Source organism: Mytilus edulis, chromosome 10 (assembly GCF_963676685.1).
Source record: "Mytilus edulis chromosome 10, xbMytEdul2.2, whole genome shotgun sequence".
NCBI lineage: Eukaryota > Metazoa > Mollusca > Bivalvia > Mytilida > Mytilidae > Mytilus > Mytilus edulis.
The window spans coordinates 17,872,747-18,016,925 of record NC_092353.1 but is presented as its reverse complement, the minus strand read 5'-3'; the positions used below and the strand labels follow the sequence as shown (position 1 = coordinate 18,016,925).

The 144,179-nt window shown below is 31.1% G+C and overlaps 5 protein-coding genes across 16 annotated transcripts in view; 1 reads left to right on the top strand and 4 right to left on the bottom strand.

The window, feature by feature from the left end:
* Positions 1 to 23,110, bottom strand: part of LOC139490530 (protein mono-ADP-ribosyltransferase PARP14-like) — a 23,193-nt gene extending 83 nt beyond the window's left edge. The window contains exons 1-22 of the mRNA XM_071277329.1: positions 22,671 to 23,110; positions 21,077 to 21,177; positions 19,011 to 20,019; positions 18,406 to 18,579; positions 15,714 to 16,016; positions 14,506 to 14,742; positions 13,737 to 13,973; positions 11,670 to 13,394; positions 10,303 to 10,773; positions 9,860 to 9,945; positions 8,997 to 9,227; positions 8,447 to 8,668; positions 7,917 to 7,992; positions 7,423 to 7,563; positions 6,980 to 7,045; positions 6,113 to 6,292; positions 5,164 to 5,403; positions 4,618 to 4,820; positions 3,712 to 4,129; positions 2,796 to 2,944; positions 2,082 to 2,256; positions 1 to 425 (exon numbers count right to left, since the gene is read on the bottom strand). The exon at positions 1 to 425 is cut by the window's left edge and continues 83 nt beyond it. Of these exons, the coding sequence (XP_071133430.1) occupies positions 133 to 425; positions 2,082 to 2,256; positions 2,796 to 2,944; positions 3,712 to 4,129; positions 4,618 to 4,820; positions 5,164 to 5,403; positions 6,113 to 6,292; positions 6,980 to 7,045; positions 7,423 to 7,563; positions 7,917 to 7,992; positions 8,447 to 8,668; positions 8,997 to 9,227; positions 9,860 to 9,945; positions 10,303 to 10,773; positions 11,670 to 13,394; positions 13,737 to 13,973; positions 14,506 to 14,742; positions 15,714 to 16,016; positions 18,406 to 18,579; positions 19,011 to 20,019; positions 21,077 to 21,177; positions 22,671 to 22,860 (6,927 nt within the window). The 5' untranslated portion in view covers positions 22,861 to 23,110 and the 3' untranslated portion in view covers positions 1 to 132. The remainder of the gene's footprint in view (positions 426 to 2,081; positions 2,257 to 2,795; positions 2,945 to 3,711; positions 4,130 to 4,617; positions 4,821 to 5,163; positions 5,404 to 6,112; positions 6,293 to 6,979; positions 7,046 to 7,422; positions 7,564 to 7,916; positions 7,993 to 8,446; positions 8,669 to 8,996; positions 9,228 to 9,859; positions 9,946 to 10,302; positions 10,774 to 11,669; positions 13,395 to 13,736; positions 13,974 to 14,505; positions 14,743 to 15,713; positions 16,017 to 18,405; positions 18,580 to 19,010; positions 20,020 to 21,076; positions 21,178 to 22,670) is intronic.
* A 6,711-nt stretch (positions 23,111 to 29,821) lies between these two features.
* On the bottom strand, positions 29,822 to 51,752 carry LOC139490528 (xaa-Pro aminopeptidase 1-like). Of its 2 annotated transcripts, none has more exons than XM_071277328.1 (21): positions 51,396 to 51,752; positions 51,011 to 51,099; positions 50,065 to 50,181; positions 48,193 to 48,256; positions 47,186 to 47,290; positions 46,464 to 46,571; positions 45,380 to 45,526; positions 44,924 to 45,022; positions 44,472 to 44,565; positions 43,771 to 43,903; positions 42,946 to 43,062; positions 42,266 to 42,349; positions 41,609 to 41,659; positions 40,726 to 40,793; positions 40,248 to 40,397; positions 39,954 to 40,014; positions 39,436 to 39,619; positions 35,712 to 35,789; positions 34,605 to 34,681; positions 34,174 to 34,272; positions 29,822 to 30,353 (listed from the first exon to the last, which is right to left on the bottom strand). In XM_071277328.1, exons 1-21 carry the CDS (start codon positions 51,469 to 51,471, stop codon positions 30,165 to 30,167), a joined length of 2,190 nt encoding a protein of 729 aa, XP_071133429.1. In that variant the 5' UTR covers positions 51,472 to 51,752; the 3' UTR covers positions 29,822 to 30,164. The 2 variants fall into 2 exon arrangements, with proteins under 2 accessions (XP_071133429.1, XP_071133428.1); XM_071277327.1 differs by lacking the exon at positions 48,193 to 48,256 and adding an exon at positions 48,101 to 48,164 and having other exon boundaries at positions 51,396 to 51,751.
* Positions 51,753 to 54,601: 2,849 nt separating this feature from the next.
* Positions 54,602 to 94,937, bottom strand: LOC139490527 (xaa-Pro aminopeptidase 1-like). Of its 6 annotated transcripts, none has more exons than XM_071277323.1 (22): positions 94,784 to 94,937; positions 85,954 to 86,054; positions 83,394 to 83,504; positions 82,411 to 82,474; positions 79,318 to 79,422; positions 78,460 to 78,555; positions 77,803 to 77,949; positions 77,413 to 77,508; positions 76,506 to 76,593; positions 74,137 to 74,269; positions 73,450 to 73,569; positions 72,877 to 72,960; positions 72,002 to 72,052; positions 71,464 to 71,528; positions 70,745 to 70,894; positions 68,318 to 68,378; positions 67,428 to 67,497; positions 63,536 to 63,640; positions 62,993 to 63,070; positions 61,159 to 61,235; positions 59,971 to 60,069; positions 54,602 to 55,467 (listed from the first exon to the last, which is right to left on the bottom strand). In XM_071277323.1, exons 1-22 carry the CDS (start codon positions 94,833 to 94,835, stop codon positions 55,276 to 55,278), a joined length of 2,145 nt encoding a protein of 714 aa, XP_071133424.1. In that variant the 5' UTR covers positions 94,836 to 94,937; the 3' UTR covers positions 54,602 to 55,275. The 6 variants fall into 6 exon arrangements, with proteins under 6 accessions (XP_071133424.1, XP_071133422.1, XP_071133425.1 ...); XM_071277321.1 differs by lacking the exon at positions 67,428 to 67,497 and adding an exon at positions 67,180 to 67,258; XM_071277324.1 differs by lacking the exon at positions 70,745 to 70,894 and adding an exon at positions 70,572 to 70,721.
* A 3,755-nt stretch (positions 94,938 to 98,692) lies between these two features.
* LOC139490526 (lambda-crystallin-like) lies at positions 98,693 to 106,702 on the bottom strand. 2 transcript variants are annotated; one of them, XM_071277318.1, is made up of 6 exons: positions 106,592 to 106,702; positions 104,553 to 104,787; positions 103,842 to 104,003; positions 100,150 to 100,344; positions 99,553 to 99,658; positions 98,693 to 99,106 (listed from the first exon to the last, which is right to left on the bottom strand). In XM_071277318.1, exons 1-6 carry the CDS (start codon positions 106,627 to 106,629, stop codon positions 98,883 to 98,885), a joined length of 960 nt encoding a protein of 319 aa, XP_071133419.1. In that variant the 5' UTR covers positions 106,630 to 106,702; the 3' UTR covers positions 98,693 to 98,882. The 2 variants fall into 2 exon arrangements, with proteins under 2 accessions (XP_071133419.1, XP_071133421.1); XM_071277320.1 differs by having other exon boundaries at positions 106,584 to 106,655.
* Positions 106,703 to 106,887: 185 nt separating this feature from the next.
* Positions 106,888 to 128,698, top strand: LOC139490525 (uncharacterized). Of its 5 annotated transcripts, none has more exons than XM_071277317.1 (10): positions 106,888 to 106,994; positions 110,478 to 111,712; positions 112,880 to 113,380; positions 113,953 to 114,150; positions 116,212 to 116,285; positions 117,388 to 117,645; positions 122,871 to 125,269; positions 125,489 to 126,299; positions 127,190 to 127,901; positions 128,485 to 128,698. In XM_071277317.1, exons 2-7 carry the CDS (start codon positions 110,524 to 110,526, stop codon positions 122,913 to 122,915), a joined length of 2,265 nt encoding a protein of 754 aa, XP_071133418.1. In that variant the 5' UTR covers positions 106,888 to 106,994; positions 110,478 to 110,523; the 3' UTR covers positions 122,916 to 125,269; positions 125,489 to 126,299; positions 127,190 to 127,901; positions 128,485 to 128,698. The 5 variants fall into 5 exon arrangements, with proteins under 5 accessions (XP_071133418.1, XP_071133416.1, XP_071133417.1 ...); XM_071277315.1 differs by having other exon boundaries at positions 122,871 to 125,297; positions 127,190 to 127,710; positions 128,563 to 128,698; XM_071277316.1 differs by having other exon boundaries at positions 122,871 to 125,297; positions 127,190 to 127,713; positions 128,270 to 128,698.
* The last annotated feature ends 15,481 nt before the right edge of the window (positions 128,699 to 144,179 follow it).

Sequence of the window (144,179 nt, the reverse complement as noted above, 5' to 3'; positions counted from 1 at the left end):
GTATTTGAATATATTTCTGGTAATAAAAAGTTTGAACGTAAACACATAAATTTCATTTCTTCTATTGAAAAGATAAAAGATATTAGACAACAGCTTATAAGTCAATAATGATATACAGTAACTGCATGTCTACTATTTAAAAGTAACAAGATATTCTGCTACGGCTTGTGAGTCATGGTATATAACATACATTCCTGGACTTGATACATTATCTGTAGTAGAATCATACAAGATGTGACTTCCAGCTGCCGATTGTGTCTTTGGTGGTGGAGTTCTCATTGAATTGTTACCAACTGTAAATTCCCCTGCTAAGACTTTACACATGAGCATACGCTTGAAGCCATCGCTGGGATCAACAGTTGAGTAACCCCCTGCAGAGTAACTAACATTTACAGCAAAGTATACTCCTTTCCCATAAAGAGTAACTGAAATATTCAAAAAGAATTAATATGAGTTAACACTAAAGAACAAAAATATTTAATATACTTAGAAATTACTACCAACTAAGGATATCAAATCAAAACTTTTGTTTTACAATAAGAACTAGATGTGTCAAAGCGACACGAATGGCCCCGTCTCAAAAAGTTGAAAAATCTGCAATTTCAATAACACATGTGGACACAAACATGATGGTAGTCTCACATATCAAAAATCAGCTCAAAATCTGAAGGCGTTTAGAAAAAAAGTCTGTATAACTGTGATTTTCAACAATTTTCAAAGTTGTAAACCCTTAATTTTGGCAAAAATTAGTGGAGCTCCACTAATTTTACGAAAATTGAACTTGATCTGAAACTCATCATGGGAAACTCACATACCAAAACTCAGCCCAATATCAGAAAGTGTTTAGAAAAAAAGTCTGTATGACTGTGATTTTCAACAATTTATCAAAGTCCATATCCCATAATATCGTCAAAAAATTAGCCGAGCAAAACAAAACTTACACTTGATCTCAAAACTCATCTTGGTTAACTCACATGCCAAAATTCATCACAATATCTGAAAGTGTTTAGAACAAAAGTCCGTATAACTGTGATTTTCCACAATTTATCTAAGTCCAATGCCCGTAATTTCAGTAAAAACTAGTGGAGCGGAATGAAACTTAAACTTGATCTGTAACTCATCATGGTTAACTCACATACCAGAAATCAGCCCAATATATGTAGGCGCTTAGAATTAAACTCCGTATAATGGTTTGTTGCGGAATGACGGAATTTCGGACAAGGGTAAAACTATATGGCACCGACAACTTCGTTGCGGGGCCATAAAAATCAGCCCAATATCTGAAAGCGTTTGGAATAAAGTCTGTATAACTGTGAGATTCAACAATTTATCAAAGTCCATAGCCCGTATTTCGGCCGAGCAGAACAAAACTTAAACTTGGTCTGTAACTTATCTTGGTAAACTCACACACCAAAAATCATCCAATATCTGAAAGAGTTTAGAAAAAAATGCCAAATAACTGTGATTTTCAACAATTTAGCAATGTCCAAAGCCCGTCGTTTCGGCAAAAATTAGCGGAGAGGAATAAAACTTAAACTTGATCTGTAACTCATCAAGGATAACTCACATACCTAAAGGCGTTTAGAAAAAAAACTCCGTATAATGGTTTGTTGCGGAATGACGGAATGACGGAATAACGGATTTTCAGAATTACGGAATGACGGAATTACGGAATTTTGGAATTTCGGACAAGGGTAAAACTATATGGCACCGACAACTTCGTTGCGGGGCCATAAAAATAATAATAATGTAACTATGATTGTGGTTTTTTTTCAGTAAGCTTTTCTTACTTTTCAAAATTTAACTTAGTAAACAAGTTTCCTTTTTTAACTATAGTAGCTGCTGAACCATAGTTTGTATAGTCTGTACGCTATTTTCTTGTAAATTCTTGAACCACAATGGATTATTCATTCCAAGATTGCGACACAAGATTAAGACACACTTATTTTTAAATCATATATACATAGTTAACTATAGATCTTTTGGATAAGATCCTGTAATTAATAATCTCATATTGTTGCTTTTACCATTTTTGCCTTGCAAATTAGGGTTATTTGACTTAATTTAGAGTTTCATTTTACCACTACAATAGCTCCTATTAAACCCAGTGTTTATGATGTTTTCTATAGCTTGTTTATTAGTCCCATGCCAAACTGGTCTTCTTTCATTCTGATAACCAGGTGGATTTGTAGCATCCATTAAACTTTTCTTGGCTATATACTGCTGATTTAGGACTTTGTTCTGTATTCTATCAATCTGAAAAGACATTCATTATTGATATTTTCAACTTACTATGACACAAGGAGTAAGTTAAAATTTCTTGTTTATGACTTTATGTAGAATGACAAAAATTTAAAGATATCAGAAGACCATTTTAGAGAATTTATAACAAGATAAGCCACAGACAATGTTAATACTTTATATTCATTGGTACAGGGTCGGCATACTAGTCAGTTCTTTTAGAATTTTTAATTGATTTATCATGTTTCCTTTCTTAGTATGATTCAGGCCCTCTACTGTGTTCCATAATTTCTGAGAAGTTTCGTTTATTAACAGAAACATGATATATCAGGCTTATGCTATTTCCAACTGTACTCTGCACGGATTTAGAATTCAAAATCTGAAGGAATACAAATTCCAACTTGAACAATATATGGTTTCCAAAAGTTACTTTTTAAATTTAGGACAACAGACCTTGCAAGGTGAACTGGTTAATTTCATAAATTGTTTAAAAAACTGAAGCATCTTTTTTAAATTTACAGCTGTCTAAAACTAAGTCCTATAATGTAGAATACCTTTACAACAGTGTAACTAGTTCCTCCTGTTTTGTTAAAATCTGTCAGGACATCCGTATATTCCTTGGAGGATTGTACAAGGGGAACAATCTTAATATACTCATCATCTGCCATGTCGTCCCAGTGTTCTGGTGGTTTGAAATCAGAATCTAAAAGCAGATATAAATTAAAACTTCATAGAACAGGTTGAATTGCCATTCTAAACAGATTTTTTTTTCATATAAAACTGCTGTTCGAAAAATTAAAAAAATACTGACCCAAAATGTATTAAGTGGTTACATCTATATTTCGCAAAGAGAATAACAGTCAATACAATATGATGAATCAAATTAATTAGAAAATTCAATTCATCTTTTGGTTTCAACCGTCATTTTTATGATGATGAACCAAAGTATTTGTCTGTGTAGGTCTTCATGTGCTGTACATACTAGTTTTTGTGTAAAATTTAGAAGTCTAAACATCAGCTCAATTAACGCCCCTTTTAGACATATTAAGACTAGACGTATTACCTTCATGCAAACCTTGATATTGACCACTTAGGTAAAGGTTTGCTCACAAGATTCAGAAAGACAAATAGTAATGACTCTTATTATATGTACCCAAGACTTTATTTGTTGAGGGAACAAAATAGAAAGTACGGTAATTAAACTAAAATACAAATTATTTATCAAATGTCATTTCATTAATTTACATTAGAAATAATATGTAATCATCTTTTCTTGTATTAATTTTTAAATTGTTCTCATCCTGAAATAAATGAAAAACTTAAAACTGTACAGTAAACAAGCAATAATCACAGTGAAATAGTGTTCCATAAGAAAATCAAAGATGTTTGTAACTTTTTTGCCTGAACGTGTGCAAAATGGGGCTAAATCAGGTTTCTGTTAGCAACGTACATCCCTGATTTTGAACTTACCACTGACAAGTTTTGTCTTCCTGATTACACCATTATTATCTGTAGGATCATCTTCTGGGAACATTTTATAAGACGTAAGGTCAATAACCATCTTACTACCATCAGAGGCCAGAAATGTCACCTTTGTGCTGTCGTCTTTAAATGCTTCTTCCAACAGAAGATTCACATCATGAGGAAATTCTACAAACGTTTTCCTTCCATTTTGCTCCTCAACAAATGACCATTGAACCATGTCTGTTACCAACTTAGCTTTCTGATTAAGCTGTTTTTGTTCTTGTGCAGTTTGGATGATTTTATTCGCTGCTGACATTGCTGAGGAAATGTTGTCAATAATACCAGTGAGTACAATTTCTTTATTTCCTTTGTCTACATGTATTTCTACATTTTCAGACTTTCCTATAAATTTCAAGGCAGTAATCTAAAGAAAAAAATAATGCATAGATGTTATAAGTAAATAAGGTAAAGGACTTCATATAACCTAAATTGTGACTGGCCTGCATTTGCTGCTGTCAGTGTAAATGTTGACTGTCAAAATCTTCAAAAAGTCAATTTATGAAGAGAATACAGATTGTTTATATTTGAAAACTTTTCTTCTAATTCTACTTTTTAATGATCTTTCAGAAGCATTTTTAAATGTTTCATAACATTCCACAAAGGTTGACTCTTAAAGATTTACTCTCTGACTGTGTGTACATTTTACCTACAAAAAACTAAGTCAATCTGTCAGTAAAAACCAGAAAAAATATCGAGAAAAGATAAATTCAAAATATTGCTTCAAACATAACGCAATATCTTGATCATAAAAAGCTTCGGTCAAAGATTTATTTAAAATAAGAATTTCACTAACACATATATATATATATATAGATATATTACAGAACAGTTAAATAAGTATACAGGTTATACCTGCTCAGGATTCAGTTCTGCTACCATCCTATCCTTAATTTTCCTTGATACATATTCTTGATCTAGTTCTGTTTCTAGTACAGTGACTGCCCTTTCAGCCTCTTTCTTGTTTTTGGCATATATAACAAAGGTAACAGCAGTGGACTGTTTACCAGAAGACATCTTTGTTCTGTCCTCTGTCAAAATCTTAGTTTGGTTGTCACCTGTCATCAAATAATTCAAAAACAAAATTATAACAGTAAAAAGATAATGATTTTTCAGTTTTCATCAGTTCGTCTTTCCAAAATATATGCTGTTTTTATTTCCTTGTTCAATAAGGGGTATTCTTTGTGGCAATTGTACTGTGCAGGTATATATTGTGTGTTTTACCGGTAGTTTTAAGACAAATGAACTAGATAGAAAATTCTTAAAAGCTTACGTTTGGTGTAACTTTTTGAGAGCTTTCCTTTGTTTTTCAGTTTAGCCTTTGTTTACAATATTGACTAAGGCCCAAGAATTGCAGCAATATAAAAAATCTCTTAAACAATAAATCAACTCTTTACTTACTGAGTTGACCATATCCAAAGTAGTCTATTGCACAATCATATACATAATCCAGCCAGCCTTTCTTATTGCCAGTAATAACACAAGCTTTAATAGTTTCCATAAATATCTTCATCTGGTCATTCTTGAAAATAACTACATGCACCTCCTTGACATGTTGTGGAGATGTACTCTGGAACTGACGAACTGCACTGTACATTTCTTCTGCTGCATCTTTTATTGTTATGTTGGCATTTGATGTTCCTACAAGTATTATATAAAGCTTCATATTTGTTCTTACCTAGCAAGCAATTGACCTGTTCTAATTTTGTAATACCATGGAAAACACATACAACCAGGTTTATACAATAAGGAATATTCCCTATAATCCTGGTATCTTTGATAACTAATTATACAAAATATAGGTGTACATGTATTTACTTCTAAATTATATATTCATAGAGACCTTAGGTAATGTTACTTTCCTAGTGACTTTGGTTAAACTATTAACCAAACTATGGATATTTCTACAAGATTAAATTATATTTTTAGTGAAATACAATTTACAAGATTAAGTTTTTAAGTGAAATACAATTTCATGTAAATAAAATTTTTGATATTTCAAAATAATTGAAGTCATCTTCATACCTTCCAACTTTTCAAATTTTTTATTTTGGAATTTAATAACAAAAGGACCTATTGCTGCCTATAAATGTCATTAGTGTATATCTATGGGTTTGAATGAGTATACATGTGTATAAATATATGTTTTACTCCCACGAATGCCTTATTTAAAGTATTTTAGTCTAAAATAATTGAGTTTTATAAGGCTCTGGTCAACACTTTTTATAAGGAATATTCCCTATACAACAAGACAGTCGGCTGGTCTGCATCCTCAACTGTTCTAACACTAATAGAACAAAGATACAACATGCAAAATTTATTAACACAAATTGCAAAATTTCGTTAATACCCAAAGCAGGAAAAGCCACTGATATCTTGCCAAGTTCTTCTGTCTTCTCTAAAACATGTGTAATTTTCTCTTTAAGTTTATGTGTTGTATCCTGCATGTCAACATGTATCACTATATCACATAGTAACCCACTTCCTTTACACGTTGTTACAGCTATACCATCATTCTTCATATCTGTTTCTATATGATTGATTTAAATATTTTAATAATGATCTATAAAATCCTATAATGGTTTAATATAAAAGCACACTACAAGTTCAACTTTAAGTTCAACTTTCAGACATATTCTTTATTTCGTTTATTCTTCATGAAAGTGCAAACAAAATAAATCAAAGATACCAGGCTGATGTTGTTATATGGAAGATACATGTTTTTGTATGGCAGAAGCACGTTTCCTCTGCAAAATACTCATAATTGACGCCCTAAGAAACATTGAATTTAATTTTAAATTTCTGCATTTTCTCCGAGAACATAAATAACCATATCCATATAAACAATATCGACTAAAAACATCGTAAACCCACTTTTGTCAAAACAATTGATCGAATGTTTAGTCACAATATCAGCAAACCTAAAATTTTAATGGAAAATAATGTGAAAATGTCAAGCAGCATAACTCAATATCTTTTCTTTTGTCTCTTATCAAAGCTACTAAAGAATACATAATTGCAGTATTTTCTTTTTAATTTACATACTTAAAAATAAACTTCAATCCACTGCTACACCATCCAGACATCAACATGCAATCAGCAGTTTTTATAGTTAGTTAACACTGAGTATAGTACGTACATGAAAATATTTTTCACAATATTTCGATCTTTATTTAACTTTTTTAAACCAAATTATAGTTTGCTTTGAACTGCTTACTTTGACTTAATAGTTGTTTCTTTATTTTATCTCCTCCTTTCTGCAAAATAGCTTTTGAAACTTCACCTAAAACGATGCAATAGTAGCACACAATATCAAATCAGTTTCCACTTAAAAGAAACCTATAAAGGATACCTCCACACAAAATATCAATTTATACAAGTTTTAAGACATCTTTTTTATTTCTATAAACATATCAAATTTATCTTATTTTATTTTCTAGGGTTTACAACTTATTTTTTATATTTCTTGATATTATTTCATCGTATTAAACATAAAAATCTGGGATCCGGAGTACATTTGTGCCAACATTAAACTTCTGAACTGTTGATGAGGAAAGTTAGATATTATAACAAACTGGTAACTGATTCTTTTGTCAAAAAGTGAACAGCAAATAAAAGATTGAGAAATTATGGCAAAGTAATCATGAATTCATAATATACCTAAGGACATATCTAGGTTTGTGTTGCTGCTGTTTACAATGACCTCTACTTGCACTGCAGTTATGTCACCTTGGTAAACTTTCAGCACAAGTTTTCCTAGATTGATACTGTATACTTTGTCGTCCGCAGGCTTCTTATTGCCTACAAAATTCGACCAAGAGGTACTGTTTTAATTAACAGTAGAAACACGATTAAAGTTTTATAAAATTTTAAGATATCTTCACACAACTTGTTACAGCTGAAAATAATTTATTTTTTTTGTCTTAATTTTAAAACAAGAATACAGGTCAACTTTCTTGGACCAAAAACTGTTCTAAAATATCCAATCAAATAACTATTTTTATCAACATAAATTTCTTACGACTAACAAATCACAATGATAAAAAGACAACAGCATTAATTGTTGAGTTCCCAGTAATGCACATTCAAAATGCTTAGTTATTTATTATTTATATTAGAAAAAAAATCATAAACTAGTAAAATACTATAATAACCTTTTCCCTGAAATGTTGTTGGTGTTTCATGCTCTACTCTCGATTTTAGTTGAATTTTCTCCTGGTCTTCAAAAGCCTGTACAAAATCAATGCACATATGTTTACAAATTTGACTGGCATGACTGTTAGATCTATAAGAAAATCAAACAATTGAGAAATCCTGTCATCAGCAGACCTAATATTTTTTTTTAACTTGCTTGCTTATCAAATTTAAAAATTCAATTTGGCAAAACAATTTGTGAATCCACATCATAATAATGACCAAAACTTAATGCTTAGCTTTCTTGACCAAAATCTATGATGAGCACCAAACTGAATAAAGGATGGACAGAATATCTTTTACATCGACCAGAAAACGTAATGTCTATCTAATATCGTAGGCCTGGCACAGAAAGCGATACCCCTAAACTGCATAAAGGAGTAAACATACTTTCTTAAAACAAATAGACATTGTATTTTGCATGCACAAAGTCATGCATGAGTTACCATCTCTATGGTCCACATTCTATACAATAATCATAATATTTTACCTGAACTGTAAGATGATCTTTGTGATAAAGAACAAAGAAAACCTCTGTAATTGTTGACTTTGGATTTTTACTTGAAAAGTCTTCGACACATTTGTACATGTGCTTTGCCACCAGATCCCTCGGATAATTCAACTTTCCAGTTCCCATAGCTGGGAATGCTATAGATCTAAAACCTTTCTTATCTGCTGTGTGCAGACAGTTCATTATGAATGATTCAAACACCTAAAAAAACATTACATGTATGTCAATGTATATAATAAATTATTTCAGATTTGTTTTTTAAAAACATAGTTTGTGAAAAATTATTTCTATAAAATGACTGTAAGAAGGCACATGGTGGAAAATCATGAACTAGTCAAACCTTTAAATTTCTGTCAGAATTATTAACTTGTAATAGCTAAAATCATAAAAATGATGAATGGTGAGGTACTAGCAGTCTTTTTTAGATGAGCTGGTAGGTTGTCCAGGTTTTCTAAACTTAGTGTAAAAAACGTACCCTTTTGCAGGTGCATGCAGTCGTCTTATCAAAAACAATATTTATCAAACCTACCTTTATTGACGATCCATCTGATTTCCATTGCTCCAATGACCCATGACAGACAATTTTACAGTGTAATCTGCCACCAGAAGTTACAGCTACTTCTCCATACTCGACACCATTGGGATGTTTCTTGTAACATTCTCTCTGAAGGACTGAACCTCCATGTTTTAACAGTGAAGCAGATACAATACCCTTACTTAACTCTAGGTCTCTGGATGTTGTGTTTACAATAACATCAACCTATTGTTAAAAGTATTTATATACACAATATTATTTCCTTTTTTTATAATTCTTATACTCTTAACGTTCATATTTTCATAATCAAATCATAATCATGATAACTATAAATAAATGTCTAGGTATATTTTTGATTCCTTCCAGTTTCGTTATAAATACTGAATGATCAGAAAGGACATACACAATTAATAAGAGTAAATATGCCAAAATATATAAAATGCCTGATTTTACAAAGTATCTACAAATAATGTACATATATCATTACAATGCATAGCATATAAAATATAAACTATATTGGCGGTAGAACTGTAACCAACCACCCCAAACTGAGAGTCACATGAACAGACATAAAATTATTAAATTACATATGGATCACTTCTGTCAATTCACAGCAAAATATTTTGAGTTCTTTTATAATTCTAACAAATTATAAAACAGTTTTTATCAACCATAAACATAATGATAATGAATGAACATGACTACTTCTAAATTTAGAAAGTCAAAAATGCAAAAACCAATACTCTATTATTGTTTATTTTAGATATTAAGAAAATGTTTAGTTTACTCTTTAGATATTTTCTTTTAAAAGTTTAATACAACCTGTTTGTTTATAATTTATATACTATTAACTTTACCTTCATCTTATTTAGGTCTTCTTTCCGTATTTTAATCTTTATATTTCCTGATGTAATATTTTGCCTTCCTTTATTGTGGGATGCATCTGGAAAAAATATCTGCATACTAAAAATTATGTTATATCAGCAGAAAGGACAATTTTTGTGAGTGTAAAGAATTTCATGTGAAAGCTTGCAAAATCTGAAAACTTCTTGTCATTTGATGGACAGATTACAACATGTTTTTTGTCATCTGTCTTATAACGAACAAAACAGTAATATTTAAACTTGGAACAAATGTTTTGTAAATTAATATATATCTATATCTTGTCAGAAAGGAGAGGTTACTTTTTAGACTAAATGAATGTATTCTTTTATTTTGGCTTGATAATATGAACTGTATGTCTGTTCAAAAATACACAGCAATAAACTGTTAACTAGAAATCATGCATAATAAAAATCACCTTCAAATCTATTTGCAGAACGTCCTCTCCCAGGTGTACTATGATATTTACTATCAGGCTGATTAAAGAACTTATTTGAAGCTTTTACAAACAGGTCTACTGTACTGGTAACTATGTCACACAGGAACACGGTCTTTATACTACTGGAGTGGGGTCGCTTGAAATAATCTCTAACCGATTCTGTTATCACCTTGGTTGCTTCTGATGCAGGATAACCAAAGATACCAGTACAAAGAGCAGGTATGGCTATACTTGATAGGTTTCTTTTGTCTGTTTCTTCTAGAGATGTGGTAACACAATCATATAACTGTCCCTCTTCTTTATTTCTACCACCTTGCCAGATCGGTCCTACTGCGTGGACGATATGCTTACAATGTAAAGATCCAGGTCCAGAACAGAAGACTTCTCCTTCAGACAACTGACCATGATGTTTGGTATACTGATCACACTCATGTTGGATACTAATACCACCTAAAATAATAGAAAATGACTTATACATATGGACTCGTGATACAATCATACTCAACTTTAATAGTTACATTCAAACAGAACGTTGACTTTACTAGTGCTTATTTGTTTTCAGGGGGGTTCATAAAACCCTTCGAACCCCCTTGGTACAGTTGTGAACAATGATAATTTTATCTATATGCAAACAATTTATCTACCAGACAAAATCATGCAAATATATTTTTTGACAAGCAAGATAAATATTTTGGTGAAATGTTAACATCTTGGCAAAATTGAAGAAGTTCATCACAATTGTTCCTATTTGTTATAACGTTTTATGGATTTTTATATTTTGCCTTGTGTCTAAAATTTGAAATCTGGAAGAAAACCAAGACTTCATTAATAATATCTTTGACAAACAATTATCATAACATATTTTCATTTTTTTACTAATTTACTTTAATCTACTGAAAACTACCTGGTTATTCACATATTAAATTATATGTGGTTTGGATAGGGAAATAACTACTAGAAACTGCAAAATACTACTTCTTATACAAATACTATATCATCGTAAAATTTCAAGATAAAATTCATTGGTTTTTCCAATTGAGATTAATATGAAAATCTCCTCCTAAAATAATATTAATTTCTACTGATGATTTATTGTCTTATTAGACTTATATTGTATTTCCATGAACAATTAATTGAACCAACTACAAATGTATATCTCAATAAAAACGGAACAGTACCTACTTTCACATTTAATCTTTGAATGTATAAATTTCTATTTTTTCAAGATGTAAAAAAAATAATACCAAACATTTTTTAGTGACCTTCTTATTCATTTAATTCTCAATTTCTTTTGTAACTTTCTGTCATTTATTTACTGGTTAGGTTAGCCATAAAAATGTAAATACCTTTATTGATTAAAACTTTTGCAAGCCCACCAGTATGGACAAGATCCTTATTTGCTGCATTTACAATAACATCGACAGAAAGTGCAGTGATGTCGGCTTTGATGACTATGACTTCTTGACCTCCGGCTGCAATATAAATCACTCTACCATCTAAGTTTGTAGAGGACTTGGATCCCTGAATGCTTCTGTCCCCTCCTTCAATGCTGATAATAACTCCAGCTTGCTTACCAATCATTTTCAGCTTACTTTTACCTTTGTCAGTATCCATGAGTTTGTGTAAACCAGGCTTATCTACAGAATTTTCTGTCCTATAAATATTCTTCACCAATTCATTTACACATTTTTGTGCTTCTTGAATTCCTTCTTGATTAGCTTTGACCAGGACATTATCACTTTTCACAGCAACAATAATCTGCTGTTGTTTCATTCGTCTTTCCAGATTTTCAACTTCATCTTTCATATATTCTTGAAGAAATTTTAATTTGGATTTCTCTACCTCTAATTTCAATTCTATTTCTGTATTTGAATAGAAAAAGTTTTGAATTTCCTCTTTTATTGCAGCAGTTTCAGCTTTTGAAGTGCACAATAAAATAATATCCTCTTGTTTATCTGCAATGATTTTAACGGATATTAATTTCCGATGACATTCATCTTCTATGGCTTTTAAGTGCTGAATCCACTTTTTTGAATGCAGCAAAGATTTTTGAAAGTTGTCAACATCAACCTTTGTTTCAATAATTGAATCTTTGAAAACATCAGCAACTTTACTGACTTCTTCATCTGATGTAGAATACAAAGTGATCTTCCTATTGTGTACTTCCCATACCCCAATGCACTGTTGATCCTTCATTCTTTTCAACACAGATTTTGTAACTTTTGGCTTGTCTAAAAACTGTATAAACTCTGGGGATTTGGAACCGAGTGAAGTTGAAGAAATACTTCCCGTCACCTCATACATTTGCAGCTTTGCGCTTACGACAGAACTTGAAATCCCTTTAAATTTTATCTTCAGAGCTTCAATGTTTATGTTTATCTCAATATTGCCTAATGTGGTTTGAGTATTGCTTGGGAAATCTGTTAAATCTAAGATTACCAATTGGTGATGTTTTAACTGTACATCCTCAGTTACTTGTTGTTTCTTTATATTCAGGTCTTCAGTAATTTCATCAATGACGTTCTTTATTTTTCGGGAAACTGCTGCTACATCAGACGTAATGCCAACAATTTGTATTTCACATGTTGGTGGCTTTTCTACACTTAGAATAACATTATCTGGATTAGGAATGTCAATTTCCCTGACCTTGTTCATAACTTGATCCCAGGATTCTTGTAAAGTGCTGAGTTTTTCCACTAACAATTTCTGTGAAAAAACATCTACTTCTTTTCGAACATCTACTTCCCAAGTTTTGGAAATTTTCTGCCAATCTTTGGTATTTCTGGTCAGTGTTGGGTGGATTGTCAGAATGCTTTCTTCACCATGAGATGGCCAGTGAACTTCAGCATGCATTTTGTTTAACTCTTTTTGAAATTCTTCTTTACTGGAATTTAAATGCAGCATGAACTTGACCTTTTGTTTATCAAAGTTGTGAACTGTCACTGGTGGTAACGGTTTAAACTTGGACCCCTCTTCATTATCTGTTGGTATCCCAAGACAATCATAGAATATATTTACGCTCAGTGTACATTTGCTTACTACATGTTCCCTCTGTGTTGCCACTATTGCATCTGAAACAGAGAAATGAGAGAACAATTGTGAGACCAACATCCCTTTCTCCTCTCCAAAGCAAAATCATAAACTTGTAGCGAGGTGAGAGTTGTTTTTGCTCTGTGTTGAAGGCCTTACTGTGACTTTAAGATGAAGAACAGCAATAAAAGCACTGTGCCTGTCCTTTATGTGTTGGTTTTTTGTTGTTGTTGCTGTGCTGATTTTTTGTCATGTATGGATAGCCCATATGTTTTTTTTCTAATATCCGTTTTGACAACTGTAAGCCTTCTTTCATATTGCCTTTATAAATTGTCCATTCCTACTGTATGCACAAACATAAAAACATATTTTTTCACGAATACCTTTTGGGTCTTCAAAGTATATCACACAATGGTTTTCCTCTTCATTCATTTTGCATTCAGTAACATTCTCAACTCCAGATCTTCTTTTGTTATCAAAGTAATTCTCTATGGCTTCATATGTTGTTTCTTCACTGTATCCACGAACAATAATACAGTTGCTCACTTCTACTGGATGCACTTTTAAGTGGTTACCTATATATGATTTGTTTTTAATTGAAGCCTGTATTTTCTTAGTGTCTGAAAATAAAGGTATCAAAATATCATACCACTGCGAACAAATGGACATTTAAATTTGTTTCCTTAAATGCTTTTTCTTTTAGATAGTATAGTTTCATTGGTAATGGTCAGGACTGTCTCATAGTAGTGTGCTTGCTGTAAAGGGGGGGGGGGAGATTGTGAGTTGTTTCAAATAGCTGGCCTTGTCAAACCACTGGCTTGAAAATTAGTATATATTGATTCTCTGCTGTAGCCAACGGCACTTAGCAGTATCAGAACAAAACCTAAAATTTAAGGGAATTATAAATCTGACTTATATTTTCTGAAATTGGTTATTTGTAGAATCTTGTATTTAAAGAAAAGTTTGATGAAACTTGGTTAAGCTTCCTGTTGCATTATTCACTGCATTTTCTATGTTTTGCGAACATTATTTAATTTTTTTTTTACAGAATTTCTTCTGTTTAATGTGTCAGTAGGATATCATGTCCCAGTCGTAATATATTTAAGCGCCCCGTAAACAGATCAAATGTAAAGTAATTTTTTCAAAACTAACCTATAGATTTCTCAAATGTTACGATGGCTTTTCTCAAACCTTCTTCACCCATTTCCACAGTCTCGACATCAATCTTAGTTTTAGCTTCCAAAAAGTTGATTAAACCATCTGCTGAGATATTCTCTCCAAGTTCAGATATTAATACTTTATTAGGGTATTTTTTTGGAGGGACATGCTTCTTTACATGAAGTTCAGTGCCATAAATTCTGTGCTTCTTTGCCATGGCAGTATTTACAGCTAAAATGATAATAATAACATTTCAAATCAGCTTATCTGAGGTTTCTCAGAGTCTAAATCCTCATCTGTTTTGGTTTTCTACTTTATGAAGTCCTGCTACCTGGACCATACATGGGTTATTTATTGTTTATTTTGTGGAGGAGTCAAAAGTTTGCAGTTTGTGGACTATTGTACTGGTCAATATGTGTTGTCATTACTGTAAGCCTATATATGTTTTATTCTATGTTTATTCAATAAGGTTATAAAATACTGAGAGTGAACCATTACCCAATGAACTATCCTCATTCTTATGAAACTTATTCTCAATGACTAAGTAGACGTTATTCTTTGCAGGACAGTCAACATGGATCATTGTACAAATTAAAAGACGCCTGAACTACCTTTTGATAGGTTTGATTGTAGAATCATTTTAAGAACAATCCTGTGAAAGAAACTAACAACTGAATTTTCTTCTTTTAAGTAATATTGGATTTACAGTAAACACCAGTAACTTTTGATTTTTAATCCATGTTCATAAACATTTTGAATTTTCATCTTTTTTTACAGATACATAAAAAAAAGAAAAACAAAACTGACTGGACATTATTTTTTTTTAAATTTTGGTTTATGATCACTTATCAATGCAATGATATGTCTTTGGTTATTTTTAGATACATTTTGATATTGGTCGAAAATGCTGGCATTTATTTCCAATATGCCCGAGCTAAGATTTTAGGAGACATTTCTTGTAAATTTGTTTTCTTTTATCAAGTAATTTAATTTGGAATTTTACAGAAGCCTGTACATATAAACTGGTTATCTTCAAAGTTAAATACTCCTTTCTCAACAGTGAAAATAACACAAGTACCAAGATTTGTTGATATACTATATGGTCATGTTCAGTTGAAAAAGTTTTTGTTTTTACTAAAAGAAATATATATTTTAATCATACTGCACCTCTTGAATTCGATAACCTTTAAGACTTATCTTACCTTCTTCATTTTCAAAAGTCACCAGATACATATTCTTGTTCTCAACAAATTCAATACTTTTAACATCAGCATGGGCTCCTTTTCTACTTTCAAAATAATACATGACAGTATCTTCAGTGGTGGTCTTTTTCATTCCAGAAACTTCTATAGTACATACAGTCTCAGCTTCAAAATCACTCTCAGGAGAACTGTAGTCATCTTCTGTCGACTCATTTTGAAGTGACTTGTCTGGTATATAAGCTTCTACTTCTAAGATGGTTTTACCAAAACATATTGGTACTTTTTTCAGAACTTTTTCAACACCTATAATAAAATAATTGCTTATCAATATGAAAATGATATCCTAAGCTATTCTAACCTCTCTATTTTTTTCTTGTTGTAAATGTATATGTCTTGAACTTGCTAAAATGGATAAAACTCTATGTAATTTTACAGCCAAGATAAACAGTATCAAGTCATTACTCAATACTTGGGCTTATAGAGAACTGACATATATTGGGAGGGTTGTAGTTATTAAGACTTTAGCACTTCCCATTTTGGTCCAAGTTCTGACTGTCCTTCCTAACCCCCCAGAAGGGGTTTTGAGGGAGATTCAGAATATATTTTTTAACTTTTTATGGAAAGGAAAACCTGATAAAGTGAAAAGGGCAGTGATAATGTCCGAACACTGTGATGGTGGTCTTAAGATGCCCAATATTTATTATTTTTGCTATAGTGTAAAAATTTCTTGGCTGTATAAATTATTAGATCCCCAAAACTACTCTCCTTGGAAAGTCTTGCTACTTAGTTATATACAAAAATTTGGGGGGGACAAGATTTTACACTTAAGTCAGGAAGGTCTACTTTATTTAGCAGAAAAAGTTAATCCATTTTGGCATGATATCCTGGTAAATTTTTCCAAGTTAAAAAATAAGCTTAAAGCTGAAAACAATACTGAAATTTTGACCCAGTCCATATGGCTGAATCCAAACATCAAAATAGATGGCAAGATGATTTTGAGGTTCAAATATGTTGAAAATAGTATATTCTTCATTAATGATCTTATGTCAGATAATAATACATTATTCTCATATGATGAATTTAAAAAAAAGTATGATATCAATACTAATTTTGTAGAATTTTATAGTATTTTAAGTGCGATTCCAAAGAGATGGAAAAGTATAATAGAAGGTAGTTCAAAACTGGAAAATATTGAAAATAAATTAATAGATAAAGTTAAAAAGGAACCAAAATCTTGTAAATTTTTCTATACATTATTTTTGGAGGATAATAAAGTGTTATCTTTATCTTCCCGTGAAAAATGGGATAGAGATTTAAATATGCAGATTGAGGATTGGAATGCTATTTATTCCATGCCCTTCATCATAACCAGAAACTCTTTTTTGCAAAACTTCCAATTTAAGATTGTTCATAGGATTCTACCATGTAATTCATTTTTATTGAAATGTAAATTAAAAGAAACTGAACTTTGTACTTTTTGTTCAGAAATTAAAGAAAATATTTTTCACATTTTTTGGGAATGTAATGTATCACAAAACTTCTGGCTATCCGTTATAGATTGGATTAAAAATTATGGCATTCTCCTGCCTTTCAGTGCAAAAGAAGTCATTTTAGGTGTGTCTGAGGATTTTGTCAACAGTAAAATAGTTAACAATATTTTGTTGTATTTTAAATATTATATATACAAATGTAGATGTAAGAACATATCCCCCACAAAATGTGGTGGGGTAGAATATTTAAAATATTGGATTAATATAGAAAAATACTCTGTATGTTTCTTAACCCCTGTACAAAAAGTAAAAATGGATCAGAAATGGAATTTGTTAGAAGCAGCTTTTATTTAATTTATTTGATTAATTAACAAAATCTTTTTGTAATATTTATATCTATATCTTATTATATCCATATGACTTAATTGATTTATCAAGTATTACTTTATTTTTAAAATGTGTATCGAATACTGTAGTATGTAATTTCACATGTTTCATCATCAAAAATAAAATAATTACAAAAAAAATGTATATGTCTTTTTTTCTAAAAGTATCATAATTTTGAACTAACAGGGTATAAATATTAGAATTAGTTGTCAACAAAGAATATATATTAGGGAGGTAAACATTTGAAATTGAGAAAAGGGATTTGCTTTTATTATATCTGTGTACAGCAAATATTTTGCCATTATAAAGCTAGGTATTTAACCAATTATAATATATAAGGAGTTGTGTCACTGGAAAAGTGAGGGAACCCAAAATATAATTGAGACCCTCTCCCCCATCGCAAATCTACACTTTGGTATCGGAAACGCTTAACAAATCTGGATGTGCACAATGGTATTACATGTATATGGTATTATCAGTTCTGACAATGTTTTATTAAGTTATGATCATCTGGGATTTTGTAATAAATGGATTTATTAAAGTGTGCTTTAGTGTACAGATATAAAAAAAAGCCTAAATTTTCCTTTTCCAGTGTAAACCCAAACTCAATTTGATGCAGAAATGAGAAAAGAAGTGTAAAGCTAGTACACCATGTTGGTAAGATTCTGTGAGAGTTTCACAAATTCTTAAAAGTAGCATGAATGGACCAATGAATAGAAAAACTAATTCGCCCATCATTATAACCACCAGCTTTAGAGACCATGGGGCATACATAATAAGGCATTTCACAGAAGAATTAAATGTATTTAAATTACCACCATCTTCTGCAAAAGTTATAATGGCTGTTGATGATCTTTTATCATAAGATATACTCTCTATATCTCCTCCGCCGTACTTTCTTGTGTTCTCAAAGAAAAAGATCAAAGTGTCCTCTGTAGAAGTTTGGGGAATTTTTGAAACTTTTAGCATCTTTGTTTGGTGTTGACAATCTGATGTATAAAAATAGCATAAAATAATAGGTTCTACTCATTTAGCATTTTTCTACATGTTAATATATGTCTTAAGAAATTATATATACGCAAAATATACTATTAAAAACATTTTCTTGGACAAGTGATTTTGGGACATTTTTTTTGACATCATACAGCAATCACGTTTGCATTGCTGCTTAAAACATTTTTTCTTATGATGTCAAAAATGTACGGATATCGTCTGTGATGACAGACAAATAATATAGTAATTAGATGTATACTTGCATTACCTAAACAAATGAAGGAACAATTTGTGCAAATCTGTATTTTTGTAAATTTTATGCAATGTATTAGCTGACCTGAACCATTCATAATATAAGGTGCAAGTACAAAATGTATAGGGCTACCATATTTTATTTTAGTTAATAATTCGCAATGAAATATCCTACCTCTGTCTTCATCATTATTTGAATCATTTCCAATAACTTCCAAGTCATCATTTGGTACTTCTGTTTCCTCCATGGTTTGATCAGATTCCTGTTGATTGTGATCCTCATTCCTTACCCCCTGACCTTCAATCCTTTGATTTTCATGACCATCGTCCGAAGCAAATTGTTGTTGATATGCATTCCTAGGATTTCCAGGAGGAGGGTAGTATCCACCATATGGACTGTATCCTGCCTGGTGCATTCCATATTGTCCATGTTGTGGCATGCCCATATAAAATCCTTGTCTGTATGGAGAAAACTGTTGCTGTGGACCCCAGTAGCGAGGAACTGGGTAATGAACCTGCATATTTGGATGTTGAGGAACTTGTCCTGGAGACACAGCTGTTTGTGCTTGGTTTGCATTTCTTGGTTGTTGTGTTGGTGAACCATCATCATCCACAGATTGCTCCTGGTTTTGGTTTTCTACGTTTGGGTTTGCAGCAGTTTCCTGGGACTGTGCATCACCATCATTTGTATTTGGTTGGTTTGGTGATCTAGGATCTCTTACAGGCTGCAGAACCAGAGGACTATACTCATCAGTACTTTGTTGATACAGAAACATAGGATTTCCTCCAGCACCTGGTAGACTATCATTTTCTTGTTGCCTCTGTAATGGAAATATTGGTTGTTGATTAATTCCAATGCCAAGACTTGTTTTTTGTAGTGGAAACCTGGGGCCTATTAAAGGCTGAATAGTAAATGGTGCTCTGTCATTTCGTCCCTGTTGGCCTGTAAATCTGTTTTCTGCTCCTAGGTGTAAGTGCTGGGGTACACTATCATTTTGTACAGGAGCTCCTGTAGGTTGATATGTAGAATAGTTATCACTATTATGACACAATCTAGGATCACCATCATACTTCTGTGTAGGGGGGACCCACAGATCGGTCGAACTGTTGTTCTCCAGGCTTGACTGTGCTGTAGATCCAGTTTCATTATTAGCAGATAGTTGTAAAGAAGGATACAAAAGTGGCTGAAAAAAATGCATTCAAATAATATTAGAAATACCAATTGTACTGCACCAGATGTACAATTTGTGATGCTGGAGGTCAAAATATTTGAAAAATCGCAAAACCTAATGGAAATTGTTGAATAACTTAAGACTATTGACACAATTATGATGCTTGATGGAAATTGTTGAATATCGTTCATTCACATTTAGATTGTTTTTCCTCTGGTAATGGGTTCCTGTCTTATTCAATAACCCAACCTCCTTTGTTAATGTGAAATTAGAAAATTATGGCCAATATCTTTCATGGGATCCATATTAGTATGCTTAATCAGTAGCATACAACTAAATAGTAATCAAAGGTACCAGGATTATAATTTTAATACGCTAGACGCGCGTTTCTTCTTCATAACACTCATCAGTGACGTTCAGATCAAAATAGTTATAAAGCTAAACATGTACAAAGTTGAACAGCATTGAGGACCCAAAATTCTAATATTATGCCATATACGGCTAAGGTAATCTATGCCTGGGATAAGAAAATCCTTATTTTTTCGAAATATTAAAGTTTTGTTAACAGAAAATTTATAAAAATTACCATATAATTGATATTCATGTCAACACCGAAGTGCTGACTACTGGGCTGGTCACGTGATACCCTATAGAGGGGATGAAGCGTCCACCTTCTTTCCAAAATAATTTTAAATCATTCATGAAAAGTGCAGTTTTGTAAAGTTAGAAATGAAAAAAATCAACTAATAATCTTTTAAATTGAAGGAGGGTATACAGATTTGAACAAAACATTTAGCTTAAAAAGCACAGTTGTTGTAGTATTAATATATGGACATGGAAGCTTAAAACTTATGTAACTGTTTAATTTTTAAGGGGGTGGTACAAATAGTGGAATTATTACTACTCTTCTCTAAACTTTACTTCAAAAGTCTCAATTTTAATCCAGCATTGTTGGAAATGAGCAGAACATTATGAAATTCCCGTTTTGGGGAGAAGAAAGAATGATTTTCATGCTTTTGTTGGAAAATGTCTCTAAAATGTTTGTGATCTGTTATGCAACTACATTTACCTGTAACCATTCCTCAGGAATATCACATGGCAATTCACAAGCATTCACTTCAAGACATCCTGGAGGATAGTCTATCTTTTTCCCTATGTACTTCTTTGTTTCTAAACAAAATTATAAACATAAAATTTCATATGTGTTGAACAGGAATACAAAAAATGTTTCTTAGTGTCAAGCGACAATTACATGAATAACTGTTTTTTACAGTGAAAAGGTGTCTTTTTATTGAAAAACAACCTTTAAATGATAAATTTAATAGTATTTCATCATGAAATTATTCTTATTTATTGGACACTTTTTCACAGCATCGGACACATCTAAATATATAGCTTTTCTGCTTTTTCATAGGACAATTTTATGGCTCACATAGTTGCAATAAAGTTTTTTCTTATATTGTCTAACAGATATTGTTTATCAGACACGATAGTTTGCCTAGTCTTTAGTTTTCTATGTTGTGTCTTCTGTACTATTATTTGTCTGTTTGTCTTTTTATTTTAAGCCAAGGCGTTGTCAGTTTGTTTTCTATATATGAGTTTAACTTTCCCTATGGTATCTTTCGTCACTCTTGCTAATTATTTCAAGCATTTTGAAAAATAACACAATATTTTTCTTTGAATTATTGGTTATGATTCCGTAAGAAATCTAAAATTTAGAGTGGAAATGGGGAATGTGTCAACGAGACAACAACCCGACCATAGAGCAGACAACTTGTTTTATACTATTGGGGTACTAGAAGTATTTAAAAAAAACAAATAATACTTTAAATCAATTTCTTAACCTCAATTCAATACATTTTTGATATTTGGTAACAAAACGAATTTCAAGAATACTTTGGTTTTTATATTTTCACAAGTTTATAAATACTGAATAATTGTGACACATTTTTTATTTTTATCCTTTGACTTGTTGTAACTTTTTTCATGAGCTTTTTCTGTTAACAAAATTTTTATTTTATATTTTTCATCAAATGGAGTAAGCCTAACTTGTAGCAGTTTGATTACAAGTATAATTATCAAATCGTGTATACACAAAATAGATTCAAATACCCACCATTTTGAATATTGAAGTGCATCAGCTCTTTTAGTTCAAAATAGTGATATGTAAATTTAAGTGTCTTCGTAATTTCTTAGAGTCAAGAAAAAAAATAGACAATAGATTTATGCATATAAATATTATCAAAATTGTGTAAGACAGGAGACATAATTTTGTAGCTTTATATACACAACTAAGCACCAAAATTCAAATGTATCAGGTATAATGTTGCTTATTCAGAATTTTGAAAAATAGTTGGTGGAGCGGGCGGAAAATAATAAAAAATAAAAGAATGTTTAGATTGCAACATACAGTCACTCTTAAGTAATATACAAATCTCCATACAATATATATTGAGCAAGTGTTTTTGAAACCAGTTGACTCGGGGGTATTTAACAAGGATGTAAAATATGAGCTTTTATACTTTCTTTTTTAAATATTTTATTTACTCCTTGAACATGTTGAATAGGTCCTACAATTTAAAGTAGCAATTATAAATTTAAAGAATGAAAAAAAATATATATATCCCGACCCCCACAGGGCTCTGTAATAAACCAATATATACCATTTATTGCACGAAACTGGACGATCCATTCTTTCTTAGGTAGTTCAAAGTTTAACGATCTGATAACTGGTGCCGACCGAACAGACTCCGGGAAAATAGTTCTAATGATGTCAGCATTAGTTTCTTTGATAAATCCTTTCACTATAATACAAAGTCCACACAAATCTTGTCTTACTTCCCAGTTACTCATCGTTGCTGTCCAATCTGGGTTATTTCCATTTTTGATTACAATAGAATAACCTCAATAATGTTTCGATCATTAATATAGACGCCAATAAAACACGCTGTAATACTTCATTTGTATAATATCAGTTAACTTCAGTTACGAGATTTACCAGACGGGTACTTTCGTTTTCTAATATTAAATGCACCTTTAAAGTCACGTAATTTTATCATGCATATATATGTGTGTGTGTCAAAAGAATACATCTATAAGATAATGGCCTTCAATCTTTTTGTTTAATATCATATCATTATCAGCATTAATGTATTACAGTTTGAGACGATACTGTTTTACACTTAAATTATGAAAACCCAAATCACAATCAAAATATTTTATCATAAATGTTAAAATTAATATTTGAGTGGAACGCATCAGTGATCATCAAGACAGCAAAGATATATCCATTCCAGTACGTAACCTTTTTAACGGGAAATCAAGGGTGGATCCAGCCATTTAAAAAGGGGGTTCCCAACCCAGGACAAAGGGGGGTTCCAACTATATGTCCCCATTCAAATGCTTTGATCGGCCAAAAAAAGGGGGTTCCAACCCCCGGATCCGCCAATGGAAATCATATTATAAACTTTATCATAAAAGACACTCGTCTTATAGATTCCTTGATGATAGAAACTCCTGCCTTTTGAAGAAGAAAATACTTGGTGTGTTTTTAGAGAGGAAAATATAAGAATAAAAATTTGTCAACCAATAGTTTTGCGATAATTTCTAAAACATGCCGTTCTGTGTAGTTTTTGAAGGCAATAGAACGTTTGGGCTTTAAAATTCCATATAATCATTGATTTTATATTCAAATTTGCCCTTGTAGAATATCTTATGTTTAATCAATAATACATAGGTACAAAGCAAACACATTTCTTAAAACGCTGCAAAAGATTTCATTCTAATTTGTAGTTGTATTCTCATTAAGTATATATATGGTGAAATGAACCGAATTATGTATATATATGTATATGTTAGCGGCAATAAGTGAAATTAGGCATTAAGCTTAAATCCTAGGCAACAAGCTAACGCCTAGGCATTAAGTTATTGCCTGAAATTTTCAGGCATAAAGCTTATTACCTGAAATCTGATGATGATTATTCATCCTATTGCCGAACATGATTTTAGGCAATAAGTGAAATCTGTAATTTATGTATATTTAGTGATTTTGTTCCTGAAATAAAATAGTTTCTTAATTATATTCCAAATATTAATATATATTTATCTGACAAGTCTTCAAATTTTAGTAATTTTCTTATTCAAAACAGAATTAACTTTTTTGCGGAAGTACAAAAATTAAAAATAGATTTAAAAAAGTGATTGTATCCAATAAAAAAAGGGGGAGACTCAATATAATATTTCTAATATTTTTTTGAAAATGTTTACACTTCACTGGTCAAGCTGGTAAAAGGTAGACAAACATTAAGATATTTGTCTTTTTCACTTCTTCTTTAAACTGGATTATTTGCATTAAGTGACAACATATCTATAGAGGAAAAATTTCTTGAATCTTTGAGGTCTAAATTCGAATCAGGGAAACAAGGAGCATAAAACTTTTGGAATCATCAGAAAAGTAAGCGACAAAAGATTACTACAATTCAAGAAAGTATGACATCTTTAACATTGGTGGTTTTGAGAAGTTGATAACTAAAGTCAGCGAGAATGACGAGGGAAATTTCAAAATTTATGTCTTCCTAGAGGAACTCTATGGTATTTTGGAAAAGGCACATAAAGAAACAGGTCATTGTGGCAGAGATCGCATGATAAAACAACTTCATAATGGACATGCTAATATTTCCCGTGATGCTATTAAATTATTTCTGTCACTTTGTGAAAACTGCAATATGAAAAAAAATATATAGAAGGAGTAGCAGGGAAGCCCATTTTATCTGAAGACTTAAACAGTAGAGGACAAGTTGATTTGATGGATTTTCAGTCAGACCCAGATGGAAATTATAAATTTATTACGGTGTTTCAAGACACCCTTACAAAATTTTGTAACATTAAAGTTCTTACCTCAAAATGTGCCTCAGAGGTGGCTTTTAATCTAATTGATATTTTTACAATTTTTGGTGCGCCCCATATACTGCAAAGAGACAATGGTCGGGAATTCACAGCTTTGGTCATATCCCAGTTAAAATTAATGTGACTAGAACTTGCAATTTGTTATCGTTCATGGAAAACCGAGACATCCCCAATCACATGGTAGCATTGAGCGATGGAATGGAGAGTTTGCCATCGTTCTGGAGCCATGGACAGTCAACTAAAGCAGGCAAACACTATGATAGCCAGGATTATCTGTGATTTTATTTCCAGTAGATGACATTTTAAACTTCAGTTCTCGTAAAGCTACATTATTATGTATAATTTTTATTTAATTGAAAAAATGTCTTTTATTTACTCGCATTTATATTTTAGGCATTAAGCTTAATGCCTGGACACATTTTTCAGGATTTAAGACTAATGCCTAACATCATTTAGGCATTAGACTTAATGCCTAGGCGTTAGCTTATTGCCTAGGATTTAAGCTTAATGCCTAATTTCACTTATTGCCTCTAACATATATATATGGTGAAATGAATCGAATTCCCTCACAAAATGTTATCACACATTATAGAGTAAAACGTCTACTGTAAGAAACTGTTACAGAGAACTGTTGCTGAGAATGTTCTATAATGTTGTATAAAGTTTTTGGTTTTCAATTATTGAAGTCGCGATCGAGTATCCCAATTTATAACTTAAGAGGATTTTGGACACGTTTACTTAATTTAAGAACCTACTTTTGTGATTACTTTTGCTATTTACAATTTCTCTCTATCTATCTACTTATATATCTCAATTAATAACTGAAAAGATATTTGTAGGCAACTGATGATTTTGGACACCTAATTGATGATTTTCATTTCTACATACTAGTAGATCTCTTCTCCGCTAATAATAGCCTTTATGGCAAAATCATAATAAAACATGATTATTCATTTTTTTTTTAAGTTGTATAACTATCCTATCCAATCTTATATCCAGGTTACTTTGTTCATACCCTTAAAAGTACATTTTTTAATATATTTCCGGTTTCAACTATAGAAATATTTATCGTAAAACTGATCTAGAGCTGAACAGCTTCTGTATGTGTCAGGTGAACTGTTGTAGAGAATTTTCAATAATCTTTTATTTCGTTTTTATTCAAATGTTTATTCAAATGTTAAGGCCTGGAGTATCCCAATGTCTATCCATAGATATTTAAATTGTCGAAATGCATACCTGGTTCAATTCAGTTGCTGCTTTCAATCCAATACTACCACTATGATACCTCTGCTGTTAGACTGACAGCCCTCGAAATTATTACCAACCCTGAATACCTCAGTACTATCGACGTAGGTATCTTCCTCATGCATAGTGACTTTTTTTGGTTTTGGCGATATATTTAGGTTTTTTTTGGTGATGAAGTTTTGTAGTAGACTTATAAGCTGGGTTTGATTTTCAACAAATCTTTACCTCATAATGTAACAGTCTACAGGAAGACCTATAAAATACTTTTTTGCACCTTATTCTGATATTTTGCCAACTGGTCTTTCATGTTTATCAAAAATTCAATGTGATAAGTAGTAAAAAGGAAATTCCCCATACAAAAGATTTTGGTTTGACTGAATAATCAGTTATAGCGTTAAAACATTGAGAATATAATCATTGCACAATTAATTGGTTTCTACAAAAAATAAAGAACAAAAAATGTAGTTCTGGTTTATTAATCATATTTGAAAACAAAATACATATATAGACAATAGACAATATAGACAATATTTTATTCGCACATAAATATACATATTTACAGTATAAATAAACATATGAAAACAATATGTTTTCATTGAACTAACTATAACATACAATGATTCTCCATGATTATTAATATGTACATAACATACAACTTACAAGATACTGTTTTAGGCATCTAGATTTTTCTTGTAATATTGAATAAATATAAAGTAAATGTAATACATAATCATAAGGCGTCATTAACACATTTAATTAACTGCAAGACCACAAATTAATGAGATGTTTTTTTTTTAAAATACAAACAATGTAACAGGATGGAAGCTGGAATAGTTTAGAACTACGATTTAGTATTTGGTATTAAATCTGTCTTACTCTTGTGGCATTAAAAGGTATGTGGAGATTAAAGTATCAATTTACAGTATTCAATTGGCTTTAGCTGTCAAATTTATGTTCATCAATTGGACTCAAGTTCTCAAATTTGATTTGTAACATACTAAAACGTATATCAAAATCACAAAAAGTCCATGGCAAAAGATACAATAAAAATGCATGGGCTGGCTATAATGTACCAGCATGTTGTGTATATTTCAGTAGACTCCAAATAGTTAACCATTGAGATTACCTCTGAATAATGCAGATAGCCATATTATCTAATGTAAACATAAATATTTATATAAATACAGACAAGCACTTGTAATTGTATAATGAAAACATTTTCCTGATGTTTTATTTCATTTCTAAGATTCAAAAATATGTAAATCATCTTTTTACCTGTATAAGTTCTTCACGGTGTCTCCGTTTGTTTACATTTTAGACATTAACTAAACATACTTAGCGGAAGGTTTAATTGAATAAAAATGCAATAAGAATTAAAATTGACTTGAATTATTTACTTGCAAGCCAATAAAACAACAGTGATGTTTTTTTAGCTTATTTTACAACCAAACTGACTAGTAACATATTATTTCACAATTCTGCTTTAATAAATGTTTGAAATAAAACAAATCATATTTTATTTTTTGGTCAAAATTGAAGCAAAATTGAAGAAAAAGAAAAAAAGAAAAACAGTTTTAATGGGTGATTAAAACTGTTTTTCTTTTTAAATTTTTTTCTTTTTCTTTTTTCCTCTTTGGAAGCAAGAAGTTATGATTTCTTTGCCAACTTCAAATTCCTTTTATATAAAATAATCTATCAGTATCAGTTTGTACATGCATCATTTTAAAGTATTGTTGTATGTAGAACTATAAATTTATTATAAAAACAAAACTTCTGTTTCAAAATTTATGATGTAAGGGGAATTATTATGGGAGTATTTTATGTTGTTATAAACTATCAGTAGATCAAGGGAACATTATTGTAATTTGAATCTAATTGCTTTATCTAAACATATTTTAAACTAGAGGCTCTAAAGAGCCTGTGTCGCTCACCTTGGTCTATGTGCATATTAAACAAAGGACACAAATGGATTCATGACAAAATTGTATTTTGGTGATGGTGATGTGTTTGAAGTTCTTACTTTACTGAACGATTTTGCTTCTTACAATTATATCTATAATGAACTTTGCCCATTAGTAACAGAAGACTATATTTGGTAAAAATTTACATAAATTTACCAAATTAATGAAAATTGTTAAAAATTGACTATAAAGGGCAATAACTCCTTAAGGGGTCAATTGACCATTTAGGTCATGTTGACTTATTTGTAGATCTTACTTTGCTGAACATTATTGCTGTTTACAGTTTATCGCTATCTATAATAGTAATCAAGATAACCAAAAACGGCAAAACTTCTTTAAAAATTACCAATTGGAGGGCAGCAACCCAACAACCAGTTGTCCAATTCATCTGAAAAATTCAGGGCAGATAGATATTGACTTGATTAACAATTTAAGTTCTTGTCAGATTTGCTCTAGATGCTTTGGTTTCATAGTTATAAGCCAAAAACTGCATTTTACCCCTATGTTCTATTTTTAGCCGTGGCGGCCATCTTGGTTGAATGGCCAGGTCATCGGACACATTTTTCAAACTAGATACCCCAAAGATGATTGTGGCCTAGTAGTTTCAGTGGAGATTTTGTAAAAGATTACTTAGATTTATGAAAAATGGTTAAAGATTGACTATAAAGGGCAATAACTCCTAAAGGGGTCAACTGACCATTTTGGTCATGTTGACTTATTTGTAGATCTTACTTTGCTGAACATTATTGCTGTTTACAATTTATCTCTATCTATAATAATATTCAAGATAATAACCAAAAACAGCAAAATTTCCACAAAATTACCAATTCAGGGGCAGCAACCCAACAACCGATTGACCGATTCATCTGAAAATTTCAGGGCAGATAGATCTTGACCTGATAAACATTTTTATCCCATGTCAGATTTCCTCAAAATGCTTTGGTTTTTGAGTTATAAGCCAAAAACTGCATTTTACCCCTATGTTCTATTTTTAGCGGTTGCGGCCATCTTGGTTGGTTGACCAGGTCACGCCACACATTTTTTAAACTAGATACCCCAAAGATGATTGTGGCCAAGTTTGAATTAATTTGGCCCAGTAGTTTCAGAGGAGAAGATTTTTGTAAAAGATTACTTTAATTTACGAAAAATGGTTAAAAATTGACTATAAAGGGCAATAACTCCTAAACGGGTCAACTGACCATTTTGGTCATGTTGACTTATTTGTAAATCTTACTTTGCTGAACATTATTGCTGTTTACAGTTTATCTCTATCTATAATAATATTCAAGATAATAACCAAAAACAGCAAAATTTCCTCAAAATTACCAATTCAGGGGCAGCAACCCAACAACCGATTGACCGATTCATCTGAAAATTTCAGGGCAGATAGATCTTGACCTGATAAACATTTTTACCCCATGTCAGATTTGCTCTAAATGCTTTGGTTTCTGAGTTATAAGCCAAAAACTGCATTTTACCCCTATGTTCTATTTTTAGCCGTGGCGGCCATCTTGGTTGGTTGACCGGGTCACGCCACACATTTTTTAAACTAGATACCCCAATGATGATTGTGGCCAAGTTTGGTTTGATTTGGCCCAGTAGTTTCAGAGGAGAAGATTTTTGTAAAAGTTAACGACGACGGACGCCGGACGCAAAGTGATGGGAATAGCTCACTTGGCCCTTCGGGCCAGGTGAGCTAAAAATATATCATTTACAGATATCTAGATTAAAGTACAAGATGAGTAAAATATACTATATCTTATGCCTGGTTAAATTCTCCCCAAATACACATAATGACATATAGCAAATTTGAAATGTGAAATCTGATGAAAGCAGGTTATGAATATGACATTGACAATAAGTGCAACGACTTGACATCTAATCTAATGATGAATTTGCGATTCACAATTACTAATATGGAAGAAATGATTTTTCTCTCTCACTTTTATGAACAATACATTATAAATTTGGTAAATATGGTGTAATTATGATATAATGATACCTTATAACATTGCTTTCATTCTGAATTATAATGAAATAGATTGCTTATGAAATGCCTAAAATAAGACAAACAGAGCTAATTAACAAAATAAAATTAATTTTCAAATTATCTCCCTTGTTGATATTAACTGATACTGTTCTTGCCCTTAGCCATGCTGTGGCTAAAGTATCATTAACAATCAGTGGTCCTATTTCTCTCTGTACTTTGTTATGGTAATTGTTCATCCAATCAATCTACAAGAAAATTCAAATTACTTTAAACTGTTTTTCTATTACTAAAGGCAGACTTGCCAACTTTTGAAATCCTCCATGGGCGATTTTACCTTTGGAAAAAAAATTGAAATGTGTTGCTTCATGTAACTTTTTTTTTAATAATTTCCAGTAGAAAAACATAACATCATATGTAACATGTATATTTCGGATCAACTTTAGTTTATTACTTAAACTCTTTACACTGTTTTGATGCTGTATGTCTCATTCTGTGTAAGGATGTTTGTTTGTTTCATTTGTTTAATTTCAGTGTTTTATTTGTGGTGTTACTGTATTTATTTATTAAGTAAAGACCTTGATGGAGTTTATAGAATAGAGAATAATTTAAACAAGAGGCTCTCAAGAGCCTGAATCGCTCACCTTAAATTTTTTGCTTAAATCTTCCATGAATGATTATTTTGGGTTTTCAATTTATATAAATGGTTCTTCTATTCTGTCATATCTTCTTCAAAAGCAAAAACAAGAGTGGACACACTGAAATGTCTCGTTTGTCTCGTGTTCGTAATATAATTTATGATGAAAGTATTAAAAAAACATTGTATGCCCCAAGCATTACATTATTGCTGTTTACAGTTTATCTACATCTATAATAATATTCAAGATAATGACCAAAAACAGCAAAATTTCCTTAAAATTACCAATTCAGGGGCAGCAACCCAACAACGGGTGGTCCGATTTATCTGAAAATTACAGGGCAGATAGATCTTGACCTGATAAACAATTTTACACCCATGTCAGATTTGCTCTAAATGCTTTGGTTTTTGAGTTATAAGCTAAAAACTGCATTTTACCTCTATGTTCTATTTTTAGCCATGGTGGCCATCTTGGTTGGTTAGCCGGGTCATCGGACACAATTTTTAAACTAGATACCCTAATAATGATTTTGGTCATGTTTGGTTAAATTTGGCCCAGTAGTTTCAGAGGAGAAGATTTTTGTAAAAGATAACTAAGATTTACAGAAAATGGTTAAAAATTGACTATAAACGGCCATAACTCCTAAAGGGGTCAACTGACCATTTCTGTCATGTTAACTTATTTGTAAATCTTACTTTGCTGAACATTTTTGCTGTTTACAGTTTATCTCTATCTATAATAATATTTTTATGATAATAACCAAAAACAGCAAAATTTCCTTAAAATTACCAATTCAGGGGCAGCAACTCAACAACAGGTTGTCCGATTCATCTGAAAATTTCAGGGCAGATAGATCTTGACCTGATAAACCATTTAACTTCATGTTAGATTTGCTCTAAATGCTTTGGTTTTTGAGTTATAAGCCAAAAACTGATTTTACCCCTATGTTCTATTTTTAGCCATGGTGGCCATCTTGGTTGGTTGGCCGGGTCACCGGACACAATTTTTAAACTAAATACCCTAATGATGATTGTTGCCAAGTTTGGTTCAATTTGGCCCAGTAGTTTCAGAGGAGAAGATTTTTGTAAAAGATAACTAAGATTTACGGAAAATGGTTAAAAATTGACTATAAAGGGCCATAACTCCTAAAGGGGTCAACTGACCATTTCAGTCATGTTGATTTATTTGTAAATCTTACTTTGCTGAACATTTTTGCTGTTTACAGTTTATCTCTATCTATAATAATATTTTTATGATAATAACCAAAAACAGCAAAATTTCCTTAAAATTACCAATTCAGGGGCGGAAACTCAACAACAGGTTGTCTGATTCATCTGAAAATTTCAGGGCAGATAGATCTTGACCTGATAAACCATTTAACCTCTGTTAGATTTGCTCTAAATGCTTTGGTTTTTGAGTTATAAGCCAAAAACTGATTTTACCCCTATGTTCTATTTTTAGCCATGGTGGCCATCTTGGTTGGTTGGCCGGGTCACCGGACACAATTTTTAAACTAAATACCCTAATGATGATTGTTGCCAAGTTTGGTTCAATTTGGCCCAGTAGTTTCAGAGGAGAAGATATTTGTAAAAGATAACTAAGATTTACGGAAAATGGTTAAAAATTGACTATAAAGGGCCATAACTCCTAAAGGGGTCAACTGACCATTTCAGTCATGTTAATTTATTTGTAAATCTTCCTTTGCTGAACATTTTTGATGTTTACAGTTTATCTCTATCTATAATAATATTTTTATGATAATAACCAAAAACAGCAAAATTTCCTTAAAATTACCAATTCAGGGGCAGCAACTTAACAACAGGTTGTCCGATTCATCTGAAAATTTCAGGGCAGATAGATCTTGACCTGATAAACAATTTTACAACATGTCAGATTTGCTCTAAATGCTTTGGTTTTTGAGTTATAAGCTAAAAACTGCATTTTACCCCTATGTTCTATTTTTAGCCATGGCGGCCATGTTTTTTGATGAAATGGGAATTAAAACACAAACTTTATTCTAGATACCCTAGGAATCAATCAGATGAAGTTTGGTTTGAATTAGTTCAGTAGTTTCAGAGGAGAAGATCTTTGAAATAGTTTACGACGGACAACAACGACGGACGGACGGACGACGACGGACGCCAAGTGATGGCAAAAGCTCAAATTTCCTTTTGGAAAGGTGAGCTAATAAAAATATAGAGAGATGATAAGATGGACAAAAAGAATATAATATAGAGAATAATGGGATGCTAAATAATATACACAAGAGTGCACACACTGAAATGTCTTGCCTTCTATACTAATCATTGATATTATGTTGATAGTCCTAAGTATAAAGCTAAGCTTTAATACAACTATCACATAAACTTAACATTAACCAAGATAACTAAACAAAGACCAATGAACCTTGAAAATGAGGTCAAGGTCAGATGAACCATGCCAGGCAGACATGTACAGCTAACAATGCTTCTATACAACATATATAGTTGACCTATTACTTATAGTTTAAGAAAAATAGACCAAAACACAAAAACTTAACACTGTGAAATGAACCGTGAAAATGAGGTCACGGTCAAATAAAACCTGCGCGACTGACATAAAGATCATAAAATATTTCCATACACCAAATATAGATGACCTATGGCATATAGTATTAGATAAAAAGACCAAAACTCAAAAACTTAACTTTGACCACTGAACCATGAAAATGAGGTCAAGGTCACATGACATCTGCCCACTAGATAGGTACACCTTACAATCATTCCATACAACAAATAGAGTAGACCTATTGCATATAGTATGAGAAAAACAGACCAAAATACAAAAATTTAACTATAACCACTGAACCATGAAAATGAGGTCAAGGTCAGATGACACCTGCCAGTTGGACATGTACACCTTACAGTCCTTCCATACACCGAATATACTAGCCCTATTGCTTGCAGTATCTGAGATATGGACTTGACCACCAAAACTTAACCTTGTTCACTGATCCATGAAATGAGGTCGATGTCAAGTGAAAACTGTCTGACAGACATGAGGACCTTTCAAGGTACGCACATATCAAATATAGTTATCCTATTACTTATAATAAGAGAGAATTCAACATTACAAAAAATCTGAACTTTTTTTTCAAGTGGTCACTGAACCATGAAAATGAGGTCAAGGGCATTGGACATGTGACTGACGGAAACTTCATAACATGAGGCATCTATATATAAAGTATGCAGCATCCAGGTCTTCCACCTTCTAATATATAAAGCTGTTGAGAAGTAAGCTAAATCCGCCGTAGCCGCCGCCAGATCACTATCCCTATGTCGAGCTTTCTGCAACAAAAGTTGCAGGCTCAACAAAAAGATGAGCAAAAACATCAAGTAAGAGAAAACTGATCTAATTATTTTAATAAATTTCATAAATGAGATATACCAACCTGTGCAGGACTCATAAGGCTAAAGTCTATCAGAGTCGGTTCATATGGTACTAATGTCAAGGTTTCAAATCCTAGAAATACACTGTCCATAAACTGATACTGAAAATATAATATATCTCAATTATTATTGGAATTCCATGTAATGCTTATAATTCATTTAGAAGTCATTTTTCTGATTGAATAAGCAGTAGTCGCAAAATTGATAAGATATGATTCATTTTCACCACCATTGTAAATTATTTCATATTGAAGGGCTGCGTATTCGACTTATAGAATATTTTTTTTAACAAAGGACTCATGCATATAACATTAACATGATTATGCCAGACTTCTTGGATTTCATAATTTGCCTAGATTTTCTTTTGAATTGAAATATTAACAGAAATCATGTACAAACTGCAAAAGAAAACAATGCCTAATATTTTTCTCACCTTTGTATTTTTTTTCACTATCATCACCATGTTTTCTATTCTCACTCCAAAACCATTTGTTTCATAATACCCAGGTTCTGAAATAAAATACTAATGAATTAACAAACTATGTGTTTTATCTATATATAATTTAGTCTTCAAGGAACGATTATATTATTCTTTCTGTCTATACACTTTATCTCTATTTGTCCAACATTATTGGACTTCACAAAAGTTCTCATAAAATTTTGATGTCATAATAGAAAATATCTGATGCCACAATAGAGAAATGATTGTTGTACGACGTCAAAAGCTCATGCAGGACAGATTCTCAGGTCAAGCAAGACAGATTTCCAAATAGCAATAAGGTGTATTGCAAATAACAAAGTTGATAGAATTATGGGTTTCTACACTCCTTTTTAATTAACATAAACAATGTATTTATGTTTACAGTGGAGTCACCTGTGTCTGTGCAGCAGATGATATAGCGCATTAGCTGATTTCGTCATATCAACACAGTAAATATAAATAAAATTGTTTGTGTTATTGTTTTAGCCTTCCGAAGGGATAAAAAAAGAATAAAATTGATAAGTTCAAGAGTTCATTAATAACTCCAATCCCATGATTTACCATATTTGGTCAATTTCCATTAAAAAAAATATATCATCAGATAAAATTTGTTTTTATCTAAGTCAAATTTATATCAGATTGAACGAATTTTTGCTCTGCATCCTTGGCAGTGTGTTTGGTTCAAATTCAGCTATATTTCGTAGTATAAATTCTCTCCTTTTTTCAAAATAAGCTATTTTTGTAAAGCATGTGCGAAAACACCTGACATTGGAGGAACTCTCAGAGCAGAGGTTTCCCTAATTTTGGACACTCTTTACTCAAAATCCTCAGGATGAAACCATACAAACAGAAGATTTAAGAAATAAAAGTATGTTATGAATGATCCAATTATTAGTTTTATTAGTTGAATGAAGTGGTCATGAGTCTTAGGTGGGCGGATACACCAGACTGCACCGTACTTTTCTTCCTTATTGATCTGTATAAATTTAGAAGAGAAAGTATAACTTAATAATTTTCTTATACAGGTACTCTTATTAATACATGTGTGTGCTAACATACCATCAGAGAAGACTTGGAATTCATCTAAAGGTATATCTTTATCTACTCTGGGATGAGCTAGAGATATTCTTCCTGGTCCTACAAACAAAATACATTAAAATAAGTTTATATGGTGTTTCCTAGATTTCCTAGCAAATGTATTTTTTTTAAATTTATTTCCTTGAATAGTGTGTGAATGTCTATGCTTGTACATGTTTAAAATGAAGAATTGTTCATCAATTTTACAGCAATTGAAACTTTTAAATGAACTAGATGTGTCAAAGTGACACGAATGGCCCCGTCTCAACAAGTTGAAAAATCTGCAATTTCAATAACACATCTGGACACAAACATGATGGTAGTCTCACATATCAAAAATCAGCTCAAAATCTGGATGTGTATAGAAAAAAAATCTGTATAACTGTGATTTTCATCAACTTTCAAAGTTGTAAACCCTTAATTTTGGCAAAAATTAGCATAGCAGAACGAGAGTTAAAGGAGTATGTTCGATAAAGTCCCAAAATGGCCCCCTTTTATAGCGTAAATTTAAAATACGTATTTATCGCCCAATATCACGATAAATTATAGCTAATACATTGACTAGCTAGGATATAACCCATTTTGTTGAAAATTTTACGTTTCTGTGTTTCATTATGACGTCACAAGTTGTACTCATATTGATTTTTCACGAAAAAATCAACGAAAATGGTAGAATTTCCATAGATTAGTGGACAGGAAACATAGAGCGCATACCTCGACAACAAAGATCTTTTAAATTAATGTTTGTGAAGACATTTCACATGTCTTATTTGAATCTTGAGCTTGTCGACGCCTGCGCTCTATGTTTCCTGGTCCTTTATTTGGTTGAAATCTAGCTGATTTTGTCTCATTTCACCAAAATCCCTTATCTTGACCTTTTTTGGATGTAAAAATCAACGTGTTAGAATTAAACTTTGACAAAAACAGTTCTGTTTAACTTTCTAACATGTCTTTGGGGCAACTTTAAACATGTATTACCTTATTAACTATGAACTTTATAATTGGGGCCATATATGGCCCTTACCGAACTTACTCCTTTGATCTGTAACTCATCATGGTTAGCTCACATACCAAAAATCAGCCCTGTAATTTTCAACAATTTATCAAAGTCCAAAGCCCGTAATTTCAGCAAAAATTAGCGGAGCGAAACGAAACTTAAGCTGATCTGTAACTCATCATGGTAAACTGACATAACAAAAATCAGCCCAATATCTGAAGGCGTTAAGAAAAAAACAATCTATAATGGTTTGTTGTGGAATGACGGAATTACGGAATTACGGACAAGGGTAAAACTATATGGCACAGACAACTTAATTGCGGTGCCATAAAACTAGAGGCTCTAAAGAGCCTATGTCACTCACCTTGGTCTATGTGAATATTAAACAAAGGAAGCAGATAGATTCATGACAAAATTGTGTTTTGGTGGGTGATGGTGATGTGTTTGTGCATCTTACTTTACTGAACATTCTTGCTACTTACAATTATCTCTATCTATAATGAACTTGGCCCAGTAGTTTCAGTGGAAAATGTTAGTTAAAATTTACAAATTTTATGAAAATTGTTAAAAATTGACTATAAAGGACAATAACTCCTTAGGGGTCAATTGACCATTTCCGTCATGTTGACTTATTTGTAAATCTTACTTTGCTTAACATTATTGATGTTTACAGTTTAATCTATCTATAATAATATTCAAGATAATAACCAAAAACAGCAAAATTTCCTTAAAATTACCAATTCAGGGGCAGCAACCCAACAACAGGTTGTCAGATTCATCTGAAAATTTCAGGGCAGATAGATCATGACCTGATAAACAATTTTACCCCATGTCAAATTTGCTCTAAAGGCTGCGGTTTCAGAGTTATAAGCCAAAATCTACATTTCACCCCTATGTTCTATTTTTAGCCATGGCCTCCATCTTGGTTGGTTGGCCAGGTCACGGGACACAATTTTTAAACTAATTACCCCAATGATGATTGTGGCCAAGTTTGGTTTAATTTGACCCAGTAGTTTCAGAGGAGAAGGTTTTTGTAAAAGATAACTAAGATTTACAAAATGGTTAAAAATTGACTATAAAGGGCAATAACTCCTTAAGGGGTCAATTGACCATTTCCGTCATGTTGACTTATTTGTAAATCTTACTTTGCTTAACATTATTGATGTTTACAGTTTAATCTATCTATAATAATATTCAAGATAATAACCAAAAACAGCAAAATTTCCTTAAAATTACCAATTCAGGGGCAGCAACCCAACAACAGGTTGTCAGATTCATCTGAAAATTTCAGGGCAGATAGATCTTGACCTGATAAACAATTTTACCTGGTGACAGATTTGCTCTAAATGCTTTGGTTTTTGAGTGATAAGCCAAAAACTGCATTTTACCCCTATGTTCTATTTTTAGCCATGGCGGCCATCTTGGTTGGCTGGCCAGTTCACCGGACACATTTTTTTAACTAGATACCCCAATGATGATTGTGGTCAAGTTTGGTTTAATTTGGCCCAGTAGTTTCAGAGGAGAAGATTTTTGTAAAAGATGACCAAGATTTACGAAAAATTGTTAAAAATTGACTATAAAGGGCAATAACTCCTAAAGGGGGTCAACAGACCATTTTGGTCCTGTTGACTACTTATTTGTAGATCTTACTTTACTGAACATTTTGGCTGTTTACAGTTTACCTCTATCTATGATAATATTCAAGATAATAACCAAAAACAGCAAAATTTCCTTAAAATTACCATTTCAGGGGCAGTAACCCAACAACGGAATGTCCGATTCATCTGAAAATTTCAGGGCAGATAGATCTTGACCTGATGAACAATATTACCCCATGTCAGATTTGCTCTAAATGCTTTGGTTTTTGAGTTATAAGCCAAAAACTGCATTTTACACCCTATGTTCTATTTTTAGCCATGGCGGCCATCTTGGTTGGTTGGCCGGGTCACCGGACACAATTTTTAAACTAGATACCCTAATAATGATTGTGGCCAAGTTTAGTAAAAATTGGCCCAGTAGTTTCAGAGGAGAAGATTTTTGTAAAAGCTAACGGCGGACGACGACGACGACGGACGAAGGACGACGGACGACGGACGCCAAGTGATGAGAAAAGCTCACTTGGCCCTTTGGGCCAGGTGAGCTAAAAATGTATTGGTCTATTTTCAATGAATTTCCTTATACTCATTGATTTGAGACTTTTTTTACTTTTTTTACAGCTTTTCATGTGATGCAATGCAATACAAAAATTGTCTTGATATAGAAAATGTTTTGTCTTCTTAGATTTTCAAGAGTAAATATTTACTATTTATTTGGTCTACCCAAAGATTGATTGATTGATTGTTGGATGCTTAACGTCTGTTTACCCAAAGAATTTAAGTATCAAACATAAAAACATCCCATTAACAAGAATGTGTCCCAAATACATGGATGCCCCTTTTGCACTATCATTTTCTATGTTCAGTCAACCGTGAAATTGGGGTAAAAACTCTTATTTGGCATTAAAATTAGAAAGATCATATCATAGGGAACATGTGTACTAAGTTTCCAGTGGATTGGACTTCAACTTCATCAAAAACTACCTTGACCAAAAACTTTAACCTGAAGCAGGACGAATGGACGGACGAAGGAATGGAACCCACAGACCAGAAAACATAATGCCACTCTACTATTGTAGGTGGGGCATAAAAATATATTTCAACCAATAAATACCTTCATGCACACTTAGATATGCCCCTACCCCATGACCAGTCCCATGCCTATAGTCTAGTCCAACTTCCCACAGTGGTCTCCTGGCTATAGCATCTATTTCTCTACCATAGGGTCCATATGCTCCTTTATAGAAAATAAATCTAGCCAGGTCGATATGTCCCATCAGAACTCTAGTGTAACATTCCTGTCCAAAATAAATTTTCAATTTTTAGTATGTACAGTAGTTCAAATGATGTCATATGATATGTACTTTTATGACACAAATAAAACCTTTAATTTAAAGAAATCATTTGATGAAGTATAAATAACACAGAAACAGCATAAAATATAGGAACCATTCTTTTTTTTTTATTTTCAAAGAAACAACAATTCTAGTGTCGTTCTTCATATTGAGAACTTTATTTATTGTATATGCTTCTCACAGCATTTCTAATCTTAAACTTATACAAATTCTCCAAAAAATGACCAACAATACACTCAATATGATTGTTTGAAAAATGATTATCAAAATTATGTACCTTCTGACGATTCGTTGGTACTCCATAATGAAATGTACGTGTCACATCAGTGGTTCCATCCCTGAGGAAAAAATAACAATAAAAACTCCATTATCTCTGCTAAAGTAAGGTAGTATTCATTCTGAATCCAGGAATTTATCTTTATACTATTTTTCTGTTGTAAAGAGCTTCCGGGACAAAACAATGACTTGCATTAATACAAGAATTTAAATTCAAAACAACTACTAAACAAGTTTAAATAAAATGGATGTTTAAATTTCATCACAGTAGATTTTTTAATTATTTTGTACTTACAGATACTGTCCTCCAGAATCCAGAAGATACATGTTATCTGTTTTGATCTCTACATTTGTAGACAAACTTGGCATGTAATGGATGATAGCAGCATTAGTTCCGTAAGCTGACAGGGTTGGGAAACTGGTACCTCTGTTGTAGATCTCTCTTCTGAAATATGGATTTTAGACTTTAAAATTGAGAATGGAAATTTTAGACTTCTTCATATATAAAGGACAAAACAGAGGATATACTTTTCACAAACAATGCTACATGGACAACAACACCAGGGCTTTCCATTGAAGCTGCTAGCTGGCAGAAATCCGCCATTTACGGTGGCTTCAAGTGCCGGCTACTTCACTGACAAAAATATAAATTCAAAAAGAAAACAATATCTCTTTCAAATGTTTACAAGCAGCGAGAGATGTATTGTCGCAAAGTCGCAGTCACGATAAACAAGGATGAAAAGTAGATTAAATGACAAAGACTATTAACTCACCCTCTGAATGAGTCCAGTTGGTTGGCTGCAGATAGCTCAGTTGCAACAGGAAACTGACCACTTTTCACCTAAAACAATCATAAACATTCAACCAATTATGTATGAGCCCTCAAAAAAATGACCCATAAGAGGTTTATCCATTATGGAAGAAGGGTTTTATTTACATTTACTGATTCTTACCTAAAGAGGTGGAGGATTTTGGGAATCTATAACATCTGCATACAAAATGAGAATAAAAATAAAAAATTCAAAAGACCAAACAAGAGGTAGTCACTTTTGCCAAATATTTAGGTAAAGATTTTATTTTCTGCAGGATCTTTAAATGCATGCACAGAAATAATGCATGTCTATCTTTTGGGTTATGACGATAGTATAAATGCAAATGTTGAAATTAAAACAACAATACTGAATGACTATGAGCAATGCAAACAACAATCAATAAATCATGTATGACTTTCTTCCTCATCATATGTCTGCTACATGTGTATATAGATTAAAATAATTTTACTGTGCAAGAATTTCAAAGTCAATGGACTGCATTTACAGGGCAAAATTATACCCATGGACATGAGATGTCAATGCTATATTAGTGACCTAAAGTAACTTTAACACAAACTTTAACAATGCCACACGAAACAGCAAGCTCAAGTCTAACTTTCCTACATCTGTTGAAGCAGATTTTTAAGGATGAATGTAATTTTCATACAATTGATTTCAAGTTTTTTCCAATGACTGTATACAAGCTGATAGGAAATCTGTACTATTTTTACATCTAAATTCATGGTTTCCTTAGAAACACAAAACACAAGAAATGGTATCCCATAAATAATGAATCCACTGTATGCAGGCAAACTGGAGGTTAAAGTATAAATTAATATAGTACCTGATTCTCAAGTCTTGCAGCGAATGTGATAAGTGCAACTGCATCTCTTTTCTGAAATAAAAACAAAAGTCAACTATACTTCCATATGTAAAAAGAATTTCAACATGTGTTTCTAATCTATTTAATGCCAAATTCAATAGATCTTTTAAATACGAAAATTAACATGTGCGATTCCATTAAAAGTACTAGTTATGTGATCAGTACTAAATCATTCTCTTAATTTTGGAAAACAAATTATGAATAAAAAATTGAATACTCCAATAACTCTCTCTACCTCAGAATGTGATTTTTATTCTGAAATTCCCCACTAATGCATATACAAAATTAGTAATGTGATCATAAGTGCTTAAAGATAAACATCTTTATTATATATATTTTACATTAATCAAAAACCTTGATAACTAAAATTTAAAATCTTTGGCCCATGTTTTTATTATTGCTTAAAGTTGGACTGGATAGATTTCACAAAAGTAAAACTAACTTTTTAAATTTTGATAGTACAAATCTCATTTTAAACTTTGATGAAATTTATACTTACATAAAGAATTTTCTAAAATCTTATTGATATTCTCAAATCTTTGTTCAATGTTCAACAACTTTAATTTTAAATGTAAGCAAACATTTTCAAATCTAATTTATTTAATCAATAAATCTTACATGTGCATTTCTTAGACCCTGTTGCTCTGTTGGATTTTTCTGAAACTTTTTCAGAGCTGCTGGTGTATTTCCTTGATATATTTCCTGTAAAATAACAATATTTCCTAATAATGTCTGCTTTGGTCATAAAATAGATTGAACACAACAGATTTCAGTGTTATACAGTGACATATAACTGATTTGAGGAATCATGAAATTTTTCAGGAGGTACCATATATAAACATATTCTGATTAACCTCTTACTTTTATTTTAAAATACGTTTAACTTATATTATATTGCAATACTTTCAGCAAGCAATGTAAATTGCCAGGCCCACAATACCATTTATTGAGACAAGGAACAGGAGAAGCACTAACTGGTGAATACTGTGGATTCATTATAATTGGTGGGATACATATTATTGTGGGTTTTGTTGATAAAGATGAACCACAAATTTGATATTGGGTGTGGTTGTAAACAGACTTTGACAACACATAGAAATCAAATATTCACAAAAATGCAATATATCCTCAATCAATCATAATTGATACCATGAAAATAATTGATTCCACAGTAGCGTCAAGTTTCAAATATGACAAGACTTGAAACAACTATTTTCAAGACAGTGTCGTTTGTCATGATATTATGATATTATATATCTACACAGTGTCATTGTCACTTTAATAGTAAGACAACTTACCTTTGTGATGACTTTATAAATGGCATAATTACACTGGAAAGGTATCCAAACTTTCTTTACATCTCTTTTGTTAACAGTAGCAATAACAGCATTTATAAAGGTGTTGTAATCTTCTACCTGTCATATTAAAAGCAGTAAAAAGCACCTTTTTAGTATTACAAAATAAATAGGCAAACAAGAAGTTGGCTAGTTTATGGTATCATGTCTCCAGCTATAAGATTACTAGACTTTCTGCTTTCTTTGAAACCCTTATTCAAGCAATTATCAGGGCTTTTACCTGTTGTTCCTTTTCAAATGTTTTGCTCAAATCAAACTGTAAGATTTCAAAATAAATGAATCCAAGAATCAAGTTGTCAAATAAAAGTTCTTTTTTAACACTATTTAAGAGAAAAGGAAACAACAAAGTCAAAAGTATTTAATGATAAAATGTTGACACAGATATATGTCTTGCTTTTTTGTAATTTAATAGTCTAGTGCAAATGTTGAAATTTAAACGGCAACATCTTAACATGCAAACTATGCAAAACATTTAAACTTTGTTGAAGTGACACATAACATCATCAAATATTTCCCAACATTGAATAAATAACAACCTTACAGTGATAATCTACTGTATTTTGTGCATTTATTATTGTGATTTTAATTTTCGCGATATTGAGAAAAATCCTGTTTAACTCATTTAAATGAATTTCAACATGCGAGTTTTTAATTACGATTATCACCCTGTTGTTATTTCGCAATTATCAAACCATCGCAATAATTTCTGAATTTACACTCTGTAATTGTATTAATTGTTTTAAATATTCTTAATGACAGTCACTATACCTCCACACACATTCCTATCCTGTCAGTACATGATCCACTAACGCCTGTGTTAAGGTATACGTTCAGTTTTGATGTAGACTCTGGATCTGATGGCTGTTCTGTTAACTTCCTCAACTTATCCCATAAAAATAATCTGATGAGAGAAATTACATAGCAAAGTATTATTTCTACTTTTAAAAGATTACTATAACTTTGACAATTATCCACTCTGTGGTAGGACAATAGGACAATGTGGTACTGAGTTAAGTAAAACAAAGGAGTGCAATTTGGGGGAAATAACTTTTGATGTTTTCTGTATACAACATAATTTTACAAAACAGTTATTTTTTCCCCAAGTTGAAGCCATTGTAGATTGTAAGCTTGGTTTTCCTTGTTGTTCTTTTTTACCAAGTACCAGTAGCATTATTTTAAATACAAAATCTTTAGACTAAATGCAGAGACACAAAAATTATCTACCCTTTATGACTAAAGAAAACCCTTTTAATCAAAGTTTCTAAATTTTAATTTATAAAAAAATCTCTCACTTGCGTTGTACACTTTAAGTTCAATATCTTGCATAGATAGTTGGAATTTGAATGGAATAGTTGTAAGAAAAGTTTGTTAACACATGTATAGTCTACAGTATAACAATGATTATAAAATTAATCTAAAACCTTCAAACCTGAAATTTTTAAAAGAAATGTATGCAGTTCATATCATACCTAATTCTAAGATTTCCATTTTGGGTTTCAAGAATAGCATATGACATGAAAAAAGGGTTATATTTTACATCTGATCCTCTCAAATTAAAAAGCCCTGTAAATAAATAAAGGTAAAAACAAATGTATAGGCACTCATAAAAGACAAATATTTTTCATTAGTTTTATTACAAACCAATTCTTGCAAACGATTTCTAATGTTTATTTTTAATATTTTCTGAGAAACCACTTAAGTTTTAATTTTTATTTAATAGTCAATGCAATTACTATGTACACGTTTCATCTTTAATTCAGTGATTCATATTATAAACTGGAAAATACTCTTGACATTTTATACATTAGTAAGTGACCTTTGAAGCAAACTTTATTCAGATACATCTTCTGTTGGGTTAACATAATTATTATATAAATTCTGAACCGTTAAGAAATTAATTAAATATATTAACTAAACCTACATGCAATCTCATCTAGTTGTGTGATAATTAAGACATCAGCTTTACGGTCCAACATTGCTTTATATACATCTTCTGTTACCTTCTGTTGCCAATTTTTACCTTCAAAAAATGTCAAACTTTTAAAAATTCACAATTGTTTTTTGGGGTACAATTTTGCATCAGTTGTAATTCCCAATTTCTCTCTTTCAAAACAATTAAAAATTTACCTTCAACTTAAGTATTTTTGGCATTTGTTTCAGATTATCTATTTTGACAATATTTGATTTTTCCAATAAATTTCTAACAAAAGTCCAATATTTATAATATTGGAGTATGAAAACATTATATTTTTTGTTACACTACTTCATTACTCAAAACAGATTTCATCAACTTATTTCATCCTATCAAATTTATAGTGGATAAAACAAAATAATACTATTAAGGTTGACTGTTGAACAATAACTAACGAAGCCTTACCTGAAAATCTATCTTCTAAAACATGAATTTTACTACTAGGCCTTCCTGGTCTACCAAACTGCCAGATTGCATCAACTAAATCTTTATTCATCTGGTATAAGTTGATGTTTTCTGCCTTTAAATTTCTATCCATTGTAATCCAAGCACCTAAAGCATAAAATTAAAGAGAAAATAAAATAAATGATTATAACAAAAAACTACATTTAAACTTATACAACTTTCAATGCATTATAACTACATTAGTTGTATGTTTCATTATTATATGCTATTATTATACGCAATCTTGCGTCATTCTTCATTTCAAAATGAAACAGTTATGAATACAATCAAATTTTTGGGTCAGAAATGATATATTATATTTTTTCCAATCAGAATAAATATTACATAATACTTTTTCCTATTGGAATAACTATGACATAAGATGTTTTCCCCATTTTTTTTCATTTTAATGAATGATATGTCAAAATGATGCAAGTCAAAATGCTATACTAGTCATAACATGAAATTTCGACCATAATATTTATTCCAAAGATAATTTATTATGTGGAATTTATTTTAAGTGATAAAAATTCTGAGGCATCAGTCCTTTTATTATGCTGATGGAATAAACATCACATAACAATAATCTCAATTGGAACTTTTGTTACATAATAAATTATCTTTGGAATAAATATTATGACGGTACTTACTTTCTGTGTCACTGATCCCGAAATACTGGGCTAAAAAACACCTGATCCCAGAGTCCCAATATAGGTCCTATCCCCCTCTTCATAGCGTTGTAAAAGCGTTGAATGTGTGTTCAATTTTAAAATGAAGCACTTCTGCGCTTCATACAAAATGTACTTTGGTCAATGCTTTTACAAAAAGAAGCATCAATTCTTCAATATATAATCAATGTGTTGTCATCTAAGGTAAAAATAAACTCACTTAATGGCACCTTCCCAGCAGTATAAATGAAACTATCAAATTATTTTATACAATAATCTAATGGTAAGATTTTAACACTCAATTCAATCTACAACGAGAAGCCTGGCATTATCAATGTATAACCTCAATTTATTCACTGTTATACTAATATACTTACTGCTAGTAATAAACAATGGATTTAGACCAATATTTCTATTGGACATTGTTGAACTGGTTCCCAGGTTGGCAAGGATCCATTCTTCATAGGTTGGTGTGTTTGGTTCATCTGAATAAAAACATAAAATGTTACAGATTCACAAGCAAATTACCCCTTCCCTCCCCTCCAATAAATAGAAAATATATCTATAGGTAGTTTTAAAACTGTATTTTTTTTCTCTTTCAAATCTACTTATATTGAAAAAACTGAATATTTTATTCAATACTTTGAAAAATTTTGCCAAGTTCAATTAGTTGATTTTAAGTTCTTTGGATTCAAAAATACCAACTGTTGTCAATTAACATTTTGAATTGGAGTTTGTGAAATGAATTCCTTCTGAGTAATGGGCAAACCACAGAATAAACATGCAACATTTTGAATTGGAGTTGTTAAATGAATTCCTTCTGAGTAATGCACAAACCACAGAATAAACATGCAATGAAAAGTTTCTTATACTATGTTCCTAATTTTGTCATTTTCTTTTTTAAGGGAGACAGATTTATATAAGTTCTTCTTGTTTCCGAATCCAAGTATTTCTATTGTATAATTCTATTTTGTGCACCTTTGAAATTAAATATTATATAATAAAAACTAAATAAATTCTTTAATTATGGTATTCCCTCCCACTATTTATGTAATCAACTACTCAAAACAACTAAAAATAAATTTGAAGGCATTCTAACCTTGTTTCATAAGTATCCAGTTACAGTCTAACTGGTTCTCAGCCTGGGTATAGTATCTACCATCAGTCCATAGTGCAGCTTTGTCCTTCAATACTATAGCTAAACCTATCAAAAGGATACATTATATGAATTATTATCATCTTCATGGTGCCAGGTCATCAGCCTATGATAGTAGGGAATAAAATTTACCTTTTTCTTATGCTCTCAAAAAGATTTTTACAGTGTAGTGTACTACTATCTGAACAAATATTATCAAAATTATAGCATATAAAATTAAGAATGGAAATTGGGAATATGTGAAAGAGACAACAACCTGATCAAAGGGTAGACAACAAAAGTCTATGCACTGGCTCTTAAATTCAGTTTGACAGCTTCAGACAATCTATGTTTTTACCTTTTTCAATTAGGCCAAATCCCTTCTTAACATTAATATTCAGCACCCAAACATGTAACTTCATCCCTATACCTAATATTTCATGCATAAAATATCAAAAAATAAATTGGGAAAGTATGTGAAAAAAATTACAAGTTATACACCGATCACACTTGGAACTATATTTGTAAACAACAAAAACCCAAAGGGCAATAACTGTGTCCTCAGACTAGTTACTGAGGGTATTAATCATTTCCGATTTGTAAATTTATATCCCTGATATTAGACAGGCAAACATAAGATTTCATTCTTATTAATTTACACTACAACAATCAGAACAATAATCTGATACAAACCATGAGATCCATTGAATCCTGAGATATAGGCTCTTCTTTCATCTGATACTCTGCTGGGAACTCACTCTAAAATTGTAATATATTGTATACTTACCATGTGATCCATCGAATCCTGAGATATAGCCTCTTCTTTTATCATAATCTGATGGGAACTCACTCTAAAATTGTAATATATTGTATACTTACCATGTGATCCTTCGAATCCTGAGATATAGGTTCTTCTTTTATCATACTCTGCTGGGAACTCACTCTAAAATCGTAATATATTGTATACTTACCATGTGATCCATCGTATCCAGAGATATAGGCTCTTCTTTTATCATACTCTGCTGGGAACTCACTCTAAAATTGTAATATATTGATATATGGATGTGTTATTTCATTTGCCAAAAATTGCATGCACCTCAGGATGATAACATGTAAAATTAATTTGTTCATGAGCCCTTTGTACTTAATTCTAGACATACTTTGTTAGTCTTGTATTATTTTAATTTTAGTTTCTTGTGTACAATTTGGAAATTAGTATGGCGTTCATTATCACTGGACTAGTATATATTTGTTTAGGGGCCAGCTGAAGGACGCCTCCGGGTGCGGGAATTTCTCGCTACATTGAAGACCTGTTGGTGACCCTCTGCTGTTGTTTTTTGTTTTTTATTTGGTCGGGTTGTTGTCTCTTTGACACATTCCCTATTTCCATTCTCAATTTTATATGTGTAAAACACAATATACATAAAATTAAAACAAGCCTTACTTTTCCCAACAAAAATTCAAGTGCAAGGGATGTAATTTGGCATCTTGTATGGTTACTTATGGTATTGATAAAAGAAGAAGGACTCACATTAATAAATCAGTGACCCACAACACAAAAAACAAACATAACAAAATCAATTAATCAACATAGTATTCATCAATATATAGGTATGTGTGCAAAAAGTAACTGCTTCGATCAGAATAATGATAACAGGTATTTTAAACTTTACATATAGAAAGAGACCAAAGGCTTCCCAGAGGGTATCACCAGCCCAGTAGTCAGCACTTCTGTGTTGACTTGAGTTATCATTGATATGTTCATAATCATAAATTAACTGTTAACAAAACTTTGAATTTTTGAAAAACTAAGGCTTTTCTACCTCAGGAATAGATTACCGTAGCTGTGTTTGGCAAAACGTTTAGGAATTTTTGGTCCTCAATGCTCTTCAACTTCGTACTTTATTTGGCCTTTTAAACATTTTTTGATTCGAGCGTCACTGATGAGTCTTTTGTAGACAAAATGCGCGTCTGGCATAAATAAGAAAATTTCATCCTGGTATCTATGATGAGTTTATTTGTAAGAAAATCTAGTTGAAGATGAACAACATTTTACTACTAGTTGTTCAGCATTCAAAGAACTGTTTCAAGGAGATACAGTATTTGTTTTAATTTTTCATATTTTCCAAATGAGGCAAAATTATTTGGTTATTTACCAAAGTAATGTGTTTATATAATGTGTAAATATATAGGAAACTTTATAATTACGTGTCTAGATGTTAGACAGAATGTCAATTAATATATGTCATAACAATGATAATCATAATGATTGTACAGTTCTCAGGTCCTGCCTGGAATTAAATGTATGTGACTTATATACAATGAAGATAATAACATCTGTCTGAACTTTTAATATTATATTATATCATTTCAATTTTATAAAAAAATGGGTTTTTTTCTGTTACAAATCATGATGTATTGTTGTATGTGTACATGTCATGTTGCCCATCAATGGATTTGATTAGAATAATAAATGTTCTTATTTAACAGTACTACTGTCATTACAACTGACCACTAACTATCTGTCCTTCAAATATATAAGATTGGCTATAGTTATTTTTATACATTTATAGTGTTGTATGAAGATATTTTACCTTCTATATTTTTTTCCTTTAAATTAATTGTCTTAATCAAAGCTTGAAACAAGACTTAAATGATGCTGTTATTTTCTTCAAATTCTCTATATAAATATCCTTTCAAATAGCTCACGATCATCTCTGGGACAATATCAAATTCAGTTTTTTTTTAAAAGTTAATAATAAATTTGTATTTTTATGGTCAAATTTTGAAATGCTATAATTTTACACAATGTACACTGTATAATTTATTCCTAAAAAACATACCTGGTGTGCATCTTCTGATGGAATTATTACCCCTTGTAAGTTGACACCATTGGAATTAAACTCTTGTCTCAGATCATATAGTCTTTGTGATGAATCAACTCTTACCAGTGGAACTTGCTGTTAATATACATGAAGATAGGTATAAACATACTGTAAACATTATTTAGGGGGCAACTTCAATGCAAACTTTTCACTCAAAATATAATTCATGAATATTGTTGTGTTCTGCGAACAAACTCCCCCTCCCCCCCCAAAAAAAACAACAAAAAAACAACCCCTTTTAAAGTACTCATGTTAATTGGGTTCATTCATGCTTCCATGAAATTTAAAATTGCAACTGGATCAAAAATAAAATGGGTCCACATGATATTTAGCACTGAAGTCTAAAAAAATGCTGAGAAATAAATTCAATTTATTAAATTCTTCTGAAACAAAATCTTGATTCTTAATGTTTATTTCAACTTCATGTACATGCACAATTTAAAATGTATCCTGAGGCAACTTTATAATTAGAATAAAGATGTTTTAACAACTAAAGTTTACAGATATTGTGTTTATGATGTAACATTATTTAAAGTGTAACAAACTCAATATTAAAAGTGATTACTACAACCACTGCCACTGCTTTAGACCAACTTAAAAAGAATAAAACTGACTGTTCATTGGAATTAAAGACTGTCGAACCATTTTTTCATAATGTTAGCAACAATGCATATTATATATTGTAAAATGCAATAAAAAAAATGAATTAATCAAATAAAAGTCTGTCCTTGTATATTTTTTTTTAAATATTTAAAAAATTCCAATAAAAACAGCCAAGAGACATTTGATCTAATAAGGTAATAAAATTATGGTCAATAAACTGTTTAACATAATGTGAGATCTCATAGATCTGTAACTTGACTGTATTTGTAAACATCAGATTTATCTATAAAAATCTACATACTGCTCCAGGCTTGCAACTTGGACGATCATCTGGTGACATACTTTTAATGCTGGTCTGTCTCTTAAATCGTTCATGGTTGTTGACAAATTCTGTTGCGATAATAAAATAATTAAAAAACTTTTAACAAAAGTTTTAGCTGTTCAGTTCTAGTCATGAGTTTTCATAATTCAGTTTCTGAAGTTTATGTAAGGTTTAATCATGCTATTTTATATAAATTGTTAAATAACTGCATAATTAATAGTAATCATTTTAGCATCCATAAAAAAAAATGTTTTTGTATTGGTGTATTACACAACAGGTTTCTTCTTAGTGAAATACAAATTTTAACATTTCCCTTAAATTCTTTCAAGTTATATAAGAAAACAATGTAAACCAATTTTCTTACCTGATAAAGTTTTATTCCGATTTTCCAATTGATTTTCAAGAGAAATTATCATAGAGAGAATTATCATCATAAGCATTCCAAAAAATCATCGTCAAAAGTAAACAATAATTGTGTTCATTTGACCTTTAGACAAAAGTTTCCATCATCTTTTACATACACAACATGTACATTTACCTGTTCTTTTCTACATTTGTTACGCTATTTAGATCTACATTTATCATCATTACATTTAGTAGAGGTGCTTGCACTCATTACTATAACACAGTCATAATTCATGTTTTTTCATTGTGATAAATTTACAGGACCTTCTGAGAAAATTTTAATGAACTTTGCAAATTTTCAGAAAAAGGGAAGGTTAAAATATTAAACCAGGCTCCATGCAATATATTTTCTGTTTTTCATCTTATCTTATCTTGTATGCATTTGTAGATCTTCAATATTTTCTTTCTGTTTTTTACTCAAAGGATATTGAAATGTCAAATGAAAAAAAGATATTGTGAACATTTGGTAATGTTGGGGACTAGAATAGGAATGGGTTTTGCCCATTGTTGAAGGTGACCTACAGTTGTTTAAATCAACATCATTTGAACCAACTCTTGTGGAGTCTCTCATTGGCAGTCATACCACATATCCTATTTATTAAAGCTTATGCTGAATTTAATTCATTTAATTTTCAATCTCAATGAAAAAGATTTTGTGTAGAATATTGTTTTGTAAAAAATTGAATTTGTCATAACTATTACGCAATATAAATTAATAGTGGCCTAACTACTAGTACAAAACAGGATTCTGACAAGGTAAATAATAATGTTCACTACAAAACATGCAAGAAGTCTCTAATTAGGGAAACTTTTTCCTTCATGTATCTGCCAGTACCAAGGCATTGATTTATATCATTTGTTATTACATAAATAATGCACTAAAACACTTTGTGACTCCTGTACTTTGTAAAACAGTGTGGCTTATTATTATTTCTTATTGCGGAAACTTGGTGAGAAAGCGTTAGACTTTTGAAGTTTATTACTCTAAACTTTATACTTGTACTAAGATACATGTACAAAATGTACTACTTTTATTAATAGTCCCAGTTTTATATGACTTCACTTCAGCAAAAAATCAATTTTAATAAAATAGTACAAAAAAGTTAATTTCTTCTATCAATTTCAATTTGCAAAATTAAAACAAGATAAAATTACAGTTAACATTTTTCTATGCATTTAAGGGGGGAAAGCTCAACAACCCAACAACACAAAACCTTTAATATAGCTATGTTTTATCATGTTTATCGTGACTTCATTCTTTAAATTAAATATCTAGATTTAATTTTATTTGAATAGGGTTTATTTTGAATTTTTATATGATAATATGCACTTTACAAATTAAAATAATATAGATAAAATTACATATTCATGTATACTCAACCCAGGATCACACATTCAGGTAAATAAGCTATGATCCATTTCAAAACAGTGAGGACAGGAGACTTTTGAAATATTTACTTTAACTATGAATATTAATGATCTTGTTGATATTTTTTTTATTTTTATTTAGTTATGTTGTGTCACATGCTATAAATATATTAAAGATTTGAAATGATTTTTTTTTTTAATCGGTATAGCATCTTTATAAACCTCACCTGCTTCTGCACAACAAACGACCAATAAAACACAGCTTATCCACATGTATTCCATCATCTTTTAATTCCACTGTTTACAATTCAAAGAAATTGACATGCTGTGTTTATCATTACAAATAGTATATAACAATGAGGATAGATCATGGTCCTTATTAGTGAATCTAATCTGATGACATTTTATTGCCTTAGGACAATTTTTCAACATTTTGATATAGCCGCATTTTTTCATCATAGTAACAAAATTCACAGAAATAATAAAACTTATTTTAACACTGGATGTTAAGCAACCAACAATCAATCAATCTTACTATAATAAATTGAAACTTTACTGTTCCTCAACCTTTTTTAAATGCAGAAACTGACAAATAATTTATAAGAACTTCATGATCAATCTTTTTTTGCTTACTTTTACCTTCCCATGATTCTGTTAACAATTTTCAGAAAATTAAATTGTATTTTTGATATCTGTGTATTTCAAATAAGCACCAGTTTTGTTTTCTTTAACACTAAATTTACATTTTTTTTACCAGTAAAAATTATTTTTTAATTATTCAAACTACAACAGTTTGTTAGATCTTATGAGTACAAACAAGTGAAACTGTGAGCTACTGCTCACTGATTATAACCAAAATACTTGACAGTTAAGGATGTTCACTTGTCATGTTTTGAATTTTTCGTCAGATTTTTGGAATCCTCTAGTTTAATCCATTTGAATGCCTTAAAAAATTTGCCCATTGACCCCCCTTCTTTCTTTTTATAAATCTTTTACATGTATAATGATAAGCCATTCATAAAAGTCTTGTTAAATTTTTTTTTTTTTTACTATTTTTGAGAACTTAAACTTGTCAAATTGATGATAAAGCTTTGAAAAGCCAAGAGAGAACAACTTCTCGCCAAAATTTCAATGGCTAATATCACGAAAACAAGCGCATTGACCTCGATATTTTTTTTTTTGCTCTTTTGATTCATTTATTAATCCCCTATCAATATAAACTAGTCTTTTGAAAAGTGAATTATTTTTAAACTGAGAAGCGAACTCCCTTAACAAGAAGTTGTTGGGTGATAAATTTATAAACACATCGCACAGTATAGCTGACTTATATAAACCCTGAAACTAACTTTCAGCAATCCTTTTAATGTTGTTCCTGAGAAAAAAGTGATGAAAATTTTCAACTTGGATGTCATGTGAACAATGATGTAAGTGTTCAGTAAACAGCAAGTTGTTGAATGATGAATCTGAAAATGCAGCACACAGTTTAGCTGACTTTTATAAACCCTGCAACCAAATTTCAGAAAACCGTATAATGAAGTTTATGAGAAAAATGTGACGAAAAATTTTCAACTTAATTGTCATGTGTCAAATGATGTAAGTGTTCTGTAAACAGGAAATTGTTGAGCCATGAATCTGAAAACAAATCACAGGGTATAACTGACTCATATAAACCCTGAAACCAAATCCTTGTAATGTAGTTCCTGAGAAAGATGCAATGAAAAACAATCATGGGACAGACACACAGACCGAAAAACATAATGTCTATAAATAGGGCATAACAAAAATAAAGTAAGAAAATAAAGAAAATTATTTTATTTATATTACATAAAATATTTTTGAATGTACAGGTGTATTTAACAATGATGTTATTTTTACAATGTATAAAACATATGGATATATATTATAAATGAAGTGCAAAGGAAAGAAAAACATCCATCTTGATCAATATTACCTAAAATATAATATAATTAATCAAGAATTTGCTGAGCAGAGTGTTCACTTTGAATTTTCTTGACTTGGTACCTTGTGGAATGAGGAAAACCCTTGTAGATACTTGATTTGGTCACACAATCTGAATATATACTTATTACGAATTTGTATTCGGTTGAATACTTAAATTTGAGGATCACATTTATATAATAGGATTTGAAACCCATGAATCAAATAGTAAGGATTCAATAATCTACAAGGTATTTTGTTCTTCATATTTTGATGCTTAATATGTTTCTATTAGTACAAAATTGTGACAAAATTCAAGGCAGAGTATTAAAACACTATTATTTCAATTCTCATGATGCATTTTTCAACCAAAGATCCATCTGAATGATATAATATTGAGTTTTAAGATCTACCAGAATCGTAAATTCATAAACAATTCAACAAAATCCAAATGTATAGAAACAAATAAAAAAGATTATAAATATAAATTTTGTACAAGTAGGAATTTACACATAAATATATTTTGGATTATTTTACAATAAAGTTGTCAGTATAGCACACAATACAAGGAAGACTAAGTTTGTATGAAGATTATCTCCCATGTTGGTACGTCCCATTACTGTCTGTGTTCTAGAACTTAACCATTCGGATGCAACTGGATCACTGGTGACCAAAGGACCTATCTCTTTCTGTACTTTTGAATGGTACGTATTTATCCAGTTAATCTGAAAAACATGGATGATCCTAATCAGAACAAATCTTTAACTTGAGGGTAATAGTAGTAATGTTTGTAAACATTCTACTGATTACCATCTTTACCATGTGACATCTGTGACCTAAGGTGCCTAGGACTAATCATTTTGGTATTTCGAGGTAAGGTTCAATAGAAATGAAATTAATAATGATAAAATCTATTATTACGTAAATTGCAATAAAATACCAAGATTTCCCAGTTAATCAAATAAACACTGATAATTTTTACTTTATTTCTATAAAAAATTCAATGGTCAAATATTAACTTCTCCAAGAACACAAATAGCAGAACAATTATTCAACTTGTGACCAAGCAAAACATTTAGTTAAGGCATACATTATGCATATTCATAAATAAATGTGTTGTTTGGTTACTGGCTGAATAATTTTCAAACTTTAAATTCTTGGACTAGTAATCCTATAAAATGTTTTTCAATATTTATTATGTGGTTGAAAATAAAAGTGTTTTGCCTCCTAAATTTGAGATTTTATCATTATTTTAAAAGTCATAATGTACAAGACAGCTAATTGAGAAATTTCAAACATTTTTATTCAGTATGTGATTACTAAAACAAGAGTGCACACACTAAAATGTCTCGCCTTCTTTACTAATCATTGATATTATGATAATAGTCCTAAATATAAAGCTTTATTACAACTGTCACATAACCTTAACATTAACTGAAGAACAAGAAAACTAAACATTGACCAATGAACCATGAAAATGAGGTAAGGGCAGATGAACCATGCCAGCCGGATCACTATTCCTTTATCAAACTTTCTGTGACAAATGTCGCAGGCTTGACAGAAATGTAATAGTGACATTTTTAGTGGTCTTGTGATGTTTGTGAATATAATTTTATATATGTGTTTTATTTTATGAAATAAAAGTTACTAAAAAAAATCTAAATAATTTATTGTGAAAGCATTGCTATAAAAATAATAAAAGTCAGAAAATAAATAATAAAAAGATAGCAGTTAAATCTTTTAATAAATTGTTTTAATCATTTAATTAAAGTGTTAGCATTTATTGTATAGAAACTGGTCTCTTTATATAATGTGAATTACCTTTACATTATTATGCAAATGAGTTTAGTCCGGGTAGATTTCCCGCTAGTCATGCACGCTTGGTTATTGTTTTCGTTTTACGGGTAGATAGTTATCTAGCTAGTTCGCTGCTGAAAGTTGACGGGGTTGGATGTTCTTTTGTATTGAAGATTTGTCCAAAGGCATGTGGTTGTTATAGTTGAAAATATCAGGTATGTTAGGATAATTTCTATTGTCTGGTTTCTGTATTTTTCGGTTTGATATAGTTCATTTAGCGCGCATTTGTCAAATTAGTTCTAGTAATGCGGGATTCGCTATTATTATTAAACTAACACTTTATTGCATGCATGTTCCTTATTTTTACAGTGAATGCACATCCTTGACGCACAAGTATGAGTGGTCAGTGAGCCTAAAATCCATAATTTTGGTATGTGTATATTAATGTTTTATAAAAACATAATATTTTAGCGTGAGCGTATTTTCTCCATATTTCGGGTGAAATGTGTATGTTAATGTAAAAAATGTTTTCTATGTTCTATTTTTATTTCATTATATTGAATACGTCTGGTGCCAATAATAAAATTATCAACTTTTACTGGATTGGTTTTGTTAGCCACATGACACCCCGTTATATTTGGAGCCCCCAGTGATTTTATTATTAACATTATTATATTTTAATTTAAACAGAGTTTAATTTATTCTAATTTAAGTACAAGCACAAAAAATGACGAATGTCCTCAAAGACAACCATCTTACATTGTTTAACATTAATGTCACATTACATACAACATATAAAAAATATTTACAATTGCACTAAAAGTTTAAAATGCCTTCATCAACTGTCTATTGATTTATTAACATGAGCTATGAGTGTTTGTAACTCCATATTTCTGTCCATCTTGATGTACTTTCCTTTCTTTATTTCAATCTGTTTTAACCATTGTGGTAAAACTTCAATCATTAAATTTAAATGGGTTTCTACATCACCAACAGCAATAGCTGATCTACAGCTATCAACCAGTTTAGTGACTATTTCAGTTTTCAGTAAGGCTGGTTTCTTTTCCATTACAAAATGGCCTCGGAGAATTCTCATCATTTCGGGTAATTTTTGTAACAATGGTTTCACAATAAATTATTTAGATTTTTTTTAGTAACTTTTATTTCATAAAATAAAACACATATATAAAATTATATTCACAAACATCACAAGACCACTAAAAATGTCACTATTACAGAAACCATAACATTGAAACAAACACACTATGATAAACATGTTTTAGTTATGTAAAATTCATGAAAAATAGCTGCTTATCAAACCCACTCTTTGTCAAAATAAATTGCTAAACATCTGTTCTTCTCTGTGCTAATGTTAAATATATACTACAAGGACTAATTAAGCTCAGTTTAAATAAAAATTGTTAACATTAAGACTTATTTAAAATTTTGACCTAGCAAATAAAAAACAATTCCACAGATCCTTACCGGTAGTTACATATATAAAATTTCATAAATCAATAATGCTCTTTTAATGCGTTAATTCGGTCACAAATGTTTTACCTAATTCATTCAAAGTTTTGATTGTTATTCAATTTATTCTACATCATTTCCTATCTGATTGCTCTGTAGTTTGTCAAATAAGCACCCGCAGCAATAACTGAATACAGGTATATACTAGATTAGCAGTCAGCAGGAAAGTACGACCAGGTTATTCAGGACAATGCCACTAATTTTGAATTACTGCAGTTCTAACATTTTCTATTGTTATCTAAATATAATACATGTACAACAAAATCTTGATCAGCTTCTCTTACGAATATCATAAGTGTTTTCTAGTAATCTTAACGAGTAGATCTTATTTATTTTTATTAAAGACACCAAACAAACTATTTGTAAGAAAACTTAGCCAGTTATTCTTTTATTAAACTCACAGATGCACTTTCACATATGTTGAGGACAATTTTATCTGTTATTGATATTAAAAGAAAAGGAAACATTTATTTTGACATCATGCACAATCTTGAAATTTTATCTTGAAAACATTTGTCCAATGAAACTCATCCTTAAACAATTTTGCAGTAAATATCAAAATGACCAACAATAAATTAAAGATCTCTGACTTCCTTGAAGACCATTTCGTTTTATCTCTAATCTATTCTTTGACTAGAGGCTAGCTAACACCCACCAAATGTTGCTTATCTGGCTCATATATAATACATTCTGTGGTAATGACCTCATAAATTTCACTATGTAATTTGGGCATATTATTCAATAATTCTAACATCTTATCATGAATATATTAATCTACATTCTACTTAAAACATATTGAGGTCAAAACAAAATTTAAAATTGCATTGCATTCTTTCCTAAAAAAATTATTCAGGTCTATGTAGACAACTATTTGAATTGCAAAGTCAATTTAAACTAAAAGTATATTGCATAATTGTTTAATCTGTATATTTAACCTACCAATCAGATAACAGATATGTTAGGACGGCATGGCCTCATAATTAGCTTTAAGTAAAACATGTCTTTTGCTTTTGCTTTTTGTATGCCATATTTTTTGTAGGGTGGCTTTTTATCAGAGGGGTTAAATCAGGGGCATATAAATGTTACCCTTTGTAAGATTATCTCCCCTGTTGTAAATAAATTTGATTGCTTTTAATAAATGACATTTTGGTTGGAATCTTTCTCCTTGTTACTAATTCCCCTCCTTACAAGAATGTGTCCCAAGTGTATGGATGCCCCATCCGCACTATCATTTTCTTTATTCAGTGAACCATGAAAATGGAAAAAAAACCTCTAATTTGGCATTAAAATTAGAAAGATCGTATTATAGGGAACATGTTTCCTAAGTTTCAAGATGATTGGACTTCAACTTCATCGAAAATTACCTCTACCAAAAACTTAATACTGCAGCGAAAACTTTAATGTGAAGCGTGACAGACAAACGGAAGAACGAACGACACAAAGACCAGAAAACATAATGCCCATAAATGGGTCATAAATACAGAGCAAGGTGTGTCCTAACATAAGTGTTCATGCACTCAGATATTTAGTCATGTTGGGTGGCTTTCTGTATTTGGTATCATCAGCTTTGATTTAAATTGATAACACTGTTCCCATCAAACATAAACAAGAATGTGTCCCAAGTACATGGATGCCCCATCAGCACTGTCATTTTCTGTGTTCAGTGGACCGTGAAAATGGGATAGAATCTCTAATTGGCATAAAAATTAGAAAGATCATATCATGGGGAACATGTTTACTAAGTTTTAAGTTGATTGGACTTCAACTTCATAAAAAAAACTACCTCGACCAAAAACTTTAACCTGAAGCAGGACAGACGGATGAAAAGCAAATGAACCGACCGATGGAGGAACGCACAGACAAGAAAACATAATGCCCATAAATGGGGCATAAATACATACCTGTTCTGGACTCAACAAATCATAATCAATCAAGTTTGGTTCATAGGGTACCAGAGTTACTGTTTCAAATGTCAGGAAGGTACTGTTCATAAAGTTGTACTGAAAACATAAAGTTGCATAATAAAATTACTGTTCATCTAAATTATCCTGAAATAGGGCTTTTCTATGGCACAAAAACATGTTTGGGTGCTCATTAAATTGATTTAAACCAACCACATTTTGTACATGAACAAAGTCTGGTAATCTGGAACATGTTTTATTTTACATGTCTGTTTTTTCAGAGGAGTTGGGTGTTGGTATAGCACTGTAAATAAATGAGAAAATATGAGGTCTAAAGAATTCCAAAAGTGCAAATGCTTTATATGTCATCTGACTGTCAAGTTGCAGTCTAGATTTCAAGTCACTCAGTATTTAAAAGTAGAATTTAAGAAATGTGGTAACAATATTAAGTTCATTCAACATAGCAAAAACTCTTAGTTTTGACAAATATATAGATATCTGACAGATTCTAAAAGTGCTCAAATTAAACTTCATCACTGTTAACCTGCAATCAAAATATTAAATTTACTCAAATGTAACCAAAAAAATCTGTTGAACAAATAAATAAATGCAATATAACGTCTAATCCTATATAGCTAAATGTTTGTGCAGATAACATCCCAACACATGCATGCTCAATAAAATGGCTAATTTTTAAAACGTGATATCATAAGAAATTTCATCTAGTAACTTAGATTATGATAAAATTTTAATCCATATATAGCTGTAATATTTTATAAAAGATTTCTCCAGAGCAGTGATATACAGAATTCCATTGGTTATTTCATGGTTTTTGAATGAAAGTCATGAAGATATCTTTTTCTTCACATATTTCAAACAAAAGGTATCATCTTAAAACCAGTTGTTTCAACCTATGGATGGACAAACAGAAAATAAGCTCACAAGGATTTTACTGTAAATGAAAAAAAGGTCTGATATCTTGTAGGCAGTTTGAATTTATTTTATAGAAATATTTTGTGAGATTTCCAAGCCTGCATCTTTTTAATTGTTTAATTGTTGAGCATACAAAATCTCCCTAGACCTGGTTTTTGATTACCTCATATAACTTCCAAAATATTATTTTGACAAATGATTTTCATAGTAAAACACCTCTATGGACAAATAAATATATGTATTACATAACCTTACTGTAGTTTCTGCCTCTGTTACCATGACAATATTTTCTAATCTGATACCAAATTGTCCAGCTTCATAATAACCAGGCTCTAAATATAAATAATACAAGAGTGCACACGCTGAAATGTCTCGCCTTCTATACTAATCATTGATATTATGTTGATAGTCCTAAGTATAAAGTTAAGCTTTATAACAACTGTCAAATAAACTTAACATTAACCAAGATAACTAAACAAAGACCAATGAACCTTGAAAATGAGGTCAAGGTCAGATGAACCATGCCAGGCAGACATGTACAGCTAGCAATGCTTCTATACAACATATAGAAGCATTGCTAGCTGTACATGTCTGCCTGGCATGGTTCATCTATTACTTATAGTTCAAGAAAAATAGACCAAAACACAAAAACTTAACACAGTGCAATGAACCGTGAAAATGAGGTCACGGTCAAATAAAACTTGCACGACTGACATAAAGATCATAAAATATTTCCATACACCAAACATAGTTGACCTATAGCATATAGTATTAAATAAAAAGACCAAAACTCAAAAACTTAACATTGACCATTGAACCATGAAAATGAGGTCAAGGTCACATGACATCTGCCCGCTAGACATGTACACCTTACAATTATTCCATACAACAAATATAGTAGACCTATTGCATATAGTATGAGAAAAACAGACCAAAACACAAAAATTTAACTATAACCACTGAACCATGAAAATGAGGTCAAGGTCAGATGACACCTGCCAGTTGGACATGTACACCTTACAGTCCTTCCATACACCGAATATACTAGCCCTATTGCTTATAGTATCTGAGATATGGACTTGACCACCAAAACTTAACCTTGTTCACTGATCCATGAAATGAGGTCGAGGTCAAGTGAAAACTGTCTGACAGACATGAGGACCTTGCAAGGTACGCACATATCAAATATAGTTATCCTATTACTTATAATAAGAGAGAATTCAACATTACAAAAAATTTGAACTTTTTTTTTCAAGTGGTCACTGAACCATGAAAATGAGGTCAAGGACATTGGACATGTGACTGACAGAAACTTCGTAACATGAGGCATCTATGTACAAAGTATGAAGCATCCAGGTCTTCCACCTTCTAAAATATAAAGCTTTTAAGAAGTTAGCTAACACCGCCGCCGCTGCCGCTGGATCACTATCCCTATGTCGAGCTTTCTGCAACAAAAGTTACAGGCTCGACAATAATGTATATATTTCAACATTACATTAATTTCTAACATGTTGCATATATATGCCAACCTACCAATATTGTTTTTATAAAATTATATATGTTTTTTTCTATGGTCGGGTTGTCGTCTCTTTGACACATGCCCCATTTCCATTCTCAATTTTATTGAAAATGAATACATTTTTTTGTATATGTTAAACTTATTATCTCAAATTTGTCTTTTATGGTGTAAATTATTGTAAAACATTTTTCAAACAAACTTATTTATGTTGTAATGTTACACTCCTATCTCAGGTTATGGTGAAGGTTAGCGCCTGTTAAAACGTTTAAACTTGCTGCATTTTTATGCATCTGTCCAAAGCCAGGAGACTGTTATTCAGTGGTAGCTGTTAGTTGAAGTGGTTCATAAGTGTTTCTCATTTTGTATATAAATTAAACCATTGTTTTTTTCACTAGTCATTTTGGGAGCCCTTTAAACCTTGCTGTTTAGGTGTGTTCGAAGGCTCTCTGTTGAAGGCTATACTTTCACCTATATTGGTATTCTTTTTACAAATTACGACTTGCATGGAGAGTTGTCTTATTGGCACTCATACCACATTTTCCTATATCTATATAAGACATTCGGACTTACCATCAGAGAAAAACATGAACTCATCCAGCTTCTCATCACTATCAAAACTGGCATGAGATAATGAAATTCTTCCTGGACCTGTTTAATAATAAAATAATATACCGGTACAACATTATCATTGGAAATCTAGTAAATAGAGTTTTCTATGTGTTTAGTGGCAAATGAAAAAAAAATAGTTCTTAAAGTCTCAGTTCTTTTTCTCCACCTTATCTTAAATTCCTTAATGTTTAATGCATGCTCAAGCATTGCATAAAGAAGCATATTTTTTAAATTCATCTTTTTATTGTTTTTCAATCTATTTTTCCATTCATCTTATTCATCTCATTTATATATGGATAATCAATTTTCATCATACAATCTGGAACTGGTTAAAACTTAATATTTTTTGATCATTTTTGTTAGATATATATTCTACCTTCATGTACACTGAGATATGACCCTATACCATGTCCTGTGCCATGTCTGTATTCTAAACCTACCTTCATGTACACTGAGATATGACCCTATACCATGTCCTGTGCCATGTCTGTATTCTAAACCTACCTTCATGTACACTGAGATATGACCCTATACCATGTCCTGTGCCATGTCTGTATTCTAAACCTACATCCCATAATGGTCTTCTGGCTATTGCATCAATTTCACGTCCTAAAAATAATTAATATGGAAGTAGTAATCTCGACATAATAAAGCTTTAAAACTTGAATGTTATGTAATTGAAGTGTACTATGCACAGATATTTAAAAATGTTGTGTGCTAATAATTTATCCTTAATGCATTCTAGCTCAAAATTGATCCTACAGAAACAATTCCATTCGTTTGACGTCTGTGTTAAATTTTTTCATTTTGCCATTTGTTTAGCGACTTTCCTTTTTCTTATTTGACTTTTTCAATGTCAACTTAAACACATTATAGAAGGCAGTGTAAAACAACGAACACAGTGTGAATATTATACTGCCTCTTTTTTCAACTTAAACCACAAAACGCAACCAAATGTTAAAGTAACAAGATATAGGTATCATAGTTTAAAAACTTTTCAGGTCAAAGTCAAGGAAGGGAACTGATTAAATTTTTCTTTGACAACAAATATTAGGTATGATTATGTTTCTCCTCTGTAAAAGTGAAATAATGTTTTGAATTCATGTGTTATGTACTGTACAGTATTCTTGGTGACAGTGTAGTCAAACTATTACAGGCTAATTACATTTTTTATACAATATCAAATACATGTTTTTTTTGTTTTAAAATGAAATACATGAGATTTTGATATATGATTTGATCTTCATATTATGAACTTAACTAAAATGTGCTGGTTTTTGCATTAGCAACAACAAACTATGATTATAAAAATAAACTATTGGAAGGATTGTGCCTGATGTTCATATGATGAAATCATAATCTTTCAGTCAGTGTAATTGAAGTCTGGAGGTGGCATGTCAGTTAACTGTTGTTATTTATGTATTATTGTCATTTTGTTTATTTTCTTTGGTTACATCTTCTGACATCAGACTCGAACTTCTCTTGAACTGAATTTCAATGTGCGTATTGTTATGCGTTTACTTTTCTACATTGGCTAGAGGTATAGGGGGAGGTTTGAGATCTCACAAACATGTTTAACCCCGCCGCATTTTTGCGCCTGTCCCAAGTCGGGAGCCTCTGGCCTTTGTTAGTCTTGTATTATTTTAATTTAAGTTTCTTGTGTACAATTTGGAAATTAGTATGGCGTTCATTATCACTGAACTAGTATATATTTGTTTAGGGGCCAGCTGAAGGACACCTCCGGGTGCGGGAATTTCTCGCTACATTGAAGACCTATTGGTGACTTTCTGCTGTTGTTTTTTTCTATGGTCGGGTTGTTGTCTCTTTAACACATTCCCCATTTCCATTCTCAATTTTATAGCTCTAAATAAATAAAAAGTTATTTTGTTATTGTTACTTGGAATATTTTTTCTAGTTATTATTAATAAATGATATACAAGGGAGATAATGTATGTAAAACCACAACAACCAATGTTATCTCCCATTCATTACTTGTTTTCAACATTTTTCATTTTCCGGATTTAATAGAATTATTGAGAATATTAACTGGTTTATAATCACTAATAATTTGTTTAAACATTGTTTTTAGATAAAATCCAAACTAATGAGCTGCATTTTACAGATATATAATATGCACAACAAATGTGGTACATAACACTACAGGGAGATAACTCTGTAGAAATCAGCTGAAAATATTCATTACGTTCTATTGTTCAGGAAATAGAAAGCTTTTAACAATCAAAATTGGTGTTAGTCAAACTGTTATTTGTCCAATGAAACTTTTCCGATATAGTGTGGGTTCAATTTTTTTGAAATATTCATATTTTTGTCTTATGGTTAAAGTAAAAATTTGTCAAAATTTTATGAAAATTAAAATAAGTCAAATTTTTTTAAGGGAATGTGTTTGGTACCACCTTTTAAAATTAGCTTCTTACCTATATATTTTGAGTTTTTATACATTTACAAAAGACATTTCTCAAAGTTTGTAATTCTTAACAAAAACAAACTTTTTTCAAAATTAAAGAGCTGAACCTCACCATAATATAATAAGCATGATATGCACAATTACTTTCTAAGTATTTGCTTTCACAAAAAAATGCAGAGCGAAAAAGGGAAAACTACAAGACTCCAAAATGTTTGCAGCAACGCCTTATTCTAAATTGTGTTACAAACTATTATAAATGTAAAACTTATAATATCCTTGTTTGTTCCCTTAATGACATCTAGCTGTATAATCTGATGCATAACATATTGGAGAATTGTAGTATATAACATACCACACTAGTTACATCACTTTAACATCTATATTAAATTATAAATAAACTATACATGAAATCAAACCATGCAAACACTAACTCACTCAAGCATGGTACATTCTAAATAGATTTTACATGTTTACTTCTACCCTCACAATCTAAGGTTATATCATGCAAAATTTAAAAAAAAGAATAAGTTATATACAAAGGCTTCATTTGAACAAATTTAAAAAAAAAAAAAACAAAAAAACAACACATCCTTTCATTTTGATGAATGACCCCAAAACATAATAAGACAATGGGTGTGATGAAAAGACAACATTTCAATTCATCAAAAATATAATTTCAGTCGGATGATTTTATGAATTAGAATGAAATTATTTCTTCTGAATTGTATGCCCATGGATGGCATTTTAGGTTAAGTTTGTTGTGTGATTTTTGCAGTTTAATCAATTGGCACAATAGGGTCTACTTGATATGCCATGTTAATTTATGTATCCATGTTATTTGATATTTTGTATCATGCATTAAGAGATTGATTGATTTATTAATGGTTGTGTTTATTGAAATTTATCATATGTTTAGTAGTAAATACAGTAGTTTTGCATATGTGATAAATAGCCTGCTCTTTAATCCATATCGCGCAACTTTGATGCGCACCCTTTATCGCATACCCTTTATCACACCCCTACCCTTTATCACACCCCTACTTTTTTTAATTTTTTGAATGACGTCATTGTTTGGTATGTGACGTCACGAACGTCGAGTTTTCACATTGTATGTGACGTCACGAACGTCAAGTTATCATATTTTTTGGCACACTAAATGCAACTATGAAAAATACAAAACACACAAATTAATACAATAATAAACAAAATATTTTTAAAACAACAGCACGCAAATTGTAAGGTAACCCAGGTGCTTCGGATAAGTAATTGAGCAGTTCTTTTAAGGCCTATGAAACAAGACAAAAGTAGAACTGAAGGTAACCCAGTGCTATGGATCAGAAAACAGTTCATATAATATAATACTCTTCTGTTGAAATATATGATAAAGCGTATAATACATGGCAAAATCCGTATCACATGCCGTATCGCCCTCGACCAATATCATCCCTCGGGCCTAAAGGCCCTTGGGCTGATATTGATGTCTCGGGATGATACGACATATGATACGGATTTTGCCATGTATTATTCTCTATATATATATGATAAATATTATTAAATGGTTGTTATTAAACCAGCCCTCGACTCTGTCGTGTGGTATTTCATTTTACTCTTTTCTGTTATTTATTAGTATGATTATTATCTATGGTTGTGATATATGGGTGTTAACAGAAGAAACTTTTAAATACATGCTTTTCTATATGTACAAACAAGGTGCATAACTCACCATAGGGACCATGGGGCCCCTTGTAAAACTTAAATCTGGCCAAGTCAACCTGACCCATGAGGACACGAGTGTAACATTCCTGCAGTAACAAAGAAGTGCATTCATATTTTAATTGAAATCTTTTAATCTTACTGTAATTATCATACTTAGTTCACATAAAGGTTAAAATAAACCCAATATAGAGACACATTGTTATTTTAAGTTTCACATTGTGACAATTTTGTGATGGAAGTCACATCCTAACTTACCATATAATGTGTTAGGAAATAAAATGCGAGCTAAATCTACTTGTCCCATCAGAACTCTTGTGTAACACTCCTACAAAATCAATCATTTCAAGATCAAGGAATATTATCATCAACATATAGATGTTTTAATTTAAAACCATAACATATCTTTATATTCACTATAAATAAACATATGAGGAATTACAAGATATACTCATAATTCAATTTATTTTCAAAACATAAAGAAGGTGTCAAACAGATCTGAAAAAACATTATAACACAAACATAAGCAAAAGGAATATAAATTGATTGTTGGTGTTTTAACGCAACTTTTAAGCGCCATTTTTGGCCTATTTTGAGGCTGTCAGTTGTTATGGATAGAGGAAACCAGAGTGCTTGGAGAAAGCAATGACTTTCAATAAGAAAACTGACAATGCTAGTTAATTAAAGATTGGAGTTAAGTGCACCAGCACAATTGGGGGTACAAACTCATAACCTCAAAGTTAACTGGGTAGTGATAGAACTACTTATGACAAGAATGTGTCCCTAGTACACGGATGCCCCATCCCCACTATCATTTTCTATGTTCAATGAACCGTGAAAATGTGGAAAAACCTCTAATTTAGCATTAAAATTAGAAAGATCATATCATAAGGAACATGTGTACTAAGTTTCAAGTTGTTTGGACTTCAACTTCATCAAAAACTACCTCGACCAAAAACTTTAACCTGAGTGGGAGCAACAAACGGACTAACAAACGGACGCACAAACCAGAAAACATAATGCCTATAAATGGGGCATAAAAAAAAGAAGATGACTTAGCCACCTCGGAGACCACAAGCAAAATGAATAAGTTTTGAACTAGTACTATGTGTAATATTAAAGATGTAATATTTGTGACAATGTCTTACTTTCTGGTATGCTGTAGGAGAACCAAAATGGAATGTTCTTGTCACATCAGTTGTTCCATCCCTACAAAATAATGGAATATTCTAATCTTTTATTCAATCATTACATTTTTTCAAAACAATATATAGCCACTTACAATAAATACTGTTCCTAATATTAAATAGCTCGGGAGAAAGATTTTGTTTCATAAATAATTACACATCCCTTCCATCATTGTCTATTCAATCCTCTTTGCATGCCATTTTTTAAGTTATAAAGAATAGTTCTATGATTTTTTTTCCACACATGAAATATGAACAAATAGGTACCATACAACCATGTTAAGTTTTTAAAATTTCTCTCATATGGAACAAATGGGTACTTGTGTCATCTATATTTATTTTATTAGAAAATGTTTCAAGCTACAAAGGGCAATAACTCTAATGGAGAATTACACAGCATACAAAAACCAATTAACTGCCATACATGATATATTCACAACTAAGTTTATGCTACTGTATATTCATTTTACTTTTTCTATTGGATATACATGCAATACTTGAATATTATCTGAAATTCCAAAATATTTTTCTTGTGAAGTTGTCTTTCATGTTTAGCCACAAAATCATTTTACTGTCGTAGAAACTTATGAAAAGGCATTTATCATATGTTAACTTTTCAAATGTCCAAATGTGGACTTGTATGCAACCAATGATATATTAATTTTGTCAAAAAAACAATGCATTCTATCTTTCTGCAATTAGATGTCAAGAATATTATCAAGCAATAAATTAAACATTAAGATTGGAAGAATGAAACATAAATGTATGCCAGAAAAATATAAGTAGTCATAAAAAATAAGACCTTTCAGCTGAACAAAATAAAGCTGTAACACAAAGTTTTAAAATGCACGAAAGTAAAGTCTATGGTGAACAGAGAGAAACTGTTATTTTAATGATAAAGATTATATGTGTTCAGAGTGGAGAAATCATAAATTGTAAGGCACATTTACAAACTATTCCCCTTTGTGACAGTCTTCAATGTACAGAAGTAATATTATCAACATCTAACAAAGACTTTCTCCTAGGTCGAGTTCACTTGAAACTCTACAATCGACTTCAGAGTTAATAGATTATCAAGTGAACGCACAAGAGTTGATATTCGGAACAACTCTAAGTAACTCTAGGGTAAGGCCCTGACCAAGCATAAAAAATAAAATATTCTCATTGGTTTGATGTCATTCAAGAGTTTCTTGAGTTTAACCGTGGCTCGTTGAGGGTTGGAACCAGGGTACGAGGGGTTAACTTGAGTGGTTCAAGTAAAATCATTTTGTTGAAACCTGAATAAGTAAAGTTAACTCGAGAGTATCAAATGAAATTAGCCCTACTGTTGCTAAGGGTCATCTTAAAACTTGTGATTTTTTACTTTCTGTTGAAAATATTGTGAATTAAAATGAAGAGCAGCAATTAAGATACTGTTTCTTAGCTTTAATTAACTTGGGAGAAATATTTTGTGTCATGAATAAGTACACATCCCTTCTATTCAATCCTCTATACAGGCCATTTCTAAGTTATAAAGGATAGCCGCTATCATTTTTTTCACATGTGAAATAAAATAAATATGTGCCATACAACCATGTCAAGTTTAATTCCTCTCATATGAAACTAATGGATACTTGTGTCATCTATGTTTTTTATTAGAAAATATTTCAAGGTACAAAGGGTAGTAACTCCATTTGAGAATTGTTACATTCACAACTAAGTTCATGCTACTGTACATTCATATTACTTTTTATCTTGGATATACATGCAATACTTAAATACTAACTCGAAAATTTCAAAATACTGTTCTTATGTAACCCGTCTTTCCTGTTTAGCCACTAAAAACATTTTACCATCATTGGAACTTATGAAAAGGCATTAATATGTAAACTTTTAAAATATATGCCATCAATGATATATTAATTTTGTCAAAAAAAACAATGCATTCTATCTTTCTGCAATAAGTTGTCAAGACTTTTATCATTATGAATTTTTAGAAATAAAAGAAACAATTGTTTAAGATCTGAAGAATGAAAAAAAAATGTATGACAGGAAAATATAAGCAGTCCGAGTGCAGCAGTGAAAGAAAAAGTCATTTCAGCTGAACAAAATAAAGCAATAAATCAGAGTCTGAAAATGCATGAAAGTTAAGATTGTAGCAAACAGAAAGAAGCTGTCCTTTTAATGATAAAGATTATATGTGGTCAGAGTCAGCATTAGAACAAAGCTAACTTACAAATACTGGCCACCAGAATCTAACAAATACATTTCATCAACACTTAATTTCCTATCAGTAGCTGGTGTCGGAAAATAATGTATAACTGCCCCATTAGGTCCACTTCCAGATATACTTGGAAAACTTAAACCTCTGTTATGTTCAGCATTGCTGGAAATAAAATAATAACTTACAAATATTGACCACCAGAATCTAGAAGATACATTTCATTGAGAGATAACTTTTTGTCTGTGTCTGCAGACGGGTGGTAATGAATAATGGCTCCATTACTACCAACAGCTGAAATACTGGAAAAACTCAAACCTCGGTTTTTTTCTTGAGATCTAAATTGAAAAATAATCATACATCATTTTATCAATCCTCTTTAGAATTTACACAATACAATATGTTCATGTGAATATGAAAAAAAAAAAACATAAAGGAAACAGGCTTCTATCAGTCACATTCTGTGACAATATATATAAGGTCAAGGTGAAGATTTTTTCAAAGTTATAGGAAATTCCCATAGCTATTTATATGCAAGAATATTTTTCCATAGTTGACACCATGCCCTGCTCGCACTCACATTTCCATTTTCAATGAACTGCAGATCAGTAATTCAGTATATATCTTTATAATAATTATGCATACTAACTTATCTGCAAGTTAAACCAGAACTTTGACCTTTTGTTAACCACAGCCACAACTGTATCAGGCAACAACAAAATCTGAGTTAATACAATAATTTGTCATTTAAACCTATTTGAACTCCATGGTCAACTTAAAAATGAAAGCTGAAGACTTAAAAATTTACCAAAATCAAATTTCTGGAACATCCTCAAATGTGAGTTATCTTAGTCTATATCTTAAACCTGCAGCAGCAGATCTATCTAGAATATCAAATATATCTTACAATCTATGCTCTTTGAGGTCTAATGCTGCTGATACCTCTGTCCATTCCTTTGTACCATCTTTCATCTATCAAAGATACAAAAAAGAGATGTTTCACTGGTCGAGGTTTATGAAATGATCCTACATAAAGACAGTTTATATTAGTGTATGAATGTTAGATAATTAAATGAAATAATGGTAAACCCTACGTCACTTCTGTATCCCTATATATATAGCTATGCTGCACTTAACTGTCCCCCATTTATGACAAAAGATAAAATATAATACTTGGTACCCCACAGTACCATGTAATTGTTTTGGTAGATACACTTTTTTGTAAAGTGTGATACAAAAAAGTGTGATCACAATGCTATCAATGATTTTTCTTGACAAATTTCTATAAGTTGGCGAGATCACCATCTTGCCAAATCTACTGGTCCGATGCAAATTCTACTGGTCTCCGACCACTGGACCATTGCTTATTTTGACCCCAGGTTGAAAAGCAAAAATTTATCTCTCAAATGCAATGAATGCACAAAAATCATGTCTTTTGTACTTACAGTTTTCTCTAAATTGGCTATGAAGGTAATCAGTGCAACTGCATCTCTTTTCTAAAAATATATAAATCTCTGAAAAGTTCAAATGTCATTCTAGAAGTCATAAATCTAAAAAGATCTGAAAATTGACATACTTTGGTTGTGCTGTCATTAAAATAGAATCTGGTATTTTTCCATTTTAGTATCATAAAGAATTATATCTATATTTTTAAAGTAAAATAATAATATGGCAGTTTGTTTTGTTAAACAAACATTCCTAATGATGCAAATGTGAAATAAACAGAATACATGTGCTGGCTGCCATCTCCAATTAATACAAGCAGAACTGACAATGCCCAGACAGATCTCAGCATATATTAGTATCTTCATTCATTCAAAATTTGTATGTCTTGTTGCTTCTTGTTCAGCTGTTACCAAATCTGGTACTAGAAATGTCAAAATTTTAAAACTAAGCAGCACAAAAATTAACTTCAGAAGAAATTATAATTCATGCCAACATTTTGAAAATTTCTAATAAAAATTGCTTTGATTTTTCTATCTTTCTTTATTAAAATGAGTGACAAAATAAATAATTCTGATTTGAAATGATATCTTCATAAATCAGACAAGGAAGAAGTTCTTTAAATTCCCAAAAATTTAAGCTTTTATTATTGTGCTATTTGATCAATGTACAAAAATGCAAAGATTAATTATCAAACTTCAGAAATCACTGCCAACAAATAATGCTAATTTTGAATGTTAATGTGCAAATTTGCAAAAATTTAACCTATCCCATCACAATTATCATAATAATAAAACATTGCACACATTTCAGAATTGAAAGTATTAAACGAATAAACAGTTTTAACTTTCTAACATTTGAAAGAAATAAAACTTACATGTGAATTTCTCATGCCTTGTTGTTCTATTGCATTCTTTCTGGTCTTTATCAAGGCAGCTGGAGTGTTAGCTTGATGAACTTTCTAAAAAAAAAAAATTTCAAATACACATACATAATCTGCAAAATTGTGAGCATTTAGAGAATGGTTGAACATATGTAACCTGTTGTAGGAGGAATTTTTGTAAAAGATTTTATGACTGGCAAATTTTATGAAATGTGACTATGCATGGTACCTTTGGAACTCAAAGGCATGATGATTAATTTATTGGGATGTAGGATGAGAAGCAACAAACAAAAATTAAATCTTCTGATCTAATAGTATAGATATTCAAAATTGCTGACATTAAAAGCAATAACTGCCACAGACTTATTCCCCTAAACCTTTTTTAACAGAAAATCTGGTTCTGAATCAAAGTCTTACTTTGGTTTGAGCAATAAACTTAACTTTTTTAGCTGGCATTATGTGTTTTTTGGATGATACCTTATAAAGGCTTTTCTTCAGGGCCTGATAACTTTTACTTTTCTGTAAATTCCATTATATTTCAAGACTTATATTGTAATGACTACCAACCTTTGAACTAAGAGCTGAATATAGAGCATAATTACATTGAAATGCCACCCATACTTGACTGATACCAGAATCTGTATTTATATTCTGTACTTCTGTCAGCATTGTGCTATAATCAACTACCTAAATAATAAAATACAAAAACATACAGTTTGTGTCAAATAATTCCTGTTTTAGCGAGGTCAAGATTAATGTTAGGCCGTGTTATATTTTAAAAAATATATTAAAGTTTTAGAGGGGCCTCAGAATATCTACTGTATCACTAGCCTGTCCCCACTAAGCTTGTGAATTCAAAGCCTGCGAATTTCAGGTGCTTCTGACTCTCTTAATTGACCATTATAATCAACAATCAATCATCAAGTTTAACATCATGACCATTATTTTTGACATTTTTACCTATTATTTTTGTTTGTTTTATTCACACATCGTTGTCAATTTAATAGAATTTGATGTGACTGTCATCATGGTCATACAAGTGAGAGGTTTAGATAGCTATAAAACCAGGTTTAGTTCACCATTTTCTACATAAGAAAATGATTGTACCAAGTTAGGAATATGACAGTTGTTATCCATTTGTTTCGTGTGTTTGAGCTTTTGATTTTGCCATTTGATTAGGAACTTTTCCTAAATGTTGAGTATTTTTGTGGTTTTACTTTTAGAAACCATTATATATGGTCAGTTTATACAAACCTCTACACAGGGTCCACTCATACCATTACAATTACCAGTATTCCCTGTATTAAGATGCATATGAAGTTTCTGTTTCGTGGCATCATCTGTTGAATTTTCTGTTAACTTTCGGTTCTTATCATTCAAGAAAAGCCTGTAAAGATGTAACATTGCATTTGCAGTTATCTATGCAAAACTTTTCAAAGCTGGTCATAACAAGTTGAACTGTGGTCTATAGCTCAATAATGCTGCATACCTTTAAAAGTCTTGTATAGTCTCCAGTTTTTATTTAACCTGCCAGACAGAGGTGCGGAACATAGAGTACAATAAGCAAGAAATAAGAGAACAAGTTCAATTTCGCGGCAAGGTGGTTTGTTTACGTTCCGCCATGTTTGTTATTGATATTGTAGCAGGCACTCTTACCATTTTTCAAACTTATAATTTTACCTCATTCATATTAATAAGTTATTTTTATTCAATATCAAATTAATAGTGATAAATTAAACAATAGTGCACACACTGAAATGTCTTGCCTCCTTTACTTATCATTTATATTATGTTGATAGTCCTAAATATAAAGCTTATTTGAACTGTTACATAAACTTTACATTAACCAAGAAAACTAAACATTGACCCTTGAACCATGAAAATGAGGTCAAGGTCAGATGAACCATGCCAGGCAGCCATGTACAGCTAACAATTCTTCCATACAACAAATATAGTTGACCTATTACTTATAGTTTAAGAAAAACAGACCAAAACACAAATACTTAACACTAAGCAATAAACCATGACAATGTGGTCAAGGTCAAATAAAACCTATGCGACTGATATATAGATCATAAAACATTTCCATACACCAAATATAGTTGACCTATTGCATATAGTATTAGAAAAGAAAAATAAGACGAAAACTCAAAAACTAAACATTGACCTTTGAACCATGAAAATGAGGTCAAGGTCAGATGTCACCTGCCAGCTAGACATGTACACCTTACAATCATTCCATACACCAAATATAGTAGACCTGTTTCATACAGTACAAGAAAAACAGACCAAAACACAAAAACTTAACCATAACCACTGAACCATGAAAATGAGGTCAAGGTCAGATGACACCTGCCAGTTGGACATGTACACCTTACAGTGCTTCCATACACCGAATATACTAGACCTATTGCTTACAGTATCTCAGATCATGCAGATATGGACTTGACCAATAAACTTAACCTTGTTCACTAATCCATAAAATCAGGTCGAGGTCAAGTGAAAACTGTCTGACAGGCATGAGGACCTTGCAAGGTACACACATACCAAATATAGTTATCCTATTACTTAAAATAAGAGAGAATTTAACATTACAAAAATTCTTAACTTTTTTTTCAAGTAGTCACTGAACCATGAAAATGAGGTCAAGGACATTGGACATGTGACTGACGGAAACTTCGTAACATGAGGCATCCATATACAAAGTATGAAACATCCAGGTCTTCCACCTTCTAAAATATAAAGATTTAAAAAAGTTAGCTAACACCGCTGCCACAGCCGCCAGCTCACTATCCCTATGTGGAGCTTTCTGCAACAAAAGTTGCAGTCTCGAACAAAAATTAAACCCTTCATTACAAAATCCCTTTTCTTTTCAATGCATTGCTTAAAATAAACTGGTATCTGCTTGAAACGGTACAAACCAAGTAAAAATGACAACCCTAAACCAGCTTTAATACGATATGCAAACTACAAAACGTATTTGGTTATTATTCGTTCCGTTATGGTGTTTCATACAGAAAATATGTTTTGTATTAGCTTAAGACCCTTCAAACATTAATGTGATAATTATAATTAACACTGTTTTACATAAGGATGGAACTGTTTTACTTTCTAAGTTGTATTAAAGTGATATCTATTATGTATGCATTTTGACTCTCACTATTTTTTCCCTTCTTTTACTCATGCTATTCAAAATTCTGATTAAAACATACACAAGTTTCTTAATTGATTTTTGTGTGATTTAGACTTTTTTTAACAATCATAAATTGTTCTAGAATCATTTAGAAACAGTTTTAGCTTCTGTTTGATAATGGAAAACAGTTTTTTCGAAGAAAATACAGAAAACAACCACAAACGATTTGAAATTACCAGAGTTTCATTTGATATTTTCTAACAGTTACAAAAAGTTTTTTTAACTGAAATTTTATGGGAAAAGGGCGATTCGGACTATATACCAGTGCAAACTATACTGAATATGGTAGCATCATTTGTTTATAGCATTTCCTTAAATCACAATAATTAAATAAGCATTTGTGTAGATTGTCCAACAATGGTAAGTAAATGCACACGATAATTTCTGATTTTAAGTTATTTATATTTCAAAGACAGCTAAATAACCATACCTTGTTTTACTGTTTTTTCTATCAATAATAGCATATGATATGAAGAAAGGATTAAAGGCAATGTCCTTAGCTCTTAAGTTAAACAACCCTGTAAAATAAAATGATTATCTAATCAAACTTATAAGGTTTCTATTTTTTCTAAAATATGCCACATAATTCATTGTTATATTTTTAGCAAAATACAAATATCCATCTTATCACAATGGAACAAAAACTGAGTCTCTAACACATATTTTAATTTCCATATGTACCGATGGGCTTTCAAATGTAGATAATATGTTTATGTCATAGAGTTCCATTTCATACAGTCACAAAAATAACTCTTTCTATTTCAAGGATTTTTGCATGACATGTTGTTTCTGTTAACAATTATCTGTTTTAACTAAATCAAACCAACATCATAAAATATTCAAATACTGTTCCAAACAGTCCAAAACTGTTTAGTTGCTGATATTTAACAATTTGTAACAAAGAAAAAGTTTTTAAATTCTACTAATAATTATTTAAATCTTATGTGCCACAATATTTCTTATAAATTGCTGAATTTTTATAGTGTCCTATTGAAAATTCAGAAACATAGGGTCTGAATGTTATAGATTGACCTTGTTATTAGGTTAAGAGAGCATAAACTGTCCGACACAACAGAATTTATGTCTGACTGAAAAGGTTTTTAATAATAAAACACTAACAATTTGCTCAAATGAAATGTGTAGGACTAAAGGTAGTTCAATATAAGCTTGCATACTAAATTACTTAAAATATTTCAAACAGTTTAAACTTCTAGATCTGTAAATGGCTGTTTTTCATTACAACTTATAACAGTAAAAAAAGGTACAAACATTTTTCACATCACAAATTTGTAATGTGTTTAGCTGAAAACTCCAGTGATCAGTATAAATAAACTTACATGCTGTTTCATCAAGTCCCGTTACAATCAAGGTATCTACATTCTGTTCAGTCATAGCTGTATGCATTTCAGTTATTTTATCTTGCCATGAACGTCCTGTAAAAAAATGTAAACCATTGAAGCAGATTAACACAGAAATATTGAGGCTAGTTAAATATTCAATGATTTGAAGAATAAAAAGTTATTTTTTAATGATCTATGTTGCAATAAAAAAACTTTGTTGCAAACAAGGAAATGTTATAAATATTGTTTCTTTCACATTGGTGTTCAGCTAGTAAGCTAGAACTAAAAAGGCCTACGTGAAAGTTTATACTAGAATATGCTAGCCAAACTAATAAGTTTTATTCCAAAATGAAGTCCCTTTTTTCTTAAATGAATTTATTCTCTCACCTGCATATTCCATAGGTAAAGCATTAATTGTACTGTTGGGTTCAGAAGGTCGGCCTGTTGTCCAAATCTTGTCAATTAAATCATTTGTGATTTGTTTCATATTAACTGTCCCTTCCTTTAAAGTACTCTCCATGGACAACCAAGAACCTGGAAAAAAGATAAATTAAATTCAGTTATTGTTTCTAGGATGTTAAGAGAATACATTTTTAAAGTCTGTCGATGATGAAAATTATGATATACCTTTTTATTTCCATTTCAAAAGTTTGCTCTTTCTTTTAGAAATGAAATCATTTTATCGAATTCAAATAACACATTAGACTTGTTAACAAAAGACTGCATAATATACTGACATTATGGGAGCACATATATGTTGCTACAACTCAAGAATATAAAGTTCAACCGAAGCTAAATTTTTAGTTGTATGTAAGACTTATCAGACACTGCCAGCTGTACATCCCAAAATCAGTTATTTGATTTTTCCTTCAGAAATCCAGTTAAAATTAATTAAGATGATTGCCAGCAAGACAACTATCTCCAAAAGTTCAAAAGACTTTGATATGAGCATATATAGGTCAAAATGCAGCCTTCAACAATGAGCAAAACCCATAGAGTATAGTCATATGGATTCTTTATGCATTTTAAAATATATATACTTACTACTGCTTGTAAAGAAAGGACTAGCTCCAACAGTACCATTTGTCGCTCCAAGATTATCTATTAACCACTTTGTCATAGTTGGTGTATCACTTTCACCTGAAATATCAAGATCAAATTAATAGAGATTTTGTGTAAAGCTTTTTATTAAAATGTAAATATTTCAAAAAGTTAAAATAAGCCATTAGCTGAATTTAAAATTAATGTCATTATTGCACATATTTCTTTTAAATCCAACTTATGTAATATTACTGTATTATGATTGGATGAGAGAATATTTTCGAGAAAAACTTTAGATTTCATGTACAGTACAGGCAACACCTGCATATAAAGATCCTTCTGAGGACAAGAAACAAGTGGCCTTATGAAGTAACTGTTGAATTGGGGTTCTAATGATATGGTTTTTCCCAAAAAGAACAAAAAAAGGTGAACTGACAAGAAAGGTTTTTGTTCAGTAGAGGACACTAGAGGTGACCTTTATGGCAGTTTTACTAAGACAGTTTCCACAAAAGACACTTATCTTTAAATAAACTTTCTACATCTGGTGCACTTATATTTTCCATTATTCTCTTTATCATTAGTCTTTTTTGGGGCCCTTTATAGCTTGGTCTTCAGTGTGAGCCAAGGCTCTGTGTTGAAAATGTTGAAGGTAGGTAGTAGTTTGACCTATAATGGTTTACTTTTCCAAATTGTGACTTGGATGGAGAGTTGTCTCATTGGCATTCATACCACATCTTATTTTTTATATTCAAACAAATCAAGTTTAAATAGCATTCCTAACTTATAATTAATATATTCATAAAAGACCTCAAAAATCTTTGTACTGAGTTTTTGCAGCAGTAAATTTTTTTTTTTACTGACCTGCTCTCATTAGTATCCAGTTACAATCCAGTTCATCTTCAGCAGCTAGATAATATCTCCCATCTGTCCATAGAGCTGCTTTCGTCTTCAGGACAATAGCAGTTCCTTTAAAACAATTACAATTACTTTAAAATACTATAAACACATCCCAATTCTTCTACATGAAATAAATATACAATAAAAAAAATGAAATGCATACTCAGACTTCAGTATGTATATTAATGAAATTTATCCTGTTGAACTTACTTTAAATAAAGCTAATACTAACAATGACCACTGCCCTTTTCTCGATCTTGATATCTATATCACTAATGGAAAGCTGAATACTAAAATTTATGATAAAAGGGATGATTTTTCATTTCCTATCGTTAATTATCCGTTTTTAGATGGTGACGTTCCCTTGTCACCATCTTACGGTGTAACTTGTACGATTCGCTCGTGTATGTAACAATGTTTTAGATTTTAACGAGAGAAATTTATGTTTTACTGAAAAATTATTATACCAGGGTTTTCGATATCACAAACTAGTCAAAACATTTACTAAATTTTATCATTGGTATAAAGACATCATTCGTAAATATAGCTCAACATGCAGACTTCTAATACGTTCAGGTATTTCACATCCAATTTTTTATGGAAATATTCTTTATAAAGCACAAAGGTGTCAGTATTCACCTCAGAAACTTACAAAACATTTGAATAGACTTATTAAGAAGGGATATAATTACGATACTGTTGTCGAGTCATTAAAGATTGCATATTTTGGCGTTAATATTGAGTCACTGATAAGGTCTTTGCATCGGAACTAAACACATTTATTCTAAAAACAGTTGTTGGCATTACACGGGTTATGTTCTTCTCATATATGTTATGATGGTATGATACTAAACCACTAACGGGAAGGATTGTGCCTGATGTTCATATGATGAAATCATAATCTTTCAGTCAGTTTAATTGAAGTCTGGAGCTGGCATGTCAGTTAACTGCTAGTAGTCTGTTGTTATTTATGTATTATTGTAATTTTGTTTATTTTCTTTGGTTACATCTTCTGACATCAGACTCTGACTTTTCTTGAACTGAATTTTAATGTGCGTATTGTTATGCGTTTACTTTTCTACATTGGTTAGAGGTATAGGGGGAGGGTTGAGATCTCACAAACATGTTTAACCCCGCCGCATTTTTGCGCCTGTCCCAAGTCAGGAGCCTCTGGCCTTTGTTAGTCTTGTATTATTTTAATTTTAGTTTCTTGTGTACAATTTGGAAATTAGTATGGCATTCATTATCACTGGACTAGTATATATTTGTTTAGGGGCCAGCTGAAGGACGCCTCCGGGTGCGGGAATTTCTCGCTACATTGAAGACCTGTTGGTGACCCTCTGCTGTTGTTTTTTATTTGGTCGGGTTGTTGTCTCTTTGACACATTCCCCATTTCCATTCTCAATTTTATATTATATATATATATTAAAAACTCCTTTCAAATTAGAATATGTGTCCACTGATAACATGCCCTACTTTCTCTTGCATATTCATTGCACTTTAAAATCTGGGTCACATCTTTGATTTGACGTACATTTTATATTTTGAAGCAATTCGTGTTGGTAACTATTTAGTTTGTGAAACATTTTATGAACTTGCTAGTCAGTAGGTTTTGTCAGTTTTTCTTTAACTTATGGCTTTTGATTTCCCCATTGGTATACTTTCCATTATGAGACATGAATTTAAAATTGTGTGCCTATGGATGGGTATTAAAGTGAATTATGATTTTTCTTTTTTATATATGCTCTGGTACATAATTGTGTAGAGCCTTGGTGTAGTGGTTAGTGCATCAGACTACTAACACAAAGGTTTCTGGTTTGATTCCAGTACCAGGATGAAAATTTCAGGGACTGAATTTTTTGCTCTCCCTTGACACCATTTGCAAGTATGGTTTTGAGGAATTGATGATAGTCTGTTGGAAGGTGACAATAAATGCCTGACCCGTGTTAAGAGAGAGCCATATCTCTTGCACTTTAAAGACACCCTCATAGATTTCGAATAACTTAAGAGAAGGCTAATGCTGCTACAAGGCAGCACTTGCACCCGCAAAGTGGAAAGGGATTAATATAAGTTGCAAAACCTGTTTCCCAATCCACTATAAATAAACATGTTTAAATTAAACATAATTGTGTGATGTAAAAAGGTACATGACACACTGTAGATATTTTTATTAGAATATTTAAACATATAAAATTATAGATGTGTCTTTTTCTTCAGTTCTCAAGTCAGCAGGATTCTCCAAAAACACAAATTTAGTAGATTAAAATCTTCAGAGACAGTCTTAAACAAAAGTATTAACACATCTTTATAATTCTATTGTCCTATAATAAGTGCAAGTGAGTTGTCAACAATAATCTATTCTACAATATACTGGACTTGGAAAGCGTGCTTGTTTTCGATTTAATGTTAAATGGGTCCAAATTTGTATTTTATGTTACAATACATCATAAAAATTTACAGCTACTTTTTCATTAAGTAGATTTGAAAACACTTCAAAAACTTCATAAATTAAACTTTATGACTGTAATAAACCGATTAGCAAATAAGTGGTCTGTTTGAATATCAGTCTAACAGGTAGGTACTTTATGAAGATATCTCAGACAGATGATCTACAACTAAATACAGATGTTGATTTATTTGTTCATTATACAATGTTACAGCTTTATTGTCTCGTGATAAACATTTTATAGGACAGTATGCAAACAGATATGCAATAGATCTTTGAAATCTTCTTCTAACTATTAACTAATAAACTGCTTTTTACCTCAAAACAATTTAAGTTCATCATATATGGTTGGAATATAACCTCATAACATATATGTTCATTCTCACATCCTCCGGGTAGCTTTGAATCATTGACCTTTCACAATTAAATTGTGGAATATTTCCCAAAATTACATAAAGCAAGGTTTCAATCATTTTTTAAACTCTTGGTGACATTAATATATGAAGATTTTTTTATGAATAAATTATATCTAAACTACTGGAAAAGTTATAACTAACACATGTGAGATTTTCACTTAGAAGTCCGGCGAATGTTGAAGAACTACTACTGACCTGCTGAGCCACTGAACCCTGAGATGTATCCTCTTCTGAGATCATAATCTGATGGATATTCACTCTAAAACATAAACAACATATACAAAGAATGGGATATCTTTTAACATTGTTTAAGATATTCTTAAATTCATTCAAGATAATTATATATTCTACACAGTATTTAATGCATAATTGAGTTTGAATAATAAGACAAAACAACATTTGTGTTTATGGTTTCAATCCTAAACATTATATTAAGTTCAGTCTTTCTTTTCTTCTTTTTTTTTCTGGGGCTAATTATATAATATGAGAATAGGTGTTACTCGTGACATCTTGGTAATCAGATACACAAATTTGTGTGGAAATCTGAACTTTCAAACTAGCCTCTTCTGTCTACAGAATGCTGCACACAAGTACAAATGTTGTAAAAAAAAAAATTGTGAACAATTTTGGGTTCACTAGTACATTGGTTCTAATATTATTTTTTCTACTGTTGTGTTTTTTTGTTCTATATATATTAAGTTAACCCCATGGTCATGATAGCCTTACTTGGTAGAGGCACAAGTGTGATGTAGTTAAACAATAACTTCTCCTTTTGCCTTTCTGACCCCTATAGTGTTTATACAAAATACTTTTGAATAGGCATAACTTTTTTTAGAGTTCTTTAAACAGATATGATATAGTTACGGTTTCCAAGTTTATAGATAGATCGGGGACCGCTGACTGCCTAAGAGGGGCTCGGGTCATGCTTCAGTGATTCCCTATATAATCAATCAAATTTTTTCCAGAAAAGGGGGGCTCTCCACCTCATCTGCCTCTTGTCATAAATTTGGTACAAGAGATTTTAAAACATAATGTTATGTAATTGCTTCCAGTACTTTTGCCTTTTGTTATATAGCTACACATCTGTAGAATTAAAAGCAACTCAACAAGCAAGATGTTATTTTCTTTACACAAGTCTAACTAGTTCAAGATATAGGTCATTGTGACTATGTTTGTACCTGATGTGCATCTCCTGAGGGTATAATATAGCCATCAATTCCATTACCAGTAAACAAGTCTCTCAACGCTCTCAATCTTTCTGTGGTGTTCACTCTAGTTACAGGAGAAGCCTTGAATAAAACAAATACAATGTTTACCCTTCATCAACATCTAACACTAAAGCAGTCAAGGTCATAAATAGAATTAATTGTAAAAAATATATATAAACATGTACCAGTCACAGCATTGACAAAGTTTGATTTTAGTTTTAAACAATTCATTTGTATTGATTTTATGGATGAATACTTTCATTTACTAGTATGACCCTATTAAATAAACATTTGTGCCTATATTATATTAAATTTGTGCTTTCTTATCACCCTAGACTTTGTAGGTATACATGCATGTAGATTATCAGGTTTTCTACACATTAATATTATAAAATATCAGCTGTGAACAACATTGAATGTGAACTTTTTTGGTGAGCAAAATGCTTCACTATGTGTCCAGCATGTGATATTTTAAGATATATATCTATATGTAGAAAACTTGATTATCTGTTCATAGTTTTATTACTGGTCTTTTAACCTCCCGACGACAGTTTAACTTCAGACATATTGCATCGTATTGATAATGCCTGCTGTCATCTCAAAGCTGTAGATGTAGGAAAGGACAATAAATATAAACATTCATATACATCATGTACATGCATATAATGAAGAAAACTATTTTTTGTTGGACACATATTTTCTATTTCGAATCATTTATTTTCATAAATTCATGAAAACTTGTATTTTCATGGATATTTGATTTCATGGATATTTATTTTCTTGGACTTGCCATTAAAAGTCAACACAAGCTGTTAGAAGTTGTGTCTTATGTTGAATATTAAATATCATGGTTACCCTATTCCACTAAATTCAAGAAAATTGGTATCTCATTAATTATCATGATAATAATGAATCCACAGCAGGTTTGCCAATAAAAAAAAACACAAAATATAATTGTCACAAATTTGTCAAACATGCATCTTCTCTTACCAGGCACATGAAATATCAAAGGCACAAAAGTAGTGAAAATTAATAACCTTGAATATGTTGAAATCAGCATGAAAAAGTATAAATAAAAATTAGTAGGTTTAGAGTATTTAAAGAATTTACAGAGATACTAATGACATGAATGAAAACATTATGAAAAGATAAATATTTAGTAATGGTAGTTGACTTTCAATTTATGGAACCTGAAATCAAAGTAGGCTTGGGACATATTTTGAGGTTAATACATAAGTTCCCTTGCTTGAAGACTTTAAAAAAATGTTAGCCCATATGAGAAGTGGCTTATTATCTGCTACCCTTTTCCAGGACTTTTTAAATGGTAGATTCTGATAAAAGTTTGAATAAATAATTTCTATGTGTATAATATGTGTATAATATGTGTCAAACAACAGCTTTTTGCAAACTTATGAACAAATTATCAAACTTTCATGGAAAAAAACCCACAAAAAATTAATTGACATATCCTTGCTAGTTACATATCTCTGTGTGTTAAACTTTAGCCATCATCAAATTTGACCACATTTACTTAAAGATTCAAATTGTCTTTGATAAGACTATGACTTCATGGTAAATTACCCTAAACCAAACTTAAACATCATAATGTACTGATTTCACTTTTTTATATTTCATTTTATGTTTAGAAAACCAACAAACAGCAGACACACAGTCCTGAAAACATAATGTTCACCTACTATTGTAGAAGAGGCATATAAATTTGACCATCAGATGATAGTGAATTACATCAACATGACCTTTTCCCCAAATACATGTATAAGTAGAATAGAAGGCAGATTAAACATTTGGCCAATAAAACAGGGCTTTAGTACAACTATCAAAACTTAATTATTTTAATAAATAAAACAATGATAAAATGTTGAATAAGAAACAAACTCAGTCAAGAGTATTCTATTTCTATTTTAAATTTTATGTTTGAATTACGTCAAACTGTCCCTTTATACAAAAGACTATCTGTAGAGTTGAGTGTCAAGTGTTAATATTGATAATGAAGAAGGGGAAATGATTATTTTGTTGACAAACATAGAGGTCATTGAGGTTAGGCACTTGATACTGAAGAACACTTGACTTCCATATAGAAAGGTGAAAATATTAAAGTAACTTGAAGGAGTTTCCTTGTGATCATAAGTCTTATTAACAATACAAATGATACAATACATTAATTTTTTGAGCCACATTTTATTTGATGTACACGTAGTACTGGATCTTTTGGAAACGTCTATGTAAAAAAATCTAATTCCAATGGATATAGTCTTCTTTTATGGATTTTTGAACTTTTTGTTCCAAATGTCTACATTGCAATGAAGCATCTTTACTAAACAGACAAAAAATTAAAAACGATTTAAGGACATTTTGACAATGTCGCTTCATAAATCATTCTGTGCGTAAGCTTCCTGATAGTGCTGTAATCCCAAACTCATTACAAAATATTCTAACTTTGATTTCAGATTCAGAACAATGAATTTTAACTTTAATCTCATTTTATTTATTTACTTCTAAATAAACTTACTACTCCTGGCTTACAACTGTCCCGGTCATCAGGAGATTGAGTTTTCAATCCATTGTTTCTTTTGTATCGGTGATGAGAATGGTCTAAAACAGGAACAGCCTCTGAAATACAAATGTATGACGAAATAGTATAACAATTGTTTCAAAGTAAGCAAGGTAAATGCATTGTAAGGATGAAAACCAGTTAAATTTAAGCACAATATGACAAACAAGTATGAATATGATGTCAATGTTACATACACATGGTACATGTAATACAAAATTTTTCTCTCACAAATTCATTACCCAAATTCTTCTGTCCTTATAACATACATGTATATTATAAATGCATATATTTCCTTATCCCATTTACTTTTTATTGATTTTGCTATTTTTGAGGATTTTTTTTGGGGAGAATTTTTATTTTTTTAAATAAGGATATAAGAAGACAGAATGCAGTGTTCATTCAAAACAGGAGATTCACATACAATTTGTTTGTGCTGGACTTTTGCTGATTTTAAACATTTTTCAGCCATCCTTACCTATGTATACATGGTATACACTAGTACTAGATAAACGTTTTTTCTATATTTACATGTGATAACTATGAACAATGATCTTTCTGAGTCTACAAAATCTACCTTTTTAACTGGTCGAGAATGAAAGAAGAATGTCATAAAATTTTAATGTGGACTATCTAGGTCGTTGTTCATTGCAAGGTACATGAAAATAGGGAAAACATATTTATCTATTAGCACATTGATTAGGTATATTGGTACAGATGAATGAAAAATGTATAAAATCAGCAAAAATCAAGCACAAACAAATTGTATGCAAATCTCCTGTTTTAGAATGGACACAGCTTTCTTTCTCTGAGGGGGGATAGGACCTTTATTGGGACTCCAGGATCCGGTGTTTTTATCCTCAGGATTTCAGAATAGACCCTTTCAGGATTTTTTTTCCCTGAAATTTCAGATGAATTTAAATTTATTTATTTAAATTCAGGACCTTGGGATATCGTGTTTTTAAGCCCGGGATTTCGGGAACGGGACCTCTCCTACCCCACCCTTCTCTCTATATATATATATATATATTGCACCAAAAAAAATCCAAAAAAATAGCAAATTTATATCAAAATCAATAAAAAGAAAATGAAAATTAGGAATTATGGGGACAGAAGAATTCGGTCTACATAATCATATACTCAATCTTGGAGTCAGGAACATTCCTAAGAGTCATTATTCACATGGTATTATTTTTTTTTTTTGGGGGGGGGGGGGGGGGGTTCTTGAGAATTTTTATTTTTTTAAATAAGGATATAAGAAGATGTGGTATTAGAGCTGATGAGACATTAACTCTACAGGTCACAATTTGTAAACATGTAATAAAAAGTCTAGCTCCTATTCACAATTATTTTAGACTTTATGTGATTTAAAGTTTAATATTTAATACAGATCTAGACATATACATGCTGTTGTTGAAATCTGTATTTTAACTTCTTAATTGTCCTTGATCATGTTGATATTGGTATGGACAATAGACAGGCAATAGATATCTACACAACTAAAGGGGATCTTGAAGATGTAATTGCATGAGTGGACAGTATCAAAAGCAAATTTATTCAGGTGTTTGTTAATTTTTATTTTAGACACCTTTTGTAGGAACGAAAAATAAATTGTTCAAGACATCATAATTATTTGGACTACAGTGGAGTCCCCGGTGTTCACGGGGTCTGTGATATCGCGCATTAGCTGATTTCGTAATATCAACACAGTAACAGGAACAAAATCGTTCTTGTTATATATATATATTGTTTTAGCCATCTGTAGGGATAAAAAACATTAAAATTGGTAAGTTCAAGAGTTAATTAATAACTGCAATCCCGTGATTTGCTATATTTGGCCAATGTCCATTAAAAAAATTACATCATCAGATAAAATTTGTTTTATTTAAGTCAAATTTATATCAGATTGAAATAATTTTTGCTGTGTATCCTTGGCAGTGTGTTAGGTTCAAACTCAGCTATATTTCGTAGTATAAAATCTTTCCTTTATTCAAAATAAACTATTTTTGGAAGGCATGCACGAAATCACCAGACATTGGAGGAACTCGCAGAACAGGGGGTTTCCCCAACAGGTTGGGCTCAAGTCATGAAACATGGGGTCGTCCCAGGTTTGTGGGATAAACACATTTTTCTGGGGTCGAAAAGCCCCACAAAACTGGGGTAAAAAACTTTGATCATAGTTTTCACATAAACTGTGAAAAAGCGCACCATGTCAAACTCTAGAAGATGAAACCATACAAACAGAAGATTTTATGAAATAAAAGTTTGTTATGAACAGGTCAGGAATAACCACCAATTGGTGGATTATACCTCAATTGACGAATAATCCACCAATTGACATATAATGGTATAGACCAATTGGTGTATAATTCTTTGTTATACGTCAATTGGTCTATACCAATATACCTCAATTGGTGGATTATACGTCAATTGAGGTATAATCCACCAATTGGTGGTTATTCCTGACCTGATGAATGTGTTCACACAATATTATCCAATTACTGGTTTTATTAGTTGAATGAAGTGAAGTCACAAGTCTTAGGTGCATGTATATTACTAGACCGAATAATCTGTCTCTTGTGTGGGTACATTTGTCATACACGGACAAAAAAAATAATAATAATAAATAGCCAAATGATGAAAAGAAAATATGAAATGACAAATGTACCCACAAAAAGTTTGAATTGAATTGAATTGAATTTGTAACTTTACCTTCATTGGGTCAAGGATTTGTATAGTAGCTTATATTGTATTGTTATATGTTTAACCGACTTTAAATAAATATTTTATGCTTTTATGATCTTTTATGCTTCACATTATATTATATTTTTGTTTTGCAAATTGTGGCGGGAAAATGGTTAAAATATCTCTACCATGAAGAACACCGACAGGTATGACTAATTACCATTATCTAGAAAAGAAAATTTACAAACAATAACGTACCTGTTAAGGATGAACTGATTGCATTATTAGTTGTTTGATAGCTGATAACTAAATCATTGATTAAAGTAAACCGGACTATTAAAGTTAATTAAACGCCCTCTTTTCTGTTTTTTTAAATAAATGAGGGTTTGAATTAAGGTAAATCAAAAACGTTCAAAAATAGATAATTCCTAGTCTAATTTATTATTAACCGGCGAGAGATATATAATATGTATTATATGTCTATGTTATTAATCATGGCACTGGGCATTGGCAGTCACCTTGTTCCCATGTCATCGAGCAAGGAATTGTATTTTCGTAATTTATAAAGTTTAATTTTGTTTCACTCAGGAGGGGAATACATTTTTAAGTTTGTAATCTTTCGATTACATTTTATTTTTTATTGATTTGGACTATGCCATTTTCAAAAGGATTTGTATAGTGTGGGTCCCGGTTTTGAACATATTTTTTTGTTGTTGCGAAAATGACGAATTTACCCATGACAAAATCTCAAATAAAATACGAAATGCCTTCGAAGTTTACAATATAAGTCATTGTACGTCCTTCAACAATCGGAACAAAATCCTTGAGATATAAAGGGCCCGACAGAAATGATAAATGGAAATCTATTCGTGAAAACTAACGGCCTGGTAGATGTAGAAAGCAATAAACGAAAAAATAATATGAGTATACAGCAACAAACTAAAACCACTGAATTATAGGCTCCTGTACGATAAACTAACAAAAAAGTAGCACATATTTTGTATCTCCATTTTACACAAATATGTGATATTACGAGGAAGTGCTACCTGACCAGCTCTAGTCTTGAAAGGTTATGTATTGGTTACTACGTTCATTTGTACATGATTGTCTTAAGTCGTGCCGATATAAATATACTCATCGGTAATCAGTTATACGCGAGAAATCGAATCAATGCTTTTTTTTTTACTTTTTTTTTGGTATAAATTTGATATGCTATAGGAATCTTAAGCTCTTTTAAAGAACTATGTTTTATTTAGACCATGGCGTTAATAAGAGATGGTCCGAGCCGGGGTCTACTCGTGCTGTCCGACGCGGCTATATTTGACGGATATGTTTGTGTCAGATATCAGGGAGTGACAACTTGCATGATTCCTCTTGTCAACTGTGTTAAACAGTTTGTTTACGTTACTCATAAACCATATATACGTCGTAAAATAAGGAATAATAATTATTCTTTGGATATGATACGACAACTGAGGTCAAAGTCAAAGGTGAAGGTCCTATTCTTTATTTTGACATTTGAGTGTGTCCATCTTGAATCTTAAAATATGGGTTAAGAAGAACGTACTACATGTATAGTCAAGTTCAAACGTTTATAACATAGAGTATCGAACTGAGCACCTCTTGAAGTATCAATGCTCCTGAAATCGGTTGTAAATGATTATTGTTGACCTATTATTATTAATAATAATAATATGAGGAAGGCGCTACCTTAAATGCCAGCTTTATACCAAGACTATGTCCTATACATTGATTGATTGTTGGTTGCTTAACGTCCAGTGGCAAATAGTTCATACATTCTCATTAAGAAAAAAATCCCAAACCTAATTAAATGGGCATTCAAAAAATCAGAATGTGAATATATATGTTCAAACTCTTTTAGGTCATTTTTTAGTAGCAATAAACAAAAAAACTATGTTAATTGGACATGCTTTGATACTATATATGCCCTTGAATTTTTACTAGATAACATTTTTGTTCGCTTTGGGGATTCCGTATATCGTCAGATTATCGGAATTCCAATGGGGACTAACTGTGCACCACTTATTGCGGACCTGTTTTTGTATTGTTTATTGTTATGAGTTACAATTTATGACAAAAATAAGCAAAGACCCATCGAAACAACATCTGATAAACAAATTTAATAATACTTTTAGATATTTGGATGATATTTTGGCTCTCAATAATGACGACTTCAGTATGCATATTAATGAAATTTATCCTGTTGAACTTACTTTAAATAAAGCTAATACTAACAATGACCACTGCCCTTTTCTCGATCGTGATATCTATATCACTAATGGAAAGCTGAATACTAAAATTTGTGATAAAAGGGATGATTTTTCATTTCCTATCGTTAATTATCCGTTTTTAGATGGTGACGTTCCCTTGTCACCATCCTACGGTGTTTATATATCTCAACTTGTACGATTCGCTCGTGTATGTAACAATGTTTTAGATTTTAACGAGAGAAATTTATGTATTACTGAAAAATTATTACACCAGGGTTTTCGATATCACAAACTAGTCAAAACATTTACTAAATTTTATCATCGGTATAAAGACATCATTCGTAAATATAGCTCAACATGCAGACTTCTAATACGTTCAGGTATTTCACATCCAATTTTTTATGGAAATATTCTTTATAAAGCACAAAGGTGTCAGTATTCACCTCAGAAACTTACAAAACCTTTGAATAGACTTATTAAGAAGGGATATAATTACGATACTGTTGTCAAGTCATTAAAGATTGCATATTTTGGCGTTAATATTGAGTCACTGATAAGGTCTTTGCATCGGAACTAAACACATTTATTCTAAAAACAGTTGTTGGCATGACACGGGTTATGTTCTTCTCATATATGTTATGATGGTATGATACTAAACCCCTAACGGGAAGGATTGTGCCTGATGTTCATATGATGAAATCATAATCTTTCAGTCAGTTTAATTGAAGTCTGGAGCTGGCATGTCAGTTAACTGCTAGTAGTCTGTTGTTATTTATGTATTATTGTCATTTTGTTTATTTTCTTTGGTTACATCTTCTGACATCAGACTCGGACTTCTCTTGAACTGAATTTTAATGTGCGTATTGTTATGCGTTTACTTTTCTACATTGGTTAGAGGTATAGGGGGAGGGTTGAGATCTCACAAACATGTTTAACCCCGCCGCATTTTTGCGCCTGTCCCAAGTCAGGAGCCTCTGGCCTTTGTTAGTCTTGTATTATTTTAATTTTAGTTTCTTGTGTACAATTTGGAAATTAGTATGGCGTTCATTATCACTGGACTAGTATATATTTGTTTAGGGGCCAGCTGAAGGACGCCTCCGGGTGCGGGAATTTCTCGCTACATTGAAGACCTGTTGGTGACCCTCTGCTGTTGTTTTTTATTTGGTCGGGTTGTTGTCTCTTTGACACATTCCCCATTTCCATTCTCAATTTTATGTTCTGGACGAATGTCCTACATTCAATAGTTTTTGTCTAAAATAATAATAAGTACAGATGGAAAATGTTTATGGAACGATCATTGAACTTCAAAAGACAGGAGGTGATATGGTATTTTTCTTAAAAAAATATTCGGATTCCAAAATTGATGCGAAAAAAAATATTCTATTCATGCAGAGGACAAAAAAAAAGAGTTTTCCAATACACTATATACAATACAAAAGAAAATTCTAACACATACTTTGTAAAATATAATGTCATTTTATGAGTTTAGTACCCTTAAATGAATTTTAAAAAAAGCTGATATTTTATCAGGGATAACCATTGATACCCATGAAAGCTATAAATATATAAAAAAAAAAAAAGAAAAAAAAAAAAAAGAAGATGTGGTATGATTGCCAATGAGACAACTCTCCACAAGAGACCAAAATGACACAGAAATTAATAACTACAATGTATAGGTCATCGTACGGCCTTTAACAATGAGCAAGGCCCATACCGCATAGTCAGCTATAAAAGTCCCCGAAATGAAGCTTGTTTCCAGCGGGATCGGCCTTGATGTAAACGGCTTAATTACAGTTTAGACATACAAAAAATCATAACACACAAATTAACATTACAAAAAAACTTCATATAAAAATAACTTTTAATAAAAATTAAGTCAAATAATATAAAAAGAAGTCTGATTAGTCACATGATAGTCTTTTGAATTGAAACGAACGATTTCAAACACGGAAATGGCTACATACCAGGCCAGTATGTCATGTTTTTATGTTATTCAAAAATATTTAGAATCAATCTTTTTTAATACTCATACGAGACCCTCATGTGAGTACGAGCACGTCTGAATTTTAATTTGATTGCCGCTATACAAACGGATCCTTGAATAGTAAATTCGAATGCAAGCATCTTTTAGTAATTAATCAGCTCATCATATGACCAACTAGACACATCTCATATCAAACTGTTCTTTTTTTAAATATAAATTCAAAAGGCAACCATATTTTGGATAAACTATTAATGGAAACAAACAAACTAAGTGAAATGTATGGTGTAGCTTGAATGTAAGCTACACTGTACTGTCTACATATCATGTGTGAACAGGACTTGTTTCGCAATCCAATGCATAATTGATCATCTAAGTCATATTGGATAAACGAAGTAGTGAACTCCCGGATGGACGTTGAGTTTCATCATCACCACCTTGACTTCTTGGTCAGGATATATCATTTAATCATCGAAACTGTGCATATGTCATTTTTCTGTGTATAATTGAAGTGAGTTATGCAATTGGAGCATGAATTATTTGTGTAACCTAGCTATAATGTCCTTGGAATTGATGGGTGTCAACAGAAAACAAGTGCCTCGGTTCAAATGAAACCTAATACGGAGCTTATTTTCCTCATATGAACATAATAAACGACGACATTTATGGGTCAAAAACGTTTATTTACGCAGTGTATTGGTCTATAAATACACGCTCAAGGTTTTAAAATATCAATGAATGAGTTATACACCTAAGGTAGCATCTAACCTAAAAATTCAATTTCAGTTTCGTGTATAGAAATAAACTGCCAGTTAACCATGTTAACACAATGTATACAACTCCTGCACTCAAGTTATTCAAATCACGTCCTAAGTCGAATCAAAGGGTTTTAATCAAGATGACAGTTTATAGCGATATATTTGAACATATAGATAATGATATAAATTGCCGAAACTGGAAAGAAATTCCAAACTTTAAAACACAGTATTAAACCGTGACCGTGCTTGCATATTATTCAGATATTGTGATTTTTACATCACTGCAATGCTTTTCATGAGTTTCAATAATAAATGCTCTCAGAAATCTATAAATGTACGGGTTTTAAAAAATATGATTGTCTTAGGCTATGCATGAATCTGAATTATAACTTTTCTTTTACTCATTTTCAAAAACAAAACAATCGGACACTGATTCCAGCTAAGGGCGGATCCAAGGAGAGGATTCCGGGTTTGGACCCCCTCTTTTGGACAATCAATGCAGTGGAATGGGGATACATTTTTAGAAACTTCCCTTTATCGTAGAATGGGGAACCCTCCTTTTGAAAATGGATGGATCTGCCCCTGAAATAAATGAGAAGCGTTTCTGTTTAATATAATTCTGACGTCTATTATCACTGAACTAGTACAGATTTTTGTTTGGGGGCCAGTTGAAGCACGCCTCCGGGTGCGGGATTTTCTCGTTGTATTGAGTATCAATTGGTGGCCTTCGGCTGCTGTCTGCTCTTTGGTCGGGTTGTTGTCTCTTTGAAACATTCCCCATTTCCATTCTAAATTTTATTATAAATTTGACGCATCATAAACATGATAAACGTACGAATTTTGCGGTATAAGCATGATAACATATTGTGTTTTTTTGTTTATTTCTTTATTGTTCAAGCTACCAACAAGAAAACAATACAACAACAAACACACAAGCCAAATAAAAACTAAGAAAAAACAAAAATGTATTTCATTAATACAAAAAGGCAGCTGAGGAAAGAATTATGAATACTGTTTTACTTATTTTTGTTTTTGTTTTCATTTTCTTGATGGTCATATCTGATTTGTCCTCTAAAACTGAAAATAGATTTCTAATAATTGTACTTTTCTAAGGAGGAATAAAGTGATCCTACCTGCAAAACAGATTATTATAGATATTCCAATTATAATATTTAGGTGATGCATTGTACTACCCAACTACTACGATACTACACTAAGACTGGCATGTGTATCTGTTTATCATTTAAAGTACTATTTAAGTGTTATATTAATCTGCGAGATTTTATAGCCTGGTAAATAGGCTTTATATTGTTCATGCTGAAGAAGTTGATAAGAAATGTTAACAAATGGTTGATAAAGCTAAATCATGAGCAAATAATTAACAATTATTAAGTAGGATAGCATGTAACTCTTCAATAATCATGCTAATGAAAATGTAACTTGTTACAAAATGTACGTCAATTCTTTTCATGTTTCAATGACTGAGAGGAGACATGGGGATATAACAATTCGTAACTCTCAGAAGTTATACAAAATATTGAGTGTGTCGATCGTCATAAATTCTTTGTAGAGTTCGGGTAGACGAAAACATTGAAATGAGAAAGTTAATAAATTGAGTAATAAACAATGCTTGCCATGATCTGCATACGTGTACAAAAAAAATCCAACTTTTTCTTGAAAATATATGTATGGAAAAGCAGTTTGGCGATGCAGGCGAACACAATCAGACGAACACAATGCCATCGTGAAAGAGCAATACATGTAAAAAAAAAATCACTGATGATATGAAAAGCATGGCAGATCCTCGGTGATTTCTCGAATTTATTCGATTTAGCAAAACGAAGCAAGAACTCAAAATATTCAACCGTGATGTCTATCTATTATTCTTTTTGTATTTGGTATTTTTTTATTTTTTAATGATACATACGTCATAACTGAGTAGCAATGCATATTGAACAAACATAATTTCCCTATCATAAAATTGAGAACAAAAAGGGGGAATGTGTCAAAGAGAGATATGTCTTTTATATGTTCAACACAGCGAAAAAACGCACACCTGGAGTCGAGCTTCATCTGGTCCCTTAACAAAAATGTGTACTAGTTCAGTGAAATTGACCTCAGACTAAACTCCAAAACATATAAATGGACCAAACTCATGGCTTCATAACTTTCCACATTTGTCGATACAGTAATTCCTTACCAGCATCACACAGTATATCGTGCAGGGATCATGCTAATTTTACGGCATGAAATGTTGCTTTGATGAAAAACGTTTTATTATAATTAAATCATAACTTCGTTATTACAATGTGCAGACATCAGCCGACAGCGAACAATAGTATAAGTTGATTTCCTAATTACTGCCAAAGAACAAAACATCAATATTGACAGGTTGTATGTGAATGCTATGTACATTTTACAATAAGCCATGCGATATACGCCTGCATGTCAATCTATATGTACATGTGTGTAGACATGAATATGAAGATGGTTACCAGTTAGTTTATCATTCAACTGTTAAATCTGCAATTGAATATTTCATGATTCGCACTTTTTCGCTAATTCCTGATTTAATTTCTTGTGTTATATACAAAATCGTTTAGATTGCACTTAGATTTTACTCAATCTTAAAATTATTTCATTTTTTGCAAGCTCAAATTAGTTCTTTTTTTTACTTTTCAATTTGTACATATCATTATTCATGTATCATACTCCCTTTTTGTAGGATAATTTTGTTTCATATTTAGGGAATCATTTAAGCATGACAGAAGCAATCCCCTCTTTGGTAGTCATTGTGGATTGCCCCTCCCTTTATGAAAACTTCTGGATCTTCCACTGTTCTTTAACTTACCTTAATATCTAATCATCGACCACTAACCATGAAAATGTGGCCAATGCCATCTGAACCCTTTACTAGATGAGCACAATATATACTGTGCAACTATTCTACACCAGTGTGAAGTAAGGGTAGGATTGAACATACACATACATGCTTTACCCCTCCACTTTCTATATGTGTCTGTCCCAGGTCAAGAGTCTGTTATTGATTGTCGTTTGTGGCAGCATATTCCAACTGTTTGTTTTTTTATTTGTTTTATGTTTAGTACATTATTCCGGCCGTAGCAGTTTCTCATCTGATCTATTTATAGTTATCATTGTGAGACCTTTTTATAGCTTGCTATGCAAAATTAGTTTTTTTGCACTTGGTTGAAACCTGTATAGTGGTCTAAAGTATCTAGTGGAGTGGAGAGTTGTCTCATTGGAAATGATACCACATCTTTATATCGATATACAACAAACAAAGTTTACCACCTTAGAAACAGACATGATCACAAAAGCTTCACATTGACAATAAACTATTGAAAATTGATCGAAATCCAGTGGCAAGTATTACATGCATACTAGGACTAGAAAATGTTGATCAATGTGAATGGAATATGAATATTATTGATTGATAGTTGGTTGATTTGTGTCCAGTGGTAAGCTTTAACATGCATACCAGGATGAGAAAAATTTGTTGTGAATTGAATAGATGTCCAGTGGCAATTATTTCATGCATGTTCAGGTCGAAATATAAATATGAATCCTGCATTATAGATACACAAATTGGTGATGTCACCCCATGATAACATTATCTCGACTGGGAGACAGCAGAACAACTGACCGGGTCCGAATTATGAAAAATTAATATTAATGTGAAATCTTAATCAGTATCATTAAACAATGAAATGCAGTCTAGGCTTGTCCACTTATTTGTAGATCTTAATTTGCTGATTGTTGTTGTCATTTCCAGTTTCCAATCTATCTACAGTACAAGTGCATGAAAATAAAATGCTTTGCTGAGCACAGCCTGATACTACCGCAGATGTCGAACCCTGAACAATTTGGTCAAATTTAGACACAATTTTCAAGCTTGATACTGTCTGAATTTGGATTGTGATCAAACTTTTTGACACACTATAGGTTTCTGACACAAAATAAATGTGGTCAAGGATCTAACAAATCTATTGCGCAATACTGTAATTGAGAATTTCTTCTTTGAAACTTTTCAAATATTTAAAATTGAAAATTTTGAAAAAAATATGAAAAAATCCCCCCTCCAACTTTTTTAACCCCCGTTGATGCATATATCCCTAAACTCAATCCAAGCCTTTCCTAAAGTTTCCTTTGTAGTATAGAACCTTATAGTACAATTTTAGAGAGATCCATATACTAAAACACAAGTTATTGTCTGGAAACCAGAAAAATGCTTGTTTTTTGCCCTTTTTTTGCCCCTAACTCCTGCATGTTTGGGGCAATTAGCCCAAAACTCAATCTCAGCTTTCCCTTTGTGATATAGATCATTGTGTAACAATGTCATAGAGATCCATACACTTACACACAAGTTATTGTCCAGAAACTACAAAAATGCTTGTTTTTGGTCCCTTTTTGGCCCTCAGTTCCCAAACTGATGGCACCATAATCCCAAAATTACTCCCACTTTCTACTTGTGTTATTAAACATTGTGGTACAATTTCAGAGCAATCGAAATACTTATACACAAGTAACTATCCTAAAACTAGAAAAATGCTTGTTTTGGGTCCCTAATTTCTAAACCTTCCTTTTGTGCATGGTATTGAACCTTTTTAAAAAATTCATAGAGATCCATTCACTTAATTCTTTTTACTGATTTTTACTGTGCATTTTGCTGTGTGTTTGTTTATTTTACAATAGAGCGGAAAGTTGATATCTCACAAAACATGTTTAACGCTGCTGCATCTTTGCATCTTTCCCAAGTTAAAGAGCCTTTGGCCTTTGTTAGTCTCTTATGGTTTATTTTAAATTTTAGTTCAGTTATATGTTTCAGCGTTTAATGTGTTCAAGTTCCCATTTTCACTGGATTAGTACACATTTTTGTTTAGGGGCCAGCTAAAGCCCGCCTTCTTGCTGAGTTGTAGACCCATAAGTGGCCTAGAGCCTATTATGCTCTTTGGTCTAGTTGTTGTCTCTTTGTCAAATATCCCATTTCCATTCTAAATTTTACAAATAATAAGGTAACATAATTACATATCTATCTTTTTATTCTGATAAAGTCTCAAGCTGCAAATTATTTTAATCAATTATTAGAATTAAATATAATCAATCACATACACTTATTCTTTATTTCATTTCTTTCAATAATTCATAATCTTCCTTTAAAATTATCACCCATACTGATTAATTTTCAATATAACTTTAAATAAATTATTCTAATCAATCATTTTTGCCCATTTCTTTCTTTAACTTTGCTAAAGCTGCTAATCTATTGTCTCTCCATTGTCTTTTATTTTGTATTTTATCCAATGGCATTGTCGTATTGTATTCAGCCTGTATTTTCTCTGCTGTTGGTACATCATACAATGTAGGGATTGGTTTGAATGTTTTGTTCTGTACGTCTACAGCACCTTCTGCATATCTCTTGCAGTAATCAACTATTCCTACAAAAAATTTAAGGTTGCATGTAAAAGTTGTTCTTTATAAATAAAATAGTTTTGATACATGTACTCCCAAATGTTTCATGTATTTAAGTATCAAGTTTATTTGAAGATCATTTTAGTTTTGCCCACTGAAATAAGTATCCTATCTTTATTTTAAAGACTAAATAACTATTCATGCCTTATGGATTGACTATAATTTTGATGCATTTGGGGTGTTACTACTAAAAATATTAGCAGGACTGATTGTAAATAGTAATTCAGAAGGTTTTTACTGAACAAAGGGGTGTTAATGCATAAGGTAAAAGACATCAATTTGAAAAGTTTAATACTAATTTATAACTTGATTCACCATAAAGACAACCAGTGTAACAAATGACCTTAGACTTGTACTTTGTCAAAACCACAATCACATCCTCCATTTTTTTTCTATATTTTTCAATACTTACCATCAGCATTTAAATGCATTGTTTCTAATGGCCCAATGAAAGCATATCTTGGACCAAGTCCATCATAACATACTTTGTCAATATCCTCTGCACTTAATAGACCACTCTGAAATTTACAATATAAATGCTGTTAGTTATGCATCTTTTGGTGGAAATAAAACTGAAACAACGACTGTGTTAAATATAAGGAATAATTATGGTGTTCCATGTTGATCACATTTCCATTTTTAATTTGTTTTCTGCTGATTTAAAATGTGAGCAAGAGGCTGTCAGAGTGACAGCAAACCACATTTTCCCCTGAACAGTTGAGCATGTATGGAAACAACATTTAAGCTGAAAGCAGTCCTGAATTTTGTTGACAGAAAAATTGAAATTAATTTTCACTTTGTTAATTGCTATAAAAAATAAAGCATAACTACATGAAAAATCTTTTCCAAATCTTTGTAAATTAATGAAATAAGCGGAAAATATTCAATTATCCGATAAAAGGGGACGTATCAATTTTGAGATGAATAAATTAGATTTTTTCCCACATCCACTTGGGAACAATGTAAAACCTTAAACATGTATCATTTTGATGAACATTTATTTACTAACCTGATACATATTCCAAGCCTCATTAATACAAGCATATTGTAATCTGTTAAGAGCAAAGCCTGGACATTCTCTTTTTAATGATACTGGGGACTGTCCTATTTCTTCCATTAATGTCCTTGTTGTTGCCATGACTTCTGGTTTTGTCCATGGTGCAGGAACCATTTCAACAAGTGGAATAAAATATGGAGGATTTATCTGAAAATATTCAACAAAAGCTGATAAATATAGATTTTTACATTGATACAATGAGTTCATTTCATTTAAAAAAAATATAATAGCATTCAGAAAATTTGATTAAACAGAATAATAAATAAACCTACCATACAATTCTTCAAACAATTTACCAAAGAAAAGAAAAATAAATCGAAAATGTCTTTCATCAATGAATGTCTTTCAAAAAATATTTTTTAAAAATATGACTTTATTCCCTTTGAACAGATATGGGTGCTATAAACAGTTTCTTATAAAAAACATGGGGTTATTCCCCGACTAAAAATAACCATGGAGGGAAACCCCTGTTTATTTACTTAATTGGTGAAAAAGTATCATGTTTTTTGTATTTGATTGTAAAAAATAGTTAATTAGCTTTCAATTAAAACAGGTTAAATTATTGAAATAATTTTAAAAATTATATTAACTTTACATGTTTTGAGGGGAGACAATGTAAAGCAAAATTATATCCGGGTGAAATTTGATCCGGAGGAAAAAATGTCACAGTAGTTGTTGTTATTTTTTTATCCGCAGGAAACTATTTCCCTGGGATATTTTATCCTTTGCCATGAAATTCTATCTGGGTAGTTAACTTATTGAATAGTTATTAGAAAAAAATTATCCTTTAAAAATACAATGAAATAATAATTGTGTATTTGAAATAAAGCGAAATTGTTAAAAAATATATATTATAATGGGAAATAATTTCACAAATTATCCTTGAAAAAATTTCCTGAAATACAAAAAAATGTATTCAAGTCAATATCATCCTTTTAAAAAGAAAATTATCATGAAACATAGGGAAGAAAATCAGAAGTAATTTCAAAGATAGTAATTGTGAAAATAATATCATGATTAAATAAGGTTAGTGAAATTCATGTAAAAGTGAGTTGTTTTCAGATCTCAGTACAAATATAAATTTAAAAGTAAGGTAGAAATATAGTTGCATATTGCTACTGTTAACAGTAATAGAAGAATTTGATTAAGATGATATTTCTAACTATATAAATAGTTTTGTCTGGGGACAGAGATGTAGTTGTTGATTATATGGAAATCAGATAAATCTAATAGCATAACAATATATTGGAACAATAGCATGTTTAACAGCTGGATAGTTTTTACCTATGAAATGTTATCTGTTTTATTAAATCAAGTTGTAAGTCATCTTTTTATATAAATGAATATATAAAAAATAAGATTCAAATAAAAATTTCGCTATAAAATAGATTCAGAAATATAATATATTTATGTCTTTAAAATATAAGTTGCTCATAATTACCTCCCTTTGATAAATTATGCAAATTTAGTCTACCTTTGTGAAACATTTTATAATTATAGTCAGGTATGTATTGATTGTGAGTAACTTACATAGTAGTTAATGGGACTCTATTTCACACGGTTCTGTGAAATATAGTACGGCAAATATATACCGGTACATACTATCCGCAGATAGATTTTCACTCCTCTGGAAAAAATCAACCTATGAAATACCATGCCTGGAAAAAAATTACCGGGACAAATTATCCTCAGGATAAAATATCACAGAGGAAGAAATAAACCATTATAAGAACACTGTAAACATCCTGTTTTTTTGGCAGTGAAAATTGAAAACTTATTTGCAGCCACTGTAGCTCTTTTCGGAGCAGAAAACCGTACCTCGAAACAAAATGTTTTTGAAAGGCCAGGTAAAAACCTACAAATTTCATACAGTTTTGATCATGTAAACTGTGCATGGATCCTGTCTTCATGGGTGTGCACATGACCTGGTTTCAAGTTTTTTATGTTAAAATTAGACCTTTTTTTCCCCATGTTCATTGGATGGAATATTTTTAATATATTAAAAGTACACATTATTTTTATTTCATTATAAACTAGAGAACATTCAGATTCCAGTGATATCTAGTTTTATACAAGTACGTATCTTTATTAATCAGTCCACCACTAAGGGTCACTTATGCATGGTCCCTCAAAAATGTGACGTCATAGAAAACCAGGTGCTCCGCAGGGTGCAGCTTTATACGACCGCAGAGGTCGAATCCTGAACAGTTGGGGCAAGTATGGACAAAGCATTCAAGCGTGATACAGCTCTGAATTTGGATTGTAATCAAATTTTTGACATTACATGGTTTTTTTTTACACAAAACAAATGTCAAGATTTTACAAATCAATTAAAGATTTCTTCTTCAAACTTTTTAAATCTAAAATTAAATAGTTGACACAGCATAGGTTTCTGACACAGAATGAATGTGGTCTAATGAACTTAAAAGGTTTTTTTTGCCTTTGAGCAATTCACTATGCTGTTGAATATTAATCCTCTCAAAAAAATGTTTGAAGAATTTTTCTTTTTATTTATGAAATCTGAAATAAGAAAAATTTAACCCCCCCCCTTTTTTCACATCCCCGCTTCCCTTTTTCCAAAACTGATATCAATTCAAATTTCTAATGGAGTTTGCAACAATAACTACTCTTTTAAATACATCATAAAATATTAAAATGTAAAATAAAGTGCTTGTTATCACTGAATGGTAAAGATTGGTTGGTAGTAAAAGTAATTATACATTGTTTATTGTATAAAACAATAAAAAAAACTTCATCAGCAACATTTTATATTGGAAAATTTCCAATGAAGTTATTTACATAAAGTTATTGGCAAATAAAAATAGAAAATGACATCATAGTCATGTCTGGCAAATGTCCAACATACATTATCTAAAAACATTTTAGATAAGATAAGGAAAAAAAGCTTCATCAGCAACATTTTATATTGGCAAATTTCCAATGAAGTTATTTACATAAAGTTATTGGCAAATAAAAATAGAAAATTACATCATAGTCATGTCTGGCAAATTTCCAACATATATTATCAACTACTATTCTATACAAAGAAAGATAACTCCAATTGAAAATTAATTGCTATTGCATAATATTGTGCAATTAGATATTTCTTGCTATTGCACAATACTTGATATGGAATCCTGATTTGGACCAACTTGAAAACTGGGCCCATAATCAAAAATCAAAGTACATATTTAGATAAAGCATATAAAAAAAGCCCAAGAATTTATTTTTTGTTAAAATCAAACTTAGATTAATTTTGGACCCGTTGGACCTTAATGTAGACCAATTTGAAAACTGGACCAAAAATTTAGAATCTACATACACAGTTAGATTTGGCATATCAAAGAACCCCAATTATTCAATTTTTGATGAAAACAAACAAAGTTTAATTTTGGACCCCCATATTTTCTTAAAACACCTCTTAAAGTAGAAAGCAACAATATAATATTTTAATAAAATTTTAAATCAGAAAATATTCTGCATGAATAACTTCTGTTTTTAGGGTTTAAATTTATGAAAACAATTTGTCAACTTCTGTTTTCCCAGTTAAAATTGATAAAAACAATTTGTCAGCAAATAATGTTTTTCTTTTTCAAACAGAAGGTATTCATGTAGAAATATCTACAATTACAGGGATTAAGTACAGGGTGTGCCACAAGCATATGATCTCTATGGTTACACTTCTCTGTAAATGAGGATGCCACCAGACAGCTGCTGGAACTGGCCACTATTACATCGTCACCAATAACATTGTCTATCTGGGCAAACACTTTGGTCTTTAATTCCAAATTTTCTGGGACACATTCCTGAAGTTAAACATATAAATAAATAAAAGACAACATATACTTTATTTCAAATTTATACATGTTATAACTAATAGGTTGTGATCCTTCTATTGTGCATGGTAAACAGGATTTCTTTATAACTATGAAAATAAGACCTCGGAAACCCTACACTCAAGAATTAGTGGTTGTGAACTTCAAACCTAACAAACCATGTCACACTATCATTAATTCAGTGATAGTTTCAGGCTATCTACTGTCATTCGCAAATATTATTACAAGGTTCACTTTTAATATTAGATGCTGGTAGAATAACCCCTTTACTGCCAGATATTCAAACATTCATTGTTGGCTACAGTTAGTGTCAAATCTATTTAATTTTAACTATCAAGATACATGAATAAATTCTTAACATTTTTCAATAAGGCTGCTCTTAAATAATTGAAGTATGCATTATCATGATTATTATGTGGGAAAATATACCATGTATACTGTAATTTCTCAAAATCTTCCTTTTTTTGGTGATAAAAAAATAGTTGAACATGCCATACTGTTACTTGTATAATGACTTACCTGGACATAAAATGTACTATGAAGACACTCTTCTAATGAGGTAGAGGTTGATACTCTGGTAGACTGTTCTACTGCTGTGCCTGTTCCCCTCATCAAACCGTCCTTCTCATACCTTTGTAATGTGCTACTGATATTAGACTTAGCTCTCTCCAGCTGAGCGGGGTCCACATCAAATAAACACACATTGTATCCTGCTCCGGCAAATATCATGGACCAGTTCTGACCAATCAGACCACTAGAAAATATTTTTTTATAATATTATCAGTGTAAATGAAAAGCAAAATATTGTCCTATGAAACATTGTCCTCCAAGACAATATATTTCATGATTATGTATCATGATATTTTGTCCCTATCTATAAATATTCGCAAGAAGGACAAAGTTTTATATGAAATGTTGTCTTATTGTACAATACCTAATAGAGTGATACACAAGCAAATATATTGATAAACTGTTCCCAGAATTGAAGGTAATAAAATTTTGTCTTTTTAAAGGCAGGTTATCCAAAGTTACATGGATAATTGAGACAATATTTCATTGAAGGAGTGTCATGGAATTTTGTCTTATAAAAAAAAGTTATAAAATTTAATATTTTGGACAATGATATATAAATATATAGCATTAATTCTATCATTAAATCTTTTTTTTGGGTTATTGATGATAAAAAAAATAGATTTTAGGTGATTGTCACTACTAATGAATTTTAATCACCACAATTATCATGTGTTTTCAAAATGCGAAAAAATGTTGATCGCCATTAAAACAATATTGTAAAAGTTGGTGCAATTAAGACAATATTGTAATGTGTTATGTCAAAGTTTGGTGCAGTTAGGACAATATTGTAATATGTAAAGTCAAAGTTGGTGCAATTGAGACAATATTGTAATATGTAATGTCAAAGTTTGGTGCAGTTAGGACAAAATTGTAATATGTAATGTCAAAGTTGGTGCAATTAAGACAATATTGTAATATGTAATATCAAAGTTGATACAATTAAGACAATATTGTAATATGTTATGTCAAAATTTGGTGAAGTTAGGACAATATTGTAATATATGTAATGTCAAAGTTTGGTGCAATAAGGACAATATTGTAATTTGTAATGTCAAAGTTTGGTTAAAAGGTTATTTGGATTTGAATGCAGCCTTAATAGCACAACTTATCCCCAGAGTACTGACTCGTCCCAATGCTTTTGGAAAATCACATTTTTTTTACAATGGAATATATTATGAAATGTTTTTATTATTTATATTTTATGAAACCATACTGATGATGATCGATTTCATAAATCAAAATCTTTTCCATACATGTAATGAACTGTAAAATTCAGATCAGGAAATTTTGGTCAGAAGTTAAGACATCAGATCAGTTATATGATCAGGTCCAACAGGAAGTTTTATATCACCAATGTGCGAAAGTATTTTAGAATGAATAATTGAGAAGAATCTGCTCTTTTGTTTTGTGCATTGCACACCTTATTCAAAAAGTTTTCTACTGACTCACTCACTGCACACAGTCATAGTTTGTCTCATTGTTGTTATTAGGGAGCAAACAAAAAGTTAATGTAATTTATCTTCAACCTCAAAGCTTGAGCATCAGCCCTGACTGCATGAGGAAGATATATACTCTGATATCTTTGTATGATTAAATATAGTCCGCTATGGAATTATCTCCACTTGACACTTTTTCAAAGGACATGGACATAATGTTACTAAGAAATATTGTCCAGACACCATGTTTACCTATAGAATCATGTCTACAGATGTGAAAAAGTGTCCTTCAAAGAAAATTAGAACAATATGTCTTATGAAAAAAACCACTTTTGATTTACTGGCGCCGGGCAGAGTGAGACAAAGTTGATATCAAAGTTACTTTTATAAAGAACAAAGTAAGTCAAAGTTTATTACATGTATTATAATTTCTGAATATGCGCAATATAGGTTTCATATTAATTTTCCATTTTTTTATGTAAATGGATTCAGACTTATGATTGATGACATGCTTAAATCATGATCCTTAATCAGTTGTTACCAAATCACCTTCCAACAATAGATATTTTCTTTGTATTCTGAGCCATACTAATCTTCTAAATTTAACCATCAAAATGAAAGTAGGTCATAGGGGAAAACACCAGATAAGTGTCAGTACAGATCCTAGATTTTAAAACAAAACGAAATATATAATTCACTTTTGATATATCCGTACAAAAACATTCTTTACAATTTATTTGCCAAAATATATTATACTTATACTTCTAAAATTTTAAATAATCATTTAAAGTAACGAAATAGTTCCTTATTTGCTCAGCAATATTCACTTTCGTTTTCTAAACCTTATTCACTAAAAAAATAGAAAATCCAGTATGAAGATTTCGCAGCACTCTAGAAACAGAAAAGATCTTCAATGAATATGTTAACTTCTACCCCGACAACAAATCGAATAGTAACCATATTTATTTATTGATTTCTTGATAAGTGTGTTGTATTGATATTTATAATGTACACAGTACACTCAACCTGGGAAGGGAAATATGAAGATTAAAAACAACACAATCAATAGGAAAATAAATTATACATGTATCTTCAAGATTCTTAAATTTGTTTAACCCTCTTGCTTCTGTGCTCTCCTGAGTGTTTTAACATTTCACACTTTTTACTTTGATCAACTCGTGCTTCATACAAAAGCAATCTTTCCTATCATTGATTGCTTTTCTTGCATTTTCTTTGTTGTAATCGGATTCAAATTCTCTATTAGATAAAAGATACATGTAACTTAAATATTACATTAGTGTTCTCCTTTACAAATCATATGATAATTATAACAAACAATGTAATCAAGGATTTGTATAGTAAGACTTACTATATATACAAATCCTTGTTGTAATCAGGAAAAAAGGGCAATTTTTTAAACTGTATTTATAAATTGTGAGGCAGCAAGACAACCAGACCTGCCAACTTTTGAAAATCCCCATGGGGGATTTAGTGCGCGACCAGATTTTTAAGGGTTACAGTTTTTGCGGCATTTCTGCGTGCACTGTTTTTTACTCTTAAAATAGTCTCATATCTCTTCTTTTTTTCTTTTGGTATACTGATGATAAGCTTATAAGCCTTGATTACTTTTATTTGCATGATTCTTGTACTTATTTTAAAATTGACAAAACAATTTAAGAAAAGAAAAAAATGACAATAATAAATGAAGACCCCCCTTTCCCCCCTCCAAAGACCTGCTTGTCTTTAGACCACGACTCAGAAGACATGAACCTATATGTCCTAAAGTTAGAAAAATAAATTCAGATTTTTATTAAATCTGCCAGTATTACTGAGAAAATGGATAAAATTTGAGTTATCTTTCTTTGTGTTCAGAGGTGCTCTTACCGGCGGAGGCTTATATACAGTAGAAGTGTATACAAAATGGCATCGATTTTAAATCAACAGACACATGTCTGATTTCAAAAATTAAATGGATTTCAAGATAAACGATGTTTTCTTAAGAGTTCATTACACTGTTCTCATCTTTTAGTTAATATGATTTTGTCATGGAACTACGGTAAACGTTGCAAATTGTGCTTATATGATAAATTGGTTAAAAATCAAAGGCCGTCTGACTGAATTTCTGTTTACAAATATTAACTAATTTTGAGGATTGTTATGACCCATCAGGTAATCCGATTACTTGCAACAACAAATTATGACACCTGTTGTGACCGTTGATTAGCACAGGGGTAATATAAACTTGTCATAATATGTCCCCAGGTAAAATTATAGATTTTTAAAAATTGATCAGAAAAACTTCAAAATCGGTAACCAATAATTTTTTCGGGAATATTTTGTGAAAATCGGGTTTTTGACTTGTTTTACGATCCCGATATCGGGATTCGGGTTGAGGGATGAAAATCGGGATGATACCGCGAAAATCGGGATAGTTGGCAGGTCTGGACAACTTGTCCAATATACTGTTGTTTACCAACTCTCTGGATCCCCTCTTATGGAAAGAGGTTAAATCCCGTTAAATTTAGTATTGACAAATGGCCTCACTTATGAAGAAGGGTAAAATTCAGAAAAATTAATGGTCTGCCAACTCTCCTCAGGAATCCTGATGAATTTATATACTTTTCAATTCTGTAGGGGTAATCATGCCATCTTGCCCCCACTGATGAAAAGGAGTAAAATTGTGATGAATTAATTCCTGCATGCCATTGAACAAGGACATGTCTTACTATACAAATCCTTGATACCAATTACCAACTAAACCCACTTATAAAAAGTATTTCAATCTTCAATCTCTCCAATTGTACGTATACAGCTAAAATAAACAAAAACACAAAAAAAAAAACCCCATTGTTATATACCATTCAATAAGGTCTAACTATACAAATCCTAATAAAAATATCAAATTTAATATTTGATTCTAATTAAAAATAAATGATGCTTTGTTTCTTAATATTAAATTGTAGATACATTTTATTATTATGTACCGGTAGTTCTAGTAATTATATTAAAAAATTACCTTATTCTTGCACACTTACTTTTTTGCATAATAAATTAATTGCAAAGAAACCAACTACACTTATTAAAATTTTAAATAGTGTATTATAATGCGACATATCATCATAAGAATTCAACATGTTTATAAACATGTTTAAGGTTCATCATAACAAATGGACAAATATGGCCGTATTTTCACCTCAAAAACTATTCTGTGTACAGACTTACCTGTGCTGTTTGCAAAGTTTTAAGGCCTAGCATCCACTAGATATATGAAAGTTAAATGCATTTTGTGTTTAAGAAAGATAAAATCTCTCTTGGTTTTTGATGGGCATTTTTTTTCCTTTCTGCAGAGCCAGAAGGTGTAAAAATAAACAAACACCTGAATTACTTTGATACTGTCCACTCACTAACTCAGATAAACTCTTTAACTCACCTGTAGTTGTAAAGATACTTCTTTTCCATGTCAATTAAGGACAATCAAAACAATACAAACAGGTTTTTTACCTGAGGGAGCATCTCAAAGTAATGTACCACAACTTAGTTAATTTTCACACCTTATGCATGAAGGAAAAAAAATGCCCATCAAAATCCAAAAGAGATTTTATCTTTCTGAAGAACAAAATGCATTTAACTTTAATATATCTAGTGGATGCCAGGCATTAAAACTTTTCCAACTTCACAGGTAAGTCTGTACTCAGAGTAGTGTTTGGCATGTAAATATACATGTAGCCATATTTGTCTGTTTGATATGATGAACCGTAAGAATTCCAATTTAAAAGCAACTAGTTTTTATGTCAAAAAACAGACGGGTAACTTTTGTCTTTGAATTAAGAATAATCAAATGCTAATGAGCAAGATTAGATTTAAGTAAGATTTTATTGTTATTTTTTTCATAATTCATATGATTGAGAGTGTAAAACTATTCAAACGAAATAATGAATATGATATACATTACATGTAGAGCAACAAAAGACAAGTTAACCACTGAATTGCAGGCTCTTGACTTGGGACAGGCACATACAGAATTTGACAGGGTTAAACAATTTTGCTGGTGCCAATACCTCGCCCTTCCCAACATTTAAGACAATGGTACAACATGTTCAATGGTACAACATAAGATCAAACTATAAAAATCAGTTGAAAGGGCATTGCTGATCAGATCTGTTTAAAGTGTGTGCCAAAACCCAAACAAAAACACAAAGAGATGAAGAACAGATCTAGATCTGACTGTAGTCACTACTCACAGTTACAAATTTCAAATTCAAGTTCAAATACTATATTCATGATATTGGATGAAATCACATGATAAATGTCATATTCCAAGTGTACAACATACATGTACATAACATATAGAACATTACAATATTGGAATTTAAACAATGCATAACAGAGTAGGTTTTACTGAAGGCAAGATCAAAATAGTATTTTTTCTTTGCAGGTGAACATGTAAAGAAGTACTAACACATATTTAGTCATATAGAATAATGGCGGAGGCATCAGCTGGAGAGAAAAGGTCCCCTAGAAAGGTCCAACCTGTCTCTGGACTGAAAAAAAGTCCATCTTACCGTGAAGCCCAAGAACTTCTAGAGCAACATATAAAACGGCAAAAATTACTGAAGAAATATAGCGGCCAATCTCCAATTCAGAGTACTCATGATGTTAGAAAAGAAGCTGAAAAAATTCTAAATGAATTTCTCAGAAGACAGCTTCGAAATGACAACAATCAAGCACCTGTTCTGAGTCAACACTATCAAAAAGTTGTTGTAGAGGATGAATATGACAGAACAGAAAGATTTGATGATGAATATATAATGAAAGGTGAAAACTTTTCTGGAGATGAAATGCCAGGAGCTTATGCCTCAGTTGATGGAATTGATGACATTCCTTATATAGATGGCGTTGAAGAAAACGATGGTCGATCAAGAAGTCTGCCAAGTAGTATTCAACTCTCTGTAAAACGTCCAAATAACATTCCAGTGACTCCATTACTAAGTCCACATGATGTAGTAATTCACAGTAATAATAGAGTAGAATGTAGGACTAATGCCGATGAAGTTTCTCCGTCTATAAGTAGTCACTCAAAATCTCCAAGTCCTCGACAGTCCAAATCTGATGATGTTAAACCGACTGAACCAATTGTAAAAGAACGAAAAAGATTCAAATCTGGTTCCTTGTCATCCGAAGATACTGAATCAGGATCAGTAATCTCCCCTGATCGCAAAAAGAAATCTGTTATTAAACGCATACAGGAGAGAATAGCAAGGGCAGTAAGTCGTGATAGGGAAAAACAGGACAATAATGGCACAGGTTCTCCCAAAGTTTCAAAGAAACCAAAGAAAAGAAAAGCTAGGTCAAAGAAACGCACAGACAAACACAATGAGGATGTTGATATTTTAAAAGAAAAACATACCCACAGAGAAGGCCATGTTGAACAACATCATTGTGGTGAAAATAAAGATATACTTTTGAGAACCGATGAAACCTGGGAATCAACAGATATAACAGACTTTGAGAAATCTCAAAGTCAACACTTAGATAAACATAGAAAAGTGAAAGAAAGTACAGATCTTAGTGGATCACCAGAGAAAGGATTCTTTAATGCCATAAGGAGAATGACCTCTAAAAAAGGGAAGAAAAATAAATCATCTAACATGTCTAAAGCTTCAATTAAATGTAAGTGAGAAGGTAATTTTTAAACTTTTAGAAAGTCTTTTGGAACTCCAATTACAAAATGAATTATTTATTAAGATATGCTGGAGTAAAAAAGTCTGCAAATTTAAATTGATGGGAAAGATAAATTTTATGAACAGATGGAGGGAAATACATTTGTACCTATTTTAAAGGGTAACTATAAATTATTTTACATTATCATGATTATTGGATGAACATTAATATTCAAGAAGATTTTTTTCAGCGCAAATGTTTATTTTTAATCACTGCTGGGATTAAACATGTTAAATTTATGCAGCCATAATTTAATCATAATATTTCTGCAAATGATGACACTCTGTCAGATGCATATATTTTAGCAGCATTGAAAAAAAAACTTGTTAGAAGAAAACAAAACCTGATAGTATCTTCAACACTGTTTCACTACTCTGTAAAAGTAAGGCTATTGGGAAATCATCAATATGTAATTTGGGTTATTTATTTTGGATGTAAGCATTTTTTTTTAATCAGCACTGAAAATTGGTCTTATCACATATTCTTTACCTGTTACAACCAAAGCGAAGAAGATATTAGGCAATGTAACCAAATTGAATAGAGTTATCTCACATTGATAAGTCCATGAAATTGCTCACACTGGACTTCAAAATGTGAATATGAGACCAGATGATTAAAATACACTTACAAAATGGTTCTAGCGGAACTATTAATGAAATATATACATATAATGGCCATGACATGCTTTTCTTCAGTTCAGTGTTATGAAATGTTTTGAAAGTCTCTTAATAATTATTTTCCTGAATTGTTTTGGTTTACTTTTCAAGCACAAAGTGCCTGAAAGTGCCTTTCATCATCTACAAAAAATAAAATGCTGCTCACAGAACGTGTCATACTGCGATGACCATGCCAATTTAAATACTCTGTAATGTTGTTACATACCTATATTACTCAGCTTCTGTTTTTCATAGTTTTCTCAACTTTATAATAGATAAATAAGTAATAAAACTCTAGTATAAATGCACATGCTCAAAACAGAATAGGTCTATACAATATAATGAATATATCTATAATTTCTACATAAGCATGCATGTTAGAACATTATAATTCCAGAATAATTTAGTTTTAATTTTTTATGCTGCTATTTACTGGATTAAATTAAAATTCTATTTTTAGCATCACAGTCAGCAATCATACAAGAACCAACTGGTGGTAAAACTACTGTAAATTATGATAGAATCTTGTCCTTACCCAGTGGGTCACATGACCTTAATCTCCACCTTACAGAAACCACAACTCAGACAAACAAAGGACGGTATCGTCAAACCACCAAAGCCATAACATCCCCGAGATCACACGACAAGCAGCAAGGAGCACAAGGTCTTCCAAAGATGGGTCCTATTCATGAAAAGTCACGATCCGAACCAGTCCAACCCACCGTGCCAATGATAACAAATGGCCATGATCCTGTTCCCAACACCATACCACATGGTTTTACCTTCCGTCAAGTATCAAGGGAAGACGATGTCAGGCTTCCACAGAATCAATCATTTAACATTAACTACAGTATTGATGAGAGAGAGCGGACAATCAGAACTCAGAATGGCGATGTTGTTGTAGAGTCTGATGTACAAAGGTCTAGCTTAGAACCTAATGATGTAGAAGTAGATGGCTCAGGTTGGTTTTCTTATAATAATTATTTTACAAAATGGCTATACATGTATATGGGTAATAAGTGAGAACATATTGTTTAATCTGGAAGAAATTATTGAGTGATATTCTTTTTCCAATATTATGTTTGGTTTATGATACAAAAAACACAATAGGGTACCTATTACTATATATATATTTTTTGTTCTTGTTTATTTCTTGCAAAGACTTTAATTTTCTTCAAAAAGTAAATTTTCCATTTGAATGGTCCAGTAAAGAATCAATATTACATTAATTGTTCATAAGCAACAGTACTTCATTTTTTTCCCTATCTAAAAATACAGCTCAAAGCCAGTCTATAGAACCCATAATTGAATTGGAATGGTGTCAGTCTGGTTTAAGGAATAAGAATACATTTAAGAACTAAGAACATGTTCTGCTTTTTTTTTTGCTTCAGAAGATTCTTAAGTTATTATCCCTTTTCCCGTAAACAATAATTGTTTCAAAATGTTATTTAAAAGACAAAAAAGGATAAACATGGCATACCAGTAGCTTAAATACAGAAAAATAAGCAGGCCTAACTTTTTGTTATGTTTTAGGTATGTCAGTGGCAGCTGGTGGCAGATCTCCTCCTCGATCCATGCCCAAAGAGGGAAAGTTGCAAGAAGAATCTGATATAGATGATGAAGATCCCTGGATAAGCTTGGTGGCACAGCGTATTGCTGAAATGGGGGATAGCTATATATCAGGGGCTAGTCAGGTGGGATCTCCTGTTAGTAATCCTGATGAGAGAGATGGTAGGTTTCGAAAGAAAAAATAGAAAGAGGATTTAACCCACATAATAGGTAGTAAAATTTATGGGTTTTACCTGAACAAAATGCAATTTATTATATTCAATGGCATATTTGTTAGTTAAATATATGTGTAATATGCCCAAAAACTGACTTGTATCACACAAGGATGAACAAATACCATTTTTGTTAGCCATAGGAAAACTTAATTGCTAGATTACACATTGCTTGTTTATTCTTTAAGTGAGCAAACAAATGAGAAGCAGTATAACATGTTATAATTAAAAAGAAACTAGATAGTTTTTATACGACCACAAAAATTGAAAAAATTTTGGTCGTATATTGGTATCACGTTGGCGTCGTCGTCATCCGAAGACATTTGGTTTTCGCACTCTTACTTAAGTAAAAGTAATTAGAAATCTATGAAATTTAAACACAAGGTTTATGACCATAAAAGGAAGGTTGGGACTGATTTTGGGTGTTCTGGTCCCAACAGTTTGGGAATAAAGGGGCCAAAGAGGGCCCAAATAAGCATTTTTCTTGGTTTTCGCACAATAACTTTAGTATTAGTAAACAGAAATCTATGAAATTTTAACATAAGGTCTATGACCACAAAAGGAAGGGTGGGATTGATTTTGGGAGTTTTTGTCCAAACAGTTTAGGAATTAGGGGCCAAAAAAAGGTCCCAAATAAGCATTTTTCTTGGTTTTTGCACAATACATGTAACTTTAGTATAAGTTAATAGAAATCTATGAAATTTTAACACAAGGTTTATGACCATAAAAGGAAGGTTTGGATTGATTTTGGGAGTTTTGGTCCCAACAAAATAGGGGCCAAAAGGGTCCAAAATTAAACTTTGTTTGATTTCATCAAAAAATGAATTATTGGGGTTCTTTGATATGCCAAATCTAACCATGTATTCAGATTCTTAATTTTTGGTCCTGTTTTCAAATAGACAACTTTCGAGTTCAATGCATTTCCGTCAAAAACTCTGGTTTTAGTGAACGTCATTTGTGTGTTTAGGGGCGTCGTCACTTCCGTTTCAATGTTGAGTGAGTGGTTGGAAAACTATAATTCTATATTGTACGAATTATTCAGCCAAATTAAATTCTCAAAATTGACAATCAGCACTGCTGTCATTAGGGACTTGTCATTAAGTACCTACAGAACAACCATTATTTCTAGTTTATCCTGCACAACGACGATCACTAAGACGCTTGATGAACGTAAATAGTGCAGGGATACAGGCGATCCCCTCTATCTGGTAAATGACGTCATAAAGGCGCGCATAATTGACGAGTTTTTGCCGGTGACGGATGAACTCGAAAGTGGTCTATTGGTCTACATTAAGGTCCGAAGGGTCCAATATTAAACTTAAATTGATTTTAACAAAAATTTAATTCTTAGGGTTCTATAATATATATGCTGAATCTAACCATGTAATTAGATTTTGGATATTGGACCATAATAGGTAAATGTCCAATTTAGAATTTTTAAGTTTTTAAGTTTAATATTAGACCACATTCATTCTGTGTCAGAAACCTATGTTGTGTCAACTATTTAATCACAATCCAAATTCAGAGCTGTATCAAGCTTAAATGTTGTGTCCATACTTGCCCCAACTGTTTATGGTTCAACCTCTGCGGTTGTATAAAGCTGTGCCCTGCAGAGCATCTGGTTCTTGAGTTGTTAATTCAACTTTGCTAGCTCTTTGTATTTTAGATTAAGGCTGATTAAGAATGTTTCTTAGAACAAGTAAAGTCTGTATGTTTAAAGTGGTACCCAACACCTTGACTAAAATTAATTTGGCTCTTTTAATTTTCTTAAAACTTTGACAGAATATACTTTGACCCTATGAAAAAAATATAAATATTTCAAAACAATTGAACCAATCACTTTCTCAGAAAAATTTCACTGGATATATAGCAGTTTGAAAAACACTAACTATGATCATTGAGAAGCATAATATTTCCTTAACAATACAATGAGATTAAAATGATTAGCTGATTTTATAGAGTTATCTCCTTGTAGTGTTTGGTAATTGACAAATGAATGATTTTGTTTAAGGTGAAGGTATGACAGAGCTACAGAGGAGATTAAGAGACAGTTTTAGAGACTTCGGAGACACAGTTAATGAGACGGTTAGTAAGTCATATCATCTATGATATTTAAACTGCATGCTTGCTTTGCTTTGTGAATCATGTTTACCTTATTTTATTCGAGGGGCACTATTTACAAAACAGTGTATTTATTTGCATTTAAATTCTAAAAAGTGTGATCAACAATATTCCATGGTAATTGGTGAAATTAAGTTTTAGTGTTCAAATTAAAGTTTTGTAATGTACCAAGGCTCCTTGTGCCTGTACATGTCATGTAAATTGCTGTAAGAATGCATTTCAGGGAGATTAACCACCACCGAAAAGATTTCCTGCTTCATAAACTGGCATTAGGTTGAACATGGTAGTCAATTAAAATTACTATTAACTAAGTGATCTACTGATAAAATTATATAAGGATCTCAACTAGTAGTCTGCTTGCAAAAGCCAGTTACTATGATATAAATTTTATTTATTGACATATTATTAAAGGTTGTGCATGACGAAGTCACCTTCAATTACATAACTTTCATACTTTCTTTTTAAGTATGTACATGTGTGTATTCAGCCTTCAAAAGTAGATCACACATAGTTAATGCTTCATTGACTAAGTTATTTTTTGTGTAAGCTCAGTTCTTAGATACTGACTTACCTACATAAGTCATTTTGACCTACATCTTTTACTCACTGATTTACTATGCATATGGTATTATAATGCATTCATTATTGATGTCATCATAAATTTATGGTCTGTGTTACAGTGTAGTCATAATGATTTATATTTCAGTCCCCCTTTTTTTATTTCATATACAAGCTTGATAATTGTATAATGAATATTGTATACATGTTATTTGGAAAAGGTCAAGTTTTAGAAAATATATTATAAATGTAGATTTCTTATGTTTCCTCTTGGAGGAGACCTAAAAGGGAATGCTTCCATTTACTTCCTTATTTAATTACTCATTTATATAAATAAAGCATACATTTCAACATCATATTTAAATGAGGAACACTACACTTTGATGACATTCTTATTTTTTGTAAAAGAAACTATATATAAGCTATTTTCATACATTGAAAAAAAGATTGTTGTTGACATATTTAACAGTTATTCACTCATGTCATCCTCTTCAAATCTTTATTTCAGCTTTCCTTGTCAGTTGAACCACAGCAGGCAGCTCTTAATATTGCCAGGCAAGTGACCTATACTAAGTTCAAAGACACCATACAGGATTTGGTTGGTGACAATATTGGGTGGCAGCAGCTTGCTATGGTATTCTATGTAACAAAGAAAGCCACACAGTTAGCAGGAGCTGGCGGGGCAGTGGCATCACAGCTAAAAGAGAATTGTTTACAATATGTTGAGGATCATTTTGCCAGTTGGATATTGAATCAAGGTGGCTGGGTAAGTATTATACCGTCATCAATATAAAATTGGTGAGATAGAGGGGCGTGGCACAGTTATAAATTTGAGACGAATGTAGAATTTTTAAGTATTAGTTGAAAAAAATACAAATTACAAAGCCTATTTTGTATCAAGCATTGAAGAGTGAATTGGTTAAAAATATGCTATACTCTTGCATTACTTTTTTCTTGAAACTCAATTCTCACATTAACTTCAAGTATAAAATAATATGCATATATATCTGATCAGAATATTAATTGAAGTATTTATAGTTATCATTATTTTGTGCATTTTTCCTTTGATCTTTTTTTGTGATAATTTTTGGTGGAAGAAGACTTCAAGTCTTCTGAAGGCCAATGGTGCCGACTTTAAAATCATTGAATTCTCCGTATGCCGCATTCGTTTCTGTGTGTTACAATTTCATAACAGCTTCTGATTCCTGACACCGATTTTTACACATGATTAAGCATCTGAATCATTTAATTTGTAAATTAGGATTGAAAAACAATCTATATCGTTAATATGTACCATTTTATTTATGTAAATTATTAGATTTCATCTCATCTACATGAACTTTTTTGTTTACTTGTAACCGGATGTTTTTACTGTAGATATTTGAAGTACGCATGCGTTTTTTGGTATAGGGACAACTCACTCTGTTTACATGTTCGCCCTTGAAGTTAGGAATTTGCAGACAAGAAGATTTTGTTTTTAATAAATAAAAAGGATCTATTTCTTATTAAATTGTTGTCTTATTAAATTGTTGTCTTTATTCATTGTTTTCCTTTGTCATGTGAATTAGATGCCCTTCTACTTCAAATGGTTTGAATCTATTTATGAAATTATTCAAGACTCAGTTGACAAGAGCAGTACGTTGCTGTTAGAAGAATTTGGATTAAACTCTAAATGCTCATAGAATAAGAAATATAATCTAAACTGAATGTACCTCCTTCTGAATAATTTATTGCAATATGAATATGAATCCCTTTTGACAAGAGAAATCTGACTTTTGTCAGAAATATTTGTTTCACATGTGCAAAGGTAATCACGTGTGGCGGCCATATTGGTTTGTTTACAAATATGTGAAGAAGCCTCTAGAACCATGACCTAAACATAAATAGTCTTCCGAAAACGTAAACTTTATGCAATACTATTTTATCAATTATGATTATTTTCTTAAATTTAAATTTGATTATTTAAAGAAATAAAATTATAAAAATTACGATTTTAGATTAGAGATTCTACACAGACATGCTTTGATGTATTTATAGCCAAATTAGTTTACCTGTGTGAAAATGTAAATAATGGTCATAATTGATAGTAATTTGCTTACTAGTACTAAACAAGTAAAGACAAACTTCGACAAACTTCTTCTTCTTCTTCTTCTTCCTCTTCTTCTGTATTGTACCAGGTTTAGTAAAGGGGCTTTATATTTTCTGGTCTCTGTATTGTACAAGGTTTAGTAAAGGGGCATTATATTTTCTGGTCTCTGTATTGTACCAGGTTTAGTAAAGGGGCATTATATTTTCTAGTCTCTGTATTGTACCAGGTTTAGTAAAGGGGCATTTTATTTTCTGGTCTCTGTATTGTACCAGGTTTATATAATTAGTAAAGGGGCATTATATTTTCTGGTCTCTGTATTGTACCAGGTTTATATAATTAGTAAAGGGGCATTATATTTTCTGGTCTCTATTATACCAGGTTTAGTAAAGGGGCATTATATTTTCTGGTCTCTGTATTGTACCAGGTTTAGTAAAGGGCATTATATTTTCTGGTCTCTGTATTGTACCAGGTTTAGTAAAGGGGCATTATATTTTCTGGTCTCTGGTCCATCTGATAGTCTCTGTATTGTACCAGGTTTAGTGTAGGTTAAGGGTTAGATTTATGATAGTTTGAAGTCAATTCATATTGTAACTCAGTAAACATGTACCTTTATTATGAAGTGATCTGTTGAATGTTTACATGCCATTTTAAAGTTTTAAGCAGTATTTTAGGGTTACTGAACTTTGAAATAAGATAGTGTGAGTTGTGCATGGTGTTTAATGGACACATATTCTTGTTTGATTACACACCCAAATTTTGTATTTTGTTAGTTTAAACATGTCAAAGGAAAAGTAATATTGATTTGTTGAGGTTTCAGAAAGCTTTTAGATGAGAATTTTAAATTTCCATGATGAAGTTACAGACTTATAAGTAGTCTGTAGAACCCTATAGTAATCACTCTGTCTGTATATTTGTCTTTTAATCTGTCTATACAAATGATAACCATAGTTATAATATTAGTAATAGATTCCTAATTTAAATACAGTAAACTCTGCTAGTAAAAACAACTTATTTTACTTGAGCACCTCTTGTACTATGCAGCCAAAAATGCATGTGAAAAGTAAAATAACAAAAATACTGTACTCTGAGGAAAATTATAAATGGAAAGTCCCTAATTAGCAAATGCCAAAATCAAAAGCTAAAACACATCAAATTCTTATTTTGAATACAGTCACACTGTTAGTAAAAACAACTTATTTTGCCTGAGCACCTCTTGTACTATGCAGCCAAAAATGCATGTGAAAAGTAAAATAACAAAAATACTGAACTCCAAGAAAAACACATCAAATTCTTTACTTTTAAATACAGTAAACAATGCAAGTAAAAACAACTTATTTTGCCTGAGCTCCTAATGTAGTTTGCAGCCAAAAGCGCATGTGAAAAGTAAATTAACAAAAATACTAAACTCTGAGGAAAATTCTAAACATAAAGTCCCTATTAACGCAAATGCAAAAATCAAAAACTCAAACACATCAAATGAATGGATGAATGAATACATCCCAGTATTATTCAACATATCATTGATGAAGATAAAACAGTGAAAGAGATACATGTAAAACAAAATTGAAATGTCATAAAAAAAGTATACATTTATTATGTATATTCTAGATGACCTATTCAAATGGCACAAACATGGTCAGTTTGATTTCTCCAGCTGTAAATTGTGCTGTCAATTTGAGCACCCTTAAATTTTTCTCATTAATTTTTTAAGATTTTTATGCCCCACTTAGTGTCATTATTTTTTTCTGTCTGTGAGAATGTTTTTTTTCATTTGTCTGTTTGTCTGTCAGTCAAGCATCGGGTTAAAGATTTTGGTTAAAGTTTTTGGACGAGGTAATTTTAAAGTTGAAGGCAAATCAACTTGAAATTTAGTACCCATGTTACTACACATTAATTTTTTTTTTTTTTTTTTTTTTATGTCTTTGTAGTTAGTTAGAGGCATTATGTTTTTCAGTCTGTGCGTATGTTTGTTTGTTGTTCTGTTCCTCTGTCATTCCTCTTTCAGGTTAAAGTTTTTGGTCAAGGTAGTTTTTAATTAAGTTGAAGTCCAATCAACTTGAAATTAAGTCCACATATTACTAATAAAATAACTATGAACTTTTAATGGCCAATTAAAAGATAAACAGGACAAATAATTAGTGGAATGAACCTATGGAGGCAATAGAATTATACTGTATGGCCATTAGACATGATGATATCCTATTTTGTTCCATTAGACAATGTTAGCAGTGATTCGATTTTTTGGTGTTTTAATGTCACTTGTAAGCACTGCATTTAGGCTATTTTGTTGGGTCCAGTTTCTATTGGTGGAGGAAGCTGGAGTGCCAGGAAAAACCATGACCTTCGATAGGAAAACTGACAATCCTAGTTAATGGTTAAATAAGATTGGAGTTGAGTGCATCAGCACAAGCAGGGTTTGAACTCACAACCTCAGTGTTGACCGGCTAGTGATTACAGTATTAACTACCTAGACCACTTGGCCACATGGGAATGAAAGCCATGTTACTAAGCTACAGGTTATATTTTGTGCATGTTGTTAATTTGTGTCATGTTGTTACCATGACATATTTCAACATCATGTTTACAGGTTACAGTGATGTTATTAAAGTCCTTGACATTGCTCTCAGCATTGACATTGTTACATAAATCATTCTGCTATTATCTATCTTTTTTTTCTTCTTTCCATCAGAACTTTTGATCATATAAGATAGAAATATCAATTTAAAGGTTGTTTTATAAATTTGTAGCATAATCTGAGAGCTTTTTGAAGATTATATAAAATCATTATTTTTTTCTTTGGTTTGTACTTAAATGACTTTATTACTGACTTGTGTTTAATTAAAATTGTGGAAAACGAAGTGTCAAATATCAGATTAAAGGAAAAATTCAAAGTTACACATAAACATCAAAGCGATAAAATGCAATGTGTTTCATAATAATGATGTTGTTGGTATTCTAATCATGGCAATCATCAATAAGTCTATTTGTTAGAGATGTCAGATGTTAAAATAGAAATTTATTGATTTGACATATTTATGCTTGAAAATTATCTAGCAGATTTCGATATGCACACAAAGCATAAAACTAAGGAATCCTATAAAATAGTAGAATTTGAATGTAGGATAGATAGTTGCATTTTATACATGTTATAAAGGACAATAAAGAGAGGAAACATTGTACTTGGTTTCAATTAGTAAATTTTTGCTGTTATAATGCATCGTTTTGAATATAATATTCTGTTTTGTGTACTGCTTCTTCTTTTGATCAGCTTGACCAATATGTAACTCAACCAAAATTTCAAATTATAGTTGTACATTCTTCTAGGTCATGTGTAGTGTCATGAAATGTACATATCTTGACCAAAAATTCATAATTGTAATTCAAATTTGATCTAAATATTCAAAATAAATGAATGGAACAAAGTAAGTAACAGGTTGATCTCTCTATTTTTGATTAATGACTTCAAATAAATAAAATTTCATCTTCTAACCATAAGGAGCCCTTTCCTGAAAAAAAAAGTGCTTTTGATGTCATTGTTGGCCTAAACTTACTAAATGATTAATTTGCAAAAAAGGAATCTTTATACAGTGAAAGAAAAATATGTAAGGACTATTTTGAGCCAAATTTACTTTTCGATGAGTTTGCATAAATTTAAGGATACTCCATAGTATACTTATTTAAAATTTCCAGAAAACCAGGGGTTATTTTAGTAGTAGTTGCCTCTGAAAGGTTGTGTTTCACTACAAGACTTTTAACATTGGTTGATAATTTGAACATAGAAGTTTAATACAATTCAGGATATACATGTATATGGTTTCTATGAAGGTAAACTTATGATAGGTTAGAAATTACTTTTTTTTTATCATAAACAAAGAGATTTAATTGTTGTTATTTCTTTACAGGATTCTGTGTTGGAGTCAGATGAAACAGATTTTGATGTGGATTAATGACTATGAATATTACACATGATATAATAGCTCATATTGAAACCTGATCTCCACAACATTACCATATTTGTATCTGTGTTTATACATTATTTATGCCTTGGAGGAGAAAATCTGAAACTCCCTTAAAGATGCTATAGATTTTAATTTGATAATGGCAATAAAATTGTACATATTATATTATAGTAAGACATTTATAGAACAAAGATATAAGAGCTGTGATCCTTAACGTATTGTTGTGATAATCAATGTTGTATTTCATTTATTGAAAAAAAACCTTAGTGTATTTGTAGGAACTAGGACAGAAAATCACAGGACAATAAGTCACAGACAAAAATGCAGAGACAAAAAGTCACAGGACAAGAAAGTCACATTTCTGTTTGAAATTATTTTTCTATGAACAAACAAACACTTCATTTAATTTTTTTTAGTTTTTTCTTGATCTATGATATATAACATGTATAAAGCAACTTTGTTATTAGAATTTATTCAATAAATATCAATAATGATCAAATAATTGTCAAAGTTTCTTGGTACTTAAATGGCTTTATGGTGCCAAGAAGTATTCCTTAGCATGATTAAAATTTAATGAATTTTCATTTATGAAGGCTTATGGACATTTTCCCAAACTTAAAAATGGATATATGAAAATGTAAATGTAATAAAAAGACAAAAATCAAGATCTTTCTCATATGTTCAAACAATTGTTCTATCATATTTGAGACTTTCAATCCTGTGACTTTTTGTCCTGCGACTTTCTGTCCATTTACCATTTACCATTTGTACCACAGGGAGTGGTCTCTTTCTATACAAAAGTATTCACAGAGGAGCCACTGAGATTGGTAATTTTTTCAGAATGTCAATCAATACCTTTGTACCCAAATGTAGAAGTAAGAACCAAAAAGTGATTTGTTCTATGTTCCTGTGTCAGAATGAAATGTAGGTAGCAGGAGATTTGATAAATTTTTTTATATTAGGAAAAATGTCTTCAATTAACACTTTTACTATATTTAAACTTACCAAAAGACAAATAAAAGGGGATATAATTATTTGTGGGTACTTTTTCATGGAATCAGTGATTCATCAAAACCCAAATGTGAATTTTTATAGCCATAATTTGGTGTGTCATATTTTTGGATATAATTTCAAGAAAATTGTTCCATTAGTTATAAAGCTTGCTTTTCTTAAATTTGTCAACCACAAATAAGGACATTTTCAGTTTAGTTATTCATTTTGATGTATGGATGTTTTAGTATTAAAAATGCTATATAATAAAACCATATTGGTGTTAAAATTTACTCAGTGCCAGTAACTTATTGCCATATTAACCAACATATATTTTTATTGTCGACAGAAAGAACAACAGCAATATATTTTATTGATTATATTTAAAGGGAGATATTTGATATTTTATTTATTTAAAAAAAAACATTCTTCCAGATCAATTGTCATTTTGAAATATAACCCTTACATGCTTTTTAATTGTTAAAAAGAATAAATTTCAAATGATTAAGATGATTTGTATTTCTGAAACACTACAGGATCTTCAAATTGATGAACTAAAATTATGCTGTGTAATCGTGAGTAGGTTAGTCATACATAATGTGGGAAATGTGCTTAATTGTCAAAAGTATTTAGTCGTTTAGGTTCTCACTATATCCATTCAAATCTAAGGAGTGTTAAAACATCTTTGCTTTTAGAATACTGTGAATACATTAGTATTACTGTGAATACATTAGTATTCATTGGATACCAATTTTCGAGGATTTCTTGGGTACAATTGAACCACAATAACACTTTCATGGAATGACACATTTTCTGAAGACTTTTATGCAGACTTCAATTAAACCACGAAATTAAATATCCACGAACATGCAAGTTTTCCTTCATCAACGAAAATTGGTACACAAGAAATATGAATGAATACACAGTACTTTTATTCAGTTATCACCTACCTGTCTGGTTCAAAATATTTTTGCATTGTATTTCATTATTGTGCATTATCATTTGCCATTGTTATGAATAATTTGTGATATGTTCAAGTGCTACTTATACAGTTAAGTTTTATTTTAAAATTTTATTTCTAATGATTTGTATTTCAACGAATTGCTCAATCTCTCATTTATTGTCTTCATTTCTTGCATAATTTTAATTTTATTTATATGTAAGTCAGTAAGATAAAGTGTAGTTTGTCAAATAGTTAAACGATTTAAGTGCTAATTTATTGTAAACAAAAGGGCACCAATGAAGAAGCAACCCAATGAAACACAAACCATATCTACTAACAGTCATCTTTAAGTCTTCAACAATAGATAACCATATGTCAGGCTCTAAATTGCCTGAAATTTTAACAAATTGTGCATGAAATGAAGAGATGCTGCTTCAGTTCTGCCATCAACACTAGATTCATATAAGGACTAAAATCATTAAGACATGACAAAAAGTAAAATCACAAAAATACTAAAACTTCCGAGAAAATTTACAAAACAGAAAGTCTGTAATCAAGTGGCAAAATCAAAAGCTCAAAACACATCAAATGAATGGATAACAACTGCCATATTCCTGACATGGTACAGATAGAATACCTCTAGAAATACTTTGTTAGAAAAATTTGGTCTCTAAATTATGAAGAGCAGTAGAAGAAACCAAAGTAAAATTCAGAAAGAACAAAATGTATAGGACAAAATTGATTTTTGAAAATTGAAATTAGCATGCAATTTAATTGAGATTTTTGTATTTATTATAAAGGATCTGTAAAAATGAACAAATCAATGTATGATGATTGAACCACATATATGAATTTTTCTTATTTTTTAAGGAATAAATTTCTAATTGTAAAAGCTGGTATTTATATGTTTTAAATTTTTTCACACAAAAAAATTCTGATCTAATTGATGTTAAGGCAGCTTATTGTCTATAACATTCCCTTGTAAATATGCAGCATGTATTTAAGTATGAGATTTTAAATATTACAGAACAAATTTAAAGGTATTGACATTTCTTGAATGTTCATCCAGATGTAGTTTTCATTTTATGTATATTGGCCATAATCACTAATTTTCATTTTTTTTCATTGAACTTTTCATGGCACTGAAACCACTTTTGTTTAGATTTTTTAAGGAAGTCAAATTTGTCTCTATTCACTAATATGATTTTACAATCATCAATATGTGTTCAGAATAAGTTTTGTATGTAGCACTGTATATGTTAAATGTTTGTACTTGTTTTAATTTTGACTTCCAAACCATATTTATTATTTTATAGATAAAAAGCTTTCAGGAAGATTTTAGTTTCCATGCTATGTGTGGTTTTAAACCAAATACATTAGTTGTGTGTCTTTTCCTGTTTTAAATGCCTTACGCAAAAAAACATTCTCAAAATAACTATGTGATTTTCTAACATTGATGCATACAGATTTTTTAATAAGAAAAAATGTTTGGATTTTTTTTTTGCATGAATGAATTTCAGCATTTGGAGAGATATAAGGTTGAAACTCTAATTCCAACAACATCCAATATGTGATACCTTCCGTCCAATAGCAAGAACTTAGGTGTTCACATAAATAGTACATTTTACAGAAAATTCTAATTATATAATTGATGTAGTTGTATTTAAACTAATTCAGGAAGGCTGTACTGTTCTCTTAATGTCTAGATCTGTTTATTGAATTTTTGATTATATCACCATATTAAAGAGTCCATATTAAGACGCCAGATTTAAATACAAAGGAAATTTTTTAACCTATTTTAACTTGTTTCAAAATTTGATCAAATATTAGTAATTTGTTTTGTATATTTGTTAAATCTCAATTCTCATATATCTAAGATATGTATATTGTAGTGTTCCACTGTGGTTTTGTGTAACAGTATATGTCAAAACAATATATATATAATCATGATAATTTATGGCAAGGAAAATACTAACTGAAATGTTAATGATAGAGGGTCTTCTAAGTGCATATTATTTGAGTTACGATTCAATGGTAACTTATCAAATATATATTAAATTTTGTATATAGCACTGATTTCTTTCAATATCTTAGTCCTTTAGGGCATGTGAGCTCTTGCTAATACTGGCTTATGGTGTATAAAGGTATATGAATTTGACATATTATCTTTCTTATCTTATTCAAACTTTGCAGGAATGATGAATGAAATGATGTCTGCAAATAATAATATGAACAAATTACCATGCACCTGATGGAACATAGTTCTTATTGATATCCCTATGAAACATGCATGTTTTTTTATTTAATAAATGACATAACTGAAAATTAGTTATCTCTTTACACTGCATTGTCAAACTTTGTAAACACAACTTAATAATTAAATTATATATAACCTGACAGTTATATGTCAATAATATGAAGAATAACTTGTGCACAATAATCTTAAATATTATGGTTTCTATTGAAACTTTATAAAAAAGCACAATTTGGTCTCCCTCTTTGTAACTCTTTTGCCAATTCTAATCAAACATGATAGGAATAATGTAAGGAAGGTGATCTGATGCAATGACAAAATTATGCCAACAAAAGCAATCTTTGATTCTTTTTAGCCAATAAAAAAAAATCAAAAAAAATCAGAAATCTGAAATGTTGCAAATATGCTGAAGTCAAATTTGACACAACTTTTTCGAATTTTTGGTTTTAATGCTAATCAGATTCATAAATGTTTTGATTCAAGCACTGCTGGTGAGTCTTTTGTAGACGAAATTTCAGCCTGGTATCTATGATGAGTTATTGAAACCCAATTGAACTAATTACTGAAAGACCCTTTACAAAACTTCCTCATTTAAGGTAGCACAATACAAAGATTTTATAACTCCAACTCCCAAGTTTTAAAATGCTGTAACTTTCTTAATAATGCTTGAAAATTTATAAAAGTGGTAGTTTTGGATAGCTAACAGATTACACTTTCAATTTAATGCAATGTTAGTATTATGCAACAATTATGTAACCAATTATAATGTTAACTGAGTCTAAAATATGTTTCACCAAATTTCCACTTTCAAATGAAATTAACTTCTGCATATGTATCCCTAGAGGGTTGATTTTATTATATGTTGTTCCCATGGCCATTATCTACAAAAGAGTGTCTCAGATTTCAGATAGAATGTATAGAACAAATTTTACACCTAATTAAACATTGTCTTCTTTTATGTGGTTAGGATGTTTACACTAATTAGAGATTTATGAGAGAATGGAGCACCAAAGAGACAATCTGAGACACCCTTTTGAAGCCCATGATGTGTTGATTAAGATTTCGTTAAAATTTTCTGCATAGTTAAAGAGATGATAGAGCTAAATTCATTCAAGTGAACTTACCCAGATTTTGCCACTAATTACATAATAATAGATTGCATAATGATTGCATAATAAAAATATTGCATTCATTTAAAAGATTGATCTTTTATCTATCCATATATACCTCTTTTATTATTTTCTATGCATTCATAAGAAAGTTACAGCATTTCAAAGATTAGTGATTGGAAGTAAAAAAATCTTTGTATTGTGCTACCTTAATGTTAACAAGTAATGGAGGACAAACGAGGAAGCATTGGTGACACATAGCTGTAATTTTATCTCCCTCTTAGAATTATGGAAAGGACGTTTTATTTTCCTTTGGGAAAGTATAACATTTTACCATAGTGCTCTTACGTACAATTAGTACAAAAAGTTTGTAATCATTACTAAGACATTTTGTTTTAATGTTTTTTTGGTGCATTGTGTTATATTATGCAAATGTTGGTTATTTTGAAATAAAATGAAATATTAATGTTGTTGATATCATTTTAATTATGCTTAACAATTGAAATCGATAAAATTTATATTTGCAAGGAAATCATGTATCTTTTGATCCTCTATAACCATAGAAGAATGTATATAGATTTACATTATTGCAGGATAAACACATTTCTTGTTGCCAATGAAACCATTGTCTATACGAGTAATTTACAGTTTTGGTGACATTTTATTCTACATCGTTTTTTGTTCTTTTAATGCATTTCAGTATTATTTTCCTATAAATGTAGAAAATGGTGGATTGAACCTAGTTTTATAGCTAGTTAAATCTCTCACTTATATGACAGTCGCATAAAAGTCTATTATATTTACAACAATGTGTGAAGCACATAAGCAAAAATGAAAGACAGGAATACAAAATATGACCATAACACAATGACAGGATGTATACTGAGCGACGTCAAAAGGATATTACCAATAAATGGAATAAACAGTAAAGGCAAAAAATATACAAAGTAAATAAAAGAACACTATATCATGTAATTTAGATGATGAACAAAGTCAGTATCTAGAATCTATATTCCAAGACCATTATCATGTTTTATTGGTACACAAAAGTGAACTGTTTAGGTTTTTATACATCCCTGGCTTCAAATATTTGGCTTTGAGTGTTCCTGGTGAAGGTAAATCCAGAAAAACACTTCGGACGAATGACATTTAAAACTTGTGTTCAATTGTTATGGACGCCATTACGAGTTGGTTGACCGTTATGGGATATCCGTTTCACAGATGATATCGGATATGTTCCTAATGTCGTAACTACAATCCTGTTCCCTTTTCATGACTTTGACCTACCAAAATTGGACGATTTACTGGGTTTGTAATAACATGAGCAACGTGGCGCATGCTACAAGTGGAGCATGATCTGCTTACCTGTCCGGAGAACCTACGACCAGTCCCAGTTTATTTTGTGGTTTGGGTTGCTTAGTTATTAGTTTTATATGTTATGTCACGTGTACTATTATTTGTCTGTCTTTTTCAGCCATGGCATTGTCAGTTTATTTTAGATCTATGAGTGTGACTGTCCATCTGGTATTTTTCATCCATCTTTTTCAAACATGTCACCAACACTGTAAACAAAAATATCTTATTGTTCACGTTGGCTGTGGTGCCGCTTACTTTAAATATCCGCTATATTCATAACTTTATGCTGAAACATGATCCTTATAAGGGTTTCTACGAGTTTTCAAATTAATTCAGCATATTTAGTTATATTATTACATTAATCCTGGTAACCTTGATTATTGATATATATTCTTGAAAGGTTGATATTCTTGCACTCGTAACTTGCCATTCCATGTATTGGGTACAAATACTAATACTAATTAGATTAATCTTTTGATGTACGTATACACCTTAATATCATTATCGAACTACTCATAATAAACCAATAATAAAGCAAAGACCAAAGATTAAAGACTTTTTTATATAAATGGGTCACCTTTATACTTGCATATTTATAAGATGAAATTTAATTATGTTATAGAGATTCTTTACTATGACGAACTGCTACATTACACATTAAACTAGTGATTAGAGATATTCAACGAGGTGATAAATATACTAAAAATTTGATATATGTTAACTTATCACAGTGATGACACAAGCTAGGTATGTATTACGTGTTTGTGGTGTAAGAAGTAAGAATTAATCAAATATAACAATGACGTTTGATACTAGTTTGAAGGCAATGAATATAAACAAGGTTAGAGAGGGAATCAAAGCATGATTTCATTTTTACCACAGAAAAAAGCTATCGATAGTTCGATATCTTTATAAGGCAAAAAACTAGACCGATTGTGTACTGCCATTGTACAGTCCAATTTGACGATTAACAGTGAAACTATGTTGAAATAAATTTTTCTGCTACTATATTTGAAATGAGTATATGTAATCACAAGTTGTACGATTGCACGATTCCAATATCAGAAAAATTACTGGACAGTGGTAATTAGGGCACATATCATTAAATATGGTAACAGTTAATGTTGTATATGATGCCGGTGAAGATAATAAAGTTTTATAAAACATTTATCTTAGTCATAAATGTATGAATGTACAATAATTTTTAATCTCCCATTAGCATTTTCAAACGAAAAGTTGATAAAGACAAAACAGCTTTTTACACCTATTTCCAGAATAAGAAATAAACTTCAAGAACTTTCAACGCGGTTTGTGTTTGTACCGGCCGACAAATCAGCCAACAATGTGGTGGTGGTATGCCGTAAATACTACACGGACGTTCTTAAAAATGAAATTTTAAATTCAACTACATTCAAGTCCATCCGCTCCACAGAGAGTCATATAGTAAACAAACATACCACAACCACATCAAAGCTTAAGGCTTCTTCTGAACTTTTGAAGGTCCCTACTATGTATTGGCTACCTAAACTACACAAAAAATTATTTAAATATCGTTTTATCTCGGCCTCTAGTAAGTGTTCTACAACTAATCTTTCAGTGCTTTTAACAATTTCATTAACTTCTATTAAAGAACTTATCATAAACTATTGTAATAAAATATATGAACATAGTGGTATAAACTATTTTTGGAGTGTAAAAAATTCTTTGGATGTTTTAGATAAATTACGTGCTTTTGATGGGCCTTTTAATTCTGTGGACAGTTTTGATTTTTCTACTCTTTACACCACACTTCCACACTATCTTATTAAACAAAAGTTTTCCTATTTAATTAAATGGTCGTTTGGTAAAGCTGAATGCAAATATATATAACTCATTTAAAGCCTTCTTCTCTAATGAGAAAGGTTAATACGCTAGATCTACTTACTAGAGGTGTGATGAGATGATTGAAGCTGTTAATTTTCTCCTAGATAATATTTATGTTCGTTTCGGCAACAAAGTTTATCGACAGGTTGTAGGTATCCCCATGGGCACCAATTGTGCCCCTTTAATAGCAGACTTGTTTTTGTACTATTACGAATCACAGTTTTTGGCTAAACTCAGTAAAGACGCGTCGAAATTGCATTTAATTGATTAATTCAACAACACTTACCATTATCTTGATGATATTTTTTCGTTGAATAATCAAGAATTTTCTCAATATACTGCTGAAATTTACCCCAAGGAACTTACTTTAATGAAATCAAATTTATACGGTAATAACTGTCCTTTCCTGGATTTAGATATTTTGGTTTTAAACGGGAAACTCCATACTAAAATTTACGACAAAAGGGACGATTTTTTGTTACCTATTGTTAATTTTCCCTTTTTAGATGGTGATGTTCCTTTGGCACCATCTTACGGTGTTTACATTTCACACAGCTCGTTCGCTATGCCCGTGTCTGTTGTGACGTTTTTGATTTTAACGAACTCAATCTATGTATTACTAGTAAATTATTAAACCAGGGATATCGTTACCATAAATTAATTAAAACCTTTACGAAATTTTTCCATAGATATAAAGATTTGGTTTTGAAGTTTGGTTGTACCTGTAGAAAACTTATTTCAAACGGGACGGCACATCCTCATTTTTATGGAAATGTTGTTAACCGTGCCTGGAAATTTAGAAATGATCCTTGTAAACTTATTGCTCCTTTAAATAAACTTATTCTTAAAGGTTACATATTCAACACTGTAATAAGATCTTTGAATATTGTTTTTATTGGTATAAATATTGATTTGGTTATCAGTAAATTAAAAGCATACAAATCTGATGAGTTAAGCCTTTTTCAACTGATTTTTATAGTTCGTTCTTATGTTGTACCGTTATACCACTGTCCCAGGTTAGAGGGAGGGTCGGGATCCCGCTAACATGATAACCCCGCCACATTATTTATGTATGTGCCTGTCCCAAGTCAGGAGCCTGTAATTTAGTGGTTGTCGTTTGTTTATGTGTTGCTTATTTGTTTTCGCTCATTTTTTTTTACATAAATAAGGCCGTTAGCTTTCTCGTTTGAATTGTTTTACATTGTCTTATCAGGGCCTTTTATAGCTGACTATGTGGTATGGGCTTTGCTCATTGTTGAAGGCCGTCCGGTTACCTATAGTTGTTAATGTCTGTGTCATTTTGGTCTTTTGTGGATAGTTGTCTCATTGGCAATCATACCTCATCTTCTTTTTTTATAAATATTACTAGTATGTTATATACATATACACATTCATGGTACTACAATCTGTCGATACTTGTAACTTGGCATTGCACAAGGTCATGTTTTTCTCTGACTGTTTATGACGCCTATACACTAAATCCATTGGATGTTGGATGTGTACGGATTGATAGTTTAGTCTTAGATGCATGATTTTTTTATTAGTTGTTAGTGGCTTTGAACTAGCTGTCAGATAATTGCGAATACTCTCAGATCTGTTCCTACTGCCTTTTTGTTGTTGGGATGTATAAGTACCCGGCCACGTCTACTTGTATTTTTGTCCATCTGAACAGTTAAGCCTTTTTTAACTGATTTTATAGTCCGTTCTTATGTTGTACTGTTATACCACTGTCCCAGGTTAGGGGAGGGTTTGGATCCCGCTAACATGTTTAACCCCGCCACATTATTTATGTATGTGCATGTCCCAAGCCAGGAGCCTGTAATTCAGTGGTTGTCGTTTGTTTATGTGTAACATATTTGTTTTTCGTTCATTTTTTTTATACAAATAAGGCCGTTAGCTTTCTCGTTTGAATTGTTTTACATTGTCATATCGGGGCCTTTTATAGCTGACTATGCGGAATGGGCTTTGCTCATTGTTGAAGGACGTACGGTGACCTATAGTTGTTAATGTCTGTGTCATTTTGGTTTCTTGTCGACAGTTGTCTCATTGGCAATAATACCACATCTTCTTTTTTATATTACACGGTTACAAATTAAATAAAGTTTATCTACAGACATTGTATTATGGTCATGGTTTATATTTATAAATTTATTAGAATTACGCCAAAAAGACCACCGTCGTATTCTGTAGTCAATTAGGAATTTAATTTATTTCGCTGTACGTTGAACTGATATATCCAAAGTTTGTTAGCAGTATAATATATGATCATAATTATTGTTTTTTAAAAGCAGGCAATCTTCACACATAGGCTTAGCTCGCATTGAAAAGCAGATATGGGTTGCTTAGAAGTTGCTTTCAGCTTTCAATAGAGTAATGGAGACTCGAGTAAATTTCCACGGACTAAGTATGAAAAGAAGAGACCAATTCCAAAAAAGACAAAGAACATGGGCATAATAAGATGAAACACAAATGAGTTTGTGGCGTTTGATACATACATTTCTTTATAATATGGTGAAAATTCGAGACCTGAAATACTTTTTTAAAAATAGAAAAACATATATATTTTTGTATGGTTTTAAGGATAATGCCATAAGGCACCTCTTTAACCATTCGTTCAACTCTTTTAAAACACAATTCAACAACCGCTTTGATCTTTCCTCCATAGTGCTACGAGTATAAATTATAACCTACCAAATTTCAATCCTGGTATCCATGATGAGATGATACACAACATTAAAAATATACTGCTTAATTAGCATTCTATTACTTAAACTGTATAAAAATATTGTTCAAGTATATGATAATTGTCTCATATATAAGTACCTAAATTATTTACTACAACATGTTTAGCATGTTTAGTATATACATGTAGATTGAATTAAGAGTCTATATTGGTTTATTGACGATGATCCCAATATTCAAGACTCCTATACTTTTTAGCAAGAAATACAAATCATAAATTATGTCGACTGCAGTTTACAGACGTCCAAATTTCTTCAATCGATATGAAATAAAAAAAAAAAAAGTTGAAAGGGAAGGGATTTCGTTGAATCTGAAAAATTCAAACGCTCGGCTACCAATACAATGGAAAACACTTTCATATACCTGACTTGGAAAACACATGAAAATAGAAGGTTAAGCATGGTATGTTAGCTAGCTAAACCCAAAATTGTCATAGCAGTTGTTTATAGTTGATTTATACTGACAACACGTATTGAGTAACCTAAACAGAAAAAAATAGGAAAGAGACCATCAAAGAACGATTTAGGTCAGGTAAGTTAAGATGTCAAATGTTCTCATAGATGAACTCAATAGAAAATCAATGGTAACTTTTACATAAAGTTACATAAAAATAAGAAAATATATAGCTTGAAATAATTGTTTATTTACACGAAATCAGAATTATCTAATATTAACCAAATCGTTCAAATTACTGATAATCAGTCTATGGAAGAAACGTTGTGATAAAAACTTTTCTTATATCACATAGCGATATTGTCTTATATCGATTGTAAATATGCAGACATACCGTGCGGAAAATGTTGTTTTCGGCAACGAAAAATTAAGAAAATACTAACTTTAAAACTTATTGTTCAAATATGAACAACAATTGAGTCTAAATTTACATTCATAAGTTAGTTAAAAGCTAAAGTTTATGTCCGTGTAAAATTTGAAGTGCTGTGTTTTTCTTATATACATAAATAAACAAATGCTAATAGTTCTTATAGCAATGCGATACTTTTAAAATATCATAGCGGTGTTTTTGTTATATCAATATTAGTACTTATTAGTATTAATGTTAGACTGCTGTACCGATATTTTGACAATTTTACCTATTATATAAAAAAGAAGATGTGGTATGATTGCCAATGAGACAACTATCCACAAAAGACCAAAATGACACAGACATTAACAACTATAGGTCACCGTACGGCCTTCAACAATGAGCAAAGCCCATACCGCATAGTGAGCTATAAAATGCCCCGATAAGACAATGTAAAACAATTCAAACGAGAAAACTAACGGCCTTATTTATATAAAAAAAAATGAACAAAAACAAATATGTAACACATAAACAAACGACAACCACTGAATTACAGGTCTGTTTTGTTCACGCATCGTTGTAAATATGACAGAATGTGACGAGACTGTCATACACGTGAGAGGTTAAGCTCTATAAAACCAGGTTCAATCCACCATTTTCAAAATTTGAAAATGCCAGTACCGAGTCAGAAATATGACAGTTGTTATCCATTCGTTTGGTGTGTTTTATCATTTGATTTTACCATTTGATAAGGGAGTTTCTGTTTTGAATTTCCCCCGGAGTTCAGTATTTTTGTGATTTTACTTCTTAGTAGTATTGTATGTAAATAAGCAGTTTTAAGACCATTGCTTAAATTCAAATTTTTTTTAGTAACATCTTATAAATTTCTCAGTTGGTTTTGGAAGCAAAACTTTTAAAAAATAAGGGTTTAATAAACAATGTCGTAATCAAATAGCTAAGTATCAAAATGATTGTTCACATATAATCATATATAACATTTAGCAAATTCTATAATGAACGCACCGAAATAATATATATCCGATATGCTCGCAACGCACGCATAGAAGACTTTTTTTATTGATAACAATGAATCTAACTTGTGACAAAGATGAATCATACTGTCCTCGTTCAGATTGATTCGACAAAATCTAACCTGTACTTTTGAATCTCCTTTTTTTTTATACAAATTAGACCGTTGGTTTTCCTGTTTTAATGGTTTAACAATAGTAATGTTTTGTTCCTATATAGCGTGGTGTTCGCTGTGAGCCAAGGCTCCGTGTTTAAGTCCCTACTTTGATCTGTAGGGTTTACTTTAAACAAATTATTACTTTGATGGAAAGTTGTCTCATTCGAACTCATGCACCATCTTCTTATATCTATAAATCTTTAAAAAATTCCCCTTATAAATAACTACTTTCCAGTCCTCCAACTGAACGATTCAAATTTATAAATATAGAAAAGATATATACACATTTCTAACGTCAAAAGACATTTAAATTTTATTTATTTGTGTTCTTATCATGTTTTTTAGTACTCATTGAAGGAATGAATTTATAACAAGCGATACGAACTGTTTTCCTTCTCAATATTTTTTTTCTATGTTAATAATAAATAATTTTCTGTTTGACAAGATTTTTGATTTTCGTTGTATCTGAAGTTGTACAATTTATAGTCTGAGGCTACTCAGTTGGTATCTTCAAAGTTAGGGACATCAGTATATGTACATTTTAATTTGTTTGGATTATTAATTTTACCATTTGAATATTCATTGTAATTTGGAGCTGTATTGGATTGGATTGTTTGAATGAATGTTTCTTTTAAGTAATGATATTTTTTGTCTATTTCAATATTACCAAGGTGGATAGGCTATAGCAGTGTGACCAGTATATTAGAATATTAGAATCTAATAGGTCGGTAGACTATTTGCAACCGCATTTAAATTCCGCCATTGCATCATCACTTCAAATAGAATTAGTCGGTTAAACCATAAGATTGAAAACAATAGACTGAACAGGTTGTTAACACTTCAACTATCCAATAGGGTCAAGAAATATTTTCGAAATGATAAGTTCATGTAAGCGTTAATTTTGTTACAGTTACGAAATTTTAGTGATATTGACCCTAAAAAATTAAACCTGTCATGATATAAGTTTGTGAATTATGTTTGTAGTTTTCTTGGCATGCATTGTGACGTGTCATCGTATTCCTTTTATATTAGAAAACTATAGCAGTTACATGAGAAAAGTATCGCATTCATAATTTTTTTATATTAAAAAATCATAGCTATGATATAAGACAAATATCGCATTGATATCATAAAATATAGCAGTATCTTTGACTTATAGGTGATTTTGGCTTAGCAAACAATTGAATTTATCTCAATTGCATTCTACTGAATTTGCTACATAATATTTATAGAATGTGTACATCTACAAATGATAAATCGTGCATTTATGTTTCATTTATTCAACAATTCAATTTTCTCGTTTAAATACACCTTGCTTGTTATTACATAAAATAATTCATGGAAATTATATGTTGTGTTAAATGTTACCCTGTTTTAAGAAGAGACTCATTACTTTGTGCCTAGAAATCTACCTTTCTTCGTACAAATGCTAACATTCGTCTAAAATTTCCCACAATGCAACTCGTTGATATAAGACAATATCGGTCGTTGATATAAGAAAAGTTTTTTTCGAATCGCTTCTTCCGTAGACTGATAATGGTATAATATCACATGCAATGGTAAAAACATAAAATCCAATAATTATTGTACACATCTAGAAAAGAAAACATAAAACTTTATAATCTCACCTTCATCTTCGTTTAAGTTTCAAATTAGATTCATTTCAATAATATTTTGTGTAATTATCTATTCATTCCATGAATAAGACTTTCAACAATTAATAATGTTTCAACGATTTTTGTCAACAAAATTCAGTCCTGTCCATATCATTAGTCTTGAAAACCTGACTCAAAATGCTTTACAATTTTCAATACAATGACAAAACAATTTTATCAGTTTCTATAATAATATACATCCAAAGTGTGGAAATTAAAATTCACACAAAAGAGACACATATGACTTGCAAATATAATACATGAAGACCAAACTAACACAGATTCTCAAAATCAGACATAAAGTCGAAGTACTAGCATTACAGAAACCCATATACAAATAAAAAGGATTCAGTATAAAAGTAACAAAAATATACTGACTGTGTAAAGATTCATTATGCATATGCAATCATTTTGGTAAGGCATAACTCAAAGGTAACACAATAAACATCAGTTTAATAGAGGGAAAATATTCCATAATAAGTTGTTATTAATTTCATGACAATCACCAATACAGATTTAAAAAAAAAATAGTCCATTTATAAGTTATCAAAAGAGACATTTATTGAGTTGACATACAATGGATTTGTACTCGTAATTGTTTAGCAGATGATTATATACACGTTATGATGGATGGTGAGGAAGGAATCCCAGAACATTTGTCTAAACTAAACTTCCGAAAATCATTTCATTTTTCGAAGACATGTTTTTTCGACCTACTCTTCCAGAGCACCTGAGATCCCCCCTCCTGTTTTTGATGGGGATCGTGTTGCTCTCTTTCCGGTTTTCTTTTCTTGGTTACTAGTCTTGTTGTATACTTTCGTCGTTTAATGTCATATCATTGTCAGTTGATTTTGATGTTTAATATCACTATGATATATTTCGCCTCTCGTTAGTATCTGTTAGCACATTTTCATTACAAATTCCTTGAAAATCAGATTCGAAATTCTGCAATTATTTTTTTCTGAAATAGTTTGACTGTCAATCGGACCCATATTCTAGGTGAGTATAGTGGACAATCCTAGTATTCACAAGTCATATTTCTGGTGTGTATGCATTTAAATTGCCATATTGGAATCGAAACTGACAGAACCGTTAAACATGGTCAAAAGTTAAATCTAAAAAAAACTGAACTCCGAGGAAAATTGAAACGGAAAGTCCCTAATCAAACGGTGAAATCAAAAGCTCAATCACATCAAACGAATGATAATACCTGTCATATTCCTGATTTTGGTACAGGCATTTTCTTATGTAGAAAATGGTGTTTAAACCTGTAATGCATCTTTAGTTGCTTGATCAAGAATCATATCAATTACAGAACTGCTTTTTAGTTGAAAACATCTATTAAAATATTTTTAATTGTTTTAAGTCTTATTCTAGGTATGAAGCAGTAACTGCAAGTTATTATGAAAATGTTTTTTATCTTGGAACAGGAAAAACACCCAAAGATTTAGGTATACAATTTATCTGCGTTCATGTTTTGTTGTAATTTTCCAACAATTTGCACAGCGATTATTAGTTAATAGATTTTATGTCATCACTAACGTAGATGCTTGGTGTACTATTACATAACTAAGTTTTTATGTAAATATCAATTTTTAATTTTTATAAAACTAATGGAAATCTTATGTTTGAATAAGGTTATTCTATAGATTTTATGGTTGCTATTGATTTGTTTTTATGCAGGCCATTTTTAGGCGAAAGTTACTTTATAATATGCATATTCGATTTTACTTTACTTGACCTGACACATTTTTGGATGTTTTTGTTTGGTTCAAATATGTTGCCTGAACTATATTTAAAGAATTCGATGATAAATAATTAATAAGCTAATGAAAGCTGCTATTTGTTGCAATTGACACATCTATTTCTAACATTTTGCTAAGATATTACAAATTGAGTTCTCTCCAAATGATAGATTATTCAAACTGAAAACTGCTGCTTGCGATTATTTTACCTTTTATTTCTTGTTAGCTTATAAAACATTAAGAGTGCCCGCTAAATAAAACCCTACTAAGAGGATTTTTACCGTTCAATCCTTAAATGCATGTTTCGATGTCCTGTTATCATTGCTTAACTTGGAGCTAGAATTTGTCATGTTTGACAAAACAATGTTTAAATTAACGAGGATGTTATGAGATATAATGTTAATTTAAGATATATTTTGATTGCTTTATTCATTTCAAACTCGTATTTATTTTCATATCTTCACTATTCGTGTGAATTCATAAACAATTTTTAGAAGTACGAATATAAACAACTACATTGATGAGTACAAAATTAAGGATCAGTTATGGAGTCAGATGATCGAAATTTGAATGTTGACATTAAAACGACAATGGACATTACATAAATGATAGCTCATATTGCAATCTGATCTCCACAACATAAACATATGTGTACATGTGCGTTAAGGCAATACATTAAGTAAGGAGAAGTACTAAACATTATCATATAGCTGCTAAAGAATTACAGAAAGATATGTTATTCTTGCATTCGGTGAGATATCAGTAATCATTCTAATCTTAACATATCGAGCAAATTGTGTACTTAGATAATGAGTTGTGTTTGCTGCTATAATGATTATTATATTTATCAAAGTTGTACATATATCGATGCTAGTTTGTTTTGTTTGGTAAGGAACATGTGTTGATACTATTTATGGAAAGGTCTGTTTGATTGGGTATATAAGGTATGCGGGAAGAATTTCATGCACGGGTGGTTTGATAGTAGTTAAAGTCATTCGAGTCATTGCAGTCAAATGCTCTAGATGCTTTTTTCCAAATAAATAATTATGAAAATTATTTATTTACAGGTTGATAGTCCAAGAAAAGTCGCAAATATTGATGTTGCAGTGCTAGTTAGAGACAGGACAATTTTCATAGTTTTCATTGATATAAAATGAATTACGTGTACTTATTACCTGAATAGAAATGCACTTCACTTTTGCAAGTGGCTACTCCCATGTGAGAGTTTTGTATTATATTGATAAATGTTTCATGTTCGTTTGAGGTTACGAATCAGAACATAATATACATGTTTGTAGTCTAATCATTTATACAGATTTCTGACAATATTCTATCTGTATTCACATTTGTAACAAAAGCCACACAAAATTAAGAGATGTTGTATATTGTGGAAAACACTAGTTTACTAGTAGACTTATTTCAACAATGAGAAAAAACCCATATCGTATAGTCAGATATAAAAGGCACCGACATAATAAGTTGAAACGATTTCAATTTAGAAAATCACCGGCCTTATATATAACAATATAGTATACGAGAAACAATCATGAAACAATCACAACACTACAGGCAAACATATAATTTTGCAGGGATAAAATGTTAGTGTGAGGGTTGTGATCCCGTTTACATGTTTAACCCTGCCACATTCTGTATGTATGTGCCTGTCCAAAGTCAGGAGCCTGTAATTTAGTAGTTGTCTTTGTTGATGTGTTACATATTTTTTGTATATAAATTAGGCCGTTAGTTTTCTCGTTTGAGTTGTTTTACATTGATTATTTCGGGACCTTTTATATGTATAGTTGACTATGGACTGCTCATAGTTGAAGGCCGTACGGTTACCTATAGATGCTAATTTCTGTGTCATCTGGCCTCTTGCGGAGAGTTGTCTCATTTTCAATCATAACACATCTCCCTTTTTTATATAATATACATCTCTGCGTTTGTGCTGAGTAAAGATTGATCGAAAATATTAACACGGTTTTACTTTATCAGAATCATGATAATTCATGCAAGCAATTTATTTGTTGAAAATTTTCACATGAACAAGGCAATTATTTCGATTCTTATAAGATTAATAAGGTAATTAAAAGAACTGAATGAAGATAAGTGCAGTGTGTATGGCTGTTCTTCTTTTTGTTATCCCTGTAAGATAAAGCTTAACGTTTCCGTTAAATCTATGGCTTGCATGAATTATTTCTAATTATTTCTTAAACATCTCCAGCAAAATTTATCAGTGTATACAAATGCGAGATTTATAATTGCAAGATCAGAAATAGGTGCATTCGAAATTGCTATCGTAAACATTTATGCCAATTTTTGTTTTTGTCATCAAAATGTCGTTGAATTCTTCAAAATAATAACCCCATCGCATACATTTTTTAACTTACTGTATACATCGTCAAAGTCTCCATTTAAATCTTGTGGCTTAGGAGTAAGCCGCCATGCAGAAATCCTGTAATGTTTAAATCATTAAATATGATAGAAAATGAAACAACACATACACCAAAGGTTTGTCTGAATAATATATTATCCTTCCAAATTTGGAACGTACAAGTTATTGAATAACGCTGCAAGTTAGCTTGAGACTTTTATTTGTATGACATGACCTTAAATCGCCAAAATTTTCTATGAAATTTGAAAGCATTTTTTGTTAATGTAAATTTTATACATTTTTATAGCTCTAATGCATTTATTCTCTTTGTTATGCATTAGAAATATCAGTACCATTTTATTTTTAATTTCAATTTTTTAACACTTCGAAATCGAGATTTTGATTGCAACAAGGTTAAGATTTATACAGTTTTAAGTATGAGGTACACTGTAACAGCCATTATATGTGCATCTCTGAGTCTGCCCGAAGTATAATTATATCGAAAAAATCAATCTGTTGTTTACAAAGAGAAATAAGCACGTCAAAATATAGTGACATGTAAAATACAATTACAACGTTTTAAGCTTAACTTAGATGGAAGCATAGCTAAACGTTAAAGCTACACTAAGATTTAATACACATATACAAGTTATAGCACAACTTGAAGCTAAAGGCGTACTACAAGTAGCAAATGTTTGTACTGCTCTTATAATAAATAGAACCTTTAGTTGATAGCTATATCGTTTGAAGAGAGATGAACGTTAGAATCTCGAAGAAAGATAAGTTGTTATTGCATGCATTCCGTTTGATTACAAAATGACACTTACCCTTTTTTACTCTGTACAATTAGACGAGTTATACAGAAGCTCATACTTACATCTTCCTATATCTTTATACAAAACATTCGTTAGCAGCCAGATTTTAACCTTCTTTTTTCAATTTTCGCTGCTTTTCGAATGAATATTATTATGTCTCATTATATATCAGAGTAGACAATTAAATTATGCATTGTAGATGTAGATTTCAAATTTGACCAATGGTGATTGTGGAGACTTAATAAAATACACATTGGAATATCTTGTGAAGGAGCTTACCTTTTTACAAGAAATGAAAAGGTCTCTGATATGCTATATACTAACGTTAATGAGGGCGGGATGAAGTACAGGTACTTGGTGTATCTCTAACAAATATTAAGGTCATATAAAATTACATACCCCCTAAAAAATGAAATGATTAACGAATTCAAAAGTTTGTGTTCTAGTAATTGTCATTCCATTCCAAGCTTTTCATGCACGTGAATTGGGTTCTCAATAGCCTGTATTAAGAAAAATGCGACTGATAATTGGTATGTATTCTTCATTTCATTACAGTGAGAAACTCTATAATCAATTACAGGGACGATTTTTATAATATTTTGAATGAATTTCTCGATTGATGAAGTTTGACCTTTATATTAACGAGCGACTTATAAAAAAAAACACAGATTACAAAACGTTTTTCATTAGATTGATCGAATTCAAACATAAATATACGAAATATCTTTCAGACGAAACTATTCTTTGCTTTGTTATGGAAGTTAATAACTTTGAAGAACTGACTTGCATATAATAAACAGTAATGGTTTTCATTGGTTCAAAAATGGAGCAGGGAAAGTAATTACATGACTGAAAATCGAAAACGACATTACTGAGGTGACGACATATAATAAAAAAATAATAATAAATGTATCACTTCTTCGTGTTATGTGTTAATAGTAAAACATTCACGATTTCACATCCCACTATATATACATATAAATATTTAGAAATCGACATAAGCAAATGATGTATGAATGAATAAAAGAACAAAAACAATGTTGACCAAAATTATTAAGGTCGGTATGTTAATATCACTTGTCTAGAATAAGAGGAACAGCTTCATGAGGGCATTTAAAATATACATCATGTCTTTAACTAGACCATTATTCACCCCCATGTCTTAATATTCAATATCTTACAATTGACTTCTGGCATTCCAATAAGAGCCAACTACTCTCCAAACCTAAAGGCGACAAATGATTATAATAGCAAAATAAGAAACACGAACAGAAACACGAACACGATTACTTCAAATATTGTATAGAATTTTACCATTCTATATATTTTTTTTTATATTTTTCATCATGTAATAAGAGATGAAAAGGCGTAAAAATTAAATATATTGACCTTCTTTTCACTGCTATTGTTGTTTGAATGTA

Bases quoted from the DNA above. Each gene is read 5' to 3' on its own strand.
- LOC139490526 (XM_071277318.1), bottom strand. From the start codon at position 106,629: ATGGCTCAGAATACAAAGAAAATATCTATTGTTGGAAG. The intron at 104,004-104,552 runs GTAAGTCATTAT...GTTTAACTTCAG, and splicing joins ATAGTACATTTTATGTCCAG to GAATGTGTCCCAGAAAATTT. The intron at 99,659-100,149 runs GTTAGTAAATAA...TGTAAATTTCAG, and splicing joins AGGCTTGGAATATGTATCAG to AGTGGTCTATTAAGTGCAGA.
- LOC139490525 (XM_071277317.1), top strand. From the start codon at position 110,524: ATGGCGGAGGCATCAGCTGGAGAGAAAAGGTCCCCTAGAAAGGTCCAA. The intron at 113,381-113,952 runs GTTGGTTTTCTT...GTTATGTTTTAG, and splicing joins TGTAGAAGTAGATGGCTCAG to GTATGTCAGTGGCAGCTGGT. The intron at 117,646-122,870 runs GTAAGTATTATA...ATTTCTTTACAG, and splicing joins TATTGAATCAAGGTGGCTGG to GATTCTGTGTTGGAGTCAGA.
- LOC139490527 (XM_071277321.1), bottom strand. From the start codon at position 94,835: ATGCATCACCTAAATATTATAATTGGAATATCTATAATAATCTGTTTT. The intron at 78,556-79,317 runs GTCAGTAAAAAA...TTGATATTTCAG, and splicing joins CTGGATACTAATGAGAGCAG to GTGAAAGTGATACACCAACT. The intron at 68,379-70,744 runs GTAAGTTATTAT...ATTATTTTGTAG, and splicing joins GATTCTGGTGGTCAATATTT to GGATGGAACAACTGATGTGA.
- LOC139490528 (XM_071277328.1), bottom strand. From the start codon at position 51,471: ATGCTTATGATGATAATTCTCTCTATGATAATTTCTCTTGAAAATCAA. The intron at 47,291-48,192 runs GTAAGTATACAA...TCCTTTTGATAG, and splicing joins TGGATACGATGGATCACATG to GTTTAGCTATAGTATTGAAG. The intron at 40,398-40,725 runs GTGAGTTAATAG...TCCATATTTCAG, and splicing joins CAACTGGACTCATTCAGAGG to AAGAGAGATCTACAACAGAG.